Genomic DNA, 144,179 nt, shown 5'->3' with positions numbered 1-144,179 from the left:
CAGCCAATGGACACGTCCACTGCCATCCACTCCAACTCCTCACACCTCTTCTGCCCAGTCTGAGGACAACAGCCCATGCTGGACCCAAGTAAGAAAACATCTGCATCTCACACTGGATATGCAGTACAAGCAACTTAAAAAAAAAATCTACTCCAAATTACAGGATTATTATTAACTTGTTGGATTAAATGTGGATGCAGGGGAATGTGATTGGCTCATTGTTGTTATACAATCTCTTTACTTCCACGGTGATAGACAGCTTGAAGTCTGGCATTGTAAGCGTGTATCTAACTTCTGTATCATGATGTACTTACTGCCGGGCACATTATAGAGAGCCAAAGTGAACGTCACTTCCTGCCTTTCTCTCGGTACGAGCATCTGGAAAAATATGAATGGGGGTGAATGGTGAGAGACAATACTTTTTTGATCCCGTTTGAATTCTGCCACGGGGTACACATGTACATTTGTCAATTTAAAAGATAACTTTGCAAGTCAAGAAAGTCGCAGTTTGTTCTGAAACTGAAACGTAAGGTTTAGTTTTGTCAATCAACTACATCTCTCGTGTCTCACAATACGTCACACCATCAACAACGTGGACTGGCAGGAGAGATGTCACTTATGCGACTGGTTGTGCATAGTCTTTCTGATTTATAACTTATAGTGGCACAGTTTTACCACAAACTGCGACTTTCTTGACTTGCATGGTTATCTTTTAAATTGACACAAAATTACATTTGTACCCCGTGGCACAATTCAAACAGGATCAAAAAAGTATCGTCTCTCGCCGTTCACTCCATTCATATTTTTTCAGATGCTGGTACAGAGAGAAAGGCAGGAAGTGACGTTCACTTTGCCTCTCTATATAATGTAAATCCAGCTTACAGTCCCTGGCTGGCTCACTATGCTGCTTCCCAGCCGGGGAGAAAGGCGCTGCCGTCATGCCGCCAGGAATGAGCCATGAACCGCGGATGGGACATTGTGAATAGCGATATTCTAGAATGAGAGTTATGAAAAGCCAATTAAATTACATAGGCCTTTGCATTAACATTAATCCAAGTAATCTTTTGCATGCTTATCTGCACAGATATGGACATTTCCGGTGATCTGTGCCTCCTTGTGCTGTTTGATGCCTGCCCGGTAGTGATGCGCGGGTCACCCAGAACCCGCCGGGTCCCCCGGGCTGGGCCGCCCCGCAGGCGGGCTGGGTTGGCAAATTATGAAAATATCGCGGGTGCGGGCGGGGCAGGCTCAGAACGTGACAAAGCAACATTATTAAATAATTTAGAGCAATGAAACACGCAGAGTAATTAACCTTAAAGACGTTAACTCTCTCTCGCATGTAGGTACACACAATCAGACAGACTCCTGCTGCACTCTCTATAGCCTACATGGAGTAAAGAAACGCTTCAATGAGGTAGCCTATGTGCTCTCAAAACAAACACTTTGGAAGGATTATTCGCTGTAATTATTATTTGAAGTGTCCATATAATGCCACCGCAGATTTTCTGTTGTGGACTCGACTGTGATCTATTTGTCAACTTTACTGCAACGTGAGTAGGCTGTGAACAATTGAGTGCGCATGAGGTAATTAAAAGAAATCAGACAGCGAGTCTGGCCGTATCTGCAAGCCGTGTGCGCACCTGCTGCACTACTACGTTTAGCCTACTACTGCAACAATTGAGAGCGCATGAGGTAATTAAAAGAAATGGGGAAGAATAAGAACTGTTTCTGTAGCCTGCCTAGTGCCTACCTCTATACCTGCTACCTCCATTTGAAACACTGCGCGGTCACGCCATCCGCACTTTGGGGAAGCGTAGTCGGTCGTGCTATCTGAAGACCATGGATTAATTGAAGAAAGACCGACATGAAAGCAGCAGCGCAACTCATCCAGAGCAGGCCTAGGCTACAACTGTTGTCGCGCAGGGCAGCATGTGAGTGTCTGTGTGTGTGTGTGTGTCTGTGTGAGAGAGAGAGAGGGGGGAGAGAGACAGAGTTATTAGCTGCTTTGCACACCTTGGAAGCTCTGCTGTGCTCCTCCTGCGTCCGGAGACATATTACATTAAATTGGCCGTTGCGGGCTGCTGGGTTGGGCTGGGTTCGGAATTTTCAGATATTTTAACGGGGCGGGCGGGGCGGGCTGGCTCCGATGACGGGTTGGGTTGGGGTGGGCCTTAAAAAAACCTGACCCGCGCATCACTAGAAAGTAGACATCATTATTGTAGTAAGCTAAATTATTTCATACTTGTAAAATAAAACTAGAGAAATTATTCCATTTTCGATTTGGGTCTTTTGAGAGGGGGGTGGGTCGTTCTCGCGTGGGATACTTACGTCACCTGACAACTTGGTTTTCACTTTGAAAAACATGTCAAAGAAGCTGTCTGAGAGAGCCAAGTCATTAAAAAAATCGATCCTAACCCCTAAACTAAAAAGATTATTGCTCCTAAGGGACCCTAAAGCTGCGTTCACACCGACCTATTAAAGTTTTTCGCTGGCATCGAAAATACGCTCTCCGCCCGGGATGAAATATCCCAGCTCGAGCTAAATTACGCTGGCATCAGTCGCTCCCTGTTCAACGCTGATTGGCTGCCGTGTGAGAATGTGTCAAATATCACACTGGCTTGGAACAAACCGCTGGTTATTGTGTGGCAACAAACCGCATTGACAGCTGACATGAAGGCTACGTTCACACAGCCAGCCTTAGTGCTTGAATCTAATCTTTTCCCACCTAAGTGACTCAGGTCAGTCTTTTTTATGACTGTGTGAACAGTACAAGTCACATTGAAAGTTACTTTTTTAAAGACGACCTGGGCTACTTTCAAATGTGGAAAAACATCAGATTCGAATCTGATGTTTTGGAATGTGACTCCGGTGTGAACAGACATCTTGCCCATATCTGACTTAATGCTTCAATGTGACTTTTACGTCATTCCAGAGCGACATTCGTCACTATTCTGCACTGGCGGGAGGAGGGAGGACCAGATTGTGATTACAAACATGGAGGACAGCTGCGAGGGAGGTAATCAGTGGAGGAACAGTGAGGTTTTAGACCTCATAAGTATTAGCAAGAAGTAGCAGCTATTGCTCCACAGAAAGCCATTATTAAAAAAAAATCTAAAGGCTCTCTTTCTCCTCTTCCTCGCTATCATCTGCACCTATATTCCCTGTCTTCCACTGCACAATAACTTGTAAATTGAACCGTAAACAACAGATGAAACAACATCGTCAGCTACCGCCATGTTTACTGCTGTCTTCTTCTGGGTTTATGTAGAACAGCAGTGTGCTGCACATGCGGGTCACTTCAGGTCCGCGACCTGTTCACACTGGAGTCTGATATGGGCCACTTTTAAAAAGTCTGTGTGAACAGCCACACAAAAAATCAGATGTGAGCAACAAGTCAGATTCAAGCACTAATGTTTGCTGTGTGAACATAGCCGAAATGAAGTCTGTACTAGCTCACGTTAGGAGCACGCTGATAGGCTTAGCTTGTAAACAACTACAGTGGCTCGTAGTGGACAAATATCATGACATTGCGTAACGTTATAGCCCCCAGATGTCCGTCAATTATTGTGCCTGTTGACGAGCGATTTAAACAGAGCGACAGAGTGATTCCATAGGGTTGAATCAAGCGACAGAGAGAAAAATAAATATCTCGGTGTGAACACAGCTTTAGGAGCAAGAAATAAATGAGCACAGAATGATTAAAAAATAAGGAGGCTCTAGTTAGTCTCAAGAGATCAGAATGAGCAACAGATTTTTTGCTATGGTTAGATGGATAACAGTGAAACTATGATCAATATAGTATTTTTTCTATGTTCTCCAATTGTGTTAACTATTAACTACTACTAACTTAACTACTTTATTCAGAATTGACATCACAACATACGTTTACTTGCATTTCACTTATGGTTATCCGCTTGTGTAAAGTAAAGTAAAGTAAAGTAAAGGTAAAGTCCCACTGATTGTCACACACCTGAGTGTGCGAAATTTGTTCTCCGCATTTGACCCATCCCCTGGGGGAGCGGTGAGCGGCAGCAGCACCGCGCTCGGGAATCATATGGTGATCTAACCCCCCAATTCCAACGCTTTGATGCTGAGTGCCAAGCAGGCAGGCAAATGGGTCCCATTTTTATAGTCTTTGGTATGACTCGGCCGGGGATCGAACTCACAACCTCCCAGTCTCAGGGCGGACACTCAAACCACAAGGCCACTGAGCTGGTGTAAGCACACAAATTGAAATATATCATGAAACGACAATGGTTTAAGCAAGTGTACTCAAACTTTTGACTGAGTAATGGCTAACTTAAGTTCTGGCCAAGGGACAACAGTTGGAAATTAGCCATCTGGCTAACACTGTCACATTGACAGTGATGTTATGTGCACTGTAGTGCGAAAGCATGTGAACTAAGCACAAGGCCAAAACACATGCTGTGTGGCACTAAAAATCATTTTCCAAGGTTGGCAGGTCTGCTGTAGCAAGAGTGAGCAAAATCTCAGAACACTGGCAATTGTACAGGAAAGAGGAAATGTCACAATTAAAAAAAAAAAAGATAGTGGAATATCCTCAACTGTTATGTACACAAGGCTGAATTAATTCAGTGATAAGCTCAGTGTCTTCTTGCCCCTAACTGTAACTTCTGTTCCAGCTACTAATGTTGGAGAAGACTTGCTGCACTCACTCTCCCGGGATGAAATCAACAATCTTTTTCCCGGTCCTGAAAACTTCCTGAGGCTGTATGGCACCTTGTGATGTGAGACAAAAGGGTCAGTGCAGGGAGCACGTCAGTGCAACACCAGCCCCCTGCAGGAAGCACCAGCACCCCAGTGCAACACCAAGATCACAGTGATAACATGTATGTGGTATTGCATTTAATATACTGTATGCATCTGTGAGTCTTTGGATGAAAACGTTAGGCCACGCAACAGCTTTAGTGTCTGTCCAGGGATCTTAGTATTCCATTCATTTGTAAGTGTTTGGAAACCTAATATTTCCCAATACTTTTTTCTTCTGATGTAACCTGCAGCCAGCACCCAAGTGCCATGCCGATCTGAAACCAGCAATGCCAGTCACCTGCAATGAGCACCGCAGAGCAACGCCAGGATAGCAGTGATGAAACATGTATGTATTTTTTAATACTCTGTATGCAATATTGCAACAATACATTAGCCCACAGTCCACATACCTTTTGTTTTTGGGTCATGGTTTCACTACGCATTTTATGCATAAGGAGAAAAAAATGCTTCCATTTCTAAAATGGAAGCATGGAAAATGGAAATGCTTATTAGCAAAAAATCTATTTCTGGTCTATAATATGAAAGTATAAAAAAACACTTGCAAATGTAAAAGTGCTTCTTAGTAGGGCTGAACGATTTGGGTAAAAAATCTAATTGCGATTTTTCTGACCGATATTGCGATTTCGATTTAATTTCGATTTTTTTTTTAATCAAGTTTCAGTGCAATATTAACTGTAATAAATGTAAAACACAATGGAGCATTTGCCTACCACATTCAAACATCACAATCAACAAACTGCTCTATATTATAATGCAAGGATGAGAACTTGGATAAGAATTCCTTCCAGCAACATTTATTTGCTTTTAAACAACAGCTGCAATTCTCTCTGTGTCTCAGTCTTTAACAATACAAACAAAACAAAAAGCACCAGCATCGCTGCAGCTCTTGAAGTAACTGCCCAAGGATCGCTTGGCCTTTTTTGCAGCCGATGGCCTGGCTCCTTCCTGTGCTGCACTTTGAGGCACAGCAGCAGCAGCATCTGGGGGTGATGGCAGCCCTCTTCTCCTGCAAAACACAGACACAACTGTTAAGTTTCACATTAATGCAATTCACAGCACACACATTCATTCACACATCAAATACGGGGCACAGGGCAGGCTATATACACAAGCAGTGTTTCAGTGAAGCCCTATTTTGCAAGGAAAGCCAGGGGAGAGAGGGGGAGGATAAGGAGAGAGGAGTGGGAGAGGAGAGAATTAATGCAAGTTACCTTTAGTGCCACCTGCACTTGTTCCATCTCTCTCTTCACCCGGGCCTTGATTTGTGGGACATTCTCTGCACTTATGTAGCTTGTTCGCAACTTTTCTGAAAAACAAAATAATTAACCAAATTATTCTATAAGTACTACATGGCTGTATTGCATTTTTAAGATTGGAACTAATTATAGATGATGTAGGAGGGAGAGAAAGTAGGGAGGAGAGATGGGGAGAGAGAGAGCAGAACGCTGGGAGAGAGGACATTAGCTACTACAGAATCATTCCATTTCCCAGACTGACAATATATTGGCTATATAATATATTGGGGGAGGTGAAGAGGGGCATTTAGACATTACTGTAGGCTTACCAAGCTAACGTTACAATACAAGTAGCCTACTGCATTCAGGCAGAGTCAGACTGATAATGTTAAGTGAGAGGGGAAGAGGACATGTAACGTGAGCTAGCCAGTTAGGGCTAGCAAGCTAACTTTACTAGCTAAATGAGCTATCTCCTTAGGGAGAGAGCTAGCGTTAGTAAAGTTAACTTGCTACGTTGCTAGCCCTAGCTGCTAGGCTAAATAACGTACCGATGGCGAGGTGTAGTCTGTGGTGAAGCACTGGAGTCTGGTCCATCTGTTGATTTCCATAGCTTTTATGACGTTTGAAGCGTTGTCGGCACCGCGCTTGCTTAACACTGTCTAACTAACCGATGCTCTAAATCCAAAGTAGTTCCAGCCTTTCTTCGGTGCTAAATCATCCGGCGGCCGCTTCTTGTTCTTGTTCGGCTGAAGCTATTACACTTCCGAGTCTTGTTAGATAGCTGCCCTTCCATTGTAGAGAATCCAGTCAGTGGCGCACTATTAAAAATCCAGTCAGAGTGAATAATGTGTCAACTTTTGTAAAGTTCGCTAATCGGCTCGCTAGCTATATTCTGCAGACTGCTGCAGCCATGGGGCTGCAGCTAGGTTTCTCCTCCTCCATCCAGGCACGTTTGATGCTGCTGCTGCTGCGTAAACATACGTCCGTCTACTACGGCGTGCTGCTGCTGCGTAACGACGTCACGTAACGTGTACCTACATGCAGTCATGTCACATGTTAAATCGAAGCCTTTGCGATTAATCTAATTGCGTTGTTTCAAATCTCGGTTTCGATTTAAATTCGATTAATCGTTCAGCCCTACTTCTTAGCCATGACTACTTGTAGGATAACCTAGGTAATAACATTACGAGACATTGTACATTTTATTTTCGAAGCAAATAGATAGCCGGAGCTACTTTCCTGATAAAACAGGAAATGTCAGGAAAGTAGTCTCTTATGGGGTTGTGTTTCTGTGGCTTTCTCTTTAAAGCTGGAGTGAGTACATTTGCTGGAGTGAGTACATTTACAATTTGTTTATATAAACAAATGTCCATTACGTTCAAGGCATTGCCAAACAAGTTCCCACAATGCTGTATTTCTCAATATACCAGAGTTTTCAATCCGACACAGTCGTGCCCGACAGGTAGAAAACTCAGGTATACTGAGAAATGCACAGAGAGAGTTATGTGGTGCAGATAGGCTTAATCAGCATTGTGTGAAGTCGTTTTGCAATAGCTGAATATGTGCATAACATAAACATTCGTTTATGTTATGCACTCCAGCTTTAAGCAGCGAGGCCCAGTTCCATGTCTTTACGGTGAGACTTGTGCAGTATATTGGATACTGCATGCCTACATTATGTTTTGTACTTTGTCATTTTCACAATGACATAAGGAGAAGTGTTCACACTGTGATTTTTGTTTTAAGAGTCGCTTTATTGAAACTTGGTTTCAGTATCTGGTCAGCAAAAAAATTATACAAAATCTTTTTCTCCGATTTGATGTATAATGATTGTTTTAACTGTGATGGTTTTTCTAATTGGTAGTTTTCTAATCTTTTACATTGACTTTTGTCATCTAGGTTTCAGAAGACCCAAACGGTTTCCTGCGCCAACAACCTCTATCATCTCCAGTTGTGGTCATCAGTGAGGAAAACTGCATGATCGCCATGGGAGCATGCCAGTGGCGACCTTCGAAAGAGATCGGTTGAAAGAGGGACTTGTCTACCCGATGGCATATTATTATGTCCTACACCTTACTTACTCCAAGTGTGACTCAACAGTGCTCTCAGTACTGCAAGCTGAGATCCACCATGATGCCATCCGTGATGGACATTCAACCCCTTCCTACAAAAAGCCTATGGGCGAATGGAAGGCCTTCATGAGTGAGGTGAGTGTGAGAGAGTGAGGGACAGGCAAATGGAAGGCCTTCATGAGTGTTCTTTTTTTGGAGGAAAAATATATATTGGTCTGCCATCACTGTAGAAATGTCTTAAAACCTTGTCAATTGTTGTCTGAGCTTCAGTTCTGTGTTGTAACAGTCATGTTCTGCCATTTCACATTCAAGACCTTTTAAATGTGTTATTTTTTCGATGTGAATATATATGTTCTCAATCATGATGTTCATTTACGCTGAGTTAAAAATAATTTGCGTGCTTTTAAAAGAAATAATTTTATGTTACATGCATGTGACATTGTGTCCATGTGGGGGTGTGCGAAGAGTGCTCCAAGTGGTGCTCTGCTTTAACTCCCTGTCGTGGGCGTCCCCCCCCCTCCTCTCTTTCACTCATTCAGAGCTTCAACACAACAAACATGGCTGCTGTGAGCACATACGGTCTTGTCTTGGACATGGACAGAGCGAAATATGGGATTATTTTGCTTACGTTACATTGCTGACAGTGACAGGGACTGACACTACATAGCCCGTCAGTAAACAATGTTTAAAAGTGCGGAGGCGAACTGGCGAAGGGAGCTGACCAAACGCCGACAAACATCCCGACTTAAAAGAGCAACAGGTTAGCGAATGTGATCGATAACCTAATTACATTCCCTCAAATAAGTTTTTTATTTTGTGACGAGCAAACATTTTTCACCGTCAGTTTGACGAGGAAATGTGCTCAGTACGAGCGACCCTCTGCCAAGTAACATTATTGAGTCATGACGCTGTTTATTTAATAGGGTGATCTGGTTGTAAAAATAAAACATTTACATCAGAAAGACATTGAAAGCAGTGATTGATAAATGAAATCCAATGTTTTTCTACAAATTGCATCATTGGGAGGTTGATTCTGGCACTCAATATTAAGGGTGGGCAATATATCAATTTTATATCAATATTGTGATATGAGACTATACATGGCAAGGCTGTCCAAACCCTTTTGAATGGGGGCCAGATTTGATAATGTGAAAATACCTGGGGGCCAGCTACTTTCTGTTGTATCTGAATTCTGTTGAATTGATACAGTACATAGAAGTTATGGCAAACTTAGTCTCGACGCCAGACCCATGAGAGTTCTTACGCTGATACACTAGGTTACTGCATGCTGCAGAGCTCTCTCTGGGTCTGGGACACTTTCCCTCAGAGGGCTGGTTATGGGAGGGAACCGTTCACTTGGCCAGTCATATGCCAGTGATGGCTTCAGTCCTCTCCAATCAGTAACGACTTTGCGATCAGACAACACGGGAGGCGCAGCCCATTTGCTCTCTCATCGGTGCTACGACCTGTCACTCATTCAATTTCAACCCGCCTTCAAAACCAGCAGTGTCTGTTAACTGGCACAGACTCACTTATGTAGTATACGGAGCGCAGCGATTCAACGTAATATTTGAGTCTGGGGAGAGACTATGGCAAACTAAGACAGATGGAATTGAATGCTTATGGGAGAGGAGAGTGACTGCTGTGAGGAAGATGTTGAAGATGATGATGGCTAAGACACATCCTTGTTTTACTCCTACTTTGACGTAGAAGGGTCAGACTGTTGTCCACTTATTTGAACGTGGGCTTGCATGCCGTCATGAAATAGCTTTAGAATGGAGAGGAATTTGGGTGGGACTCCAAATCGACTGAGTAGGTCCCAGAGTAGCTTTTGATTTACTGTGTCGAATGCCTTCGAGAGATCAATGAAAGCCATATACAGGTCTTGCTTATGTTCTCTGCACTTCTCCTGGATCCAGGCAGTGGTGGCCGATACAAATTGGCACTGACCTCAAACTATCCAATCAGACAAAAGTTGACATTTTCTCGGAAACGGAAGGTCAGATCGAGATGCCTATAAAGGACTATAATATATTTTCTCACCCCAAATCCATCCATGAGTCTCTACGAGTTACAGTTGCAGAGATACGTCCGCCCTGCATGCAGGACTACAGGAGAGACATAGAGGACAGCGAAGTTGGGGGTTTAAGTCACTGATCAAACACTCGATTTCAGTGATTGCTGTCAGAATATAGAGCCATTTAACACTTATTTTAACACAAAAACATTGCTGAATGTACCTTTAATGTGATAATCTAATTTCTTACGTTCTGAAAATAAATCCTGTTTTCTAAAATTCTGTATTCAATGTTGATTTTTTTCTTTTTGTGATACGAAAGTTTTGACATCAACCAGATTTAAATTTCTACCCATGTCTAGCCAACATTGGAGGCTGATGCCTAGCCAACGTTGGAGGCTGATGTCTAGCCAACGTTGGGTTTTGATGTCAACCCCAACCAAAATTCTGTGTCTATATAACGTTGGAGGCTGATGCCTGGCCAACGTTGGAGGTTGATGTCTACTCAACATGGGGTTTTGACGTCAACCCCAACCAAAATTCTATGTCTATCCAATGTTTGAGGCTGTCTATCCAACGTTGGAGGCTGATGTCTAGCCAACGTTGGAGGCTGATGTCAGCCCAAAGTTGGGTTTTGACATCAACCCAATTTTCATTCTCAACCAAACTTCTACATCTATCCAACGTTGGAGGCTGATGTTTATACAACGTTGGGGGCTGATGTCTGCCCAACGTTGGGATTTGATGTCAACCCGATTTTAATTTCCAACCAAAATTCTACATCTATCCAATGTTGGATGCTGATGTCTAACCAACGTCAGAGGCTGATGTCTATCCAACGTTGGAGGCTGATGTCTTGCAAACGTTAGGTTTTGACGTCAACCAGATTTTCATTCTCAACCAAAATTCTACATCTATCCAACGTTGGAGGCTGATGTCTATACAAAGTTGGGGGCTGATGTCAGCCCAACGTTGGGATTTGATGTCAACCCGATTTTCATTTCCAACCAAAATTCTACATATATCCAACGTTGGATGCTGATGTCTAACCAACGGCAGAGGCTGATGTCTATCCAACGTTGGAGGCTGATGTCTTGCCAACGTTGGGTTTTGACGTCAACCAGATTTTCATTCTCAACCAAAATTCTACATCTATCCAACGTTGGAGGCTGACGTCTATACAACGTTGGGGGCTGATGTCTGCCCAACGTTGGGATTTGATGTCAACCCGATTTTCATTTCCAACCAAAATTCTACATATATCCAACGTTGGATGCTGATGTCTAACCAACGTCAGAGGCTGATGTCTATCCAACGTTGGAGGCTGATGTCTTGCCAACGTTGGGTTTTGACGTCAACCAGATTTTCATTCTAAACCAAAATCCTACATCTATCCAACGTTGGAGACTGACGTCTATACAACGTTGGGGGCTGATGTCTGCCCAACGTTGGGATTTGATGTCAACCCGATTTTCATTCCCAACCAAAATTCCACATCTATCCAATGTTGGATGCTGATGTCTAACCAACGTCAGAGGCTGATGTCTATCTAACGTTGGACGCTGATGTCTTGCCAACGTTGTGTTTTGACGTCAACCCGATTTTCATTCTCAACCAAAATCCAACGTCAGTTCAACGTTGGAGTCCAACGTCGATATGACGTTAAACTGACGTCCCGTGCCAGCTGGGGAGGAACACTGTGTCCAGCTTAAGGCTTCGCTTACAAGGATATGGACGAACAGACCAGTTTATGTTGTGTATTATTCAGCATGATTTTAGTCTCTGGAGGACGGATTGACTGCACAAATGCGAGATAACACATAAGGCACAGCTGCATGGCCGCGCTCCCGCATGGCACATGATCGATGCAATATTTGACAAATTTTCCCAATAGTCACTCAATCACATGTGTGTTGTTATTTGTGACATAGCAGTGACATATAGTATCAATTAGCCTAAGTGAGTAGGGGAGACTGGGGGCAATTGTAACAAGGGGCAATCACCAATCAGAAATGAGTTTGAACCATTGCATGAAACTCATTATGCACATGGTCTGTGATGATCCATCTGCCTGCCAGGACAAACTGATGTCTCATAGCCTAATGGTCAATGTTTTTCTGCCAAGACTTAATTTGAAGTATAAGTATTTTTCCCATCTCGACCATTCTGTTGTCTAACATTTGATATCTTTGTAAAAAACAAGGCCAGGTCGAAACCTGGCATACGGCCGGTGCATGGAATCAGGGCTGGCCCTAGCCATCTGGGGGCCCTAAGCAGGATATAGATCAGGGGCCCCCTCCCAGGGGCGGGGGTTTGGGGGTATCCACGCTGGAAGTACTTTTAAGTAGGGGGTGCTGTAAGGAGGGGACTCTCGGAGCGCCGAAGAAAATTTGACGTTTTTGGACTTTTAGCCATATTTAGAAGAATATTTAAAGGTCCCAATTCGTGCAGCTGTAACCTCTTAAAAACGTGTGTCTCTGGTCCATAAAACATGATTCTGGATTAATCTGTCGAAAATATAGCAACCCCGTTTGTTATGACGGAGTTCTCACTTCCTCATCTCGTCGCTTCCCAAGAATGGCCTGTTTCTATAATATATTCAGAACTAACAGTTCCCATTGGCCGCTGAGGGAGAGCCCGCCCCAGGCTCCCAGCGGCCAATCAGATTAGCGTCTGTGGACCAGCACGCTAGGTTGCGAGTTATCGTTAACTTAACGGTACTACGCTAAAGAGGACATCTCAAAATGCCTAGACTTACCGAATGCACCTCTGCAGTTGCTGGATCACGTACAGTTGGCGTCGCTCCAGCTAGAAGTGTTAATTTTGTGGCTATAGACTAAATGGTGCAGGTAGCTTGTGTGAGAGAGACCTGCGCAGTATGCAGGAGGAAGCTAGTGACGTCCCAATTCCCCTCTGGGCAAACGAAGCGTTTGGGGGTGTGGCTTGGAGGAGACTGCAGGGGGACGCTGGATAGGGACAAATCCAACTGTGGCAGTTCTGAGCGTGTGACCACTCATTACAGGGAGGGCTGACAGCAGTATATATGCATTTACAAGTAAAAACAGCTTTTGCACGGAATGGGACCTTTAAAACAAACAAACATGACAATGACGCTCGTTTGTAGCCCTATCAGTGTCAAGCAAGCGTGTAGAACCCAGCAGCCATAGGGGTTGCCAGGTCAGTTAAACCAGGGGTTCCCAACCTTTTTTGTGCCAAGGACCGGTAGATACATGCAGGACCGGTTGTCAATTTTAATGGTTTTAGTTACATATATATTTACTCACCAGGTGGCGACAAAAGGTAAATAACAGCCTTTTGTGTTGTATGTAGCCTACAGTATTTATGTTTTTGTTTAAACTACAAACATAAATAAACGTCAACCTATGTTTTAACTACCACACACAGCCTATAATATTATAGCCTATGTTTATTTAAAAAAAAAAAAAAAAAAAAAATTTGGGGGGCCCCCCAACTCCCGGGGCTCTAGGCAGCCGCTTGGTTCGCATATAGGGCGGGCCGGCCCTGCATGGAATCACCCATGTATACCCATACACATTTTAACAATCAACAGAACACATATAAGCCGTCATCTGATTTTCCACCTTTTTTCCCTGTTTGTGTTTAGGGATGCAGGATAAAGATTTTTTTTTTAAATAAATGCTGCAGCTGCACACTTACTGTTTAAACTTGAAATATAATTGTTGTTTTTCTTTGTTGTTTGATATGAATTTATGGCTTTTTGGCACCTTTATGTAACCTTTTAAGGTTGAGATAATTGTATTATCATTATGGTCCAAATATTTCAGTAAAGCACTTGAAACACTTGAAATATTCTTACTTGGGTGGTATCATTCTACTTGAAATGATGGTAAAATGTATTATTTTTAGTAAAATAACATGTCACGTGTGCAATGCAATATTTGTAATGGAATCATTATGGGACACGGCTAAGAGCCAAACTTAGCCATAGTTCCATAATGATTCCATTTGCATTGCACACGTGCTATATGCTAGCTAACGCTGTGCCAGGTATTAGCCGTGTCCCATAAAGATTCCATTACAAAACACGTTAACGTTAACGTTAGCCAAACGTTTTTTTGGTTACACAATGCATTGCCAGCTATCTCAAAAACTAATGTGACAGGATAAGGTCCGTTTGATATGTTGTTAAACGTGTTATTTTACACCGTTTGAAAGAATGAACCCACCTTGAATTCTTTGAACAGGTCTGCCATAAAAAGTTGAATGGAGGCTAAGTAAGCAGCAGAAGCACTATTGTTTTTGTTTTAAATACTTGAGGGCTACATGCCACTGGTGTTGCACTGTCTGCACTCACTGCCATACAGAGTTGAATGTAAGAAGTAAGCAGAAGCACATTGTTTTGTTTTAAAGTTGAAGGCTACATGCCATTTGTTCATTGGAGATGGTTGCGCATAGCCTACTTTAATAAAGGAGATCTCACCGCTGTTTACATGCTTTTCCGATCGGCTAACACGCTAGTTATAGCCTACTTAGCTCAGCTGTTAGCTACTTAGCTCTCTGCCTCGCGGTAAGATGTTCATGTTCCTTACGCATAACATTCATGTATATTTGCTGGAAGGGGAGACGTCTCCCGCTACTGTTGATGTCCAGAGACACTGGGAAATGTGTGTTTGTTTATTTGTTGCGTCGCATGTAACGTTAACATGGGCGCGGACCCTCTGCGGCCGTGAGCGACTCTGTCAAGCTAAACAAGATCAGATCAGGACAGACAGGAAGTCCGAAACCGGACATTCGTCAAATAAAACAAATTTCAAAGTAAAAGCCCATCTTGATGAAAGGGTGCCAGGAAGGGTGCCAGGAGTCGTGTATGCAGCGATTGGGACACACGTGCTCCTATAGGCCAGTGCAAGCACCGGCCTAAAAATAGAGCTTCGGGTGGTATAGCCTAAAGTCGGCGGCAATTGTAACACTGTGCTACAGTAGAGCTGAACAGTCACGTGATATTTCTTGCCCCAGAAGAGAGTTTCGGTAACACTTTACAATACTGTAACACAAAAAATGGGTAGTTATTGAGGAACTAGTCAGGAACTAACCATTAGTTCATGAATAGTTAATGATTAGTTCATGAATAGTTAATAGGTAGTTCCTTAATGGTAGTTACTTAAGAATTGACCATTAGTTACCATGTTAACGAACCAGTAAGTAATGATTACTTCCTTAAAACATATTTTTTTTTTCTTTTCTTTTTTTTCGCTAGTTCATGAGTAGTTAATGGGTAGTTCCTTAATGACCCTTAATGGTAGTTCCTTAAAGATCCTTAATGGTAGTTACTTAAGAATTGACCATTAGTTACCATGTTAACGAACCAGTAGGCCTAAGTAATGATTACTTCCTTAATTTTTTTTCGCTAGTTCAAAAGTAGTTAGTGGGTAGTTACTTAAGAACAGACTATTAGTTACCATAGTTGTTACTAGGGAATTAATCATTAGTTCATGATTACTTTACCATTAGTTACCATGTTTGTGCCCCCTCAAGTAAAGCAGGCCATCATACTTAATTGTTACTAGGGAATTCATCATTAGTTAATGATTACTTTACCATTAGTTACCATGTTTGTGCCCCCTCAAGTAAAGCAGGCCATCATACTTAGTTGCTACTAGGGAATTCATCATTAGTTCATGATTACTTTACCATTAGTTACCATGTTTGTGCCCCCTCAAGTAAAGCAGGCCATCATACAGTACTTAGTTGTTACTAGGGAATTAATCATTAGTTCATGATTACTTCATCATTAGTTACCATATTTGTGCCCCCTCAAGTAAAGCAGGGCTTCATACTTAGTTGTTACTAGGAAATGCATCATTAGTTCATGATTATCTTACCATTAGTTACCATGACCCTACCTATCTATCTATACTATAATGACGATAGCGTCTGTCTGTCTGTCCTTTGCGTATCTCGAGAACCGTTGGTTGGATCGACTTGAAACTCGGGGGGTGCGCTGATGGCGACCCGACGGAGTGCGGTGCCCTGTTTCCGTGCGATTCGGATGTGAAACACGTTCGATATTAATACATTTGTGTTGAATCAAGCGTGTGCTCCTTCAAGCCCTGGCTGATTGGGCTAAGTGTCAACACTGCTGTGAGTACAGTCGTTGAGTAAACAGGGTCGTTAACTAAGTCAACATCGAGTCCTTGAGATTGAATGAGGGGTGGGGGGGGGGTTGTTATCTTATAAGGGGTCCTTGGCTGAAAAACATTTGAGAACCTCTGCTTTAGGGCAACACCACTTCCGGGAACCCGCATCCTGTGTAAGTAGGGTTCCCAGAGTAAAATCTGGCCATTTCCACCACTGCTTATGGATGAGCATCATCTGCTGCATGTCATCGAGAACCGTTGGTTGGATCGACTTCAAACTTTGGGAGTGTGCCCTATTGTGCAGTGCCCTGTTTTTGTGCAATTCGGCATAGCGCCACCTACTGGCAACATAGAAAATGTGGTTTATCTCAAGAACCATTCGTCAGATCGACTTCAACTTTGGGGAGTGTGCTGAGGGGAACTCGACACAGTGCAGTGCCGAATTCCGTGTAATTCGGCACAGCGCCACCTATTGGCCACAAAAAAAGTGGTTCATCTTGAGAACCGTTCGTCCGATCAACTTCAAACTCGAGGCATGCGCTTAGGGGGACTCAAGGAGGTGCAGGGAGCTGAATTATGTGCAATTTGGCATAGCACCACCTACTGGCAAGACAAAAAGCGCGTCCAATCGACTTCAAACTCGAGGAGTGCACTTAGGGGGACTCAAGGAGGTGCAGGGAGCTGAATTATGTCTACTTTGGCATAGCGCCACCTTCTGGCAAGACAAAAAGCGCTTTATCTCCATAGCCATTCATCTGATTGACTTCAAACTTCAAACTCGGGGAGTGCACTTAGGGGGACTCAACGGAGTGCAGGGAGCTGAATTTCATGTAATTTGGCATAGCGCCACCTACTGACAACACAAAAAGCGGTTTATCTCCATAGCCATTAATCTGATCGACTTCAAACTTGGTAAGTGTGCTGCTGGGAACCTGACATAGAGCAGTGCCGAATTTTGTGCAATTCGGCACAGCGCCACCTACTGGCAACACAAAAGGTGGTTTATCTTGAGAACCGTTCATCCGATTGACTTCAAACTTGGGGAGTGTGCTCCTGGGAACTCGAAGTAGTGCAGCACTGAATTTATTGCAATTTGACATAGTGCCACCTGCTGGCAACACAAAAAGCAGTTTATCTCGAGAAACATTTGTCCGATTGTGACTTCAAACTCGGGAGTGCGCTGCTCGGACCCCGATGGAGTGCGGTGCCGCATTTCATGCAATTTTGACTTATTCCAGGACTGTCTGTATGTCTGTCCTTCGCGTATCTCGAGAACCGTTTGTCGGATCGACTTCAAACTTGGCTTAGCCTTAGGGGGACCTGACAGAGTGCAGTGTGTGTGCGGGGGGAAGTGCCCACGGGGTGGTGCATGGGGGAACGGGCACTGCACTAGTAACAAATAAATACAAGAGTTATTCCAGATAAGGTTTGAACCCTTGGCCCCAAGATCGCAAGATTATTAGTCTGACTCTCTACCAACTGAGCTATCCAGACTGTTGAATTGCAAAAGTTGGTAGAGCCTATACTATGTATCTGTGTCATTGACGTTGACTGCTCTGCAGAGCCAGAGACCAAGTACTTATAGTATTGAAGGTATGTTCTACCCAAATACCACTTTCTGTGCAAATACTTAGTGTTAAAGGTATATTCTATACTAAAACTGATTTCTGTCCAAGTACTTATACTTTAAAGGTATATTCCACCCAAATACTACTTCATGTCAAAAGTACTTATAGATTTAAAGGTGTATTCAACCCATATACTACAGTACTTTCTGATTAAGTACTTATAATTTTAAAGCTGTATTCCAGCTTGGCTCTACCCGGCCACTGAGCACCAGGGTCAGTCTCAGAGACCCAGAACAGCCCCCTTGCCCTCCAGCCTGCCTCTACCCACATTCTGAGCGCCAAAGTTGGCTTAAGACCCAGGACATGCCCCTGGTAATCAGTGGAGAACTAAATTGTAGTATTTTACTGGGATATACCTAAGTACTTGGACATGAAGTATTATTTGAGTGGTATATACCTTCAATACTATAAGTTCTTGGACAGAATGTAGTCTTTGGGTGGAATATACCTTTAAAACTATAAGATTTGGACATAAAGTAGTATTTTGGTTAAAAAAAAAATATATATACATGTAAACTATAAGTACTTGGACAGAAAGGATAGAACATACCTTGAATATGTTGGAGTGAGAGGGCGCCGGGAGAGAGAGGGCGACCAGCTACAGAGCTCCGTAAACTTCGTAGGATATAGGCTTTTTTCTTAGAGTAATTTGTGTTGGGGATTACATTCTCTTATGGAACTATACATTAGATAAAATATGACTGAACAGTTCTCTCCAGGTTAAAACTACATTTTTACCTGTCCTGATCAAAGGCAGCCTACTCAGGAACCAGGCTGATCTAATCAGGAGCCCCTCCTCACATCCTGAGATCATTCAGAGGGCCAGACTGAATCTAATCAGCACCAAGATGCTGACTAAGGGGCACTTTACACGAGGACGGTTTCCTATGGAAACAGGGAATTATTGTATCGTTAGTGCCTCCCTTTCAGACGGCAACGGCGAATTCGCGCTTAGGAAACGACACATTTTGGAACCACCCTCCAGAGTGAAATTGTTTGAGACGCTTCCCGCTGAGGACTCCATGTAATCGCTTTGGAACGGCACATTTCAGAAACTCTGACGTGCCTGCACACGCGACACACGCGATTATGCCATAGCCGTGCTCGAGTTGGCAACCATTTTCAAAATAAAACGTCAGTATGAATGAAGTTTGGCAACATTCAGAATTAAGCTACACTGCGGCCAACTTCAGTTACATGTTCATAACGTTACTGCTGCGAGGAGCCGATGGCTGTACCCGGTCGGCATTTAATGTTAGTTACAAAAGCACGTCGACAGTGTTTTCTCACTGCCAGTAGCCTATAGTAGGGTTTGACAGATAGCACACTCAGCGCTCCCGGTCCTCGCTGCTCGTTAAAGATTTCCAATAGGTGTTATTCTGATGAACTGGTCACATATATGTTACATTCTCACCCGACAAATATTAAAACTTTAAAACAGTTTGGGTTTTTTTTGCTTGAAAAAAGCTTTTTGGCAAGTCTAAATGACTGTGGAAGGCAGACTCTACTTCCGTGTTTAAAAACCGGAAAGACGATTACGAAATGACGTCATGCAGAAGCGTCCTTGTATGGGCAAAGAATAAGGTGATCACACTGCCACCTAGCGACCTGGCATGTACATTACGGCGTTTTAAAAATTCAACAGCGCTCATGTAAACAGGGAGAAGGTGTGAAGGAAAAGGTGTGAAGGAAACGCTATTGTGTCGTTTCTTCCAGAAACTGTCCTCGTGTAAAGGGCCCCTAAGTCATCCCTCAGGTGACTTCACACCTCTGAAAGGTTCAAAGCACAGCTCACCACAGGTGGGGTCGCTCCCTCCCAGTCCTCAGACTGAAAGGAGCCGGGCCACGACTCCCCTCGATGGATCGGGGGGGCCCTAAGGACACTCCCTCCCTCTTAGCAAAAGAGGGTTCGGTCGAACCTTCTAACCAGACGCCATTGGCCAATCAGGTGTACGCCCACGTCCACCGATTGGTCGAACTACCACAACAAAACCGCTGCACACAGCAGAGTTCGACGAGCTACCAGAAGTTTCCAGGAGCCTCCTGAGGTCTTCAAGTCTCCATCCAGCTTCACCCGTCTTCACGGGGAGGGGGGGAGAAAGGGGGGGGGAGGCAGACCGTGATGGGACCCTCCACGGCTCGCTCGCTCCCTCCTTTCCTTCCCCTCCAGAGGAGAGAGTTTGGGGTTTGGGTAAGCGATGGGACCCGCCGCCGCTCAACCTCTCCCTCTCCTGAAGATCCGGGCATGAACCAACCAAGCTGAACGACCAAACACACCTGCATTTTGACTCAGTCTAAACCCAGCTCGTTTTATTTTGTTTAGTTAATAGTAAGTCGCAGGGAGACAAGCTCGTTTGTGCCGTTAACCAGCCTAGGTGGCTTGCGTAAATACTGGAATAGTTCTACTTAATTCCAGTATAGATATTACCCGCTAGTTTTAGTAAGTCGCAAGGAGAGAAACTCGTTTGCGCGTTTTAACCAGTGTCAGAGGTTCGTCAACGCCGCCCCACAGGGCAACCAGGAGAAAAGCTGAAAGCCCACACGAAGCGCACCGCGGCCTGAATCGAATCGACCGCTGGGGTCCTCGAGGATCCACGCTACCTTGGTTCCACAACGGAGCCCGGAGGACATTCCACTCCTCCGAGTGGAATGACGTGAGACTTTCTGGTTAAATTACCTGGGCAGAGTTGTGGTTAGATACAATTGAAATGCATTTACGTGTTATGGTAACATTGACTGAAACTGCTGTTATATGCTGTCAAGTGCTGGTTTACAACTGAACGTACTCTGTCATGCGCGGAGCGAGACCGGCGATGTGGCTGCTCGCCTCTCTCCCTCCGTGCTAATCTCTCATGCACCACAAAGCGATATGTGCATTACAATGCTAGCTATCACTTTGTCCTCAAACTGCACCCTCTCTCTCTCTTTCCCATTCTAACCTCCTCAGCTGGGAAACCCAGCTGACGGATAACCAGAATCGGCATTTATTGTGATTATTGTCCCTTAGAGAAATAAACACCTCCAAATTGGCTTTAAGCCTACAGCAGGCTACTTTCCTTCCCAAATTCGGCCATTTTGGGGGGAGGAAGTAACCCCTACTCTCTCAGAGCCTCTCTGAGCCACCCATAGGCTAGGGTAACTCCAACCCCGCCTACTACTATCTGATACAGATGCAAACCCCTGCGACTCACACCAAAGTGACATCACAGGGAGCTGCCCTGTAGCCGCAGGCCTCCAGTCTGTGACCCCTTCTCTCTCTCTCCCTTAAACCCCATGCACGCACACACACACACACGCTTGTATATTGCTTTCCATTTAAGTTTCTTAGTTGGTAAATGTGATACCTTTGCTCGATGATCATTAATATTCGATATTGTGATTAAAAGGAATCTGTTTTGCATAACTGCGAATCCTTGTGACTTTATTCATGCATATTTACATCTTTGGCAGAGTTGTGATAGATTTGAACTCGCTTACCTTCAACCCAAATGATATTAATATGAGACATTAATATTTGAGACTAACTGTGATTAAGGTTGGGTCCTGCGCAAAGCAGGTGGTGCCCCTAGGTTAATCCTTATCAAGGATTACATATTTGATATTTCAATAATTTGATGAAATATTAATAATTTTCGGATTATTAATATTTTATTTTACCCAACTAAATTTAATCCAAATAACGAGCACAACATTTGAATGAATGAATGAATGAATGAAAGCTTTATTTCGGACTTTCAACAAAAAAAAAGAAATAGTAATATACACAAGTAGTATCAATGTTACAAAATATATATATTTATAAGTGAAAAAGAAAAGAAAAGAAAACGAGAAAATAAATAAATTTCGTTTTGTTTATAATTTCGTTGCGTCTATTCGCTTTGTAAATATCCAGTGTATATATCAACGTCTTTTAGATAGTGCACATAGTAGCGTATTTGCAGTTTTTGCGGAAAAAGAGCACAACAACGGGGACTATTGTTTGCTCTCCCTGCGTGCCAAAAATGGAGGATATCAACAACAGGACTCTCACCAGCGCTACCACGTACAGATACAACAGGGACGCGCTAATAAACATCAGAAATGCACGAAACCACCCCAACCAGGACTTGTTGGCCCCGGACCTCACCAAATTCCCTGAACTCAAACAACAGCAACGGAGAAGAGGGAGGCGAGGAGGAGTAAATGCCCGCCTAAGGAGGCGCGCAAACAGACCACCTTTGCCGAGCGTTCTTCTGGCTAACGTGCAGTCACTAGAAAACAAAATGTGCGAACTAAGAGCACGACCACAATTTCAAAAGGACATAGCGAACTGCAATGTTATGTGTCTGACTGAAACCTGGCTCTCACCTGAGATGACCACGCCATCACAATACCTGGATTCAGCGTGCACAGGGGGGACAGAGACGCAAAACGTTCCGGTAAGAAGAGAGGGGGCGGTGTTTGTTTGATGATTAATAAGAACTGGAGTACCAACAACACTAATATCGGGACGTATTGCTCAGCAGACCTGGAGTATGTCATGCTAGCATGCGTACCTCACTACAGTCCGAGGGAATTTACCACAGTCACCCTCACAGCTGTGTATATCCCACCACAAGCAGACACAAATAACGCTCTCAGAGAATTGGACCACGCGATCAGCGCACAGAAGGCAAGACAGCCAGAAACGGCCCTGGTAGTGGCAGGGGATTTTAATAGAGCAAACCTGAAAAAAAGAATGCCCACCCTCCACCAGAACATACATTTCAACACACGGGGAAAAAACACATTGGACCAGTGCTACACAAATATTCCTGGCTGCTACAAAGCAACACCCTTCCCCCATTCGGCAAATCGGACCACGCCTCTATCTGGCTCGTCCCTAGACACAAACAAAAGCTCAAACAACACCCCCCAGCCTACCGAACCGCCCAACGCTGGTCAGACCAATCAGATGACATCCTGAGAAACTGTTTCGACCAAGTGATATGGGGGGAATTCAACACAGGAGGCCTGGAAGAATATGCTGAAACGGTGTCATGTTTTATTAAAAAATGCACAGAGGATATAGTCCCCACAAAAACAGTTAAAACAATGCAAAACCAGAAACCCTGGATCAACTGTGATGTCCGGGCTGCACTTCACGCCCGGACCACCGCCTTCAAGTCCGGGACGCCAGAACAATACAAGCAGACGAGATATGCCCTCCGAGCCACAATAAAAAAAACGCGGAGAGAATACGGCAGGCAGCTGGAGGCGAAACTGGACTCCAACAACCCCAGACACCTGTGGAGAGGACTCCACGCTGCCACAGACTTCAAAGGGGAAAGACAACAGCAAAACCCCAACGCGTCACCCACCCTGCCGGACGAACTCAACGCGTTCTACGTCAGGTTTGACCCCTCTGCCAGAGCGCCCACCCCCCAACCCACCACATCTCCCACCCACCTCGCCCCCCCCCTCTCCTCCCCCTCCCCGCCACCTCTCCCCCCCACCACCCCCCCCCCCCTCTCCTCTCCTCCCCACCTCCCCCTCTCTGCCACCCCCCCCACCACCCCCCTCCTCTCCCCCCCACCTTCCCCCCTCCTCTCCTCCCCACCACCTCTCCTCTATATATATATATATACACATAGTGGTAACTTTAGACAGTCATACAGACTAATAATATCCAATGCTGATTTTGATTCTGACATAGGCTACATAGTAAAGCTTCACGATTTGCAATTTGCATGAATGAGGAAACTGACACTGTAAAAGCTGGAGCAGTCCATATTGCATTGTGATTGGCTATAGTTGTTAAAATCCGCGCCTCTTTTGCGGGCACGAGCTCATGTGCAGGGCATTTTCATGTGCATGCGCTCTCAACTTGATTAAAAACCTGGATCCACTTAAGGAGTTGAGAACTACATTCGTGGTATGACTTAACTAGAATGGCAATTATCTGGTTAAGCCAAACCAGATCAAGGGACAGATCCTGGATCTGCTTATAGGCCTACTACATTCGTGGTATAGCCTACTGGACTACTCAATGAACAAAATCGCTTGACCATCAAAATCAAGAAATACCTCTAAGACTCAGTTGATTACTTATAACGTGGTGTCAAATCTAATTAATTTTGTGAGTTGTGCACAACCCCCCTCAACCTCCTGATCAGGTAAGGCATGTCATTTGACAACATTACATTGTTTAATTGTATATTGTTTGATGTTCGTTGTAAACCATAGACATTGAAATGAGTAGTAATGAGCAATAAATAGAAGCGGCTATTTCAGAGTTATAAGCCTATCACATTATGGGAATGTATTATATCCGTGTCATCTGTGAAAAGGTAGATAGCATAACTTAACATGGAGCTCAGACACAGTCTTTTCTTTTTTCTATGTTGAATCCCAGTGGAGAAACTTGATACCAATTTGCCAAGTAGCAAACAGCTATTGCTTAGCAACTTGTCAATTGATCAAATTATCTTCACAGCAAACCCAGTTAGTGGTAGAAGCTCAAATAGTCTACAGTACTTCTGTAAGCTGACATTAGTCCTCAGTGTGTTGATGGCACTCATATCTATCCCTGGCAGCAGTACAGACTGAGATAATAACCTTGACGATGATGACATTAATTAAACTGCTAACAAAGTCACCCTGGGTGACTCCCCAGTCAACACTGTGGAGTCCTTCCGCTTCCTGGGGACCATCATCAGCCAGGACCTAAAATGGGAGCTGAACATCACAGCTCTCACCAAGAAGGCACAGCAGAGGATGTACTTTGTGCGGCAGCTGAAGAAATTGAAAGTGCCAAGGGCCACGATGGTGCACTTCTACACCTCCATCGTTGAGTCCATCCTCACCTCCTCCATCACCGTCTGGTATGCTGCTGCCACTCAAAAAGACATCAACAGACTTCAGCGCATCATCCGCTGCGCTGAGAGGATAATCGGATGCAACCTGCCATCCCTCCAGGACCTGCACGCAGCCAGGACACTGAAGCGGTCTTGCAAGATCATGGCTGACCCCTCCCACCCTGGCCACAAACTCTTTAAGACACTCCCCCACGGCAAGAGACTGAGGTCTGCCAAGACCAGAACCACCCGCCACAAGACCAGCTTCTTCCCAACCGCCAAGGGCCTCACCAACAACCCCCCCCCCCCCCCCCACACACACACACACACAAACTCACTACCTCCTCCTAAACTCAACTGAACCCCCCCCCCCCCCCCCGCCCCCATAAAACTGGAACTCATGTATCTAATTTAATGCCTGTCTAACTGGGACTGGTAAATTGATGTAAATTCCTTAATGCCTATTTAACTTAGCCTGTAAATTTCATGTACATTCAATGTAAACTCTTATCTAACTCTGACTGTAAATTCATGTAAATCCACTGCCTATTTAACGTATATTTAACTCAGTCTGTAAATCTCATGTAAATCCAACGTAAATTCATATTTATCATCCACAGAACACTTCACCACTCATGTACATATTGTATATATTGACTCGATTTGATTCGATTTGATTGCACTTGCAACCTTGCGATTGCCGTTAGTTATCTTCCTACTTCTTATCCCTGTATATTGATGTGACCGCTACGCTGCATACAGACATTACTAAGACAAATTCCTCCTATGTAACTTGCATACTGTGGCAATAAAAGTGATTCTGATTCTGATTCTGAAACTAACTTTTAACAATATTGCCACACCCAATTCACTCAGTGAGGCCAAGTCAGTGAATGTAGATAGAGGACAAGATTCCGTCAAGATCTCTTGAAGATGTCAAGAATAACTAACTATGATGTTGGTTGTCTGGCCTCTAAATTTGTATGGGAGCTTACATTCTGTTCAAAATCTTATCATCTGTGTATTTCCTTGTTAGCATAACATAATAAGTCGCAGCTTATGGGACTTTGTGTTGGAAACAAAGGCAATCGCTGGGAAAAACATTTTTGCAAATCTTAGCAGTGGTAGGCTACACAACCTTGACCTACTCAGGAGCCACATTGACCACACACACACACACACACACACACACACACACACACACACACACACACACACACACACACACACACACACACACACACACACACACACACACACACACACACACACACACAAATCTTTGCAAGAGCCACAATTATTTATTTATTTATTTATTTATTTATTTATTTAAAGTAGGACTTAAACAGCCATATTGAGAAAAAAAGCTTTGCAAGAGCCACAATCCAAAAAACTCCCATTCCTCCCTTTATTTTTTTTGTTAGATTTTTATTATTATATTTATTTATTTTAAGTAGTACTTAAAAGAGAGACAACTACCCATAAAGGAGCTGCATGTGGCTTGAGAGCCTCAGGTTGAGTATCACTGCCTTAAAGTCACAACGAAACCACAATTTGAGAGCATCTTACTTGCTTAATGTGATGTATTTCCTGTTGAAAGTGGATATTGAGGCAGGACATTACAGGGATGGAGCATTCAAAAGTGTAAACCAACCAATGACATATCAGTTAGGGAGAGAAAAAGAGTTTTATTTGATGGAGGGGCACAGTTGTAAGTCTGTGATTGTTTTATCGGTTGGAATCTTTCTGTACACCTACAAAGAAGTCATCAATAGAGATTTACCTATAAAAAAAGAAGAAAAAATTTGAAATAGGTATTTTTTACTTCAATGTGAAGGAAAAAATTGCCTGCAGACTAACTTTTGAGCAACAGCTCTCATTGAAGGCAAATCACATCCAGTCCTACTGCTGCTTCAATATTAGTGCTGCGGCTAGCAATCAGTTCACCAACAGAAAGCGAGTTGGCAATGGGGTTGCTTGCTTTTTGAATGCATTTTGATGGATTTGAAGACTCAGACTCAGACAGACATTTGCTGAAGCACATTGCAGGAGACGATCATTACGGTCAGTTGGCTTAGACATGCTATTCTACATGTCAGTGCGGATACGGTATGTCATGAGGATTACTTCTTGCCATTGCTGTCCTTTAAGACTGTTGCCCGACAGTCAATAATAATGGTTGAATACGGTCAATGACCATATTCAACCATGCATGCAGCACATTATACTAATAGGCTACATAGTGGAAGAAGCAGAGTCAGTGATGGTTGTACTTCAGCCTTAGCCAGGTCTATGTTTTGGTAGAAAATGACATCACATAATGTTAAAACCAATACACAATACACATTAAAAAAAATAATACTTACAATCATAACATGGGGAACAATACCAGTGTTTTTGTGGGTCCCATGCCATTCTTTTTTAATTATTTGTCATTAAATGTAGCCTACTGTAGGCGTTAATTAATTATTCTCGGTTTTACAGATTACAGATAATTTTTTGGCCCCACGTTACTTTTCAGTTTGTTGTCAAAAGACCACCTTCAGATTATGATCAGATTGTTAACGTTCAGGAATATTGATCCGGTCTGAGATCAATGGAACAATTTTTGTCAATTCGGTTTTAGAGTGCAATTTTGTTTAGAGCTACTTTCAGAGACACTGGAAGTAACTGAGAACCAAACAGACATATCAATCAAGTCAATGTATTCAAATAGACCTATCCCAATAATGGAATACAATGCTGATTAGTGAACTGGGCTAAATCTGATTCAGGAAAGAATAAGAGACCCAGTAGTCAAAAAGATACTTTAATGTTTAAGCTAATAAGAATCTAATCAAATATTAAAGAAATAAAATAGATGCTTTGTTTGACATATTTTGCTGATATTGGGTTGATATTTCTCAGGTCTCAACCAGTCAGTAAGTATGTCATTTTTCTGATTTGAAAATGAGTGCAAAATAGATAGTCCATTATACTTGAGATGACTAGCCACATAATAATAGCTGCCACCTGTGGGGTGTTCATGATAAAATCTCTCCAACATTTCTACAAAGTATAAAGGACAGTACAAAGACATACACAGTACATTGCATATTACACAATATTGTGAAAGTCCACGATCATCCATTCTTTTTAAGCGATTGCTGTCTATAGGCTACACATTTTGCATTTCATATACTGTAGCTTTATACTTGAAAAAGGTCTTGTACCGAAACGTTGTGTATTAAAGTGAACACAGTGTGCGGGTGTCCCTTCTTCCTCTAAGTGCATCTACTCCACCTACACACAATGCCACCACAAGACTTCTCAGGTGTGCAAGAGACTTTGGATGAGCATTTCATATAGCTGTAATTCAACCTTTGTTTACATAGCTATGTGCAGTATAATTTCAATTTCATTCCAGGCAAAGTCTGTTGAATTGTGTAACAAATATTATCTATGGAAAACCTCTTAGATTTTGTCTTATTTTTGTAATTTGGAGCCGGGGGTTATCATGGTAGGGGAGTAGTAAGACTGTGATACAGCAATATAATATACTCCAATTAGGGCTGTCACAATATCAGATTTTCACTGCACGATTATCATGGCCAAAATAATTCACGGTAATGATATTATCTATTAATGCTATCAGTCAAATTCATCTTTAACTTATTGTGCGTTTTGTTGCTTTTTGGCAAATGAATTACACTCAAAATACAAGTGTAGGGTGGCGTCACATGGTGTGTGTGCGGGTGGACATTGGGGGTTGGAGACAAATTGACAACGGAACAAAATGATGATGATTTAAGAGGCGCTGGATTCTTCATACGATATTATCATATGTGTATTATTAACTTGATATTAATATTTCATTTTTTTAAATATCATGGTTATCATCACTACCGGTATATCATGACACACCTAACTCCAATAAAGCTTATTTTAGTGTAGAGGAGGTTTTGGCAAATCCAGACAGGGTACATGTCCATGTCCTTCTTGGATTTAATCTTGGTGTAAGAAACTGGACATTATAAGTGTAGCACAAATTACGACATTGAATGTTGTTGACCAATTATAGGTTTTGCATGTTGCACAAGCTGATCATTATTCCCCTTTCCTTCATGCATCTATCATTCATTCATTCGCTGAAAGACAAAGTTGCTTGTGGAAACTATCAATTCTCAATTCTGGGACATGAACCAAAAGTACCAGGCTAGCAGATCATCGTCTTCTGCCGATCCAAGAACTTTTGCCTTCTGTCTGCAGGTATCTCCTCCAAAGTGATGCCATGATTGCTTGATCTGTAATGACAAATACTGTAAAGCTTTCCATTTGATCGCGGACACAGAAGAAAGCAATATACATTCAAATGGCGGACAGGTCCTTCGTTTGTGTTATGCTACAAGAATCCCCACATTATAATCTTTTTTTAAGTCCCCCACAACCCCCACCAAGCCATTTTCTCTCGAATTGTACTTGACCAATTCCCCCTGCTGTCACGGTCGTAGCTCCACCTCCTCTGTCAATCTGGAGAGAGCCATAGACTAGCACATGTTTCCTCCGATACATGTGCCAGCCGCTTCTTTTCACCTGACAGCGAGGAGTTTCACCGGCAGGGTGTAACGTGTGGGAGGAGTAACCTCGCGTCACCAGGCTCTTCTCGGGGAGAAAGAGCCTGGTCTCCGTTTACAAGGGATTTTGTCACTCGGCCTGTTTCCGGCCTACACCCCGCCCTAGACAGGAAATAAGCAGCGGAAACAGAATAAGAAAAAAAAAGTTCTTGTAGAAACATCATGGATTCACAATATCACATATTCTAAGCCAATAGGCTACAGAAGCTTTTTTCTTATCAGGCTCTAGCTAACGTAACCTCGCCGCGTCAAACGGCAACAAAGAAGATTTTTTGGTGCACTTGTTTTCCGTTTCCTTGGTTTACGCCCCCAATGCCAAAAGCGGTGTAAAGCATGCCCAGACTAGGGAGGAGTATGCTATGTGCCCCAGTTACCCTCCCCCGGCGCCCCGACCGACCAGAGGAGGCACTAGTGCAGCGACCAGGACTCATACCCCACCGGCTTTCCATCCACAGACACGGCCAATTGTGTCTGTAGGAATGTCTGACCAAGTTGGAAGTACCGCTGCCAGGAATTGAACTTGGGTCTCCGCAGGGGTAGGCGAGTGCTTCTACACTACCCAGACACCCACATTAGCTAATGCAGAGGTCAGCTAATGCAGTACAGAGGTCAGCTAATTTAGTACAGTGGTCAGCTAATGTAGTACAGAGGTTAGCTAATGTAGCACAGAGGTCAACCTCATGTAGTACAGAGGTTAGCTAATGTAGTACAGAGGTCAGCTAATGCAGTACAGAGGTTAGCTAATGTAGTACAGAGGTTAGCTAATGTAGTACAGATGTTAGCTAATGTAGTACAGAGGTCAACCTCATGTAGTACAGAGGTTAACTAATGCAGTACAGAGGTCAGCTAATGCAGTACAGAGGTCAGCTAATGTAGTACAGAGGTTAGCTAATGTAGTACAGAGGTCAGCTAATGTGGTACAGAGGTCAGCTAATGTAGTACAGAGGTCAGCTAATGTAGTACAGAGTTTAGCTAATGTAGTACAGAGGTCAGCTAATGTAGTACAGAGGTCAACTAATGCAGTACACTACAGATGTCAGCTAATGTAGTACAGAGGTTAGCTAATGTAGTACAGAGGTTAGCTAATGTAGTACAGAGCTAATGTAGTACAGAGGTCAGCTAATATAGTACAGAGGTTAGCTAATGTAGTACAGAGGTTAGCTAATGTAATATAGAGGTCAGCTAATGTAGTACAGAGGTTAGCTAATGTAGTACAGAGGTCAACCTCATGTAGTACAGAGGTTAGCTAATGTAGTACAGAGGTCAGCTAATGCAGTACAGAGGTCAGCTAATGTAGTACAGAGGTCAGCTAATGTAATAATAATAATAATAATACATTTATTTTATATAGCGCTCTTCAAGTACTCAAAGTCGCTTTACAGAATACATGGGTCAAACATAAAACATAACAGAGACAGACATAAAACACGGACAAACAACAAAAAGAAAGGAAGGGGGGGGGGGGGGGGGTGCCGGGGGGGTTGGCCATAGCAACCAGAGAGCAGCGGCAGCTAAATGCGCCAGCGTTCACTCAACCGGAGCAGGGCCAACCTCTGAACATAAGACATAACAGAGACAGACATAAAACACAGACAAACAACAAAAGGAAAGGAAGGGGGGGGGGGGGGGGTTGGCCTTAGCAACCAGAGAGCAGCGGCAGCTAAACGCGCCAGCGTTCACTCAACCGGAGCAGGGCCAACCTCTAAACATAAAACATAACAGAGACAGACATAAAACACAGACAAACAACAAAAAAAGTAGTACAGAGGTCAGCTAATGTAGTACAGAGGTCAGCAGGTCAGCTAATGTAGTACAGAGGTCAACTAATGCAGTACACTACAGATGTCAGCTAATGTAGTACAGAGGTTAGCTAATGTAGTACAGAGGTCAGCTAATGTAGTACAGAGGCTAATGTAGTACAGAGGTCAGCTAATGTAGTACAGAGGTCAGCTAATATAGTACAGAGGTTAGCTAATGTAGTACAGAGGTTAGCTAATGTAATATAGAGGTCAGCTAATGTAGTACAGAGGTCAGCTAATGCAGTACAGAGGTCAGCTAATTAGTACAGGGGTCAGCTAATGTAGTACAGAGGTTAGCTAATGCAGTACAGAGGTCAGCTAATGTAGTACAGAAGTCAGCTATTGTAGTAGAGGTTAGCTAATGTATTACAGAGGCCAGAGCAGGCAAATGACATCTAGTGGAGAAAGAAAGACAACATGCTCTTACCCTGGTGTAAGTGGTTTGGGCAGAGGCTTGGTGTAGTCCTTCTTCCCTACCAACCAATATGTGTACTCAATCCCTTTTCCCTGAAATAGAAATGAAGTATCCACATTCATTAGCGAACACAAGTCTGCTGGGTTCACTGCACATCTTCTGCATATATTTTGTGAATGTGTTTGTTCACCTTCAGCTCTATCAAGCCCCTGCGTTCAATTTGGTAGCCCAGATTCAAGGTCTTCAGGATATCAACCGTGCTTTGGTTGACATGGATTCTGTAAGCTATGACAAGCAAAGACAAAACTTTTACACAATGAACTTTCTTCAGCAATAGATCAAAGTCTCAAGTCTACATTTGCCTTTAAACTTTTGTAAGGTTTAAACACTACTGTAGAAACTGAAAGGCAACACAATTGAGTTGCTATTTACTGTATAAACCACTTGGTGGCAGTAGACAGGTCATTATTGTTTTCCCTCCCTGAGCAAGAAAAGAAATAGACACTCTCTAATTGCCAGACAATGGTAATTGAAATAATTTATATCAAAGAGGACTCAGTTGAAACTGCCATTTACCAAATAAAAGATGATTAGTTTCTTATGGTATTATCTTTTGGGAGCATCAAATGTGTCTACATTCCTAAACTATGGTATGAGTCAAGTGTACTTCAATATCATTCAATTATAATAGTTTGTATTTAAATAGCATGGAAAGGGTAGCTGGCCACTAATTCTGCTGATAGTCTTAAAGGATTAGGAAGGTCACTCACTTAAAACCCTGTTTAGCCTCTAGCTTCGTGCACACAAACTGCCTACACCTGTCCTTTCAACCAGTACACTGTAAAAAAGAAGAAGAAGAAGAAGACGATTCTGTGTATTGATTGTACTCACGCAACCCTGTGCTCTCCATTCGAGATGCTGTGTTGACAGTGTCTCCAAACAGACAGTACCGAGGCATCGTAAGACCCACTACTCCGGCTACAACTGGGCCTGGAAACACAGATACACACAGCATGCACATGCCGCGCACGCGCACACATGCACACACACATGCACACACACACACACACACACACACACACACACACACACACACACACACACACACACACACGTACGCACGCGCGCGCGCGCACACACACACACACACACACACACACACACACACACACACACAGTGACACACAGTGACACACGCACACACACACAGACAAACACACACACACACACGCACACACACACACACACACACACACACACACGTGTGCGCACAAACACACACACACACACACACACACACACACAAGAGCAGAAAGTGCTGTTTTCAGTAGAAAGTCCCTCCTTATAGGTAAAGTCATTTTGTGTGTCACATTTGGACATTTTTCCATGCAAGCACTGACTAAGTAGTCAGTAATATTGGTTATAATATAATGTAAATATAATACATAAACTAATAAACTCATCAAATATAATACTGACGATCTACTAGTGGTTTCCAATGATGTAAAAGACATAAAAGCTATGCTCTTGCCACTAGCCTACTGTGTAATGCTGCCTTTATTAATTTATAGGATGGAGTGAGGAGAAATGCTGTATGCGGTGTCTAATTGGATGACGGAGCGCTAAGTGGATAGCATTTCACCGTTCCAGGAATATGTTCCAGACAAGGATTAGGTAAAAATACCTCCTTGCCTTTAGCAGCAGTTTGGTTTTATTTCACACCAAAAGACTCAAGTTCTGTTCTGTTTTTATATACGGGGCCCAGTTGCACAAAGCACTAAGTTAAGATTTCCCTTAGGGTCAGCGTTAAAGTGCCCATAAAATAGAATCGGCTGCACAAAACACCCTTAAATCTTGTGCTTATGTTTTCCTTAAAATGTTTAACCTTATGGAGAAGATTTAAGGGTGTTTTGTGCAGCCGATTCTATTTTATGGACACCTTAACTCTGACCCTAAGGGAAATCTTAACCTAAGGTGCTTTGTGCAACTGGGCCCTGCCCTTTGAGAATGACATGTGTGTGTGCACATGCACGTGTGCCTCTAAAAGTGTGATATTAATTCCTAATAATTATTGCTCTATCATGATGTTTGAGCAGCTTATCATTGCACAACGAGGATGGATAGCCTGCTCACCAGAGTGTAGGCCAATACGGATCCTGATTTTTAAGTCAGTCATGTGCCTCGCCTTGAAGGTCCCGATGGAGTGGAGAATGTCAAGAGACATGTTGGCAATCTCAGCTGCGTGGCGAATGCCGTTGCGGGAGGGGACTCCTGAAGCTACCATGTAGGCATCGCCGATGGTTTCCACCTAAGTACCATGTAACAAGAATTGGACACACCTTCACCCATGAACTCACTCCTCAGTCAACATGTTTCTCTATAGATGGGCCATTTATATCTATACTATAATTGGAGGATCATCTGTCTCTCTGTCTCTCTCTCTGTCTCTCTGTCCTTCGCGTATCTCGAGAACCGTTCGTCGGATCGACTTCAAACTTCGGAAGTGCGCTGAGGCGGACCTGGCGGAGTGCAGTGCCCTGTTTTCATGCAATTCGGACGCGAAACACGTTCAATATTGATTGAACATTTGTGTTCAATCAAGCGTGTGCTCCTTCAAGCCCCAACTGATCTGGGCAGGTCGCTCTGTGACAGTAAGTGAGAAAAGTAAACACTGCTGTGAGTACGGTCGTTGAGAGTGAATGGTCAAGAATGAGGGGGGTAAAGTAAACATTGGAGAGAGGGCAGCATGAAAGGAGCAGAGAATAGTAGGAGAACATGTATTTGTAAGCTGAATAAGCAGCATTAATAACAAGTCTGTCATGAATAAAATCAAGGGGAAATAATCAATAGAGCTCAGTGATCTTAGGGCAAGTTGAGTATCACTGCTCTAGGGCCACAACACTTCTGGGAACCCCCATCCTGTGTAAGTAGGGTTCCCAGAGTAAAACCTGGCCATTTCCACCACTGCTTATGGATGAGCATCATCTGCTGCATGCTATCGAGAACCGTTGGTCGGATCGACTTCAAACTTCGGGAGTGTGCCCTATTGTGCAGTGCAGTGCCCTATTTTCGTGCAATTGGGCATAGCGCCACCTACTGGCAACACAAATAGCGCTTTATCTTGATAGCCATTCATCTGATCGACTTCAAACTTCAAACTCGGGGAGTGCGCTTAGGGGACTCAACGGAGTGCAGGGAGCTGAATTCCGTACAATCTGGCATAGCGCCACCTACTAGCAACACAAAAAGCAGTTTATCTCGATAGCCATTGATCTGATCGACTTCAAACTTGGGGAGTGTGCTCCTGGGAACTCGAAATAGTGCAGCGCTGAATTTCTTGCAATTTGACATAGCGCCACCTACTGGCAACACAAAAAGCAGTTTATCTCGAGAAACGTTCGTCCGATTGACTTCAAACTTGGGGAGTGTGCTGCTCGGACCCCGATGGAATGCGGTGCCGCATTTCATGCAATTTGGACTTATTCCAGGACTGTCTGTATGTCTGTCCTTCGCGTATCTTTAGAACCGTTTGTCGGATCGACTTCAAACTTGCGCTTAGGGGGGCCTGACACAGTGCAGTGTGTGTGGGGGGGGGGAGAAGCGCCCACGGGGTGGTGCATGGGGGAACGGGCACTGCACTAGTATGAATGAAGTATGAAACAAGTTTGAATCTACTGGTAGCTACCAAAATAAAGAAATAATAAATAGGAGATGCAACATAATTGAAATCAAGTGGGGTTTGTAGAGCTTTGGTTCACCTGTTCTGAACTTCTATCATTATCCCACCCATAACTAGAATCAAAACTAAATAAAAACTAAACTAAAACTAGTAAAAAATATGACAATACAGTATAATTTACAGTGCAATGCAGCATCCTCCTCACTCACCTTGTACACATCATGCAGCCCGATGATGGCGTCAAAGAGTGTGTAGAGGTCATTGAGCAAGTCGACCACCTCGATGGGCTCGCTCATCGCTGAGATGGTGGTGAAGCCCACGATGTCGCTGAAGTACAGGGTGGAGTCGCTGAAATGCTCCGGTTTGACCGGCTTGCCTAACTTCAGCGACTGGGCCACAGACCTAAGGGGTGAGTTTCATCTATTTTTTATCAAGTATTTTTAGGAATTTTCTCACATTTTCTCCCAAATTGTACTTGGTCTCGGTTGTTGCTCCACACCATCTGCCGATTGGGGGAGACCCGTAAACTAGCGCATGCTTCCTCCGATACATGTGCAGTGGCCAGCCACTTATTTCCACCTGCGACCCGGTTTAAAGACCCAAGTTGGTAAATGTCCACCCTGCTGAAGTGTCCTTGAGCAAACACTGAATCCCTAGCAGCTCCACAGCTGCTGCTCTAGCTGAACCTGACCTCTCTGACCTTCCAGCAAAAAGACAGTTGCCTTATAGTGGATCATTGATGTATCACAGTGTTATTGTTTGTATTACTTGGATATAGGATGAATCACTGTGACATCGCGACAACAAAAAAGCACTTCCGGGTGGAACTGCAGCAGTTAACTAGTATGAGTTGTGCCAAATAAACGTTAATATCTTAAAAACGGCATCTATGTGTGTGTGTGTGTGTGTGTGTGTGTGCGTGTGCGCGTATATATATATATATATATATATATATATATATATATATATATATATATATATATATATATATATATATATACTGTGCTAATGCAAGACGCTCACTTGGGTAACATCTGAGCCACCAGATTGTCTGTCTTCTGTCTCTCCACCTCCAGCTCCTCTGTCCTCTCTCTGATCAGATCCTCCAGATTAGAGGAATACTGCTCCAACATGCGCAGCATGGAGTCAATGATGTTGGTCTTCTTTCCCTTGCTGATACTCTTGAACTGCGAGAAACAGGGAGGATTGTATCTATCTTTATTATACTGCTGTGATAGAGCCATGGAGCTGGATCATCATGTTGTTATTATTATTTTTTTTTTTCTATACCTGTTTGAAAATCTCTTCCATGGTCGGTCTCTTCTCTGGCTCTTCGCTCCAGGCCTGTTTCATAACCTGAATCACCTCCAGCGGGGCCTCATCCACTGACACCATGGGCCGACACAGAGGAGGTGGTGCTTTGATCTTGCTGATGATCTCTGTCAGCACACACACGCACGTACGCACGCACGCACGCACACGCACACACACACACACACACACACACACACACACACACACACACACACACACACACACACACACACACACATACACACCACACACACACACACACACACACACACACACACACACACACACACACACACACACACACACACACACACACACACACATGCATTACAATAGCAATGGTTGTACTTTAGTTGCAAAGAGACATTTTCAGTTTTGTTCTGATTGCCAGCTCATTCTCATTCCCAGGGCGTCAAATTTAGCCGCTTTGTCATGAGCCATTGGCGTCTGCTACAGATGTACAAGGTGTCCTTTAGCGTCTGTATGAGACGCAGCAGTATAAACCCATGGGCATCATCATGAGATGCTCAGAGCAGCTGCTCCCACCGTCCATTCTTTTTTTAGATCAATTATTTTCTTTTATTGAAGGTATATAATAAGAGGCAATGATGCATAGTATAGCCATAATGCTACATACATTCAATGACAATGTGTAAATGAAGTATTAAATATAATAATAAACAGCTAAACAAAGGGGGGGAAACAGACAAAACAAACAACAGAAAATACCAACCCCTCCCCCCACCCACCCTTTGGGGATTTGTAGACGCTGGACATGACAGAGAAGTAACATTCACTCTAAAAGACTTTTAAGGTTTTCTGAAAAAGATTCCACATTTCCAATGTGGGCTCTTTTGCCCCAGAACACGGGCAGTTGACAATGAACCCACACTCTAAAAGAAAGGGTGTGGGGTGGTTTCCACCAAGTGGCAACCAATTTATTTTGCCCTAGTGAGCCCAGCTAATAGAGCACGGTTTTTAATTGGTGTCAAGCCCAGGGTAGACTAATTGTTAAGTAGCAATATGACAGGCGATGGAGGCACCTCAATCCCAAATATTTCAGAAAGGTTGTGGGCAACCATCTCCCAGAACTCAAACACTGGGGGACAGTCCCATATGTAAAAAAAAAAGTGCAGATACAGTAGTATCTGTGGAGCATAGTTTACAATTGGGATCGGGAATAATCTACATTGAACAGAGCTTCCTAGGCGTCATACATGTTCTGTGTACAAAGTTGTAGTGGATCTGTTGGTGATCCGAGTTTTCCCGCCATCCATTCTGAAATGGAAATCATTTTTGTTATTTAAGCCTAACCCAAACCATTTCTCTAACCTTAACCAAGTTGTTCTTGTTGCCTAACCTTAACTCAAGTTGTTTTATGTGCATAACATTTTCAAATTAACGTTGGGGTGACGTTTTCTAATTAACTGACATTTTCAAATTAACCGTAATGGTCTCGTAGCGGCGGAAAATGAAAGCTGGCATCGAACAATGATGAAAAAGTGCACCCAGTGTGTTAACAAGTGACACCAAGGAGTCATGACACCATGGGGCCGTGACAAATGGCGGAATTTTACACCCTGGGGTGAGAGCAGGTTGCATGTGCAGCCAGTTTTGTCAGTAGAATACAAATGCCATTGAGGACATAAATGGAGGTAGCTTCACATTTTCAGCAACAAGTGTGTCAGATACATAAAATGGATGATGTTCAAAAATGCATGTACTCATGTTATTATCCCAACATGTCAATCAGTGCACAGGCAACATAGAGGAGAGGATGATGGCCATGTCTCTCACCCTTGGGAGGCATGTCCAGCTTGCAGAAAGGAGCATTGCGGCAAATGATCTCTTGCATGATGATGGAGAAGCTGTAGACGTCGCCGTAGAAAGTGCCCCTCCTCCTCAGATTCAAGTCTCTCAGCAGCTCAGGAGCCATCCACAGCAGATCTTTTTGGACATATGAAGCACAACTACTAAGTAATCAAAGACATACATGTTAAAAAAACATACTAAGTTAAATCATTAGCCTGAGGATGGATCAACTTACCCTCTGGCTTTTCCTCCTTTACGTTAATGCTCTGGGCGATCAAGATTTCATTGAACCCATAGTCAGTCACCTTCAACACGAAGCGCCCGTCCACCGTACAGTTACGGGATTTGAGCCGTCCGTGGATGATGTCACGATTGTGCAGGTATTTCAATCCCTGAGAAAAGAGTTTGTATGAAATCTGAATGTGATGATGACAAAATGGCAAAGTGAATATGAGGAGGGGATTTGGTCTCTGTCTTACCCGAATCAGATCCATCATCAAAGAGGACTTAAACATCCAGTCAAGGCGCACATCCTCATTGCTGATCAGGTCCTCCAGGCTGCCCCTTGAGCAGTGTTCAGTCACAATGCCAAAGATCCCAGAATCAAAGAACAGCCCCAGGAACAGGTTTAGGTTCTCATGCCGCATGTCCCGGAGCTAAGAGGGAGGTCGATGAAACAGTAAGGCTGTGGGCCGCCATGTCATTGCATGGGGAATATCGCTTAATTTCAGAATCAATATGTGATTCATGTGGTCACGGACAGTGCCTTTGATATTTTTGAATGTGGAAATCTTTTTTTTGCTAATCAAATTCTGATGGATCTACTAATTTAGTCTATAACTGCTCAATAATTGGGAGGCTAATTGGTGCACTTAGACTCCTTTATAAGGTTTATTTCCACATAAAAGGTCAGCACATTTCCCTTTGGCCTCTTACAGTCATCTTTGACACTTTCTCTAATTCAATGTCAATAGTGTCATCACAGAATAGACAACACTGTTTGTTGTCTGTGGTTTCTGGCTATGATGGACAGTCAGCGTTCGCTAATACGTATTGATCTGCCCTTGGCCAATGAAAACATATTTGAATACAAAAATTCAGTAATGTTCACCCATTACATGACATTCCCTCATACATTCACTTACCTTGACAAAGACAGCCTCGGTACCACCATTCACTTACCTTGACAAAGACAGCCTCGGTACCACCATTGACACCTGACACTGCTCCATTGGGGCATTTCTTCAGCCAAACCCAATCGCCCTAGGAGGTAGAGAGTGTGACAGATTTTGTGCATAGGCCCAAAATGTCCAGAGGCAAAAGCATCAAAATGGTAGATGCATATTTTAGATGAAGAGTGTGATGAAGATTAATTTGGTTGCACGTGATTGCCTCACCTCAAAAACAGCAACATTTGAGCTGTCTGGTGTGGAGGCCATGTAACTGCGCGCTGACACCGAGTGGCGTGGCGTCTTCACATCCAGCTGGCTTTTCATCACACTTTCCTCATTGAGCTTCTGCTCTCAGACCAAGTTCAAGAGGAGAGGGGGTCGGCTTAGAGTAGTTTACAGGTAAGTGACTTTCATTCAACACACACTTGCTAAGCACTGTATGCACATCAGACATTCAACACATAACTGACCCGTTTGCTGAGTTGGGTGTTGATGAAGACCAGGTCATCCAGGGTCAGGACTACCTTCGTTGACCCACTGCCACCACCACCTCCTCCAAAGCTGAACCCGACCTTACCGCCTCTCCTGGATGGACCAAAAATACTATGAAAAGAGTTTCCCCTCCAGAAAATGCACACAACTGTATTTTGGTCAGGTGGGCCAGGTTTCCAGAAGTTCGCCCACAACAGACAGGAGTGGAGATCCTTTGTTTCTGCCCTACATGCCAGCAGGCATAAATGGCAGTAAGTAAGGGCTAGGTTTTGATGACACAACATTGATATTCTACTTAACATACTTGAGATGGTAGAAGGTGAAAAATCCACATCCAGCCAACACAAGGAACAGAAGGGAAAAAAAGAAGAGAGTGACTGAGTCCATTCCTTTGAGGATAAAGAGAAGAGCACAAGGAGAGAAAATATGAATCTGAAAGTTGACAGAATACAGCAATATACCACGATACCAACAAATACCTTTTTCCTTGTCATGCAATAACTAGCGCACTCACCCCCACTACAGGCAAAGTGTGGGCTGAACCAGCAGCTTGAGTCGGTGTAGGGTGTGCTGCCTGCAAAGTGGACTGAACGACCAAGGTATCTCAAATCCCCGAATATGCCGTTTGTATGGACGGCCTCCAGAGCATGAGTGGAGTAGAGAGTGGTGCCGATGCCGCTGTAGTCCAGCACCACGTAGCGTGCCTGCAGGCCTTCTCCGTTTCTGCCAGCCTGCAAGGGCTGGTTGAAGCCTTGGAAGTTGAAGCCACCCTCACTGTTGCCCAGCATCTCTCCAGTCACCCAGCCTCCTTTCAGGCGGGCCTGCTCTGCAGCCATGGCTGTATAGTACAGCATGTTGTAGATGGTGCCGAAGAATGGAGACACCTAGCAGAGGACACAGGATGAGCTACTGATGGAGGCTGCATCATGGCAGTCAACAGTAAAACCAACCAAAAGAACAAGGTTTTTGTTTTCGGTGCTGTTTGCTTGTCAGCAGGATAACGGAAAAATTCCTGTGCCAATTTTCATGAAACTTCATGGAACTGTGTCACAAGGAAGAACCCATAACATTTTGGAGCGGATCCACATCCGGCTCACAAACAAGCCTCACAAACTGGCCTCACAAACTGGAAATTGGCCTTGGCGGAGGTCAGCGCTCTCTGAGTGCCCGTCTAGTTCAACATGTGGTTATCTGGTTATCATAACATGTGCTTATCATAACATGTGCTTATCATAATATGTGGTTATCATAACATGTGCTTATCATAACATGTGCTTATCATAATATGTGGTTATCATAGGGTTTCAATACATGAAAGGATGTAATCTATTCAGAATCAGCTTTATTGGCCAAGTATGTGCACATGCAAGGATTTCTTTCAGTTGTCCAATTGTACTTGGCCAATTCCCCCTGCTGCCCGGTCACTACCCCCTCTGCCGATCTGGGGAGAGCCATAGACACACACATGCTTCCTCCGATACATGTGCAGTTGCCAGTCGCTTCTTTTCACCCGACAGCGGGGAGCTTCACCGGCAGGACGTAGCACATGGGAGGATCATGCTATTCCCACCAGTTCTCTTCCACCCAGTACAGGCGCCCCGACCGACCAGAGGAGGCGCTAGTGCAGCGAGCAGGACACATACCCTCATTCGGCTTTGCACCCACAGACACAGCCAATCGTACCTGTATGGACGCCTGACCAAGCCGGAGGTAATGCGGGAAGGGAGGGGGGGGTTAGGTAAGCAGGGAATCTACCGCTACACTACCCGAACGCCCCCTACAAGAAATTTTACTCTGGTTTGCGTTGCTCACAATGTACTCACACACAAAAAAGGTATGCACAGGCTAAGACAAACTGTTGTGAAGTATATATATGAATATGTCGAGTGTGAAGAACCTACGCCAGCAAAACCATAATCATCTTTTAATCACTTATTAAATGCTTTTTTTTTATTAATGGCTAACATTTGTATTGTCTATCTTGTTGCCTTCTTGTTCTTGCTCTCTGCCTATTCACCTTATTCTTTGCTCACACATGGACGCTTCCGCATTACGTCATTTTGTAATAGTATTTCCGTTTTGACTTGCCAAAAACTCCGCAGGCAAGATGGCTGCGCACAGTCCGCATTTAAACTGGCAGAATTACTCCGCCATAAACTAACATATCTTGGCCAATACGTATGTAACATGCAAAATAAAACAACCCGTAATATCTTAATTTTATGTAGAATGCAGAGGATATGTAACTGTTTAGTTAAACTTGCATTCCAGGAATATTGTGCTCTTAAGACGACGTTAGTGGAGTGGACGTTAGGTTGCGCACCAATGTTAGGTTGCGTAACCTATGTGCGATTCGAAATAACGCATCCGAGATAGAAACGTTATGAATATAGCCACGTTATAAACAACAAACTAACGCTGGTGATCCGTATGGAATCAGTGTTACTCGAAATGGTTAACGGTTATATCAATTTGGTCATTCAGTGGCATTTTACTGCCATATAACATAACTAACTAGTGGCTAATATTATTAGCCACTAGTGGCCTTCGCAACTAGCACTGAACCGGAAGAACAAATACGTTTGCGTTGAACGCGGAAGAGAGAAAAAGTGGGCGTGGTGAATAAGGTGAATACAGTAATGTTATCTAGCACAGTGGTTCTCAACTGGTCTAGCCTCACAACCCACATTTTTCTTAGTCATTAAGTGGTGACCCAAATGTCGTATTTTATTTTATTTTATTATTATTATTATGTTTAGACCTACATGCTTTTTAAACGAGTTTAAACTGGTGATGCTCGCAGCTACACTAGCATGACATGTTTGGTACCAATGGATGCCTTAGGCCTTCTACTGTAGTTTCAGAGGATACCATATCTGGCTTTAAAAATGAGCCTGCTACAGCCTCTGAAAGACAGCAATGTTGGACATGGACGCAGCCAACCTCAAGGAGTAGAAGAACTTCTTCTTTTTCATGCACACATCCGCGACCTAATCAAAACGGCCCCGCGACCCACTTTTGGGTCCCGACCCACCAGTTGAGAACCACTGATCTAGCAAGTATTGAGCACAGTCTCACCTGTTCTGGCAGGGTGCTGCTGTGGATTTCATAGCTGCTCTGAGCGTCCTTGAAGGCCTCGTAGAAATTGCGCTCCCCGGAGTCCATGGTGACGGTGAGGACCCCGTCATAGGCTTTCCTTAGCTTTGTGTCATTGCGCAGGATGTCGTAGGACGCGTCCTTGTAGGGCAACGAGTAGAGGAGGGTGTCATAGGGGATGAAGACGTAGCCACGGTCAATCATACGCATGTCCACGGCTTTGGTCAGAAGACGGTATTGGGCCTCACCTCCGATCAGAACAGAAGGCATGCACATGATGATCACTGCAGAGAGAGGGGAGTGAGAGGAAGACAGTGACAGGTGGGCAAAGGTTAACTAATTTAGTTGCATGTGGCATCTTTTGTTTCACATTTCAAACATCCTTACATCTCATTCAACACACACACATGCATACATACACACCTCTGACCCGGTCTGTTTCCCGCACGTTGGCCAGGGCTCTCTGAGGCCCGTCCTTGTCAGCCTCCATAGTGACCACAGTGCTAACCGGCAGGCCGAGGGCCCTTAGTGAGGAGGCCAGCTCATGTCCAGTGGATTTCCACATGTCCATCTCCTCTGAGATGATGGCTACATGGGCCCAGCGGAAGTAACGCAACACAGACAAAAGTACCCGGGAGGACAGTGGCAGCGGCCGCAAGAAGGTGGGGTACATCCCTCCTTCTTCCATGTGGGGCTTCAGGCAAGCCCAGGACAGAATTCCACTATCCCATTCTTTTGCTAACAGAGCGGCTGAGGAGCAGTAGCCCGGGGTGGCCGGGCCCAGGAAGGCATCAGCACCGGAGCCTTCCAGCCCAGCAAAGCGAGCGAGGGCCCGGGACGACTTGCAATCCTCATTGATCAGTGTGTAGTCATAGTAGTAGCCTTTGTTGAGGTAGGGGTTCTTATTGATGCGGCTGGTAGCCAGGCTGGCTGCCAAGTCAGGCAGGGCTTTGGAGTACATGAGGTCACATGTCCAAGGTCCAACGAGGGCCACCTTGAACGTGCTTCCCCAGGCTTCACAGGGAAGATAGGAGAATAGGAAAAAGGGGAGAATCAACCAATTCCTCCACCAGCTATTGGAACGTAGTCCAGGGGATGATGGTAAAGGTGTTTTTGATGATGATGGGGATGATAATGACGATGGTAACAATGATGATCTAAAAGGACAATGCCCGTTGTTTAGTGAGTCTGTTACATCTGTCTGCGTATGTCTTTTTCTCTCCACTTTTCCTGACTCCCGTTGCCATCGTGGGTGGTAGGAAAGGTTGTGCAGAAAGCGAGGGTCTCTGTGACTTGCCATTTCCTCACACAGCTATTCTGCTGCTGAGACAGAGAAGAGGAGTGGAGAGTTTAGGTTGACAGAGTGCGTCTTTGTGGATGGGATTGTCTCCCTTAGCACTCAATAGGGCTCTAGCCCAAAGCTGGCCAAGTGACCACAGGACTCCAAGTCATCACTGCCTCTAAAAAGATAAGAAGAACAGTGCAAAGCAGTTAGACATTTTGAAATATATGCCAAAATTGTTTTCCATATACTTAATATACTCAAATGCAGCAAAACAGAAAAAATACAAAGGAAGCAAAGTGGGCAGATGTGAACTCACAGAGGTCCACTATTTCAATGAAAAATAATGGAAATACTGTATGTCTGTAATAGTTTTGTGTATATTGCGTGCATTTCAGAGAATCAATCGTCAATTTCATTCTTATTAGGTTTGATTATTTATTTGGGCTATTTCTTATTTGTAATATAGATTTTAATGTGTTTTTACCCACCTATATACCTCCCAAATGTGAAAGCCATCTCAGGGATTAGCCTATTAAAGGTTATTTTGCTCAACAGAATGTGATGTTAAATCTCATCAGCATCCAACTGTCTGACCAGGCCGTACCCAGAGTGCCTGGTGCCTGTCTGACCAGGCCGTACCCAGAGTGCCTGGTGTCTGTCTGACCGGGCCATACCCAGAGTGCCTGGTGCCTGTCTGACCGGGCCGTACCCAGAGTGCTGGTGCCTGTCTGACCGGGCCATACCCAGAGTGCCTGGTGCCTGTCTGACCGGGCCATACCCAGAGTGCCTGGTGCCTGTCTGACCGGGCCGTACCCAGAGTGCCTGGTGCCTGTCTGACCAGGCCGTACCCAGAGTGCCTGGTGCCTGTCTGACCGGGCCGTACCCAGAGTGCCTGGTGCCTGTCTGACCAGGCCGTACCCAGAGTGCCTGGTGCCTGTCTGACCGGGCCGTACCCAGAGTGCCTGGTGCCTGTCTGACCGGGCCGTACCCAGAGTGCCTGGTGCCTGTCTGACCAGGCCGTACCCAGAGTGCCTGGTGCCTGTCTGACCGGGCCGTACCCAGAGTGCCTGGTGCCTGTCTGACCAGGCCGTACCCAGAGTGCTGGTGCCTGTCTGACTAAGCTGTACCCAGAGTGCTGGTGCCGTGCTTTGTAGCAAGAATTAATGGCATGCCCCAGCTGATTAGCTTTGCTGGGGCATGGAGTTTGTAAGCCATTCTGTGAGGAGTGCCAAGTAACGTCGAGCTAAATCTGCAGTTGATATCTCTATCTGGTCTTGTTATCTCTCCCTCTTAAATCAATCGCACAGAAATACCTCAATCTATTTAATTTTTTTATCATGAGATAGATGGGAGCTGGTGTGTGGCTCGGGTTCAAACATCAGCAACTAAAGTTGTAGGCACTTTGGTGCTACAACTAATCAACTACAATACTGCTTATTGCTGACGCAGATATTTTTCACAAGATTGAAGAATTGTGATGGCAGCTCTGACTACTGTTTGTTGTGTGACTATTACCACAAAACCAAATTATGTATTCCAAATTCACATTGGACCAAATAATCATCTGACTATCATGAGAAAAGAGCTGAAGGGAATTTAATTCTAACATTTTCAGCACTCTAAAGGAAATTATGATGGGTCATTCCTACCAGACACATACCAGTCCTAAAATCATATTTGTAATATTTGTGCAAACACAACTACTATTATTTAATTCTGTGACCAGGGTTATACTTTTTTAAAGAAATTTTAAAAGTTTTGCCTGTTTGCAATTATTGAAAAGGCCTGACACAGGTGTGGACCTAGCTAGCCTGGACCACCTGCCAGTATTGAATCTCAAGAGCAGCCAGTGCTGAAGTCAGAATAATTAAACACTCCGGGATTATTTGGAAGTTCACATGTCAACTAAAAATGTTCCACCAAAGTAGAATATTGTTTCATGACAACATTCAAATAGCTTTAGTTCAATTATTGACCCCTTATAATGAAAGTAGGCTATAACATCTAATCCAAATGAAATCTGGAAGACAGGAAAAAAGGAGAGTCTTATTTCTTTGTTAGAGCACTGTTATTGTGTTAAATTGTCTGCTTTTGCATTAACATTTTGGGAGGTCGTTATGTCCTTTGTCAGAATAAAATGAAGCCTACTGTATTCTGGGGTCAGATTACAGGCCAAACATCTGTGGATTTCATTGATTCATAAATCAAATTGAGGATAACAGAGTAAAAAAAACACAAGTTGACCTGAGCTCTTGTCTGCTAGCTGAACTGAATAAAGAGAAGCAAAGTGACCGCCTACTTCCTGCTTCAGCACTGTACCAGAGATTTTCATCCACCATTTATTTTCCCATACTTCACTGGGACCAAAACGTTAAGAAAATGCGGGTTTAAAGAAAATATTTTTCCGATGTTGTTTTTTTAAATTTTGGTCCGAGTGAAATGTTCTATGGTCTCTCCCGATTATAGCGTTAGCTGAACCGTTTGGGACGACGAAGTAAAACTATTTTATAAGCATTTTACGAAATGTCTATGGGAAAATAAATGGCGGATAAAAATCTGTGGTACAGTGCTGAAGCAGGAAGTGACGTTCCACTTTGCCTCTCTAGGTAGCTAGCTGAACTGAATAGGTAACAGTGAACAGCAAGCCTCCCAAAGTAGCTAATAATAGCAGTGGCTTATCAGTTGCTAATAGGCTAAGAGGAGTACTGAGTAGACTAGTACTGCATCCCTATTCTGAAGTGCTACTTTAAAAAAAACTGGTCAAATTATGTTAATCTCTTCCAATCCTTTTCAGTTTTTCATGTAAAGACTAGATTATTTCTGAAGTTTATGCCAAATTCTTGGCTTGATGTTCCCACACCATCATTCCCATGGTGAATGAATAGTCTGCAACAAGTGAAGCATGTTATTTACAGTATTGTACATACTTTGTCTAAATAAATAAAACAAACAACTTCTCGAATACTATCTTTAATAGTAATATTAATGAAGAAAATTGTATTTTGCATTTTGCAGATTGAACAAAATAATAATTCTGATCTGGAGCAGTTTGTCTACCTGAGAGTCATACTGATGTCCGTCTTTGTAAAGCACTATCCAGTTTGCAGGTGGACTGAGTGTGGAGCAGGAATCCTTTTCTTGGGTCTTCTATCAGCAAACAGAAATATATCATAGGTATTCCAAATAGCACGAAGACTTTAAAAACTGTTCATATTATCTCTTCTTGTATCCAAAGTCCTGAAAATTGTCAAAATAAAAAAAATCTCCATATTTCCAATAGTTTAGTCCTAGTTCTCGTTGTCCCTGTTTTGGACTGGGACCTTAACCCAAACCACAGAGCAGGGCAGGAGGAGGAGCGTGAGAAGAAGTTTGGTGGAGAGCTGGGGAGATTTCACAGGTGAAGGGAAAGAAAGGGTGAGCAGGGCAGGCAAGCTTTGACTTCTCAACCTTCTTTAGCTTTTAATCCATACTAACAGTGTGCGACGCCTGAGAGAGAGAGAGTGTGGGGGAAGAGGGAAGCATATGAGCAGGTGAAAGTAGAAGCATATTTGCTCTTGAATGCGGTATGTGTCTTTATATACAGAGTCGGTACCAAAGCTGGTGAACTTATACTGTATAACATTTTACGATTTATTGAACTACAGCCAGCCAGAGTACAAACTGGGGTGAATTGTGATGAGGCCGCGTTCCTTTGCCCTTCCACCTCCATCTCCACCTACCGGCATCTGAAACCAGTGGGATGAGACGCTCCTCCTCCTCCTCCTCCTCCTCTTGAATTAATTGATTGATTGAATGATTGATTGATTGATTGAGTGATTGTTTTTATTTTGTGTCATGCACCCTATGGTGCCCAACCCACATGGGCTTACAAGACACACAAAATACAAAATATACAATACAACATAAACCAGCGCTATAGTGGTACAACTAAGTCACAAATCAACATATTGCTCAAACAACAAAACAGATCATTACATCACTTTCTGAACAAAATGTTCTGCCTTTACTCCCAGGCCTGGCAGATAAAATTAGCTAAGAAGAATGTTCCTTTTTTTAAAGACAACTCAAGTTTCTCGTAATCATCCAACTCAACACAGTCAACATAAATAGGACATTTTACTAAGGAGTCCCTTGCATCATCATATACAGTACAATAGAACAGAAAATGAATCTCGTTTTCAATTTCACGTAATTCACATAGTAAACAGAGTCTATCTTCTTCAGGGGTAGCATTAAACATATCAGTTTCTAGTGCTAAGGGAAGAGCACACAGAGACCTTTTTTGTCTGTCCAAATCAAACTTCACACAATGCTCTACACAACTGTCTTTTATGAGATGATAGGTTCTTAGCTGACGACTTGGTTTATACCAGAAGTCAACAGACGATTTATTTTAAAAGAAATATATTACTTATAGTCTCTCGGATATCAAAAAATTAAAACTAAATGACAAATCGTTTAAATAAAATAAAAATTTCAATTAATTTGCCTATGTCTATGGGCGATGTCCCAATAAAATATATTTTTAGTGAGTCTCTGATCAGACATCCTCACAAGTCTATTCCAGAATCGAAGCATTTGACCTTTGTGTCTGATGTTTGAATGAATAGTTTGTTTTTTAATCAATAGTCATTTATGTGAGTCTTCGTTATTCCATATGGTTGATGCCACCGGGGCGGAACAAAGAACACATTTGTGTTGTTAATCCTACTAGTCCGGATGTCCACGACTCCGCACAGAGTAGCCAAAAATGGCAAAAATGCTGCGGGCCACTGCTGATGTCTCTGGAGCTTCTCACCCCTCCTGAGGCTGTGCTGTGGTGCCAGACTGAATGACTAGATAATATTCACAGACCAAAGGTCACCATGAACATCTTACATACAGGGAGTGATGCTGATAACATAAGATCATGACATAAGAACTATGACCCAAACCCGAGGGCTGGAAATATCTTGTGGTAAGCTACCACAAGTCTCCTTTTGCCCTGGTAAAAGTACATGGGAGTATGTGTATTAAATATTACTAGGCTATGGTATTATTGCTGTATTACAGCTGGAGTCAGACGGTTATGATGGGGGAAGGGCAACTCCACACTTTAAACACTTGCTAAACAGAAGTTGCACACAAATAATACAACAAGCACATGCTGTACCCTTTCAATAAGAGCTGTTGAGTTTGATGAATGTGGAGATGTTCTCATAAATGTTACAGATGTGTGTGTTTGGGCTTGTTTGTCCCGTATTGCACATTGATAGCGACCCTGTTGAAGTAATCAGATAAGTCAGGTGAGGCCCTGCTAAACTGATCTGCTGCTTTCAAGCCTCTTAGTGGCCAACAGCACTGACAGAGATCACTGTCAAGGTCAGGCTTGGCCATACAACTGGCCCAACAGGACAGCGGCACTTTTGACCTATGAGAGAGTCCTAACCGTAGCCCTTTTGGATCTCAACTTACCTAACCCTACAACCAAGGAACGAAGCAGCACAAAATATGAGTAAAGCCAAGTAGCATACGTATTTATGCTATTTGGAGTATACTTAGTATACTTAGGAGTATAATTAGTATAAAGTATGCATGAAGCTATGGTATGTATGTATATCACATAGTTCTCGTGTCTTTATCAGCATCAATCAAGATGTTCACAATCACATTGCCCTTTGGTCCATGAAAATGATCATCTCATTCCCACATTAACCCTGATTATACTCTTAATACTCCAAAGATGTTTTGAGCTTTGGCTCAAGTGTAATGACATCAGATCAAGAGGCTGACATTTTTAAGCACTGGGTCCATTGATAAGGGGCCTCCATTAAAAGTCAGAGCTGGAGTTGGAGCTTCTGTGTGTAATGTGCACATGAAACATGCTCCCGCCTGTAAAATAAGCAATTATAATTGCTGTTATTATTATAAGCAATTATAGGTATTGTGATTCCATATTATGTTCATGCAAATTATATTTTAGCACACAGACACATGCCTGTTGCATTATTTCGTCCAAGAAAAAGGTAAAACTTCTGAGAGGGATGTGAAGATTAATGCACACTACCTACTGTACTTCTTTGTACAGAGGTGTTAGAAGGTAAACAGGGATGGCTTAAATATAAATCTGGCCTCAGATAATATTTTTACCCAGCAAGAGGCTGTGGCAGGACACAGAGACAGACTGTATCCATGACGTGAAACACTTTACACTTTACAAAGACTCAAACATTCTCTAATTCACCAATATGTAGGCCTACCGGGGTTCCTTTGCCTTTCCGACATGCTGCCACTCCGAACGTTAACTTCCATCATTCGGACTGGCGGTCGTTCACCTTAGAAGCCGCAATGCCGACCTTAGGTTTAGGCGTGGGGGTGGGAGAGGTTAGGTTTTGGGTTAGGGTCTGGGGGAGGTTAGGTTTAGGCATAGGGGGAGGTTAGGTTTGGCGTGGGGGTTGGGAGAGGTTAGTGAAAAACGGGGAATATAGACCCCCTTTCGGAGTGCCGATATTTCGGAGTGGCAGAACGTCGGAGTGGCAGCACGTCGGAGTGGCAGCATGTAACCAGGCCTACCAACTAATGAAAATGTAAGGAACATTTTCACTTCATTTCTATACCTTGCTTACATTTTTCAGCATTTACTAATGTCATACAAATTTGAAAACTACATAGAAAAATATATAATTAAAAGAAATCAGAATTGCTCAGTAGTGGTGTTTGACTAAGCTACAGGGGCAAAGATCAAAGGCTTAGTACAACAGTACACAGCATTTTGCATTCTTACAGTGCAAAATGCTTATAAGTGCTGAGTGAATGAGCAGAATCTCTCTGCACTCCCGGTGAAGCAGCACTGCTATTAATACTCCACTATGCTAATTAGAGACTAACTTGTCTCTTAAGGTGAAGTAGTGGCACGTGCTTCAGGAAGGCGTGGCCTGCTGCTGAGAGCCGTTGATGCAGGGAATTACCAAGCATGTGCTCAAATAGCATGTGCGAATAGAGGGAGCTGGAGCAGAACTGGAGCAGGGACAGCTTGAATCCAGAAGGCACTTGGAGAGTGCAAACCTCCACCAACACTGACCTATCGTCCAACTTGATGTTACACCCAGACAATCTAACGGGGGCACAAACACAACCTTCTTGGCAGAGGTAAAAAATCAAGAAATTAAATTAAAAAAAATTAGTTTGCATTTAGTTTGCATTTCATTGGATGGATTAATTTATTGGATGGATTAATTTATTTCAATACAGATGTTGCCCAAATTTCAGGCCCTCTGGCCCTGGCCCCTCTGTGTCTGTAGATATGTCCAATGCTGGCCTTTACATACAGCAGGGAAACCAGAAGGAACCTGTTTCAGGGCAACAAGGTCTAGAGGCCAGAGGACTAGGAGAACATTTCTTTCTTTCAAAGTGTTATGGTGTCTGTATGCAAAGGTGAAGTGCATAGCCACTGAGTCAATGTGGGGAACATACTGTACATGTCTACAGAGGAGGGCATGGCTCCGCTACAGCCTCTGAGAAACAGTAATGATGGCCGGCCATTTTTTTTTTTTTTTTCTTTCTTCTCTTTTTTTAAGGGGGAACCCCGTTCCCTCTTGACCTTTACTCAGGGAACGTTGTTCCCCAGCGTTCCCATTGTTTCGACCACATATATTCAAAATGAAGTGGTTTGAAGTCAATGTTATTCAAAGAGTGAGAGCCAGAGGCTGTTGGTTGGTAATGTACAGTATGTGAACATTGAACTAAAACAGAAAATCTGGGTTATGATGGGTCATGAAAGTTGCAAATCAAACCCTTAAACCATAGTGGCAACATTAACCATGGCTTGAGGCATTAAAATTACAAGTCTAACAAGCATAGCATAGCTGTAAATTATGTTGACAAAATGATCAAAAAGTCTAATACATATAATTACATTGCGTTTTTAAATGTTGTGCTTTTTTCATGTTGTAGTGATAATAGACTATATATTATTCTTTATCCCAATTCGAGTTAGCAGAAGTCCAGACATTTTCAGGCTAGACTGGGTGGAAGTCTCTGGTGCGCAGTGCAGGAATGTCCGCGGACGACAACAGATTGAAGGGCAGTTTATGTACATGGTAACCACCTTCCCCGACCATGACCACCGACTATCATTGATGTCCATTGGGCCCAATGGACATGCATGATAGTTGGTGGTCATGGTCGGTGGTTACCATATACTATAAACTGCCCTTGAAAACTTCGGTCCTACTGTGGAATGCACAGATATCTGCCCATGGTAGGTATGCTTAATCAGCACTGTGGCAACTTGTTTGTCAATGGCTTGTATGTTCATTTATATGTGAAAGTTATATATTCTAGCTTTAAGCTAGGCCTCTGTTTGCATGTTTATGTTCACTTGCACTGGATTGTTGTGAACAATTCGTTCAATGTTTTACTTTTTTCTCCACTTTTACCTTTTGAAATTTAAACATAGGTAAAAGAAGATATCAAAGTGAAGATTTGACTCATGGATCAGATTCTGTCATGGCCAGTGTTGGGGGTAACTCATTACAAAAGTAATATATTACATGTAATATATTACTTTTAGCAGTAACTCAGTAATATAACTTATTACAATATGATTTCAGTAATATTATACCAGTTGCTTTGTCAAGTAACACAAGTTACAAATTGAGTTACATTTTCTTTGATCAAAGCACATATTTAAAGCAGCTACGAGCAACTTTTTCGATTGTTATTAAACAGTATAAATTTAATATCAATGCATCACATCTTACCTCTAATAGTCGACGATACCAACGCAGAGTAGTCTCGCTTGAACCCCGAGTGAATCGGCCAGTGTTAGTGTGTCTGTAGCCAGGGCAGATCAGGAATTGAAATGAAACGGTTTGCAGCAGCCACTTCGGCCATAACCACAAAATAACTTCCAAAAAACCTGTTAGAATATAACGAGAGATGTTCCCGCAAGTATGCGTGGCGTTCACATTGTTTATGTTATGTTGCTAGGCAGCGCAAACGGCGTAAAAAGGCAGCTGCGTTTCACTTCCTGGTTTCACTTCCGCGTTTCACTTCCGGGTTACCCGGTCCGGTCGCTCTAGAGAGCCCCCTGTTGGCGCGAGTTTAGACAGACTATAGACTTAATAATCACCTAAGGGAGCAATCTCAGATACACACGGCTTTGGTCTCGTCGACTATTAGAGGTAAGATGTGATGCATTGATATTAAATTTATACTGTTTAATAACAATCGAAAAAGTTGCTCGTAGCTGCTTTAAATAAAGATATAATCATTTCCTAATCAAATTGTGTGTTTTCATGCAAATAACCACCACTATAGATGAGAATAACAAAGGAAAAGTTTTGGACGCTTTAAAGTTTACACTGACTTCAAGACGGTTGCAATTATTTTTCGGGATGGTCCCGGGGCGGCGATGTCATTCTGCTACTGCTGTTATTTTGGTGAAAGTAATGCAAAAGTAGTGTAATAAGTAACGAGTTACTCTACACAGACAGTAATATGGTAAAATAACAGTACTTTCGAATGAAAGTAACTCGTAATATTTAGTATATTACATTTAGAAAGTAACTTGACCAACACTGGTCATGGCTATGGGATGCAGGGTGACTGCAGTGCCCCTGGTGGTGGACAGCAGCCTCCCAAAAATAAATTCTCATATTCCCTGAAGGCAGGGGGTTCCTCAAGTTTTCCAGTGATTCCCGGATAGATAGGCACTAGATATTGTTGGTTATGATGTGAACAAGTGCATAACCGTCTAGTGTAGGCGTGGTGATAACAGTGGAATTAAAGAGCTTGTTGTGAAGGTCGTCGGTTCAATCCCCACGACCGGCAGGATAAATCTGGGTGGGGAAAGTGACAAATCAGTGCTTGCCCCTCCCTCACTACTACTGAGGTGCCCTTGAGCAAGGCCAAACCCCAACCGCTCCAGTGGAGCTGCTCAGTGGCCAACAGATCAGACTGTGGTTGTACTGGCCAGCGTCCAGGTCTGAATGTGTGTGTGAATGTGAACAGGGTACCCCTGAAAAAGAGAGCACTGCTCTCAGTGAGACTCCCCTGTATAAATAAAGGTCCAAGAAAAAAAATCAGTGAAAGTAAACTCTTCCTCGTTTTAATGGGGATCCCCTGGAATCCTGTCAAGGACCCCTGGAGTTCTCCAGACTGCACATCTCTTTCTACGGTTGGAACGTGGGAACCATTGAGCCCATAAACTTTAGTCACAAATCAGTTTTTTCTTCTTGTTCCTTCAGTTGGATGTTTGAACTTCACTGTGCAGAATGATGTCTGTACAGAGTTTGACACTAGAAGGCTGTTTTCACAGTCATCTGCTGAAAGTGAAACGTTTCTCTGTGCTCACTGAAAGGGCGATTTTCGAGCATGTTTTGTGACATCACAAATACTGGAACCAATCCCTGTCCAGTATTCAGCAGTTAAAGCCCTTGCTTGTATCCTGTTTGGCTAGTTATGAGATAACCATGATTGGTTGCTTTGGAATTTTTGATGGGGAAGTCATTTTAATAGATTTTAAAAAGATAATTAAACTTGTTTTAGCGAAAAACCATCATAGACAAATTATTAAGTATGTATTAAGTATTTTATATAGGCCTACATCTTAAAACATGACTTTAGGGTGGTCTTTAACATATGACATGTGTCAAACTCAAAGCCCAGCACCTCTTTTTTGTTTTTTTTTTGTTTTTTTTTTCATTTTATTAGAACAATAACAAAACAAACAGGCTCAGACACAGGAAAAGAAAGCACATAAGATATGAAAGAAAAAAAAGAAAAAAAAAAAAAAAAAAAAAACATACATACATCATGAACCAGCCATACAAAGTGTCTATGTGCTTGCAGGAAATAATGGACAAGGGATCCCACGCAAGGGGTCCATAAGACACCAGCCAGGCGAGCCATCCATCACCCCCAACCTCAGTCACTGGTCATTCTTAACCTCGTAGGCCAAAAATGGGTCCCAGACAGTTGAGAACCTTCCAAGTGTGTTGGTTCTCAGGGACCTGAGCCTCTCCATCTGTAGAACAGAGATCATGTCCATCAGCCACACCTGAAAAGAAGGTGATGAGGAAGACTTCCATTCCTTCAGAATAAGTGTTTTGGCGACAGTTGTCCCCAGTGTCAGAGATTGTTGCACAGCTGTAGAGAAGATCAGAGAGGACTCCGAGCAGCCGAAGATGGCGAGTTCTGCCTCCGGCTGTAGGGTTATTTTGTAGGCCTTAGAGTACCAGTCAAACATTTTGGCCCATAATCCTGTTAGTGAAGAGCAGAACCAGAAGGCATGAGATAGTGTGCCCTCTGACACCTGACACCTGTCGCACAGTGGCGAGAAAGAAGGGAAGATCTTGTGTAGTTTATGCTTGGAGTAGTGAAGACGGTGAGCTACTTTAAATTGGATCAGCTGGTGCCTGCTATTAACTGAGCAGAGTTGTACTAGAGACAGACTCCTTTCCCATATAATGTCAGATAAATCAATACCAAGTTCCCCCTGCTTGCTTCTCTAATCCTCTCAGTAGAGGCCGTGCTGCAGTTGTCAAATAGACATACAAATCTAGAGATAAGAAGCTTGGAGCGAGGAGGGCCCAACAATACATCAAAAAACACATGTTCATTTGGGAGCGCTTCAAAGGTGCGAATCTTTGATCGAACATAATTGTGAGCCGGGCAGTGAGACAGTGTTTTGTATTTCTTTATTATTTCCTTTGCAGTGCTGTACTTACAAGCATGTGTAAGTTTTGTTTGCAGTGTTTAATTATTTTTGGGTTGTTTTGTTGTGTTTCCTTTTGAATTTATGCATGCTCTTATTGTCTAGTTGCTGGTTTTTTGTTGATTGTCTCAAGCTTGACCATGGCTACACACCTGTTGCCCATTTGGCATCAATTACCACCAATCTGTGCTGAGTGAAATACACCTGTGGCAAGGGAGATGGACAGTGCAGGTCGCCTATTAGAAAAAGAGAGCTGAGCCAACCAATTAGCTGGCTCCAGAGGAGGGACTTAACCTGTTGGTTGAGAGTATATAAACTGTTGATACAGGAACACACAGGAGACAGTGACTGACAGTGGAGCACACACAGAGGAGAAGCGGCGGAGAGGGGAGCAGCTGACGGCTCTGCCTGTGGGTAAGGTCACTGGCGCCGGAACAAGGGGGACATGGGGACATTTTGTCCCCCTTAAAAGTTGGTCCCCCTAAAAATTTTTTTTTTTTTTTTTTTTTAATCTGAGGGGGCAACTGCCCCTGACGCTTAGAGCCCGCTTTACACTGTTTACACAGCCTGTGATGCTTGTTACAGCCGTGATCGTTGTGGGATTATTACACCTGAGACAGACAGACCCAGGGATCAAGTTACAGAGAGCCCACTTTACACTGTTTACACAGCCTGTGACACTTGTTAAAGCCGTGATCATTGTGGGATTATTACACCTGAGAGCAGTGGCGGACTGCATAATCGGGCACGTCGGGCAAATGCCCGGTGGCCTGGCCTGGCCTGGCCTGCCAAAAAAAAAAAAAAAAAAAATTTTTTTTTTTTTTTTTTTTTTTGCAAGCCAGGCCAGGCCACTCACTGAACAGCAGGCCAGGCGCCGCCTACTGGTTTACTAGTGGTTTTATTACTTTATTCAGGTTTAAAGTGGGTGCATCTCATTGTAAAATTGGACTTGGCCCAAATTGGGCTTCAAACGGCCCAAATTGGGCTTCAAACGGCCCAAATCGGGCTTCAAACAGCCCAAATCTGGCTTTAAACGACCCAAATCTGGCTTCAAACGGCCCAAATTGGGCTTCAAACGGCCCAAATTGAGCTTCAAACGCCCCAAATTTTCCTGCTTGGTATCTAATGCCCGGCCTGAATTATGATCCCAGTCCGCCCCTGCCTGAGAGACAGACAGACCTGGACTCTGTACTGCACTCACTGTCATTGGCTGCTGCTATAATCGTATACGGTTATTGTTATTTTATTTTTGTGTTGAGATGACAAGTTTTGCACTGTGTTTCGAAGTGATAATAATAATAATAAGTTCAGTGTTTCTGCCTGTGTTGCTGTCTGTTGTAGTGTAATTATAAAATGACCTAAAGGGAGAGCAGGTCACCAAGTGAGTGAGAAAAGGAAAAATACTGAATAATTACATTACTACAGTATAATCCTAATGTTAATTAAAAATGAGATATTCATCTAAATATGGCTAAAAATCATCCAAACGTCCATAAAAACGTAAATTTTTCGTCCTCATGGGCGCCGAAAAAACACCGCCCTTCGGGGGCCGTCAAAAAAAAATAATAATAAATATTACAAAAAAAAAAAAAAAAATTGTGTCCCCCTTATTGCAAACTCGTTCCAGCGCCACTGGGTAAGGTAAGGGGTGGGCAACTGTGCCGTCGCGGCTTGGGCCCCTCTCTCTCCCAGCGTACCTATGGGCGCACCGTAGAGGATTGACGGGAGATGGAAGAGAGGGGGGGTAGACCCTAACGTTGCCCACCAAGGCTACTGAGACCCACAGGCGGGGTGAGGCTCCCCGGCTCGCCAGTGGAGCAGCAGCAGCAATTGTTTTCAACTTAACCAGAGGAACAGACGAGAAGCAGTGGGGTAGACCTGGACCAGACCCAGCCTTGAGACACCGCTCGCTAGCGGCCAGCAGAGGGAGAGAGTCAAATCTCTCCCTTCCGCGTAAGTCTCCAGACAATCCCGGTGTTTCCTGTGTCTGTGGTATTGCCGAGTAATGGTACCGTATAACAAAAAAAGGACAGTTGACTCCCCTCCAGTTTCCGCCTGCAGGTTCGACCTGAAGAGGAGAGGAGGCCCCTGGATGGTGGACGGAGGATTCCCCCCAGTGACCCAACATGTGCACTTTATGGGCCAGGCCCAGAGGTTTAGCCTGGCCATTTTAGCTGCTGCATTTTAAAGAGGACATTTTAGCTGCCGCATTTTAACTCCCTGTCTTTTTTATTTTTAGATTTAGATCGTTACTGTTTTGTATTTTAATATTTTAGACATTAAAACTCCTTCCTTGGCACTGTGTTCTTGTCCACCTTTTTTTTATACACCACTGGTTTTAACTGCTCTCCACCCGATAGAACGAACCTGTTTTAATATCCAAATTTTAATCCTATTTAATAAAAGAGTCCTAGGCTCTTTAAACCTAGGTGGCGTTGTCGGTTTTTAATATAAAAGTACTCGCCTAGTAGCCCCGCCGCGGGCATCACATAATGTCTGATTTGCAGCCCAGCACCTCCATTTTATGTGGCCTGCAAGAGCTAGCAAAGAATATAATTTGTGCAGTACAATTCTAATTAGTTCTAATAGGCTACTAATTGTCTGTTTGCCTTTTTCTTTTTAAAGTAGACTAGATACATTTATATCGAGTTAAATCTACGGTGCTTTGTGAGGGCAACCGTAATGCTGATGTGGTGGTGTAACCGAGTTGAATCAGCGCGGATTCCTCGTGAGTCCCGAGTGGTAGCGAGTGGATTGGTTAAACTCACTCCCCAGGTATAAAGGCATGTTAACCAGCTCCGCCAAGGGAGCTAGCTCTCTTGGTGTTGCGGTTAACACGCTGGACTCCCAAGCCGAAGGTCGGCAGTTCGAATCCACCCCTGGACAAGCCCTTAACATGGGTTGCTGCAAGTACCACCTACACAACGCCGTTACAGTGGCCCAGGATGAAATTGAGTTTGACAACTCACTGAAGTGACAACTCACTAGTGAGTGGCTGAGGGGCAGTGTACTGCATGTGTTACTGACTTTTAGCTCCATCTGTTTGCTGTCTGCGGCACCACAGGGTCCTGCAACCTGGAGCTGGTGGAGGAGCGAATTTCAGCAGGCCCTCAGCAGATCTCAACTTTGGACTGGATTGGTAGCCTACTCACATCAGCTCTAAACACTAACTGATTATTTATGTGTTTGTTTGTTTGTTTATTTTTAACCAGTAGCTAAGCAGTCTGGCCCAGCAGTGGTGGCCCAATGGTTAGAGAAGCGAGCTTGTGACCGGAAGGTCGTCTGTTCAATCCCCGGGACTGGCAGGATAAATCTGGGTGGGGAAAGTGAAAAGGCAGCGCTTGCCCCTCCCTCATTACCACCACTGAGGTGCCCTTGAGCAAGGCCCTTAACCCCAACTGCTCCAGTGGAGCTGATCAGTGGCCAGCAGATCAGACTGTGGTTGTACTGGTCAGCTTCCAGGTGTGAATGTGAACAGGGCACTCCTGAAAAAGAGAGCATTGCTCTCAGTGAGACTCCCCCTGTATAAATAAAGGTTAAAAAAAAAAAAAAATCTTCTTAGTTGAAATTGGCTAAGTGGGTTCTGGGCGGTGTCAGTCACGATTTGTGATGGAAGTGATGTCATCAGTGGTCACTTGAGCAATTGTGATGTCATCAGTGATGTCACTCATTATTATGTCAGTGATGTAATAAATCCTTCTTCTGTGGTGTTTTATGGCAGTTGGCATCCTTATGTTGCATTACTGCCTCCTTCTGGATTTATCCATCCACTGTTTGCCTACATTCTGTCCCTTGCCTGCTCCTTCATCCACTCTGTAATAAATCCTTCCTGGCTGAGGCTATGGTGGGAGTATAAGTAGGGAGAAGAAGACACAGGTGAGTTAAGTGGAAAAGGTACTTTTCTCTAGCTCTCCCCCTTAGAGATCGAGCATGCGTAGCACACGAGATTTCTAGTAAAAAAAAAACACGGCCATTGTTCAGTGGGAAACTGAAGTAAGTTAGGTTATTGTTAAGATTTGTTAGGTGAGAGTAGGCAGTATCGAAGAAAAAGTAGAGACACACACATCCAAACCTGAATAAGGCAGGTGCAGAGCTCGAGGTAGAAACTGACAAAAGAAAAGAAAAAGCTCACACACTGCAAGGCTCCAAGTTTGAGTATTTATTTATTTTACACTGGTGGTATGTGGTAGGCAGTATCCCCTCAGATCAGATATGATAATGTTTACCTATGTATTTCTGGCTGTCCTGATCATTGAATGATCTTTAATTGCCTGGTGGAAGTATGGACTGTTGCAGCAACAGTCCATACTTCCACCGGAACCGTCCGGTGCGCAGTTCCGGTAAGACTTTCGGTGCCTGAACGCCGTTGGGGGAAGACATCCAGCTGCCTGTCAATCAAAATCCGATTGTTGCAGAGTGCAGTCGATCCATAATTTCCAACAAGGAAATGCATGGCTGACGTTATGTCATTACTAATAAACAACAGTCTCTCTCATAAATTGCTTCTAAATTGTTGTTAGAACTGTTTTAGACCTGGCTGTCAGTGGTTTTTAATTCGTGCTGTGTGTGTAGGCTGATTTGCGCTTCCAGCATGCAGCTCCTGAATGCCGCTGCTGCTGCCTGCACTGGGCTGTGTCAAGTCTAGTCTCGCTTGCGGCTTGCCTCCGCTCCGCAAACAAAAACAGTTCCACCAGGATTGCGCGAGTGTAGTTCCCACTGGTGAAAGTGGGCCGGAACCGTGCGTCCCACAGAAATTCTGTGCCTGAACGGCGTTCCTGGAAGACACGCAGCTGTTGTCAATCAAAATCCGATTGCGCTGCTGCTCGGCTGTCTGTCCATACTGCGTTATTTCGAAACCCACATAGGTTAAGCCAAAACCACGCCCTGTACCCGCCTACGCAGCAGTCAAGCGCCGGGATTGGCCAGGAGCAAGTCTTTTGTCCTCTTTTGACAGCTCGAATCTCCCACACCACAACCACTGCACAGCACGCAGCCCAGCGATTTCATGAACCAACTGAATTGCTCTTGAGAACGGACATTGAAATGAATGATGGTCACATACCTTCCTTAGTGTATTAACGCTATTGAAAACGTAATACAAGCTTTTAACACATTTCCCACACCACAAACACTGCGCCCAGCCCAGCGATTTTACTAGGCCTAACCAAATTGCTCTTGCGCGGACATTGAAAATAAATTACTGTAGCCTAATATATTAACGCTAATGAAAACGTAGCACAAGCTTTTAACACACAAATGATTTTTAAACATATTTATTTCAAAACATCATTGTAAAATTCAGGGCTTTAGCCAAAGCTTCAAATAACAGAGCTCAGCTGACAGTTGAACTTGCAAATGAAAAATATAAAAAAATATAAAATTAAAAATACAATAGGCTACAGCACATAGGCCTAGCTTCTTCTTTTTTTGGCACAGCTATTCATTCCCCCCAGTCCAGCAGTTTGTTCCAGGCCAGTGAAGTCCCAACAATCTACAAAAACATGCAATAATATAAAATCATAGATACAAAGTTGAATCATACACAATCAATAAAGCCAAAAGTAAATGGTTAGCCTTCCCAATGGCATCTGTTATTCTGGCCTCATAATAAGCACTGAGGCGGTGGTCAGAAAGTCAAATAACCGCAACAACACCAACAACTACAGCAAGGCTGCAATGAGGATATTATTATTGAAAGACAAAATCCTACATCGCACCAAAGCATACAATGTAGCCTACCGCGGTTATTCATAATAGTTCACACAGGAGAGAAACAATTTAATTGTTCAATGTGTGGTAAATGTTTTGGTCAAAAAGGAGAGTTGAAATCACACATAATAGTCCACATAGGATAGTCTGTTGTTGTAATGTTTAAACAGGCCTAAATAATTCACTATAGCCTACATATTGTCAAGTGTTTCTAATTTCTACACCATAGGCTACAGGCATTCAAAAAATGGATGTGTGTGTGTTCAGGGAGCATGAAGCTGGGGGCGGGAGGAGGACAATATGAAACGATGAAGGTTGGGGTAGTATAGTTCCTGTAAGAAATTCAAACCACTTTCACCCCTGCTGTTGCTAAATATGCTTCACGAGGTGACCTTTCCCCCTTGCTTCCTGTGGGGATCACTTCCAGTGAGGACGACGGCGTTCACGAGGAGAAGACAGGACAGCTGCTGGAGCTTGAACTTGATGTGTTAGAGACCAATGTTTTTCAGTCCTACTACGCTATCGTGCGTTCCTTTATCGCAAAATAACTGGCATGTGGAGGCTAAATTACGTCACATCCGTTTTGATAGCGTTCCATTTGCAGAAAACTTGAGCTGGGAAGTTTACTGTTCACTGGTCAGATCTAGTTGCTAGCCAGGCTAGCCATTGTTAGCAATAACAGTTGATAACAAGGCATTTTGGGGCATTTTGCGCATACAAACACTGCAGCCTCATGTCCACACAGATAGAAGTTAGGCAGTGCTGTGTGTACAGCTGATTTAATGAGACACAAACAAGACAAGTGCTAAACAACATTTACTACGATTATAACCAACACGTTCTCATTCCGAGCACGTAGCATATTGACGCTTTGTCCCGTCCCTTGTGCGTCGCTTGTTACTAACACGGTACCCTTGAGCGACCCATGAAACGACTTGGGCTTTCCGACTAAACTCAATGTAAACCCATGGAAGTCATCTTTGACGCTCATGGCAACTGCTCCCCCATTAGTCAACTGCTCCCCCATTAGTCAACTGCTCCCCCATTAGGGTCTGGGGGGAGGTTAGGTTTAGGCGTGGGGGGTGGGAGAGGTTAGGTTTAGGGTTAAGGCCTAAACAGACTCGTCCGGCAGAGCCTCACCCCGCCCTCCCCGTATGACGGCGGGTGGAGCGCGGTCATGCGGGGAGGGGGCGCCGTCGGCTGACGGGGGCTGCTCGAAAATGTGACTCAGCGGCGACGATACGTGCGTGATGTCAGCAGTCCTTACCGTCCTCATCATCGTAAAGTCGTCTTCGAAGCATGACGTTAGATTATAACGAACTAGTTGTGTGGCTTAGCCTTCCCAAATGTTGAGGGTCGTTTTTTAGAATTGAATACATAGAATTGGGAACGTTACATTCAATTTCATTCCGACTGCCTTGCACTCAATCACCGCCATTTTCCAGGAGGGAGGGTGTAGTGACGTCCTAGCGTGTAGGGCTCGCTGGCGCTGGCAGACGGCGAGACGGCTCCAATTCGAGGGGGACGGACGAGTCTGTTTAGGCCTTTAGGGTCTGGGGGAGGTTAGGTTTAGGCATGGGGGGTGGGAGAGGTTAGGTTTAGGGTTAGGGTCTGGGGGAGGTTAGGTTTAGGCGTGGGGGGTGGGAGAGGTTAGGGTTAGGGTCTGGGAGAGGTTAGCTCCTCCCCCCAGACCCTAATGGGGGAGCAGTTGACTAATGGGGGAGCAGTTGCCATGAGCGTCAAAGATGACTTCCATAAGTTTACATTGAGTTTAGTCGGAAAGCCCAAGTCGTTTCATGGATCGCTCAAGGGTACCGTGTTAGTAACAAGTGACGCACAAGGGACGGGACAAAGCGTCAATATGCTACGCGCTCAGAGTGAGAATGGGTTGTTATAACTACTGCTGTTGCGCGGCGCAGCCATCTTGGATTTTTGAGGTCGGGGCTGCTGAGGCTCCTATACGAGTTTGGAATGGGAAATACCAACTCTGGTGACGTCACCGTCCCAGCTCAAGACCTTTGAACCGTAAGATTACTAGTTCCCAGTTATAAAGGAATGCATGATTACCATTCCAAACTCGTAGGAGCCTCAGCAGCCCCCCCGACCTCAAAAATCCAAGATGGCTGCGCCGTGCAACAACAGTAGTAAATGTTTATTAGCACTTCTGTCTTGTTTGTGTCTTCAAGTTGTCTGCAAATGGAACGCTAACAAAACGGATGTGACGTCATTTAGCCTCCACATCCCAGTTATTTTGCGATAAAGGAACGCACGATTAATACCAGCTCTGGTGATGTCACCGTCCCAGCTCATGACCTTTGAATCGTAAGATTACCAGTTCTCAGTTATAAAGGAATGCACAATAATGAGCAGTGAGGCCTGGACAGTTTAACTTCTGTGAGACAACAGTGCTGTTATGATGTCAGGACGGACCAAGCTGCTAGCTGTTCTGATGTTGGGACGGACCAAGCTGCTAGCTGTTCTGATGTTGGGACGGACCAAGCTGCTAGCTGTTCTGATGTTGGGACGGACCAAGCTGCTAGCTGTTCTGATGTCGGGACGGACCAAGCTGCTAGCTGTTCCGATGTCAGGACGGACCAAGCTGCTAGCTGTTCCGATGTCGGGACGGACCAAGCTGCTAGCCGGTGGAAGAGCGACTACCAGATGCAGCCAATCTTCCTGCGTGAAGGACTAGGTAATTCAAGCTGAATTCAATGACCAACAGCCTAACCTTGTAACTTTTTGATCACATTCATGTTGCAGTGTTGGTGGAATGATAACATACCCCTAGACACGAGTTTAATGAGAAGTTTGGAACCGACACGTGACATTATCACAGAAGCTTATCTAACAAATAAGCACATCAACATTATCTCTTGTTTGACATTTAAATATTGTGCTACCACAGCGGACACACCACTTGCCCATTCACATAGTTTCAATAGAAAAGATCTGAAAACAACATTTACAAACTGATGAGAGCAGACTAGACAGGAGAAGAGAATAGTTGAGATTTGGGATATAGGCTACTGACAAAACTTTCATGGCAGAATATCCATGATTTATTTCAGAATGAACAATGAAGTGTGACAAATAGGCTGAAGAATGTGCACTAAAATGTATGTTGATGTGATAAAAGATTTTTTTTTTGTTAAATGAAAAACAAAAGGGCTACAGATATTTGGGGCTCTATCGTCCCCCTGGCCTTAAATTAGCGTTAAGGCTGGGCGCAGCGCTATTAGTGGGCGTGGTCAGGCGCATTCCCTAATTTCCCCTCGGCGCTAAAGCCGGCGCTAACCATTTAACCACGCCTTTTTAAGCGTAGAATTATTCACAACTGTGGCCATTGGTGAACTGCAGTAAAGCAATGACATTCTTCCTTTCCAAGCTCCGATCCACTCGATCCAGTCCGGTTGCGGCTGCATGCTGTCATTTCTTCATGCCAATTTGGATATCTCAGCGCATCACAGATCATAGCCTGAATAAAACGATTCAACCTACAGCCAGGCAAATACAGATCTGTTCAGCAGGGCTGATGATCTCCCTGTACAATATAAAGAGCGCCTCAGAAGGGAGTCTTAAAGCAGCTACGAGCAACTTTTTCGATTGTTATTAAACAGTATAAATTTAATATCAATGCATCACATCTTACCTCTAATAGTCGACGAGACCAAAGCCGTGTGTATCTGAGATTGCTCCCTTAGGTGATTATTAAGTCTATAGTCTGTCTAAACTCGCGCCAACAGGGGGCTCTCTAGAGCGACCGGACCGGGTAACCCGGAAGTGAAACGCGGAAGTGAAACCAGGAAGTGAAACGCAGCTGCCTTTTTACGCCGTTTGCGCTGCCTAGCAACATAACATAAACAATGAACGCCACGCATACTCGCGGGAACATCTCTCGTTATATTCTAACAGGTTTTTTGGAAGTTATTTTGTGGTTATGGCCGAAGTGGCTGCTGCAAACCGTTTCATTTCAATTCCTGATCTGCCCTGGCTACAGACACACTAACACTGGCCGATTCACTCGGGGTTCAAGCGAGACTACTCTGCGTTGGTATCGTCGACTATTAGAGGTAAGATGTGATGCATTGATATTAAATTTATACTGTTTAATAACAATCGAAAAAGTTGCTCGTAGCTGCTTTAATAAGAGAGCATTTTACTTAGGGATATAAATATTGCTTGTTTATATCCCTTAATAAGATGATCTCTTATTAAGACTCCTAGTCTACATGTGTTTTCTGTGTGCAAGTCCTTTTCCACTTTTTGACTTTCATCTCTGATTACCGCACCAGAATTAAGAAGTTTTTGGACAGATGTCAAGTGCGCAGCTCTTCTCCTGTTCATCATAACTTGTAGGCTACCTGCTGCTCCTGCACATCACAGCACAGGCTAAATGATGCGACATAAATATACATTATGTAAAGTCATGGCATAAATGTGTTTTTGTTGAAAAAGTACGTGTCAAGTAAGCTAAGTCTTGTTGGAGCGGACATCACAGTACAACAGTGTTACGGTTGTCATTCGACTATAACATGTATTTGCGACGGATATATATACGGCCTGGATTACATGTATGTTTCACATAGGGTTGTGTTTAGATTTTTATGTTTATTTTGTCCAATATTGAAATGTTCTAGAATTGCATGTTGTGTTAACATAAATATTATTTATATCTACCACTTAGCCTACTTAGGCTGATTTGGTTGCTTTTTCTTGTCAAAATGTATTAAGCCTCAATGCATGCTGGGAGATGCACATGTGTGTCTGTGTGTGGCATTTGGTTTTGAAAAGCGCTAACCGCAAAATTAACGCCAGTTGGGAAGATACAGTAGCTTTAGGCTGGTATTTAAGGCCGAAACGCCCATTCTGGTCTATTCTGGCACTGTGCCACGCCTCTTCAGCGTAAAGTGCATTTCAGGGCCTAAAAACATGATGCTATCTTCCCGAGTCAGCGGTAGGCAGGTGCAAACCGTGTTTTTTTGCGTTTAATGCCAGTTTAGCGCCTAAGGCCAGGGGGAAGATAGAGCCCAAAATGTTTAAAGCGCTACCTCTTCCACAATAGTCACAAACATAGGTGCCCCCCAGGGTTGTGTCCTCAGTTCCTTTTTGGATCTTCTTTTCACCTTTGATTGCTTGGCAAAGCATAAATTAAACCGCTTTATTAAATTTGCAGATGACACCACTGTCATTGGACGGATTCAGAATAACGATGAATCCACCTATAGACAGGAGGTGAAAGACCTGGTAGATTGGTGCAATGACAACGACCTTGATTTAAATGTCACCAAAACTAATGAAATCATTGTTGACTTCAGGTCAAATGCATGTTTGCACACTCCCATTAGCATTAACGGTGCAGACGTTGAGATTGTGGATAGTTTTAAGTTTCTAGGGGTGCAGATCTACAAAGACCTTAAGTGGTCTCTTAACTGTTCTTTTAATGTCAGGAAGGCTCAACAATGTCTTTACTTCCTGAGATGCTTGAAAAAGGCTGGTGTTTCCACCAAAACTTTAATCAACTTCTACAGATCCACTGTCGAGAGCCTCCTCACAGGTTGCATAACTGTCTGGTACAGAAGCTGCTCTGCCAAGGACCGTTGTCTCATTGACAGAGTTGTGAAAACAGCCCAGAATATTATAGGCGCAGACTATAATATGTAAATGCAGAGATCTATGTAAAAGATATCTATGTAAAAAGGTGCCATGACAGGGCCCAGAAAATAATCGCTGACCCCAGTCACCCAGGAAATGGTCTTATCACCCGACTACCTTCGGGCAGACTCTTCCGATGGGAGCGCTCCCCAGACAGGAAGGTTAAGCACAGGGTTTGTACAAGCAGACTTGTAAACAGTTTCTTCCCAGAGGCAGTCAGGTTCTTAAATGAATAGCACAACTGCACCTTATTGCTTTGATCTGCTGCTTTTATTATTTTACTATTTTATTATTTTATCTTTTTATCTTTCTAATTTTGCACTGTGCAGACATGCTACCCTGGCATGGTTCCTAGAGAACAGCACAAAGCACTTTATTCATATGCCCTTCATTTATGCCTTTTAAAAATCATAATTTTTTATACTTTTATTCATTTACAACCATGCACTGTGCCAACATGCTGAATGTACATCCATGTCTTACCCTGTTTAATGTTTTGTTGTGTGCTCTCTGTTTTTGTACTTATTTTTTCTGTACCATGTGGAGGTGTGGCTTGTGTACAAGAATTCCAATGCATTTAATGCCAAATATGAATGCAAATGGAAATAAACTTGAACTTGCACTTAAGTGTAGTCTTAGACTGAATTTCAATCATGGAAGACCAAATAAGGCATTGATAGAGCACCCCATGCTGTCATACCCCTCAGCCCAAATGACGTCACTAAATGATGTCACCATCTCCGACGTCACCTTCTCTATGACGTCACCTTTGCAGTGTGACGTCAGTTGCCCAAATGACGTCAGTTATGACATCATAAATGCCCTTCTCCTGGTACTATGTATATAAAGCCCCCATCACCACAGCTTAAATCACACTTGTGCAGTCATCACTCACCTTGTGTCAGCATCACGCATTCATCCAGCATCTCCAGAGAAGGAGCTTCATTCAGTCCATCACCATGTCTGAGTCTGAAGACGAGCAGCGAAGGGTCAACTCCACCATGGACGCCTTCCTCCAGAGCACGATCAACGCCCCGGCCAGCCCCGGGCAAATCTCCAATCCCCAGGCTTCATCTTCGGGCGTCACAAGGGACGCTCCTCTCACCAGGGGCCGCAGCCGCAAAAGAAGATCCAGCGCCACGGAGGTCCAAGTTGTCTCGCCCGGATCTCAGTCCGCGCAGCACTCCGGAGGCCGTGGCCGTGGCAAAAGAGCCAAGAAGTCCACCTCCAAGAAAGGCCCAGCGAAGCGCACCAAAACCGCCGGCTCCTCGGCGGACGCTACAAGGCTTCCAGCCCCTCCAGGCCTCCAAGATCCCCTGATCGCAACGATTTCTTCACTGGTCGGGTCCCTCATCGATGCCCGGCTGAGGACGCTCGGGAGCCCCACGCTCCCCAAGGCAGCAGCCCAATCAGCACCGCCCCAGGTTTCAGGCTTGTATCCCCCTTTTCAGCCGACATCTCTTCCGGTGATATCAGCCCAGCCAGCCCCACTTCAAAATCCAGGTGTGTGCGCCGAGTCCCCCCCCCTCCCCGCACACATCCCCCCCAATGAATACCCTCGCCTCAGCTATCCCCTCCCCCGCATACGGGAGGCCTTATATCCCACTCTCAGCAAACGTATCGCCCAGGCTTCGATCCATGATCCTTCAAGGCAGAGATATCAACCTAGTCAGTATTATCCTGCCGTCTGCTGAGTGCAGCAAGAAGATAATGGGCGGCCAAGATATATCGGCCGTCCTGAAATCTTCCGACCCCCGTCTCGCCAGAGAGCTATCACCAACCGAATTCTTCGTTGCGTTCGGGGTTTTCCGCGACATTATATGCTCAGTGTATCCCAGCCGTCGCGCCGAGTTAGATGAGTACATGGCACTGGTGGGAGACCTCCACCTTAGGTACGGGAAAAGCATATTTTACGTCCGTGTTGGATACCGAGCTATTGGTACTGGTCACGGGCGGTCTTCAGGCGATCACCTGTTTTTCCTGCGGCGAAGTAGGCCACACGGCTCCCCTATGCCCTAGGGCTGCCTTCCAGGCTTCCGGGAGCAACACCCCATTTTCGGCCGGTCCACCCCCCCTCCTCCAGCAGGGAACCTTCCAGCCATCTCAATCAGACCGCAAGGGGCGCAAGGTAGTTATGCATAACAACATGGCTATTTGCAATAATTTTAATGAGGGAGTTTGCACATATCCTAACTGCATTTTTCTGCACGTCTGCAGCGCCTGCAGGGAAGCGCACCCCCGCTCCGTCTGCCCCCGCAGGATCCGCCCCCCAAGGCAGTTCCCCAAAAAAGAAAAGTTGGGCTAACAATCATAAAATCCCTTCCATCCACCCCCATCGACATCCCAGCCCTGGCTCTCGAATTAGCCTGCCACCCTGATCGCGTATTTACCGATCATCTCTTAACCGGCCTCTCCCAGGGGTTCAAAATAGGAGTAATTTCTCCCCCCACAATTTCCCACGTCTCTAAAAATCTGCAAACGGCTCAAATAGAGCCCAAAGTAGTTTCTCAACTCCTTAGCAGGGAATTATCAAAAGGATTCATAATCGGCCCATTCGATTCTCCCCCCTTCCCGATGTTCCGAACAAGTCCAGTAGGCGTCGCCACTCGTAAATATTCCGGCAAAAAGCGCCTGATTATAGACCTGTCAGTGCCTCATCATGGCCCCACTCCAAGCATAAACAGCCTCATTCCTCCCGAACCTTATTCCCTCCACTATGCAAAAATAGACCACGCCATTCGTCTAATCAAACTGGCAGGCAAAGGTGCGTGGCTTTCTAAAGCCGACATCTCAGACGCCTTCAAAGTCATCCCTATTCATCCCTCCCAATGGCATCTATTCGGAATAAAATGGGATTCAAAATTCTATTTTTCCGTAAGGCTCACGTTTGGGTGCAGAAGCAGCCCCGCCATCTTTAATTCACTAGCAGAAGCTCTATGCTGGATATTGCTAAACAATATCCGTCTCCCCGCAGTGCTACACCTGCTAGATGATTTTTTGCTCATCGACCCTCCGTCCGTCCCCTCAATCTCCCTAGTCAAACTCAAAGAGACGTTTCACAGGCTGGGCGTCCCTCTAGCTGAGGAAAAAACCTCTGGGCCCTCATCATCTCTCGAATTCCTGGGCATTAATCTTGACACCAAGCTTATGCAAGCTTCCCTCCCCCTCGAGAAATTGTCTCGCATCCGCGAAATAGCCCAGTCCTATTCAGCAGCCAGCCACATTTCAAAACGAGACCTTCTGTCTCTGCTCGGCCACCTGAATTTTGCCATGCACATTATTCCCCAAGGGAGGTCATTCATTTCCAGGCTGCTCGATTTAGCATCTTCAGTCCCCAGCCTCCTTGACTCAGTTACCCTCAATGAGGGATGCTGATCCGATCTCAAATTCTGGGCACACCTCTTAGAAAATTGGAACGGAATCTCATTTTTCTATGACGAAATCGTCTCGTCTGCCGACGACTTAAAACTTTTCACAGATGCAGCCCCATCTGTGGGTTTTGGGGGGGTCTACCAAGGCCACTCTGGTTCGCTGGCACTTGGCCGCAGCAGTTTGCCGGCTTGGATCAGTCCTCCGCTTTATACGAAATGTACCCGATAGTGGCTGCCTGTCACATATGGGGGCGCTTCTGGGCACGTAAAAGGATAGCAGTCAAATGCGATAATGCTGCAGTAGTCGCCATCATCAATAAGGGACGATCATCTTCCCCGGCCATTATGCCTTTCGTCAGGCGCCTAACCTGGCTTTCCGTCACCCATAATTTTATCATGGTCGCCAGGCACATCCCCGGGCATATTAACATAATCGCTGATCACCTCTCCCGTTTCAATTTCCAGGCGTTCCGCAGACTCTACCCCGAAGCGGACTCGACTCCGACGCCTCACCCCTCCTTTTCTGCCCTCACGCTCTCATAGAGCGCAATCCCCATCTCACCCATTTACTCCACTCGGCCCAGTCCTATATTAGGCAAGGATTGGCCAGTTCCACTATCAAAGCTTACGACGCGGCTTGGCGAATGTTTGCCATGTTCTGCCTCTCCGTCAACCAGCCCGTTCACCCCGTTCTAATTCCCACAGTATGTGCCTTCATTACTTTCTGCGTAGATGTCCGCCTCCTCCGCCCTCCTTACATTCGCAGCCTAGTGGCAGGCATCCAATTTTACGCCAGGTGCCTCGACCCGGCTTTTCCCAGTCTATTTACAAATCCAGTTGTTAAACTACTATTAAAAGGCATTTCAAAAGCTTTTCCGTCTGCCCCCGACTCCCGGCGTCCCATTACTCTCCTCATATTACGGCACTTGCTAACCAGCCTCAGACAAGGCATTCACTCCACCTTTTTAGACATCCTCTTAGAGTGCGTATTTTCCCTGGCCTTTTATGGGTTCCTCAGAATCAGCGAGTTTACATCCCCCCGCCACGTTCAACCCCTCACGCGACATAACTCTCTCCGATTTAAAATTCTACCCCGACCACTATAGCAGCTCCCTGAAACATACGAAAGTAGGCGGAGCCTGCTCTATAATCATTGCTCGCATCCAATCTCCCTTCTGCCCTTTCTCGGCCATGATTCAATACATTAGAATCAGGCCCCCAACTAGTCCCTTGGCCCCCCTTTTCCTCATCTCTCCCCATCATCACATGACGAGATCCTGGTTCATCCATCACTTCAAGACCACACTCCAGAAATGCAACATCCCTGCAGAGAACTATTCCAGTCACTCATTCAGGATCGGAGCAGCCACATCAGCAGCCATGCAGGGGGTGTCCTCCGCCTCCCTTCAACAACTGGGGTGCTGGTCCTCATCAGCCTATGCATCCTACATCCGACCAGAGCAAGACGCCATATTATCAGCCCAAAGATCCCTCCTTCCATGACTAAAGAGGCAACAAGCACTTTGTTGGTGGTGATCAAACTCTCCTTTTCCTCATCAATGCGCCCATGCCCGGGCTATCCACATCCACTCCCTTGCATCCCCGCCTTTGCCTTAAAAAACCCCGGTCAGCCCCTCATCTCCCGGCATGCATAATTCTCCCCGTCAGCCCATGACCTGACTAAAGCATACCCCAGGCGAGCTCGATCCCCTGTTTTCACTCTCCCAGTTCCTGAAATAACTTTAAATTCCTTTGGGGGATGTTCTATCTCATACAGCACTGACGCCCCCTCTCTCATAGCAAGAGGAGCGTCACATCATGGAGTCACACGCCATACTCAAACTGTCTATTCTGACTCAATAAAGTTTGTTAAAATTGTATTACGAGTCTCTCATGATTGAAGTGTAGTCTTAGACTGAATTTCAATCATGGAAGACCAAATAAGGCATTGATAGAGCACCCCATGCTGTCATACCCCTCAGCCCAAATGACGTCACTAAATGACGTCACCATCTCTGACGTCACCTTCTCTATGACGTCACCTTTGCAGTGTGACGTCAGTTGCCCAAATGACGTCAGTTATGACATCATAAATGCCCTTCTCCTGGTACTATATAAAGCCCCCATCACCACAGCTTAAATCACACTTGTGCAGTCATCACTCACCTTGTGTCAGCATCACGCATTCATCCAGCATCTCCAGAGCAAGAAGCTTCATCCCACCACCTCCCCAGATCACCACCAATGTCATGACTCCTGTTGGAAACAAATCCCCTTAGGGGGGATGTTCTATCTCATACAGCACTGACGCCCCTCTCTCATAAGCAACAGGAGCGTCACATCATGGAGTCATACGCCATACTCAAACTGTCTATTCTGATTCAATAAAGTTTGTTAAAATTGTATTACGAGTCTCTCATGATTGAAATGCAAATACAGTGATATTGTGTGATTGGAAAGGAAGTGTGTACTAAAATTGAGCTGAGACATATGTTGCTTAAGAAGAAAAATCACAAAGAATAATGATAGATATAAAAGAAAGTAAGAAAGACTAATAGGCAAGTGTATTTGGACAGCAACTGAATAACAGTGTATGAATTGTTCTACAATATTCAACTTCAACCTGGCTTGTCATGGTGATTCCTGCCGTTAGTACAGCACATGTTAGGGTAAAGAATACCACAGCGGCAACACAAACAGCAACGAAGTCCATGTTCAGCTCACATTTCTATTTTTGAAATAAGCAATAATGGCCTGACAGTGCTCACAAAACATTGTTACACACACAATCCATATTGCAACAGTGCAATTACCTGGGGCCGGTTGCACAAAGCACCTTTAGTTCAGATTTTCCTTAGAGTCCGAGTTAAGTTTTCCATAAAACAAAATCGGTTTCACAGTCTTGTCCTTAATTTTTCCTTAAAATATTTAACCTTAAGGAGAAGACTTAAGGGTGTTTTGTGCAACCAATTTTATTTTATGGAAAGCTTAATTTGGATTTTAAGGAAAATCTTAACGCAAGGTGTTTTGGGCTTGTCTTTTTTTTATGGGAAAGATTTGATTTACGGTATTACTATATTTGGGCTATGTTTATTAAATTACCTTTACCTGTAGGCTATTTACACAATGTAAATTGCCTGGTTACCATGTTGTCCTTGTTTAACCACTGAACTGTGAATGTGAACAAACACAGCAAATATGACTTGGCCTATCAGACTTACTTACTTACTATACTGCCCTTTATGCCTACTGGCATGTAGGGCAGCAACAAAGGATCTGCACTCCTGTCTGTTTTGGCCGAGAACTTGTGGATGGTACTCCAGGTCTGCTTCAGTTCTAGGTTTTCAGTTCTCTCTCCACTGGTCGACACCAGGTTTCTTTGGGTCTTTTTGTCTCTTATGCGTTCCCTCTGGTGCCCAGTGCAGGGCAGTTCTTGTGATGTCATCCTGTTCTTTTCATATGATGTGTCCAATCCATCTTCACTGTCTTCCCATGATGATGGTGTTGATGCTCTCCTGATTGGTCCGTGCATGCAAGTAGTTGTTGATTGGAGATGGTGTTATAGGCCAGAATATATGGAGGAGTTTTCTGAAGCTCTTTGTGTGGAGTGTTAACAGTTTGGAAAGGTCACTCTGTCATTCTCCAGCATTCTGAGCATATAGCAGGGTAGAAAACACACAGCTCTGGTACAGTTTTAGCTTGGTGTTGATGCTGTATTGAGGGGACTTCCACACATTGTTCATCATTCTGAAGGTTTCCTTGTTGAGACAGCTTTTGGCCTATCAGAGAAACTTTTGGCCTATCAGAGAAACACCGTTTGGATAAACAGCTCTTTGTCATAATTTGAATACAGGACTGAGCATAGTACATGTACAATTAGAACGTCTGGACATGCACAAGTAGCCTACTATCATTCCAACATTTAATCAGCCTTTTCAGCTTATCCGTGTACAAACACTTCATTGGTTTTGACATGAGTGGATTGGCCTATCTCAGCTGGCATGGGAAACTGGTAGATTGCAGCCAGAGCGAAGGCTTATCTACTCTCAGCCAGGCTGTCATGTCCACAGATACGTTTTGTTTTAGGCCTTGTGATTAGATGCATGATCCAGATCCAGCTCTGCAAAATGCCATGGGTCATTCTGTCAAACACGTGGAGACAGCTGATAGGTGGCTGTTTCTGCAAAATAGTATAATAGACTATATACAGTATATAATAGACTCTGGAGACGATGCGCCATGGGTGCACTTTTTATGGGTTGTGACCAAACATGTCAACTCATGCCACGTCATTATCATCAGTGGGTATGACATCACTTGACGATTGTGGGGCATGACATGACATCATCAGTGTTTATGGCATCATCCTTAACATCACTCAGTGTTTCCAGTTGACCTTGCTCCACTGCCCACTGACGTCTCTGTCAGGGATTTGCTGTTTAGAGCATAGCCCTCTTGGTCGTACCAGGCCCTCAGTCAAAAGGCCTCAGGTATGTCTGGTTGACCATGAGTGTTGAGCTGAACATAGCAGAGAGACATCTGCCCCCAAAACCAGACAGGCTTCTTCTTCTTCTAATGGCTTTCTGGCAGACTGGATGCCTTGTGGCACATTGCTACCTCTCACAGAATATTGCACAAATTCCAGACTCGGGGGTCCGCCCTCTCCTCAATGTTCCTCCCTCTGGCCGCCTCGCTCTCCTATTCGACCTCCGTGTTCCCGGACCTCTCAGCCCTCGTGCCAGCACGTCTCCTCCCCACCAGACAGGTGAATCTCAGCAGCGAACTTGCTTGAGTGACATCATCTCTGATGACATCATTCACTGATGACATCACAATTTCTTGAGTGACATCACTGATGACATCTTCAGTGACATTGTTGCTCAAGTGAGATCACTGATGACATCATCGGTGACATCATCAGTGGGAATCAGGGAAGGGATGCTGATGCTATCACAATGGTCAGTGAGTGTGAAGGCCTAAGAACGTAAAATGTCAAAAAAAAAAATTTTTTTTTTTTTTTTACCGTTATTTAACCAGGCATGTCTCATTGAGATGAAAATCTCTTTTACAAGAGAGACCTGGCCAAGAATGGCTGCAGTAGCTACATAGTTTCAGACACAACAAACAACAAGACAACATAAAGGCCTTCTTGCCCATCTTCGTCCGAGCTTTAGGGACAGTCATGAGCAAAATGTCCTGAGACCGTAAGCCATAAGTACCGTGCTTTTGGGACAGAAACACCGATAAATACTCAGGAAGTCTACCTAGAATGGCCTTATGAATAAAAACATACCAGTGACTAAGATGATAAGATAAGATAAAGCCACCAACAAAAGCCCCTTCATTCAGTTGGGCTGCAGGAAAGTGAGGCTCAGGTGCCCCATGCGGGTCAAGGAGCCCAGTTCACTCGCATGCAAATCAAACACTGGGGAGGGGTGGAACTTAGAGGTGGAGTAACATGGGAGGGACATTTGATATATAAACAGTTCCCACATTGCTCTAATATAAACATCTGGAAGAGCCATGTTTGAACACTGCATTGCCATGAGTCCTGCCTCAGATCATATGTGGCTTACTGGAGGACTGCTCATCATTGGGGGATTTACAGTCGTTTTCCACCTGCTGAAACTGGTTTGGAGATGTTGTTGTGGATTCAGAGTGTTTGTGCTGTCAGAGGTTTGGCAAGTGGATTTAAAGACATATGGGCAATGGGCAGGTAAAGTAATAAAACGTTCATTTTCCCTATTAGAAAAGCATGTTTTATTTAGGACAAATGTCTGTTTTTAAATGTTTTGTACTTGGATGTTAATTGTAGAAAATAGCATAATAAATGCAGATATAGGAGCTCTAAATGACTGAACTGTGGAAGGTTGAAAAGCAGAATGAGTGGCTTGCAGTTTATCCATATTAATGATGAAGATCTGGGGCTTGAATAAGGGAAATTACTGCAATTTAGTGAACAATAGAGTCCAAAAAGCTCTCTGTGAAGTCTGTTTGATAATATGCTTGCATTCTAATGCTTTAGAATACAGCTCACAAATTACCCTGTAAGTACAGTGTAACAAGATCTGCAAGTACAGATTTGGTACCCTGTACTTACAGGGTAAATTCACATCTTGTACCCCGTACTTACCCTGTAAGTACAGGTGTGGTACCTCGGGCCGTACTTACCCTGTAAGTACAGGGTACCAAATCTGTACTTATAGGCCTGTAAGTACAGATTTGGTACCCTGTACGTACAGGGTAAATTCACATATTTTACCCCTTACCCTGTAAGTATAGGTGTGGTACCCTGTACTATTTGATACCCTGTACTTACAGGGTAAATTCACATCTTGTACCCGGTACTTACCCTGTAAGTACAGGTGTGATACCCTGTACTTACAGGGTAAATTCACATATTTTACCCCTTACTTACCCTTTAAGTACAGGTGTGGTACCCTGTACTATTTGGTACCCTGTACTTACAGGGTAAATTCATATCTTGTATCCGGTACTTACCCTGTAAGTACAGGCGTGGTACCCTGTACTATTTGGTACCCTGTACTTACAGGGTAAATTCACATCTTGTACCCCGTACTTACCCTGTAAGTACAGGTGTGGTACCTCGGGCCGTACTTCCCCTGTAAGTACAGGGTACCAAATCTGTACTTATAGGCCTGTAAGTACAGATTTGGTAGCCTGTATGTACAGGGTTAATTCACATATTTTACCCCTTACTTACCCTGTAAGTATAGGTGTGGTACCCTGTACTATTTGGTACCCTGTACTTTCAGGGTAAATTCACATCTTGTACCCGGTACTTACCCTGTAAGTACAGGTGTGGTACCCTGTACTTACAGGGTAAATTCACATATTTTACCCCTTACGTACCCTGTAAGTACAGGTGTGGTACCCTGTACTATTTGGTACCCTGTACAGGGTAAATTCACATCTTGTACCCGGTACTTACCCTGTAAGTGCAGGTGTGGTACCCCGGGCGACCCTCCTTCCTGGCTGGTCATTGGCTAATGATTCATGCATTTTGGACCTCCGCTGACGCCATGGCGTCTCTCTTACTATATTGCTCTGGGTGTAGTGTTTTGGGTGTAGTAAGATTTAGAATAATGTGCGTGAGAAGCACGCCATGTGCTTCTGTTTTTGCAGAACTGGTTTAAGGGTTTTGGGCAGCTTTTGGTCAAATTTGTGTCTCAAGTTCCAGCATCAATGTGTAAAGTTGAGAAAACCCAGACTCAGTTTGCCTAGAGACGAGACTGACTCACATTAGGCATCTTTTAGTTGATGACTAGATACAATAACAACTGAAATTAAATGAAAATACCAGTAACTTCAGTAATGCTAAGTTATCCTGTAATATCTCTCTCCTTTGTTTAGTTGTCACAGGTGCCACATCTGGTATTGGTAAAGCTTATGCCAACGAGGTGAGGCGGTCATTTCTTTCTAAAATTACAAATTGAATTACTCTCCTCCCAATCTGGGAACCCATTGGTAAAAAAAGAGAGTATATTTTAAAGTCTGTCTCGACTCTCCTCCTAAATGTGCATGTTTGTTTGAGACTTGTTGAAAAGTGCCCAAAGTCACAGCCATGTTCTCAGTGCCTACTGCCCAGGTGGGCTAGCTCATCAAAAGGGCCTTTCTGTGCAGAGTTAGCATGTTCTCCCCGTGCTCCCCTGGGGTTTTCTCCAGATAGGAACCCCCCGCTAAAAGCATGCAAAATAACAAAAATAACAAGCAGCAATACCAGGGGTTCAAGCCTGATGCCCTAAAATAGCCTGCGAAGGCCTAAAAACAAAATATCGCTGTAGTAGGTTACCCGCCGTGGGTGGATTTTTTCTACTTTTTTTCTGGAGAATCTAGTAACAACCAATATCTGTCATTGGGCCAAATGTCAGGTCTCTGCGATGTAACAACTCACAGGAATTTACATCGCAGCAGAAGGGGGGGGGGGGGGGGGTATGAACCAGAGCAAAAACAATAGGGGTTCCTCCGTTTCGGGGCTTGAACCAATAATAATAATAACAATAATAATAATAATAATAATAATAATAATAATAATAATAATAATAATGGTGTGTCATGGGGATGGGCCATGCAAATGACTAGACATGAAAATAAATTCATTCATTCATTCATTCATTCATTCATTCATGCACATTTATATTGAAACCATGCAGCTAGTTATTCTTGCAGTGACCAAAATCTGTCCCTCTATGTGGCCCGTTGCAGCTGGCCAGAAGAGGCATGGATGTTGTTTTGATAAGCAGATCCAATGATAAACTCCGAACAGTTGCCAAGGAGATTGGTGAGTAAAATGAAAACAGTTGCGGCATGCTATTCTTGTTTCATCAAGCACATTTGTCTTGTGCAACTCTAGAACAGACAACTGACAGCATGTTTTGTCTCGTTCAGAGGCTCGGTATGGACGGAAAGCTCGCACCATCCAGACAGACTTCATAGACGGCCACAGTATCTACCCTGCTATAGCTGATGGACTGCGGGGCCTGGAAATTGGAATCCTAGGTACGTATATAACAGGATAATCAATCACAGGGCAGAAGCAAAGTTAGTCAGAATGATGCATTATGGGGGTGTCCTGGTGGCTGGTAGAGCGTGTATCACAAAGCCTAGTACTTAGCATGGTCGACCGGGGTTCGAATGCGACCTGTGGTCCTTTGCCGCATGTCATCCCCTGTCTCTCCACCCACCTTTCCTATCTGCCTAACAAAGGCAAAATGACCCCAATAATGCAAGTCAATGGGGAAAAAAAATATTATGACATCACAATTGCTCGAGTGACATTAGTGATGGCATCACAATTGCTTGACTGACTGATGACATCACAAATACAACCTAATTGCCAAAGGTAATTAAGGTAATTAAGCTATACACGGGGCCAGAATTCAACGTTTTGATGCACTGTGGACTCAATTTTTGACCGATCGAAAATCTGGTTTGATACTTTTGTGTAGAACAGTCTAACGATGCAGATACTGAAGTTTGGTGTCGTTTGAAGAAAAAATGTGGGAGGAGTAGGGTTTAATTCTTTTTTGCAGTTTTTGCAGTTTTGCGGTCTTTAAACTTCATAATTGGCCATAGGTTGCATTGTACAAAAGTTTCCCCTCATTTAGGCGCACATTTCGGTGAAAGTTGCAAAGCCGTAGCACGTATGCCATTTTTTATGAATTTTTTAAGTTTTAAACTTTAGACGGTCGCTGTCGTGCCACCGTTAGGACTATTGGCCCCAAATTTGTGTCAAAGACGTTTGGCATGGGACTGGACCTTTGTGCAAAGTTTGGTTAGTTTTCATCCATGGGAAGTCGAACTTCCCGGGAGGAAGAAAAAAAAAAAAAATAATAATAATGGCAAATACAAGAAGTGGCCTGGCCGCTTCGCTGGCCCGGCCACTAATTATAGCTGCTGCGCAGCAATGGGTCGTGGCCGGGCCCTGACAGATGCTCACGTCATTTTTTGCAAGTCCAAGTCAAGTCTCAAGTCTTTGAGTTAGAGTCCAAGTCAAGACTCAACTCCTACTTTTGTGTAGGACAGTCTAACGATGCAGATGCTGAAGTTTGGTCTCGTTTGAAGAAAAAATGTGGGAGGAGTAGGGTTTAATTAGTTTGACAGTTTTTGCAGTTTTGCGGTCTTTAGACTTCATAATTGGCTCATAGGTTGCAGTGTACAAAAGTTTCGCCTCATTTTGGCCCACAATTCGGTGAAAGTTGCAAAGCCATAGCACGTATGCCAGATTTGTTATGCATTTTCAAAGTTTGAAACTTTAGACGGTCGCTGTAGTGCCACCATCAGGACTATTGGCACCAAATTCACGTCAACTTAGTTTGGCATGGGACTGGACCTTTGTGCAAAGTTTGATTTATTTTCATGCATGGGAAGTCTAATTTCCTGGGAGAAGAAGAAGAATAATTATAGCTGCTGCGCAGCAATGGGCCGGGCACGACCCATTGCAGACTGGATGCTTGCTGGTGGTGTTTTATGGGACTGGATGCTTGCGTGTAAAAACACACACTGCTTCCACTTATATAGGGTGAGCCAGGAAGGATTTATGACATCACTGATGGCATCACAATTGCTCGAGTGACTGATGACATCACAAATACCACCTAATTGCCCTAGGTAATTAGGGCAATTAAGGGTGTATTCACACCTATCTCGTTTGGAGCAGTTGTTCCGAAACAGAGAGCGTTTTCCCCCTTGGTGCGGTTCGTTTGGGGGAGTGTGAACACAGCAATCGCACTCGGATGTGGGACAAAACAAGCGGATCGAGATCGCCAAGAAAGGGTGGTCTCGGTCCGCTTTAAACGAATTCTGGTGCGGTTCGTTTGTGGTGAGAACGTGATCCGACCTCATCCGCCTGCAGGATACAGTGCACATTTTTGGATAAACCAGCTGGTAGTCAGCTGCGCTGTGCGTAATGGCCTGAAGAACAAGCATTTTTATTGTTTAAAAACATCTTCATTCAGATCCTGTTTTGGCGACTTGTGACTTGCATGCATGGATAAACTTTGGGGGATTTTTGGATCATCACATCAGCAGTTTGAACTCAATCAACTTACCTCTGGTCTCCATTCAATAAATGAAAACAAGTCGTGGTAATCAGAGCGAGCCTTCTTTGTGATAAGATTGTCTGGTTCAATCAGACAATCAGACTGATTGCATGTCTTCCTCGAAATGTCCGTAGGCTATTATTAAATTATTAGTGGCCGGGCCAGCGAATGCCTGTATTCTTCCACTTCCCATGCATGAAAACTAACCAAACTTTGCACAAAGGTCCAATCCCCTTGCCAAACATCTTTGAAGCAAATTTGGGGCCAATAGTCCTAACGGTGGCACTACAGCGACCGTCTAAAGTTTCAAACTTTGAAAATTCATAAAAAATCAGGCATACGTGCTACGGCTTTGCAACTTTCACCGAAATGTGGGCCCAAATGAGGAGAAACCTTTGTACAATGCAACCTATGGCCAATTATGAAGTCTAAAGACCGCAAAACTGCAAAAACTGTAAAACTAATTAAACCCTACTCCTCCCACATTTTTTCATCAAATGACACCAAACTTCAGCATCTGCATCGCTAGACTGTCCTACACAAAAGTATCAAACAGATTTTCGATTGGGCAAAAATTGAGCCCACAGTGCATCAAAACGTTGAACGCCCCATGTAGTCACCTGTAGGCAGCAGTTGACCTGGGTGAATCCATCTTGTGCGAGGCATCACTCGCTCATTGATGGATTCATCAATGGATTCACCAATTTGGTCACCAAGGTTGGTCCAGAGTGACATCACTGATGATGACACAATTCTGCAATTTATATGAGGTCATATAGATTGTGACATCAGTCGTGACATCTAACTACAGTTTGAAACGCACCCATTGTGATGTCATTAGTGATATAAGACATAGATCTAAGTAGTGAAAAGAGGTGTGGATCCGCCATAGTGGAGGACTGTGTATGAAATGAAATAGAATTGTGACACCATCAAAGCTGTTGTGACAAGATATGGCTCTTATCGTGGCCATCCTATGTGACTTTTAATGTTGTTTTTCTCTGCTCCCCCGTCTGCTCTGTAGTACTTTGAGATTAGCTGCAAATGAAAAGTACATTACAAATAAAATGTATTTATTATTCATATGTACTTTTTTATTATTGATTGTTTAATTTGAGTCATTGTTTGTTCAGCGTTAATTTGCAGCCCTGTAAATACAAGCTCACCTATACATATCCTACATACAGTATCCTGGAGAATAAACTCCTCACATTGTGCACTAAGCTGTGACTCGTCCTGGCTATTCATGCCTCCAGCTGTCATCCACAATAGTTCACTTGCAATATTAACAAAATTGATTTCAGCAAAAAGGGAAAAAAGAAAAGTATGTTTTGAATGTCTGGGGTCACTAGAGTTTTGTGACATCAAAGCCAAAAAGGTTTAGAACCCGAGGTAGAGCGATAACAGTCTATATTTTCTGTGTTAACTAGTTATCAATGAAATATGATAACCAGTGAAGTTTAACAATTGATCAGTTTGCTGTGGATCCCGTGGAAGACTCCTGGTGGTCCGTGGACCCCCACGTTGAGAACCACTGCCCTAACCTGCTGAAGACAAAACCCTTCCAACTGGATTGCAGGGCATGTTGTTCCTGGCACTGACAATGGTGAAACCCATGCTGTGGAAACCAGGACACTTATTAAGGCTAGCTAGCTATTCTCCCTTTGTGCTGCCTTGTTCCTCGGCCTTGTTCCCTGGACTCCGGTTACCTTTGTGTCCGTGCTTTTTTATATCAAAAATGTATAATAAAAAGTGTCCGCAGATAATGGCGCCATTTCCGGTTCCGCAAGGCTCGGCCATTATCTGCTCTCACAATCAAGCCAGTACAAAAACAGATGAGATGTTTCCCTTCATACAGCTCACCAGCAGTTTTCCAAGCTCATGTGCCAGAGTTTTTCTTCCAAACAGTTGCACTAACTGGAGTCCAGTCCTTTAGGCTTCAAAAAGAACAAAAATTAACGTTTTTCCTCTCTACTTTCCCAATACAATAGCCTAAGACAGGGATTTTTAAAGCTTGAGACTTGGTCTGTCCCCCCTCGTTCAATTCCTGGATGCCTATGGGATTATGATTGTTATTTGTTCATAGACACTCAACAATTGAGCCAAGATAGCCTGATATTGCTGTTTGACATACTTAAGATAAGACCAAATGCAATTGCTCTTCTTCTTCCGTAAAACATTATGCAGGTCAGAAACCATAAGGCCCACAGCAGCCAAACTTTGCACATGCTCAGAAACAAAAGAAATTACACCAATCTACCAAATTTTGGTGCTATAACAGCAATATCTTAATTTTTAGTCCTTCGCAGACCATTTTAGGGCATTGTGACATCATCACCATCACCATCCCTTCCCGGTTTTTCTGCCACAACGCAAATTCCTGTGAGTTGGTACATTGCAGAGACCTGAAATGTGGCCCAATGACAGATACAGTATGGTCACCAGATGCCCTAGAAATATCTTTTTCATTTTGATACTTTTAAGCGGTGCAGCCGCTTCTATGCGTGACTTTGCTCGTATGCACCTGGAGGTCAGTAGTTGACCTGGGATAATCCATCTTGTGTAAAAGCATTTAGTCACCGTTGTTGTTCTTCCGCTTCCCAGCGGGGAAACCATTCCATCTCTGTGGCTACGGGTGGAAACCCGTAATTACACATCCGGAAGTACAGAAAATACATGCATGACAAAGACGGCTCGGAATTGGAAACTACACAATATTTAAAACATGAATAGCCCGGGTTCGCCGGACAATAACCTTGTGTCTAAGGTAAGTAGCTACTGTTCTATTGTGATTGCTACATGTATGGAAAAAGTACGGCCTTTGCGAATGGAGCCCGCAGTGAAAATACGGGGTCCTTGTGTGATTCCTACCGGTATGATTGGGTGAAACAAATGAGTAGTCGAATTCTAAGGCTACAGTTGTTGTATCACCACTATCTAGAATCATATTTGCAATACAGAGAACTGATTGGTGCTGGTTAATTTGGCCTCATCACACACACACACACACACACACACACACACACACACACACACACACACACACACACACACACACACACACACAGTTACTCAACTTTGCATTATGATGACATAACTCACTGATGACATCACAATGATATCACAATGTCTATGACATCATCAGTGATGTCACAATTGCTCGAGTGTAACTAAAAACCACAATTGGTCGAGTGATGTCATTGATGATGTGGCAATGTCACAATAGAGATGAATTTGCCCAGGCCAACTGCTGACCTATAGTTGACTACACTGCTGACCTACAGGTGACTATACTTATTAATATGTAGCCTTGGGCTAGATTTCAGATCTCTGCGATTTAACAACTCAGGGGAATTTGCGTTGTGGTGGAAGAGAAATAATAATAATAAATATAGCCGCAAGCGGCAATACCAGGGGTTCAAGCCTATTGCCCCCAAGGGGGCTTGAATATCTGTCATATCTGTCATTGGGCCAATTTTCAGGGATTGGCCCAGTGGTATGTTGATGTCAATCAAGCCTATTGCCCCCGAAGGGGCTTGAATATCTGTCATATGTGTCATTGGGCCAAATTTCAGGGATTGGCCCAGTGGTATGATGATGTCAATCAAGCCTATTGCCCCCGAAGGGGCTTGAATATCTGTCATATGTGTCATTGGGCCAAATTTCAGGGATTGGCCAAGTGGTATGGAAGGTTAAAAAACAGGAAATGAGGTGTTCGTAATATTGCCAAACTTTGGTAGATTGGGGTAATTTTTGTTTCTGAGTAGTTTTCTAGCCTAGGTGCAAAATGTGGTTAGTGTGGACCTTAGGGTTTCTGAGATATACACAGTTTTATGGAAGGAAAAGAAGAAGAATAAAATAGCCGCAAGCGGCATTACCAGGGGTTCAAGCCTATTTCTCCCGAAGGGGCTTGAATATCTGTCATATCTGTCATTGGGCCAAATTTCAGGGATTGGCCCAGTGGTATGGATGGTTAGAAAAACAGGTGTTGGTTGTATTGCCGGACTTTGGTAGATTGGTATCAACTGCTGACCTCCAGGTAACCACTTGGCCCTAAAATGGCCTGTGAATGCCTAAAAACAAAAGGGATTTGAGCATATTGCCCCGGAAGGGGCTTGAATATCTGTCATATCTGTCATTGCGCCACATTTCAGGGATTGGCCCAGTGGTATGGATGGTTAAAAAACAGGAAATGAGCTGAGGTGTTGGTAATATCGCCAAACTTTGGTAGATTGGTCTAATTTTTTGTTTCTGAGTGGGTGAGTTTTCTAGCCTAGGTGCAAAATTTGGTTAGTGTGGACATTAGGGTTTCTGAGATATACACGGTTTTACGGAAGGAAAAGAAGACGAAGAAAAAGAAGAAGATACAAACATAGCAAATACAATAGGGGTTCAGCCCCCCGATAATGATAATAAAAAAGAATGAAGCATTATGTGAAATATGGGGGGGTAAGGGCAAATTATTATATTTGTCAATTAAAATCTGTCTGACTGACTGAAACATGCCTATTAACACAGCTTCGTATTTGTCTTTTTGTCACCCACACAGTTAACAACGTAGGAATGGCCTATTCTGACAATTTTGCATATTTCCTGGAAATACCAAATTGTGAACAGGTAGGATTCAGTGCACTTTCACCGGCTGTCTACATGTATTGCATTTTAAATAGGGTTTGCTTGTGAATGTATTGGATTGTTACAAGATTCAAGATGACTTTATTTCTCCCTGGAGGAAATGTGTCTGTGGGACATAATGCAATCAGTGCAATAACAGAAAAGAAAAACATGTGCAAACAAACATACATTACAGTTCAATTCATTCAAGTGCATTCAACACTGCTTATAACCTGAGTTTAGGAGATTTACTGATAAGGGGGATAAAATGTTTTTTGTATCTAGTCGGGTATCTTTTCTTGTATTTAATTGGAACCCTGTACTACCCTGAACTACCTGATGGGACAAATGGGTTGATTCAATCAGCGAAGTCATTTGCCTTTCCAGCTTGCACATGTATGTTGATTTTTCCACTCACATACTCACATTCTCCCTTGTGTTCTGTCTCTAGAAAATCAATCATATCATCAATTGCAACATTCTCTCTGTCACGCAGGTAAGGTCTCTGTGATTGCTTGTTTGACTGTATATAAATATTGTTTCTATATAAGTATGTAATACATTCGCACACAATACTGCTTTTGTTCATGATTACTGTTGTATGAAAATGATGATGATGGTATCATTACCCAGATGACCAGACTGGTTCTCCCAGGCATGGTGGAAAGGTAGGCTACTGAACAGACATCAAGATGTTAAACTGTCAATTTGAGACAGATGATGTGAGACGACTGTGTGGGTGCACTGCTGATAATTTCTCTCTCCCCCTTCTTGTTCCTAGAGGGACAGGACTGATCATAAATATATCCTCAGAGGCGGGAACCCGACCGCAGCCTTTATTGTCTCTTTATTCGGCCACAAAGGTACTGGCTCATTCAAACCCTGCCTTGTTTACACAGGCGTTCAAACACGCCCGGAAGTACTTGCATGTACTTGCCTGTTTATCACATTTCCTTTCATCGTTTATTTCAGATTTTTATCACATATCTCTCTCAATGTCTGCATGCTGAGTACAAGTCAAGGGGCATTACTGTCCAGGTAATGTATGCTGCAAACTGTGATGACTGTAAAAATGCCCTGCATCTAGAATGAATACTATAATGATAACTATAGAAGACTAACTAAAATATTTAAATTGTTCAAAGAAAAGAAAATACTAAACTATACAAAAATGTCCAAAATGATAACGATAACTATTTTGGTTCAGTTAGAATGATTTTGTTTAATGCAGAGTATGAAATATAAAGTTCTAAGAAAGAAGAGAGTGAGAGAATTCGGGGTGGCTCACTAAAGGCTTCTCTCTCACACAAGTGACTTTGTCATCATCAGTGATGACATCAGTGATGACTCATCTCTAAGTGTAAAAGATTGCCACAGCATACACACAACAGACCAGTCGCTACAGGTATAGTGCTGCGCGCGCAAGATTCCTAGGCTTGCCCTGCAGCTCATCCGCTGCGTGGGTTCGCATACGCAGCTCATCTGCTGCGCGGCCTTCCCTGCAGCTCAGCTGCTGCGTGGCCTCGCCTGCTCTATTGGCATGCACAGTGCACAATTGCACAACTCCGCATCACTGATGACATCACTCACTGATGACATCACAATTGCTCGAGTGACCATCACTGATCACATCATGGAGTGCCGAAGTGACATCACTCAGTGCAGAATGGCTCAACTTCGCATCACTGATGACGTCAGTGAGTGATCAGTAGTGAGAGAAAAGTAGAGTCTGCACATAGACTTCACTTCCAGTTTATTTGTAGATTTACATTTGATCATGGCAACCTTCACTGATGATGTCATAGACATGTGACATACTGTAGACTTGTGACATCATCAGTGACATCACAATTGCTCGAGTGACCATCACTGATGACATCGAGTGCTCGAGTGACATCACTGATGATGTCATAGACATTGTGACATCATCAGTGATATTATTACTGACCAAAATCATCACAAATCTCACAATGTGGTACCAGAAATGTGACCAAAATCACAGACAGACAGGCAGACACATGATGTCATAGACATTGTGACATCAAGAGCAGCAGTGGAAATGATTGTCTGATATTTATACCACATTTTCCATGTTTCTGCAGTGTGTGTCCCCCTTCTTCGTCTCCACGAACATGACACACAACGTTCCTCCCAACTGCTTCATGAAGACAGCTCCAGACTTTGCCCGGGAGGCCCTGAACACCGTGGGCCACTCCAGCTACACCAGTGGCTGCCTCTCTCACGCGCTTCAGGTCAGAGGGATGGCAAACTGTTACCGACTTACTGTACAAACTGTCTAATGTGATGACATGAACAGTTCCCAAAAAAAGGAAATTCTGTCATCATCTACTCACCCTCATGCAAATGAAACACAGGTGAAGTTTGTCCATATAACACACAGGGAGGTTGCCAGCACAACTTCGTAGCAGCCTTCTCCAAAACAACTAAAGCCAATTAGGACCTTTAGAGTTCCAAAACAAAAACAGCTGAACAATCACACTGTGAATAGAAAGAACTACAACATTATCTGTTGCAAATCAATCACACTGTGAATAGAAAGAACTACAACATTATCTGTTGCAAATCAATCACACTGTGAATAGAAAGAACTACAACATTATCTGTTGCAAATCAATCACACTGTGAATAGAAAGAACTACAACATTATCTGTTGCAAATCAATCACACTGTGAATAGAAAGAACTACAACATTATCTGTTGACCGTTTCAACTGAAGGAAGCTTTACAAAGCTAGCTATTGGAGTTAGCTAAGAAGCCACGTACTTCAATCGTGTTTCACCGTACTTCAACGAAGGAAGCTAACTATTGGAGTTAACTAATTGGAAACTAATTGTAAATATAAGTCTACAGTTACAGGAATTTGCCTGTCCTGGTCTGATTCCTGTAACGAAAAGAACAAATAAACATCGTCAACCGTTGCTGGGGCCTGGTCTGAGTCAGTAAGTAGCCCTTGGGTGAGCTAACAGTCAACCTACAGTTGAAGACGAGTCAAAGCCCCTTCTGCTGACCACGCTGAGTGAAAAGACGTGGCAAATTAACAAAGTAAGTAAGAACCCAAAAAGTCCGCCGCTACAATGTGAATAGAAAGAACTACAACATTATCTGTTGCAAATCAATCACACTGTGAATAGAAATAACTACATTATCTCTTGCAAATCAATCAACTGTGAATAGAAAGAACTACAACATTATCTGTTGCAAATCAATCACACTGTGAATAGAAATAACTACAACATTATATGTTGCAAATCAAACAGCTGAACAATCACACTGAATAGAAAGAACTACAACATCATTATCTGTTGCAAATCAATCAACTGTGAATAGAAAGAACTACAACATTATCTGTTGCAAATCAATTACACTGAATAGAAATAACTACAACATTATATGTTGCAAATCAAACAGCTGAACAATCACACTGAATAGAAAGAACTACAACATTATCTGTTGCAAATCAATCAACTGTGAATAGAAAGAACTACAACATCTGTTGCAAATCAATCAACTGTAAGATTTGCACTAAATTATCGTGTAAATATACTGTAGGTATTTTTGGAACTCTGACTCGTCTAACTGGTCTCCACTGACTTCAGTTGTTTTGGATAAGGCTGCTATGGAGTTGTGCTGGCAACCTCCATTGGCATGGGTGACAAAGTTGACCTGTGTTTCAACTGGCAGGAGGGTGCAGGGTTCCTATCAGAAAATATGGAATTTGAGTTTAGTATTTTCCAGATCTGGAAAAGTATGGAAAAAGGAAAAGCGTGTAGACTATTGTCTAATTGTGACTATCTGACTATTCGTTTTTCTAAATAATAAAATTCAGAATTTAGAAAAAGTCAATTTATAAAAGTGAGTGTTTTATCATGGCATCAGAATGTCTGGGAGCCGAGACTACATCAGAATAGGTACATGTTAACAGTTGGATTTTAAAACCATTTAGTTACATAATAAACATCTAGCTTATTCTCAACCCAACCCGGTCTTGCTCCAGGGCGTCAAAATACGCCGATTTGTCACACCCCCTTGGCGTATTGTCGACGCAAAAGGTATGCTATAGAAGGACTGTTGGACCGTCTGGAGGTCCGCTCGTGATGACCCACAGTGGTATTTTAAGGTATTAACAGTCTGAGGTTTAAGTATAGGTGAAAGTCGCACTAGGGAGAAGGTATGGGAGTGGCGGACCCATTCGAGACCTGGTTCAAATCCCAGACCCAAACCCATAACTCTATAACCCCAACCAAGTTACTTTTGTTGCCTAAACCTACCCGTTGTTTTACTTACCTAAACCTAGGGCTGGGCAATAATTCAATATTATCGCTTCTCGTCTTTCAGTGGAAGCGCATGATGATATGAAGATATTTTAATATCGTGACACATTCCTGCTGTCTAAATCATGACAAGCAAATTTTACTTAAAAACTGAGGTATGCTAGGAATATTATTTGAATATTTCTGTTTCATTTGTCACACCTAACATTAACATTCGGTTCCTTGAGTCTGCCAAGATAGCCTGATATATTGCTGTTTGACATACTACTTATCAAATGCATGAAAAAGGTCTGTCTGAAGGCACTCATTCGTTTCTGACTCTGGAAAAGTGGGGAAAACTGTCAAACTACTGTCGTATCTCTGAACTATTTATTTAACCAAATCACACACATTTAGGCTATTGAGCTCCTTTTACTTTACTTTTACTTTACTTTATTGATATTTAGCAGACGCCTTTATCCAAAGCGACATACAACCAGGTTATAACACAGTACAGCAATAAGAAAAATAAATAAAAGTTTTAAGCGAACAAATATATAAACAGCCATTTAAATTAAAACATATTTACAGACAATAGAGGTGCGGATAAGAAGAATTGGAGGATAGTAAGATAGAAGAGAGAAGAAATAAAAATGCATGAGGATGAGAGTGCATAGGAGCTAGAGAGGGTTTACAGGGGGGCAACATGTAGTCTGAAAAGATGGGTTTTTAACAGTTTTTTGAAAATGGGTAGTGATTCGGCCGTTCTTATTGAAGAGGGGAGCTCATTCCACCATTTTGGTGCAAGATGGGGAAAAAGTTGTGATCGGGAGCTGTTAAAACCACGTAGGGGGGAGGGGGCAAGGCGTCCTGAGCTAGTGGAGGGTCGGAGTGCGCGGTGAGGGATCTGGAAACTGACCATGGGTTGTAGGTATGGGGGGGGCTGTGAGGTGAACTGCTGAGTAGGCCAGAACAAGTGTCTTGAATTTGATCCTTACAATGATGGGAAGACAGTGAAGTTCATGAAAGAGGGGGGTGATGTGGGAGAATTTTAGTAGGTTGAAAACACGGCGGGCTACAGCATTTTGAATAAGTTGGAGTGGTTGAATGTCAGAAACAGGGAGACCGGCCAGTAGAACATTGCAGTAGTCCAGACGCGACAGGATGAGTGACTGGGTGAGAAGTTGAGCTGCTTGTCTGGAAAGGAACGGGCGGATTTTGCGAATGTTGAAAAGGGTGAATCTGCAGGACCGGGCTATTGCTGCGATGTGGGTAGTGAAGGACAGTTGATTGTCAAGAGTGACTCCAAGGTTTCTGGCTGTTTGTGAGGGAAGGACAGTAGTGTTGTTGAGGGAGATGGAGAGGTCAGTTACAGGACAGTCTTTGGCAGGGAAAAGGAGAAGCTCGGTTTTTGCTAAGTTGAGTTTGAGGTGGTGGTTGGACATCCAAGTGCCAATGTCTGTGAGGCAAGCCGAGATCCGTGATTCAACTTGAGTGTCAGGGGGGGGAAGGAAAGGAACAGCTGGGTGTCATCGGCATATGAGTGATATGAAAAACCATGGGATGTGATGACGTGGCGGAGTGAAGTCATGTAGAGAAGGAAGAGAAAAGGACCAAGGACAGAACCCGTGGAAAGAGTGCAGGGGGTCGAAAGGGATCCTCTCCAGGAGACCTGATAGGAGCGGTGGGAGAGATAGGAAGAGAACCAAGAGAGTGCAGAGCCAGTGATACCCAGGTCGGAGAGAGTAGCGAGGAGAATTTGGTGATTGACGGTGTCGAATGCAGCAGATAAGTCGAGAAGAATGAGAACTGAGGAGAGGGAGGCAGCTTTGGCGTAATGAAGAGCCTGAGTGACAGAGAGGAGAGCAGTTTCAGTGGAGTGGGCGGGTTTGAAGGCAGATTGGAGAGGGTCGCATAGGTTGTTATGGGAGAGATGAATGGAAAGTTGATCGGATACTGCACGTTCGAGTGTTTTGGAAATGAATGACAAGAGAGAGACGGGATGGTAGTTTTGAATGACAGTGGGGTTGAGGGATGGTTTTTTCAGTAGGGGTTTCACCCGTGCAGTCTTAAGTGCAGTCGGAAAGACACCAGAGGATAGAGAGGAATTAATAAGGGAAGTGAGAAAGGGGGAGATGTCGGGGGAGATGGATTGAAGCAGGGAGGAAGGGATGGGGTCAAGAGGGGAGGAGGTGGCACGGTTTGATGATATGAGTTTCAGAACTTCTTCGGAGGAGAGGGGAGAGAAGGAAGACAGGAAATAGGGGGTGGAGAGATTGGATTGATGATAGCAAAGACTGGGGGCGGGAAGGATGAACTGATGTCTTGGATCTTTTTGGTGAAGAAGTTTGAAAAGTCGTCGGCAGAGAGGGAGGATGGAGGAGGGAGGAGGGGGGTTCGAGGAGGGAAGAGAAAATGGAGAACAGTTTGCTAGGGTTGGAGGCAGAAGACTGGATTAGTGAGGTGAAGAAGGAGGTTTTAGCTTGAGAGACTGCAGCAGTGAAATTGGAGAGGATGAGGTGGTAGGCTGTGAGGTCGATGGGGTTGTGAGATTTGAGCCAGGTTCGTTCAGCTGCTCGGAGTTTAGTGCAGTGAATTCGGAGAGGTTCAGTTAGCCAGGGGGCGGGGGGTGAGGATCGGGCGGGTTTGGTGATGAGTGGGCAGAGGGAGTCGAGGGCAGTGGAGAGGATAGGAGCAAAGTGGAGGCTATGTCGGTTGAAAGAAGAGAAAATTGCTGGGCTGAGGGGAGGAGGGAGAGGGCAGCAGAGGAAAGGGTCGTCGGAGAAAGGGATCGGAGGTTGCGACGGGTGGTGATAGAGTGGGTGGGGGATGGCAGGGTGGGGGGGCTGGAGATCGGAAGGGAGAAGGAGATGAAATAATGGTCAGATATAGGGAGAGGGGTGACAGTGAGGTTAGTGGTGCAGCAGGAGCGGGTGAAGATGAGGTCAAGTAGGTTTCCAGCTTTGTGAGTGGGGGGGGGAGGCTGAAAGGGCGAGGTCAAAGGAGGAAAAGAAGGTAAGGAAGTATGGGGAGTGAAGAGTGGATGCCTGAAAGTTGAAGTCGCCCATGAGAATGAGTGGTGTATTGTTTTCCGGGAAGAAGGAGAGGAGGGGGTCAAGTTCGTCGAAAAATAGTCCAAGGGGTCCGGGGGGGCGGTAGATGGTGATGATGAAGAGTTTGACAGGTAAGGAAACGGTGACTGCGTGAAATTCGAAGGTGGAAATGGAAAACTGAGGGGGAGGTGTAGCTGTGTAGGTCCAGTCTGAGCAGATGAGGAGTCCCGTCCCCCCTCCGCGTCCTATGGCTCGGGGGGTGTGGGAGAAAGAAAAGGCGGAGGAGAGAGCTGCGGGGGTGACGGTGTTGCCAGGTATAATCCATGTTTCAGTGAGTGAAAGTGAAGGGATTGGGAAAGTGCGTGTGCTGAGATAGATTCAGTTTTGTTAATGGCTGATTGGCAGTTCCAGAGCCCTCCTGCGAAATTAAAAACATTACAGGGCTGTGGGGGTGTGGGGGTCGATTTAATAAGAATGTGGAGGTTTTTATTTATACCCTTGTTGAAAGGAAAATTATTGGCACGGAGATGGGAAAAGGCGGGGCGGCGCGGACAGGATAAAATTGGAATTGAAAGTGCTAAGTTCATGGAGCTAACCATGGTGGGAGTGCAGGTGGTGGAATTAATCGGGGGGTTTAAGTGATGTATAGGGTCAGTGAAATGAACAGAGGTAGCAGTGATGAGAGGGAGAGAGGGAGAAGGAGGCGTAATGAGACCATTTGGCCACCAGGGGGAGCCAATGCAGTGGTGAGGGAGGACAGGAGAGTAGAGAGGAAGTTGACCGGAAGTGCCAGGTGGGCGGGGGTGGAGGTCCGTCAGCCAGGGACAGGGCAGCGTGGACATGGAGGCTTGGACAGTAGAAGCACGATGGAGGTTGCCTGCTAGCATTGACGAGCCTAATGCGTTTGGGTGGAGACCGTCTGGGCAGAAAAAGGAGGGGCGTTCAAAAAATAACATGAAGTTATGGATGTACGTGATGCCTACGCTCCTCTGCTAACCGGCTGTTAGCTCCACCTGGCTAGCCGGCTAGCTAACGTCTGGTGAGCTGCCCTCGGCTCTGTCCCTAATTTCTCCGCTCGTATTTCTCACCCCGACTCTTTCCCTCCGCTCTTTCGGACTATCATTATCCTTACCTCACTCACTGGACCCTCCGGACACCACTCTCCCTGGCCTCATTCACCACAAACTCATCTGTACCGTGAGTAGCAACGTAACGCTTGCCCGTGCTAACGTTACTTTCACCCCACTTTCCCACCCCTCTGCTGCCATTATGGGTCCCGCATTCAACTTTCTCATGCTCCTACTCACCCTACCCCCTGTTTTACTCCATGCTACTCCCTACCTGTTTTTCCCTCAGCCCTGCTTCCCCCCTCATATCCATTACTCTTCCCATGAACTCCTGCTTCTTAATAATAACTACAGGTTACACCATGATGCACTCATCCCCACTCGCTCTGCTGGCATCCTCCGCCGCCGCCGCTATCTCCACCGCAGCCCCAGACACCCCCCCCCATTCTCATTCCTCCACTATCCCCAACATCCATCCGGTCTCCTACATCCATACAATTAGCTCCCACCGTCCCCCCTCCACTGTAACATCCCGCACTGTCAACCTCAACAACCTCCGACCTCTCCTGTTTGCCCCCATTACTCCACCCTCCCATCCAACCACTTTTGCCCTCCTCAACACCCGATCACTCAACAATAAAGCCCCCCTACTGCATGAACTGGTACTGGACAACTCACTTGATTTTCTCCTCCTCACTGAAACCTGGCAACAACCTGATGACTTCTTCTCCCTCAACCAATCATCCCCCCCTGGCTTTAATTACATTTCTAAACCCCGCCCCTCCCGCCGTGGAGTTGGCCTTGCAGTGATATTCAACCAGAACTTTTGGACTTCAGAACTCATCCTCCCCACTGTCTCCTCATTTGAATCACTTGCCTTCAAAACCTGCTTCTCACTGACTGTTATTCTCATCTACCGGCCCCCCAAACCAAACCCATCCTTTTTATCTGATCTGTCTGAACTTCTCACAATTGCCTCATCCCTCTCCTCCCGTCTACTGCTCCTTGGCGACTTCAACATTCACATCGACTCACCGACCTCCAAGTTTACCTCTGAATTCACCACCTTACTGGACAACTTCAACCTCACCCAGCACCTTTCCCGGTTCACCCCTGTCACTGCCTCCACCGTCTCCAAACTCATCAGCTCATCCAAACCCACAACCTGCTCCCTCGACCCCCTCCCCACCCCCCTTCTTAAATCATGTCTTCCTGTCATCTGCCCCTACCTCACAAACCTCTTCAACTCCTCACTCTCCCATGGCACTGTCCCCTCTGCTTTCAAAACTGCCGCTGTCACTCCCATCCTGAAGAAACCCGGTCTTGACCCATCCTGCCTCAATCACTACCGGCCTATCTCCAACCTCCCCTTCCTCTCAAAAACCCTGGAACGCATAGTAGCCACCCAACTTCAACACCACCTGCACTCCAATGATTTATTCAAACCCCTCCAATCTGGTTTCTGCCCCCTCCACAGCACTGAAACAGCACTTATCAAAGTCTTCAACGACCTCCTCACCTCTGCCGACTCCGGATCCCTCAACATCCTCATCCTCCTCGACCTGAGTGCAGCCTTCGATACCGTGAACCATAACATCCTGCTCTCCAGATTGGAAGATCTCGGTATCGAAGGTACTGCACTCAGGTGGATTCACTCCTACCTCTCCAACCGTTCTCAATTCATTTCCCTACACAACCACTCCTCTGCTCCCTCTATAGTCTCACATGGTGTCCCCCAAGGTTCTGTACTCGGTCCATTTCTGTTCATCACTTACATCCTCCCCCTCGGTCAGATCCTCCGTCACTTCAACCTGGACTTTCACTGTTATGCCGACGACACCCAGATCTACCTCAGCACCACCTCCCCCCACAACCCACCCCTCTCCCACATCAACTCCTGCCTGTCTGCTATCAAATCCTGGATGCAAGAAAACTTTCTACAACTCAACAGTGATAAAACAGAACTTCTCCTCATCGGCTCCAAGTCCACTCTCTCCAAAACCAACAACCCCACCCTCACCATCGATAACACCACTGTTTCCCCCTCCTCCCAGGCACGCAATCTCGGCGTCATCATCGACCCCACCCTTTCCCTTGAACCCCACATCCGTCAAATCGTCAAATCCTCCTTCTACCACCTCCGTAATATTGCCAAAATTCGCCCCTCCCTCTCACACTCCACTGCTGAAACTCTCATTCACGCCTTCATCTCCTCCCGCCTGGACTACTGCAACTCACTCCTTCACGGCATCAACTCCACCCTCATCAACAGACTCCAACTGGTTCAGAATGCAGCAGCTCGACTCCTCACCCACACCAAATCCTGGCACCACATCACCCCTGTCCTCAAAGAACTCCACTGGCTTCCCATCCCCTACCGCATCAACTACAAAATCCTGGTCATCACCTACAAAGCCCTTCATCAACTGGCCCCCCCTTACCTCACAGACCTCCTCTCCCCCTACCAACCCTCCCGGTCCCTCAGATCCTCCTCAGCCGACCTCCTTTCCACCCCCAAGTCCAAACTCCGCAGCTTTGGGGACAGAGCTTTCTCTCGGGCAGCTCCCAGACTCTGGAACGCCCTTCCCCAAGAAATCAGAACCTCAGAGTCCCTCACAGTCTTCCACTCCCGCCTCAAAATCCATCTCTTTTCCACCGCCTTCCCTTAGTCCCTCTGCTCCCTCCCCCCATCCTTGCTTGTGTGCTGTCTCTGTCTACTGTCTTGTCTCACCACTATCGCCCCCCCCCCCCACATAGTACTCAGTGTTTAGTGTAATCTTTGTCGTTATATGTTTACTAACGTCACCCCCCGCCCTAGCCTAGGTAAACCCAGCCCCCACGTGACCTGCTCTGAGACAGGTCTGAGAGCAGGTCACGTGGGGGATGGGTTTACCCAGGCTACCCCCGCCCCCCCAGTGTTTAGTTTTTGTGTAGCCTATTGTAAAGCGTCTTTGAGCCATGGAAAAGCGCTATATAAGTCCCATCTATTATTATTATTATTATTATTTTGTCGATTCTGTGGATAGAAAATAGAGAAGGGTGACCAGTACGGGGATCTTGATAGCAGAGAGGATCAGATAGTATTTGTCGTTAGCAGCACAGTGCTAATGTTGGTTGGATGTCAGACAGGGATCAGGTACCCGAGTGACCGGGCCTGCTGCGTTGATATGGCGCCGGTAAGTGATTCAGGTCGAAATCCGATGGTGAATTATTGGATTCTGTGGGGAGAATAGAGACAGCAGTGGCCAGTACAGGAGCCTTTCTTGTGGATGGGAGAGGTGGTTAGCGTTCGGCGTTAGCAGCCCAGTGCTAATGCTGGATGGTTGACAGGTAAGGACAGATCACTTACCGGCAGAGGCCCGACAAACCGGGCCTGCTGCGTTGATGTAGCTTCGGCAGTGATCAGATAGCAATCATGTCGAGTGCTCTTCACGGTTGAGGTGGATGAAGAGGGAGAGGCCATGCTCAGCGTGTCATCGTCCTCTTTCCCTGATCCTTCTCCTCCATGGTCGCTGTACCTGAGCTGATCGCATCCCATCCTCTGAAGCTGTGTTTCGCCCCACCCACCTCCCCAGTCCACCACCAATGTCTTGACTCCTGAAGAATCCCCTACGGGGGGGATTCTATATCCTAGTCCGAGCAGATGCCCTCCTCTCTCACCTCAAGAAGAGAGGCATCTTACCACGGAGTCATTACGCCAAAGAACTAGTTGACATGCTGCCATGCCATAGAATTAGTTGCCATGCCGTTTCATGCCATAGATCTTATCGCCATGCCATTCTTGAATAAAGCTTGCTTGTTAATTCTACCCTCTGGTCTCTCATGATTGAAATATAGAAAATTGAGCATGTGATACTTGGAGCTGCAATACTTTGAGCTGTATCGAGATGCATTGTGATGCATTGTGGAATTCAAACAAATCAAATCAAATCAAATCAGATGAATTGTAATCAAATCGAATTGTGAGTCCTGTGAAGATTCACAGCCTGTGTATCTGCTTTATTACATTACATTACAGTACATTACGTCATTTGGCAGACACTTTTATCCAAAGCGACTTACAATAACACATTTTTGTCAGGAATAGAGAAATCAACTATGCAACACAGTCTATGATAGCTACAACTTCTGAAGGAATAGTGGTAAAGTTTAGTTAGTAGTTGTTTTTTTAATAGAGAGAGAGAGAGAGAAATATGTTAGTTTAAGAAGGGCCCAGATGGAGCCTGAAAAGGTGTGTCTTTAGTCTTTTCCAAAAGATCGGCAGTGATTCGGCCGTCCTGACTGAAGGTGGGAACTCGTTCCACCATTGAGGTGCCAGGGACGAGAAGAGTCGCGAACGGGATGAGCAACTTTTGAGCCCCCATAGTGGAGGAGGGGCGAGGCGTCCCGCACTGGTGGAGGAGCGGAGGGAGCGGTGAGAGGTTTGGAACCTGACCATAGATTGAAGGTACAGAGGGGCTGTCTGGTGTACTACCCTGTAGGCCAGAACCAGTGTCTTGAATTTAATGCGTGCCGAGATGGGAAGCCAGTGAAGGTCCCGGAAGAGAGGAGTGACATGAGAGAATTTGGGTTGGTTGAATACCAGACGGGTTGTAGCCTTCTGGATGAGCTGAAGCGGTCGGATGTCAGCGGCAGGAAGGCCGGCCAGAAGCACGTTGCAGTAGTCCAGGCGGGAGATGATGTGACTGGACCAGGAGTTGTGTCGCTTCCCTGGTGAGAAACGGGCGGATCTTGCGGATGTTGTACAAGGAGAACCTACAGGAGCGAGCTGTCGCAGCAATGTAGGCCGAGCAAGACAGCTGGTTGTCAATGATCACCCCGAGGTTCTGCAGAGATGCGTGCAGAGATGCGTGCCTCGATTTGGGTGTCTGAGGGGGGGGAATGAAAGGTAAAGCTGAGTGTCATCGGCGTAGCAGTGATAGGAAAAGCCATGAGATGACATGACCGAGAGATCTGATATAGAGAATGAAAAGCAAGGGGCCCAGGACAGAGCCCTGGGGGACACCGGTGGTAAGAGGGCAGGATCTGGATAGAGATTCTCTCCATAAGACCCGGTATGAACAGTTAGAGAGATAGGAAGCAAACCAGGAGTGTGCAGATCCTGAGATGCCAAGGTCAGATAGAATGGAGAGAAGGATTTGGTGGTTGACTGTGTCAAAAGCAGCGGACTATGCCTTTATCTCCTCCAGGCTAGACTACTGCAATTCGCTGTTCACCGGAATCCCTGCCAAAACCATCCAGAAACTGCAGTACATCCAGAACAGGGCCGCCAGGATCCTGCTGAGAGTACGGAAGTACGAACACATCACTCCTACTCTGTTCGCATTGCACTGGCTCCCCGTCTCCTTCAGGGTCGACTACAAAATCCTCACACTCACTCACAAATGCATAAACGGACATGCCCCCCCCCACCTACAAGAACTCATCTCTCCACAAACCTCCACCCGCACCCTCAGGTCTGCAAGCAGTCTGCTTCTCCGAGTCCCCAAAACCAAGCTCCGCACCATGGGTGACCGTGCCTTCTGTGCGACCGCACCACGCCTGTGGAACAGCCTTCCTGAACACCTCAGGGCAGCACAGACCCTGGACTCTTTCAGGACGGGCCTAAAAACCTTTTTATTTAGGAAGGCCTTCTCGCATTAGCTTTTAACTATTGTCAATTGTATTATTTGCTTGTGATGTTTTTAACTATTGTTTTTAACTCTGTAGCACTCTGAGATTCTCTCTGAATGAAGAGTGCATTACAAATAAAATGAATTATTATTATTATTATTATTATTATTACAGGTCAAGGAGGACAAGGACAGAAGAGAGGGATGAGGCCTTAGCAGTGTGAAGGGTGACTGCAAGGAGAGCTGTCTCAGTAGAGTGAGGAGCCTTGAAACCGGACTGCAGAGGGTCAATGAGGTCGTTTTGGGATAGATAGAGAGAAAGTTGATCGGACGTTGGCGACGTATATTGTACTCTTTCAAAACAGCCACTCTCTGTCTGCAAATGAGACAAACCGCTGTTGAATTTACTTCGGGGGAAAAAATACTTGTCTTGCCACTCCGTCCTAAACTTTCTTTTGTCAGTGTGCCACTGCCGTGATGATGATCTGTCCATCTTGCTGAGCTGGTGTAAAGCCAGTGACTGGGGAGGGATCAAATATCAGAGCTCACCCCCCAACCAGGTGATTCAGTCAACCAATCAGGGGCAATCAATCCTCAGATAGCAATGCCTCACACCCGTGTGATAGAGTCGGGGAGAGAGAATACCAGCTGCACAAAATTAACATTAATCGTAAGAGTCCCGACATCTCCATTCAGGCGCGGACTGCATAATCGGGCACGTCGGGCAACTGTCCGGTGGCCTGGCCTGCAAAAGAATTTTTTTTTTTTTTTTTTTTTTTTTTTACCCCCAAATCCGTGGCGGGCCAAAAAAAAAAGAGCGCGGGCCAAACTTGGACCGCGGGCCCCAAATTGGGCACCACTGCTTTAGAGTAACCGGAACAAGACCAGAGGACAGAGAGGAGTTGATGAGGGTAGTGAGGAAGGGAGATAGGTCAGGAGAGATGGTTTGGAGGAGAGAGGAAGGGATAGGATCGAGGGGACAGCAGGTGGCTCGGTTAGAGCTGATGTGTTTAAAGGAGGACTTACCCCCTAGATATGTATTAGAACAGTGATTTGAAAATACCTATGGAAAAAACCAAGAAATTACATATGCTCTTGTCTATACTAGACTCTTTGGCTTGTTCAAGTCAAGATTCTTTTTCGGAAATCGACGCCATTACAGTTTGCCTACTGCCTCAAAAATAATTTATTTGAGAGGGGCCATATCTTTATAAATATCAACAACTAGCCAACGCTGGTGGCCTGTTTGGAAAGAGCTTTGCTCAAAATGGTTGAAAGTTATATCAATTTGGTAATTCAGTGGCGAACTAGAAATTTAATTATTTTTCTGCATGTATCTCTATGGAAACTACTCAAACTACGTTACGAGAGCAAAGTGACATGGGCTCGTTAACAGCAGCACACCCACAATAGGACAAACCTCTCGCTCTGGGGTAACACAATGCGAGATTTCTCCACGTAATTCCCTCGTCTAACTAGAGATAAACCGCGCAATGAAATCCGTTTTTAATTTGCGTTTTGGGGCTTTTCGTGATTCTTGTTGAAAGTTACAGCATGACAGCAGCATTTTTCCTCTCAGGGCGCAGGAGAGGCAGCGCAGAGCTCTTCTCCTCTTCAAAGCCCCCGCCTCTCACTGCCCGCGCGTCCCCGCTGCCTGAGCACACAGCAGCTCGTGCTCGCACACAGCGAGTCAACCCCCCCCCCCCCAGTCCCCAGTCCCCAGTCGCTCTACTCTGCTGACATTTCCTAAAAAGTTGGCGTGGCTTGTACACAGTGACGTTATTATAGTAGCCGATGTGTTTAGAGAAGCTTTGTCACGTTGTCACGTCGTAGTATAGCGTTATATTTTACATGTGCGCTAAACTGCGACCATATTTGTTTGCGGAAATATTAGACTGCTCTCTCTGCTCTCAGAGCACAGAGAGCTCTGCTCTGCTGCGCGCGCCCGTGGAGCTTGGAGCTAGTGCATGAGGTTTACAGTACGACTCTCTCCCGCCTGCCTGGCTGGAGACAGCTGCTTCCAACTCCGACTGATAATATATACATCATCATTCGAGCTTATCCAGGTAAGATATTAATAAAGTAGTGACACATTCAGCGGGAAACTAACTATAATTAAGACATGTGCCAACTTTGACGACGTTTGGTTCAGTATTTTAAGAGCAAACTTCAATAAGAATAGGCTTGGAGTTCTGAGGAGCCGAAAGGGTACAGGGGGGGTAGGGGAGTAATTATCTTGAAATCCCATAGTCTTTGGGAACACTGTGACGTCAGTGTGTTCCTAATATCCCATTCATTTGAGAGAAAAAAAAAAAGCAGTGATGGACCCTTAGAGGGATATGCTGCTGAAAAATGATACAAATGGTAAAATGGCAACAGTTTGGTGTCAAATGTGGAAATTCTGACCAGAATTCTTCACACATCACCCCCAAAGTCATATATATTGGTTAAAAGCTGAAAAAAAGTGTTTTGGAGGTAAGTTCTCCTTTAAGCACCTCGCCGGGAGAAAGGGGAGAGAAGGAAGTAAATCTGGGAACAGGGGGCAGAGAAGCAGAGTTGGAGTCTGGAGTGCTGTTATAAGCTTTATAGTTTATTGATTATGAAATAAAGCCAATGTAACTTAAATTTTCTCTATATCAGTATGGTGATATCAGAATCAGAATCAGAATCACTTTTATTGCCACAGTATGCAAGTTACATACAAGGAATTTGTCTTAGTGTCTGTATGCAGCGTAGCGGTCACATCAATATACAGAGATAAGTAGGAAGATAACTAAGGACAATCATAAAGTTGCAAATGCAATCAAATCGGGTAAATATATACAATATGTACATAAGTGGTGAAGTGTTCTGTGGATAATAAATATGAATTTACGTTGAATTTACATGAGATTTACAGACTGAGTTAAATAGACGTTAAATAGGCAGGGAATTTACATGAATTTACAGTCCCAGTTAAACAGGCATTAAATTAGATATGAGTTACAGTTTTATGGGGGGGGTTCAGCTGAGTTTAGGAGGAGGTAGTGAGTTTGTGTGTGTGTGTGTGTGTGTGTGTGTGTGTGTGTGTGTGTGTGTGTGTGTGTGTGTGTGTGTGTGTGTGTGTGTGTGTGTGTGTGTGTGTGTGTGTGTGTGTGTGTGTGTGTGTGTGTGTGTGTGTGTGGGGGGTTGTTGGTGAGGTCCTTGGTGGAAAAGGGGTTTCCGGGCCTTGTTGGTGAGGCTGATGGCGGTTGGGACAAGATCTGTCTTAGATGTTGGATACAGTGATATGAGACAAGATATGGTCTTAGATATTGGATATGGTGATATGCCATAAGTGTTGTCTTTTCCTGGTTTTAAAGACTGCATTACAGTAAAGTTATATCATTTTCTGAACTTACCAGTCTGTTCTATTTTTTGCCTTTACCCACTTAGTCATTATATCCACATTACTGATGATTATTAATCAAAAATCTCATTGTGTAAATATTTTGTGAAAGCACCAATAGTCATCCCTACAATATTGTCGCAATATCGATAAGTTATCGAGGTATTTGATCAAAGATATCGTGATATTTGATTTTGTCCATATCGCCCAGCCCTACATCTCACATGTGGCTTTGACTTACAACTGAACATTTAGCCCACTTTCAGAAAATACAGATATATATATCGTGTATCATCACCATTCAGTCTAAAAATACCGAGATATGATTTCTCGTCCATAGTATTGCCCAGCTCTACGTCAGAGGAAGTGGGCTGTAGCTTATCCAGATAAACATATGGATGTGGTGCAGAAGGTTGTTGGTTCAATCCCTGCATCAGACTGGCTTCAGAAATGTTCACATGATAAGCTGCTGACTGTAAGATGCCAGCAGTGATGCTTCTTCATCATCAGTAATTTATATATAATAGTTAGAAATATCTTAAGTGAGTTGGTCCTCAGGAACCTGAGTCTTTCCACTGTATAACAGAGGTCATGTCCACCAACCACAGTTGAAAAAAGTTGATGAAAGTTTAATGTCTCCCTCTCTCTCGTCACCTGACAGAACATGGTTCTCACGATACTGCTGCCGGACTGGGTTCGTTTCTCATCCTCCTTCATCAGGAAGCTGGAAAGCCATGCAAGATCCGAAGAGTGTAAGACGACAAAACAGCCCAAAGGAAAGGAGCACTATCTGCCCACACATCTTCATATGCTGCAGACATACAAGTGTGGAACAGAGCTTACTGTTCGGAAGTAAATGGACAAAAATCCCACTACTAAGCATGGCCTTACAGGACTATCAGAGATCACAGATTTCAAAAATTGAATAATGTCTTAGACTGTTTTCAATAATGAAGACTACTTCACTAGTCAATGATTGTTTATCCATCCCATTCACTAATCCATGGTTCCTTTCCATTCATCTCTCTCTCCCCTGCAGCAACGCCCTCAGGTTACATCAGCCATTCATAAATATGCACGCCCTCTTTATCCCTGTCCAATCAATGTCTCCCACGCTTTCCCTCTCTTCGGCTGTTGCCAATCACCTAAATTAAGTTCTATTTAAGACTCTTGCAAGTTGTAACTCACCCTGTTTGTTCACCCATATAGCTGCTGTTCCTGCGTTGCTGCTGCTTCGCCCCTCCTCCTCCCCTGAACACCACCAATGTCATGACTCCAGTAGAACTCCCTATGGGGGTTCTCTATCCTATAAATCACTGACGTCCTCCTCTTGTCTCAGAGGAGCGTCATCATTCCATGGAGTCATTCGCCAAATCTAAGTGTTGTTTTATCATTAAAGTTTATCGTACTTTCCTTCTAGTCTCTCATGATTGAATATCCTTACTGTTGGTGCACTTCTGCGACAGCTAAAATGTTTGTTAAAACTGAACGTGTTAACTATCCACGTAAATACTTCGCCAACATGTACATACATATAAGGCAGTGATTCTCAACCTTTTTCATATCAAGGACCCCTAATTTAGTCCACATTAGGGCCACAAAACATCTCTCACATCCAAATCTCAGAATATTTGTGTTATGTATGATTTTGTGACCATATTTAGGTAAAGAGAAAACTGTGAAACTATGATCAAAATAATCAATCTTCTATATTCTGTAAACTTCATCTAAATGAAAAAATGGTGAGTTTAACAATTAATCAATCTGCTGGGGACCTTCTGGGAGCCCATCAAGGACCCTTGGTGGGCCCTGGACTCCACGTTGAGAACCACTGATCTAAGTAATGCACTGTAGCCCGTTAGAAACTTTCCTAGGACAGAGGCAGCGGCTGTAGCTCAGGAGGTAGAGCGGGTCGTCCACTAATCGCTTTGGATGATAGAGGTCGGTGGTTCGATTATTGCCTCCTCCAGTCTGCATGTCAAAGTGTCCTTGGGCAAGATACTGAACCCCAAATTGCTCCTGATGGTGTGCCTGCACCCTGTGTGGTAGCTTGCCGCCATTGGTGTATGAATGAGTGAATGTACCTACTGATTGTAAAGCACTTTGGATAAAGGCGCTATATAAATGCAGGCCATTTACCATTTACATAGACAGAGGGACAAAAAAAAAACGATCCATTTTGTTAAGTTGTATTGTTCCACTGGCCTTAAAAAGTATTTTGCTGTTCTAGTATTAGTGGTCTTTTATTGCCTGGGTCCAGACCTTTGAATCCGCCCACTTAAAAGGAGTCTAACGAGTTTACAATTAGTCTGACATTTTTTTGCTGTTGCTCAATATGTCCAACAGGCTACATCAGGTTGATGTAGTGTCCTTGGGACAATGTTTACAAATTAGCCAACTGGAGTTTCTTCTGTTATATGTTGCTTAAAATGACATAAGTTGACAGAAATACACAGATCTGTTTTTTATTTTATTGCATTTAACCAACCTTTTCAATAAATATGTTTTCTGTTAAGAACTTACCATGTTGCAATTACGGAGAAGACAATATATATTTGGCATATACTTATTCCTATGGCATCTGAGTATAGCAATAGCATTAACAATATCTACAGTAAAAACCATTACGATGTAAGAATCGGGATTTTAAGAAGCCTTTCTTATTGGCCGCTAATCAAAACTCATGTCAGAACACAAATACAGAATACAAACAAAATAACAAAACGTAGACACATTTTCTCCATGCAGTGTAGTACACTATCAACTGCAATAGCATAATTGGAATGCAATCATCCAGCAAATTAATGGCTGTGGTCTTGAAAATCACACACCTTCCTTTGGATTTGATTCTTGACTTGGTCTGATCCCTTTTTGGTTCTGGTCTTGTTTAAGACTCAGCTAGGATTGTCTTGATGCTAAGGGAGAAAGTGCTTGCAGTTCCTGAGATTTTTTTTTTAATAATTAATCAATCAATTAATTAATTAATTAATTCATATTATTATTTTCACCTTTAGGCACCCAGATTAGATGAGCACACAGGGTCTTCACACTGCTTCAGCTTCAACATTCACACCTGAGAGTGTCTCAGTAATATAAACAGTAAAGACTTCTAATGTTCTGGCTGGTCAGTCCAGGGATTTAAACCAACCAGTCAGTCACAAGCTCACTTCCCAATTTTTTAAGGGACTCTAATCAATAAGATAGGTTTCTTAAAATCCCAAACCCATCATTCCTCTAATGGGCTTGTTGTTGTCTTGATAGATAGCAGTAGCCTGACACACTAAATCAGTGTGACATGTGGTTAGATCATCAGACACAATGCATCCCTTTCGTCTGCTTCTTGAAGCACAAAATCCAAGGTTTCAAGTTTACACACAGCAGCAACAACTGTTATTTGTCATAACTACTAAACAGGAGTTCAGTACAGAGCTTTAGAGGAGAAAGAATTCCCTTTGTGGTGTATAGAGGATAGGGAGGTACATTCAACAGCAAAACAAAATGTACAATATTACTGTATTAAACAAAACAGTCATTGGATCACTTGGTCCAGGCAACCAGCAGACATTTAAGAAACTATGAGAAAACCTATTTTTCCATAATCATAAAACATGATTTCATCCTCTCTATGAAGATGTTTCTGTAATTAATGTCCAGGACAACCCGTATAAGTCAAAACAAACACATCTTTTGTTCAAAAGAGTCAATTAAATATTCCCATGCCTGTCTTATGTGAAGAGACACACATAAAGCGAATGCAAACAGGAGGTAATATACGTACATGAATCACAATCACAAACATTAGTATCCCCCCTTCCTTGCCAGTATCACCTGGCCAGCTCAAGAATATGAAAATAGGCAAATATCCTACTCAAATAAAATAAAAAACACTGGTAGAGCTATCCAAAATACAAGACTGCAGTCCTTTCCTAAGCATAAGTGAACTGAGGAAGTACAAAAGGTTGTATTAGGTGATATAGTGTTAAGTGTAACAGTGCCACTATATTCTTAGCATCCGATTTCCAGTATTGTGTTAATTTTCCATGTAGCACGAAACTGTGTTTATGCCTAAGTAAGCAGTCAGATAAGACATTTCTGCATGTACAATATCAAATTACATAACACTTAAAAAAAGAAAAAAGAAGAACTGTCCGCCTATGCTTAGAGGTCAGTGCATGTGACCGGGGTGACACCGTGAATCAGGAGCGTCGGGCCTAAACCGTTAGTCACCGCTTCCAGCTGAGCCAAGTACTGCTGTGACTGGCTGGAGTGCGGCGGAGGGTGGGGCAAATACAGGAAGCGCACAGCCGCCTGAGCGCTGTGCTCCATCAGCAAGCCGTTCACTGCGGTCAGGAACTCCTCCGAGAGTGCCTGTGGGGAGCCCACCCCCTCTGGCCGAGCGTGGTACTGCATCACCGCGGCGTCCCACGGCACGATCTTGATCGACGCCCTGATCCGCAGCGTCCTCAGCAGCTCCCGAAACGTCTCCTCGTTCACCACCCAGCCTTGGTCACTGGACTCCGTCTCCACGTTCAGGAAGATTCGCATTCTGGCACGGCGCCACCTGCTGGACATGTTCAGCACGCATGCCATCTGGAGCAGGAAGAGGCCGCACACGTCCACGTCGTCTCGGTTGCCCGGCTGCAGCAGGTTGAGCGGCCACACGTCGATGGTCCGCTCCGAGCCGTCCACCTTGCTGTCCTTGCCCTCTCCCTCTAACTGGAAGAAGTAGCGGCCCAGACAAACGTTCTTGTTCATCTTAATGGCGTCGGAGAGGATTCCCACATACTCCTCCGGTGACAGCCAGCGCGGGCTCTCCATGTGTCGGACCGGGGGGAAATGGGCCTGCAGCGAAGGCAGGTCGATCCCGAAATTGTACTCCCCATCACTGCCGCCTCCCGCCGATGAGTCACAGAACGCGGTGTCTTGTAGGAAGAAGTCCTCAGGAGTACAGCTGTCGTAGAAACCCAAGACTAGCATGTTGGGCTTCATCCCACCTTGTGGAGACGAACAGAAAAGGAGAGTGCACAACAGTCATCTAGGTGTATCTAGGTCTTTGTTTTTTTCTGTCCTCACAGCTGCTCTTTGTAATATTCCAAGGTGTAGTACATAGGAGTAAGCAGTTGGGCAGGAATCAGTGCTCACCTAGGCCTGTGATGCGCAGCAGATGCTGTGTTCCCTGTCTGACTGAGGGAGACAGCGTCAGGTCGACAAAGGCTTTCACCCCCAGCTTATCAACTAGACTCAACCAGAAGTTATACTGCTGCTGGACTGGATCTGATGGCAAGTTGTCTAAAACACAAAAAAGGGAGACAGAATGATTACACTGCATAGACATGGATCATACAAAAATATCTACATTTTCCTACAATTTGGAAATTATATGTGGGTCTGTATTTTTGTTGTTGAAAAAGAACAAGGAGTCAGGTCTTCTGCGTAATTCAAACATACTGTAAGTGTAATGCTGCAAAGGCACTGACAAAAGTGCAGCAGCTATTAATAATAGTGGAACAGAGTGTGGCAGAAAGAAGCAGCTGATGGGAAATGAAAGCCTGCAGCTATTGTGGGGTCAATGGAGTTATCCTGGGTAAACCCAGCCACCACGTGACTTCTATGTACTATCAGTCACCAAGAAACTTACGTTACAGGCATAGTCTGTGATGTCACGTTGAAGGCTGTCAGTATCAACTGAGATAACTGCTGGCAGTGGGTAATTTAGCTTTAGAGGGAAGTGCAGTGACAATGAGAAATGGCTGAAAGATAAGAATAATCTAATAGTGTTGACTAGAGATGGGCAGAACAGAACATTACCCAGATCCCCCAGCTGCACGTGGCCCAGCACATACAGGCCTCCCTTCTTCAGCTGGTTGACGAAGAGGATGAGCTGACAGGAGGAGCGAGGGTTGGCCACCATCAACAACACCTGGGGCCTCCAGAACTTCACATGCTCTTTCCTCACGTCCAGCATCAACAGGTACTTACGCACCTGAAACGCAGGGGTCAAAGGAATCCCAGTGAGCACAAACATTGATTTCTAGTTAAAAACTGGATGATATTGGGTCTGAAGTGAACGTCTAAGACTTAATTTCACCCTCTTTTCCACCAGTTAAAATGCAGTTACAACATCAACGTGTCAAAAAACACAATTTGGTTAATCATGTTGTTAATTGGTTAGTTGTAGCTTGAAAGAGACAATATTGATAGTGTGAACAATTCATTGTGTAACAGAGTTAAAATGTGGTCTACACAAATACTACATTTCAATGCATTTTATGTCACATGAAATATCATAAATATGGAACTATATAGGCTATGTGCTGCCAGCAAAAAGCTTCCAGGACACAACTATGGTTAATACTTTAGCGTAATAACATAAAATAATGAATCGAGTTCCTGCAGTAATGCGCATTCCCAAGTACTTAGTCGCTAGCTGTGACTAGACTGCCCGGGATGCAGAATTGAGTCCAAAGCAAGAGGCTTCATGCTACATTAGTGCTACAAGTATGGGTTAGGGTTATGCTAGGGGGGATAGGATAACCCCATGCTATAAGTATGTTAAAAGACTATACGAGGCTCTGTGTTCCCCTGGAGTTGCCGGTGTCCGGAGTTAATTGAGTTAAACTCTGAAGCCGTACAGTACAGACTACAGACGCACACTCACAGTCAACAGAATAGTCTATTACATATAATAGTCTGGTACACATAATATAAAATAAACACCTGTCTCATGATCGTTTAGCCTGTGGTACAGTCATGTACAAAGCGGCCAACATTGAGTAAAAGTAGAGATACAGTATATATGTGCCAGTTGCTCAGTAACTTTTCAGTAAATAGCTCAGTTAGTAGAGCAGCTGGGTTAGTGCCAGTTGCTCAGTAACTTTTCAGTAAATAGCTCAGTTAGTAGAGCAGCTGAGTTTGAACGTGAGACATCGGCGGTTTGAATCGCATGCGGGGGCGTTGCATTTTTAAATTTTAATGGAGCATTGTTGTTTTTTTACCGGACATACAGTATGATGTACTGTATAACGATGCTGTATGCACACTGTTTACATAAACCTATCAGCATAGCTGAATAGCCCCGTTGTGTAAGATACTGGTGAAATATGGTCTAAATGTGAACGTTCAATCAGACTTTGTACCGCTTTGTACATGACTGTACCTGTTCTCCAAAGCTTACAACCTACCCTACCCTTAACCACCTCCTCCACCCTCTCTCCTTCCCCCTCTCCCCTGTCCCTCCCTCACGCTCCCTCCCTCCCCTCTGTTTTCCATATATCCCTGACTAGACATCTTAACAGCTTATTAACTGTCCCTAGGATCAAATCAAATCATGGGAAGGCATTTACCCACTATGCTTCTGCTAGCTGGAACAAATTGCCTGAAGACCTCAGATCTGCCCCAACCTTACTTACTTTAAAAAAAAGACTTTTATGTTTACCATCGCTTTTAACTGCTGACAGCTGTTTCTCAATCACTATTATACGTGTGTGTAGTCATGTTTCTTATATAGTCTATTATGCAAACCCAATGAGTCCTCTATAAGTTTTTAGCTCTTTTTGCAACTGCTGCGCCTGTTGCTTAATCAGGGTTGGGTAGGTTACTTTTAAATAGGAATCCCTTAAAGTTACTTGTTACTTGTTAAAAATTGTACTTAGTAACGTAATCCGATTACCACTATTTAAAAGTAAAGTAGGGATTACTTTCAGTTACTTTTGGATTACTTTTTTTTTTTTAATCCAGGAATGTCCCATTGGGATACAAGATCTCTTCTTCCAGGGAGTCCTGGTCAAGAGTCCTGGCTAAAACCCTTATTTAACTAGATGAAGCATGTTTTACCATTGATAACCAGATAAGAATGTTTATACCAACATGAAGTTAAGGAGAATACAACAAGAGTTATTTTTAAGACCACTTTAATTTACGTTATGGGTATTTTTCATGATGTGGAGTGGAAGACGCAGCTTCTCTTGAAACACGACGTGAAATGCTGTAAGCACTTCTGCCCTGTTGACTCCACGCCTGACCCAACTTGCTGCAGTTTTGCTCCGACATCCGTGAAAAATAGAAGCCTTGCATATCTTTTTCGGAGAGCTCCGGATCGTCGGAGCTGGGACGGAGTAGACACGCAACGCAGCAGAGTAGGTGGGAGTTGACACAATGATTAGAGTGGAAACGTATCGGCTCCGAAGCCGTACCGCAGCGCAGACGGACCGAACACGGTGGAATGTGGCCGTAAGTGAAAGTAAAAACCTCTCGCCCCATGCAGAGAGCAGCGTTTGTCAGCACGGGTGGCGGAGAAATTCAATGCAGATTTTCCACTGCCTGGCAGCTCGTAGGTTCAGCTGACAGCTCCACACACAAGCGCCTTCCACATGGATTCTACTGAAAATATCATTTTCAGTAGAATCCATGTGGAAGACGCTTGATCTGTCTAAACACTGAGCGAACGTAAAAGTGCCTCTGTCATCATGAATGCTGCCTGCAGCTGCTGCTGTTGCTCCGCCTCGCTCGTCCTCGTCACAGTCAGTCACTGGCACCAGGCTACACCGTTTTTTGTTGTTATTTTGTAAAATTAATGAAGAGGCAAGGGCGAATGTAATCCCGCCTGTAACGCCGTTACTAGGGCTGTGGCGATTCACTTATCTCCCGATTCGATACTATCACGATTCTTGGGTGCCGATTCGATTTATATTGCGATTCTTAAGTATTGCGATTCTACGATTATTGCGATTCGATATTACGATTTATTGCGATTTTTGTTTATTTCTTTCTTTTCTTTTTTCAGTTTGTTTGCTTTTTTACACTAGATTAGAACATGGGAAAAGTTTAATCATACACTACAGACTGTATATTATATATCATGAGTAGGGCTGGGCGATATAGTTAAAAACAGGGGCGGACTGGGATCATAATTCAGGCCGGGCATTAGATACCAAGCAGGCCAGGCCGATATGGGCCGACGCGCGTGAAATTTGGGCCGTTTGAAGCCAGATTTGGGCCGTTTGAAGTCCAATTTTACAATGAGATGCACCCACTTTAACCCTGAAGTGTAATTATTACTTCAGACTAACTAATAAAGTAATAAAACCACTAGTAAACCAGTAGGCAGCGCCTGGCCTGCTGTTCAGTGAGTGGCCTGACTGCAAGCACCCAAATTTTTTTTTTTTTTTGTTGTTGTTGCGATTATCGATTCTGGAATAAAAGATCGATCCAAAAAATCGTGACATTAAAAATCGCGATACTTAGGTGAATCGATTTTTTCCCCCACCCCTAGCCGTTACTATACCCCCGTTACTGTAATCTAGATTACACATTTTAAAATGTACTGTGACAGATTACAGTTACCGTTTTTTTGTAATCAGATTACGTAACGGCGTTACATGTAATCCGTTACTCCCCAACCCTGTGCTTAACACATTCAGTGCCAAGGACGTCTGTGCACGTCCTAAAAAAAAGTAACGTTCAGTGCCAAGGACGTCTGTGGACGTCCTAAAATCATAATTCATATTATTCCATAATTCTGCTGTTTAAGGTCGTACCCAGCCAGTGAGCATGAATCCCTTCAAGGGATCACACGGCGCCACCTTAAACATCGTCACAGGAGCTGCTCCACCCACCTCAGATCCTTTACTTTGTACAGGAGACAGCGGAGAAAGCCGTGGAAACCGATGCATGCTTTCTGCCAGAGCCTATATATTGCTCCGTCTACAGCGAGAGTGGGCTCGGCTGCATCCGCGCTCACAACTGAGCTCTTATGCTTCTATCTATCTCCACACGATTTCCTAGAAAGGCAGCATCCGAAGCCGAACGGGCCAAGCCTTTTCGTTCAGTCGCGTTTGCCAGCGCGCATCATTTCCTTGATGCCCATCAAGGAAATGATGCGCGCAGCAAAGCTGGAATCTGTCCGGGGCAAAAACGAGTCGAGAAAGCAAACTGTGCGTGTGGGAGGAGCCCGCAGCTCAGAGGTGGAGAGGGGGGGGGGGGGGGGAGAGGGGTGTGTGACACACACAGGCTGCACAGAAACCACACCACACGCCACCACATCAGAAAACACCAGCCAGAGTCCACCCGATCTGTGCTCGAAATTAGAGTGCAAAAGGTATTCATAAAAGGGGCTATAACTTGGAAAGAAAAAAAAAACGACAGAAAACCCATGAAAGTGCACTTTTTTGAGAGGCTGTAATTTCATAATGGAACTGTCTAGAAACAAAATTTCTTCTTTGGAAGAAGCAGGAGTGTTCAATCTTTCATTAAAGTCCAGCCCCGTTAATATAGCCATAATAGAAAAAATTCTATAGCTGTTTTCAACTGAATGGAAGTGAATCTGGCACAGGCTCCAGACAATTTTACTGAAGCGCTGTGGCACTGAATGTGTTAATGCACTTTTTATACTCTTTTTTAAAGTTTTGTTGTGATGCTTTTAAATGTCCATTTTATTCTCTTCTTTTATTCTTTTATTTTCCTGTCAACCATTTTATGTGAAGCACTTTGAATTGCCTCGGTGTATGAAATGTGCTATACAAATAAACTTGACTTGACATGACTTGACTTAATTGTTATTTGTATCTGTTGCCTGTTGCTCATTCATTACTTTTTGTTACTTGTATCTGTTGCCTGTTGCTTGTTTCTATTTTTCTTTTTTTCTGTTGACTCTTACTGTAAAGCCCTTTTCCCACATGCGCTTTGTACCGCAAAATGACCGGAACGTGGTCTAATGCCTGCATGTGGGAAAGGCGCCGTGCCGGTATAAGCGCGACCCCGTCGTCGCGGCCATTTCACCAGTTTTGAGCCAGTCAGAAGAGCGGTATGCCGCGATAGGCAGACAGGTGAGAAAGGGGTCCAGTCATTTTCCGCGACACCGGTCCTTCTCTCATCATGGGCGAGGTGTACACACGTTGCTTAACGTTCACTTCCAGCTTGCGTCATCTAATCATTCGCGCACATCAAAGCAAACTACTTCCACATTTCGCTTCGTGCATTTCGTCGCTGTGCAATGAAAGCCACTTATCTCCAAATCGCCAACTTTTCAGGAAATGAAAAAAAACCTGTGCTCTTAAAATACTGAACACCACGTTGTCATATTTGACACATGTCTTCATTGTAGACAGTTTATCGCTGAATGTGTCATTACATTATTAATATCTTACCTGAATAAGCTCAAATGCTGTTACAGGATTATCACACCGTGTCTGGAGCACTTTCTGCTGGCCAGACAGCAGCGTGTGGGAGCCTGCCTTTTAGAGTGCGAGCACGAGCCGCTGTGCTCCAGGCAGCGGGGACGCGCGGGCGGAGCTCTTCACTCTGCCAAGCCGGGGAGAGTGGCTCTGTCATGGGTTGAGCAGTCCCGGAGTAACGTGACATTATTCTTGTCAGAAACAACTTCGATTTGCATACTTTAAATGAGTTTGCAGCCCAAGGACAACCCGAAAACACCTTATTGATCTAAACCCGACCCCCCAAATAAGCTCCCCCCTCCCCCCGCCCCCCAACATACAGGAAATTTCACTCCTAGATTCTCACATGCCAGCGCTGAGGTGTGAAGGGAAATTCCGGGAAATGTCCGATATTGACTTACAGGTAATTTTCAGGTACGCATGTGGGAAAACGGCTTAAGTGGCTTTGGGTCATTGTAAAGCGCTATATAAAATAAATTAATTATTATTATTATTATTATTATTAATCAATGTCTGCAAATAGTGGGTGAAAATACTTTTCACTTTTGAACCTGTCGATCGTTTTTTAAACAGTGACCCTAACTGTTTTTTTAAACGTCTTTTCAATGGAAAAATGCTCACTGGGATACAACACCATTTACAAGCTGCAAGTCTGACTGTGTGTGTATGTGTGTGTGCGCAGATCAAACGGCAACTGCAGCGGCTGAAAAATGAAGCCAATGCAAAAGTGCCTTAAACCCGCATTCTTTCTAGTGGCCAGCAGGGGGCAACTCCACAGGCTGCAAAAAGAAGTCCGTTTGTATAGAAGTCAGTGGGAAAATGACCCTACTTCTCACTTGATTTAAATACATCAGTAAATACTTACTAATGAGTTTATGGTCTCAATCAGTCGTTTCAAGTCTTCTTCAAAACAGCATGATGTTCATTGTGGTCCAATTCAGAGTAAAATAGACAATACGATGCTATGCTAGACTATGCTTTGGGGCATGATTGACAGGTCGCCTGTCTAGTGATCGCGCAGCTCGCCGATCACGGACCAATAGCAGGCGGTTCTGTGGGAAACCTCTGGGTCTCGTGCTACCTGCTTCTGGCTCCAAAAAAAACAAGATGGCGACAGTCAAAATGCTAAACTCAAGGCTTCGAAACGGGAGTCCACCAACCAATGAGTGACATCATGGTGGCTATGTCCATATTTGTATTCAGTCTATGGTCCAGATAATTTAGATACCTGATGGAAGATGAGGGCCTGGCTGATGTAGCCCCAGCTGCTGGTGGGCGCTCTGTAGTGGAGGAAGAGCAGCAGCAGCAGCAGCAGGACGATGCTGGCTGAGGAGTACACGGGGTTAATGACAAACATCATCACTAAACAGCTCACCATCCCCAGCAGACAACTGTGCCAGGAGAACACCTGGAAGGTGGGTCTGTCAAAGACAAAGAGACAAAAGGGATGAGACTCAAAAAGGCAACAGAAGTTGTAGGGCACAAGCAAAACCAAAGTGGACAGGTACTGACTTAAAGGGGCAATAAATAAGACCTTTACTGCCCCAAAGCACACTATAGACAGCCTAAGTCACGCCCTCTTCCGGGTTCGGCATGTGATGGGACCTAAGGAATTTCGTCCCCCATTAATTTGTCCATAGACGGAAATACAAAACAAAGTCCGGGTGAAATGTTCTATGGTCTCTCCTGATTCGGAATATAGCTGAATCGTTCGACCAAGTACAACTCTTTATACGATTTTTCTAAATGAAATGAATGGGGGATGAAATCCATTAGGTCTAATGCCGAATCCGGAAGAGGGCATGACTTATGACCTTTTAATAGTGGCTGATGTCGGATTACCTGAAATTTGGTGCTGATGCCCATTCCAGAGCCAAGCAGGCCAGGTCAACTGCAGCGTAGGCAAGCAAGTAGAAAACAGTAACCAGACCAGCTATGGCATTGAGCTGGCCTGCAAACACGACACACTGCAACACAAACATCAAAAACACGTCTTGTTACTGTGGCTCTAATGCTGCACATACCCAAAATACAGCACTCACAGCAGTTCCCCTCACCTGTGCCAAAGCCCATGTGTACACCACTGCCATCCAGGGGTTACCAGAGGTAGATCTGATGGCAGCAGGGGCTAATGGCAAACCTGTGAGGAAAACAAAAGTAACATGGCTTAGGACATTACTCGTTAGACACAGAAAGAAGTTATCGGGCAAGTACCGATCTCAGTCCTTACCAAAGAGTTGATCCTTTGCGAGAGCGTGGAGGATGCGGGACGCACCGATCATAGCGCTCATGGCAGCTGACAGAGAGGCGCAGTATATCCCGATGGTGACGAATGGCGGCCAGATGTTTATTCGCTGGAAGAACCCATAATCCTGAATCAAAAGGGCCCTTAAGCAAAATAAATAAATTAACTACAAAGTTGTATCTTAACTGCATACATTCATTGGCTCAGTTATTTAATTTTAAATATGAATTAATCAGGTAAGACAATGCTATCATGAGCTCTCCCAGACCTGCTACAGGTGGCGCTGACCAGGAAGAAGACGACAACGTAGACGGTGAAGGTGTAAGAGACGGCTATGATGGTGCCTTTAGGGATGGAAACACTAGGGGTCCTCAGCTCCCCTGCAGAGACAGAAGGAAAAAGGAAACGTGAGTAAGAAATATGTATTTTGAACTAAAAACGGGATCTGGAGGAATGAGTTTATCCTCTGGTAGAGATTCTTTGTTTAATTCAGGGCAAAGTCTGAATTAGTCTGACTAGTGCAGTGCCCGTTCCCCCATGCACCACCCCGTGGGCAGTTCCCCCCGCACACACACTGCACTCTGTCAGGTCCCCCTAAGCACACTCCCCAAGTTTGAAGTCGATCCGACAAATGGTTCTTGGGATACGCGAAGGACAGACATACAGACAGTCCTGGAATAAGTCCAAATTGCATGAAATGCGGCACCACACTCCATCGGGGTCCGAGCAGCACACTCCCCAAGTTTGAACTCAATTGGATAAATGTTTCTCGAGATAAATTGCTTTTTGTGTTGCCAGTAGGTGGCGCTATGTCAAATTGCAAGAAATTCAGCGCTGCACTACTACGAGTTCCCAGCAGCGCACTCCCCAAGTTTGAAGTCGATCAGATGAATGGCTATCGAGATAAACCGCTTTTTGTGTTGCCAGTAGGTGGCGCTATGCCAAATTGCATGGAATTCAGCTCCCTGCACTCCCTTGAGTCCCACTAAGTGCAATCCCCGAGTTTGAAGTCGATCGGACGAACGGTTCTCAAGATAAACCACTTGTTGTGTGGCCAGTAGGTGGCGCTATGCCGAATTGCACGAAAACAGGGCACTGCACTCCGTCAGGTCCCCCTCAGTGTAGTCCCGAAGTTTGAAGTCGAGATACGCAAAGGGCAGAGAGACAGAGAGAGAGAGAGACAGACAGACACTGCTGGCATTAAATGGCCCATTTCCACCGCTGGTATCAGCGCGGCCCCGCCCAGCTCGTCTCGCTTTTTTGTCTCATTCCACCGATCAAAAACGTGGACAGCCCGGGTTGAGTCGTGCTAGTTTTGGTCCCTGCTTTGTTGAGGTTCCAGCGCTGTGAACCCGGTACCATACCGTGATGTGAAAACACTGCAGACGACTGATTGGTCAGGCAGAATCGTGTTTACTGTCTACTGTCAATGCTGGATACCAGTTTAGTGGGGCCTCTCTTCTGTTATTTCCATCAGTCTTTTGTGTTGCTGCCTTCGGCTCTGGTGAAATAAAATCGATCTCCTTGCTCAGCTTTAACATGCCGGTGGTTTTCAATTGTTTTGAGAGAGAAAAAGTCTGCTCCTCGGGAAGCCCTTTGTAGCTCCGCTAGGCCGGAGGCGGGGGTTTAGCGAAGCCGCGGTCTTGCCTGGTGAGTTGCCGCCGGGGTAGAGGCTTCCCTTCTGCCCGTAGCGCAACTCCCGTCCCCCGCGCAGTGCATGCATGTGAGTTTGAGTAACAACAAAGTGATATCCATTCTCCTAGCCGATTCTCACATTTGCCCATGTACACTGTAGGTCATTTACAGGCACCAGTATTTCATAACCAGTTTAAAAGTTCCGTGTATGGATTTAATTTTAACGTTATACGTTATAGCCTACTTCAGCTATGGGCGGAGGACAGATATGCGGTCGCCATGACGACCAGGTGTGGGCGGAGGCGAGTAAACTTGCTATGGAAACAGAGTCTATATCAAGTAGAGACGAGTAAGACCAGGTCGAGTAGAGCTGTACTGTGCTGTTATATGTGGTGGAAATGAGCCAATAGTGTAGATATTAGCCAGCATGCTGGCAAGCACATGATTGGTGGGTTCAACAGTAGGACAGGATGCACTTTGAGAAGACATATAGGCCTTGTAATATAAGCAGTGTCGACAGCGACACCCCGGCAGCCGGCACTGTAATGTGATTATACAGTAGAGGAATATTGAGACCTGACATGTTGGCTCCAGCCATGATTCCGGTGCAGCTGGTGAACATGACGGCGAACACGGTGGCGAAGGACATGAGGGAGTTGGTGCTGTAGTCCACAGAGTAACCAGCTGGAGAGAAATAAGAGGAACAACACCCACCCTTTAATAGATGCTCCGAAATGTATAAGCGGCTTTGGTTGACTTTCTCATTTGTCACCTGCTCTGACAAAATCACCACTGGCCTGTTTGTGTAGAAACGTGATTTTATGAGGAAATATTGATTTAGGTTGTTTTGGGGTTTCACCAGATTTTAGTCAAATAAAGCATTGGCTTTCATTCTGTGTAAAGATTAATGTGAAATTTGAATTCTAAATATAGTTTTGAAGCTCATGAAGGTAGGGTGACAAGCAGAACTACTGTAGCCTACTTTGTCATACTTTGAGGCCCTTTTTCCTCAAAAACATAGTTAACAGTCAAGATATAAAGGGGTGTATCTCACTCAATCTCTGGAGTACAAAGAACATTTTGATATCACCAGAAAGCTTACATGCTCCTTTTTCCAACAGTATATGCAACTCAAAATGTGTCTTCGGGTCAATGTGACTGATTTTGATAGAGCAGGTCACACTTGCAAATGTACTTTCATATCCTCCCCACTCAACAAAACTCACAGCCCAGGTTGCTCCTGAATGTGGTGGCGTTGAAGCCGGTGTAGCTGACATTGTAGCGGTACGTCTGGTTGCCAGGCCCCGGATGGGTGATTACGAAGTCTCGAGCCTTGACCGCCAGAGGGCTGATGAAAATGGACAGCAGAGATATGTTGACCACGAGTAGGATGACGAAGGCCGTGCGGGCGTAGATGTGAGCGCCCACCAGACACACCACGAGACACACCAGCAGGACTATGGAGGAGTACAACACAGTGTACCAGGGCCCCTGAGGGAGCACCCGCACCCCCACCGACACAGACGACTCTAGTCAAACAGACCGTGGACATGAAAGAGAAGTGGGGATATGCAGTTAGTGACGTCATTCAGTTAGTTAGTAAAACCAAGAGGGAAAAAAAGTAATTCCGCATTCCAGTTGCATTGGGAACTAGGAATTTTCCAGTTCACAGGTCGGGAACACCCCTGTGACATCACCTGAACTGGGATTTCCTATTTTGAAAGTCGGGGGAACCTCACCAACCTCAGAATCCAAAATGGCATCTCCCACAACAACAGTAGTGAAAGCTATAGTAATACACTGCTTATTAGCACTAGTGTCTTATTTGTGTCTGATTAAATCAGTTGTACACACAGTACAGTCTAACTTCGATCTTGTCTGCAATTTCAGAACTGGCTGGTTTCCTACTCCATTTGGAGTGAAGCAAGGAGATGTGCTCTCCCCTACTTTATTTGCTCTTTATATTAATGATCTAGCTCAAGAAATCAAGCAGGCCAACTTAGGTATACCAATTGACAATATTAACTTTAGTATTCTGTTGTACGCAGACAATATTGTTTTGATTGCAGAGAAAGAAGTTAATTTACAATTTTTTTTTTATTATTATGAGTACATCATGGTGTATTAAATGGAAAATTGCTATCAAGCGTGAGAAAACACAGATTATATATTTTAGTTACTTCTTACAAATATCTTGGTTTTGTTTTTAATTAAAACAAGCTTATCAGAAGGAAGAAAACAGAGAAGTATTGACAGAGTCTGCAGGAAGAGCAATAGGGTCTGTGATGAGTCAAATTAAACCATGTCCTGACCTTGGCTTCTCAACATTTTCAAAATGTTATGATTGGTTGATTCCATTTTATTTGATGTTGCAGGAGTGTGGGGTTTTGAGGATGCTCCTGACTGTAATGCTATCCAGAGTCGAGCCATGAGGTGCTTTTTTGCAGGCCCGCGGGAAGTGGGGGTGCTGCAGGTGCTGCAGTACCCTCTACTGTTTTGTGTTGGAATTGCAATGTCAATATATATCTATGATATATATAGATTCAAATGTTTTATATGTTTTGCGATATTTAGGGTTTAGTTGAAGACTATGAGCAAAGCAAAGAGGGTAGAGATGTTATTTTTGATGTTTGGTTTATAATAATAAGATGATAAAATATAATAATAAGTTCACTGCTTCTGCCTGTGTTGCTGTCTGTTGTAGTGTAAAACGACCTAAAGGGAGAGAAGGTGGTGACATGAAAGTGAGTGAGGAAAGGAGAAAATACTGAATAATCACAACAGTATAATCCTAATGTTAATTTAAAATGAGATATTCCTCTAAATATGGCTAAAAAACATCCAAAAAACGTCAACAAAAGTTTTGGCGGCGCCAAAAGTCCCTTGCTTGCAGCACCCCCTACTTAAAAAGACTTCCAGCGGTCCTGCTTTCTTGGGGTGCATAAATATACTGTGAAGGTGGCTATTGAGGGGATATGGGATGGGAGTCATGTCGTGTAAAGTAGAGATGTGAAATGGTTAGTTTGTGGAATCGCCTTGTCCAGTTGCCAGAGGATAGGGTGACCAAAAAGACATTTTTCTGTAGCAGATTGTAGGTTTTTGGGGTGTCAGCTGGAGTTTAGTCTGACAATGTTGCGCACACCGGTTAGTTAGTTAGGTTAAGTTAGTTAGGTTAAGTACATACATAGGTGCCTGGGTAGCGAGCAGACGGCGGCATTTGACAATTTAGCAGCTAAATCATAGATTATTGAAAGATATTCCATATTCCAGACTGAAATGCTATAACAGAAGTGGAGTATTGGCCAGAATGACATGAAAATTTGGACACTTATTCAGCGGGTATCTTGCATGCTGCATTCAGGTGAACTGTAAAAAAAAAAGAAAAAAAAAGAAAAAAGAATGCAATTCCATCGCGGGCCACACAGGGAGCGCCCGCGGGCCGCAAGTTGAGTATCACTGCGGTAGGGTGTATCGATAAAAAGAAATGTGATGTGGATTTCTCTATCATATGATTGTTCAATGTGTTATTATTATTACTACTGTAATTTGCTACTGTTGTGTCAGCTAACCCTCCTTTCCCTGTTCTCTCCATATACCCTCTCATACTCCCCCTGCTCTCCCTCCCCACCTCCTCCCCTTCCCGAACTCTACCCCCCCCCCCCCCCCCACTATTCCAAAGCATGGCATCCATTCTATTTTAAAGCATAGCACCCATTCTCTTTCTTTCCCCCTTCCCCTGCTCATTCCCCACCTCTCCTTCTCTGTTCTCTCCTCCCCCACATTTCCCATTCCCTCCCCACCTCCTCCCTCTCCCTGCTCTCTCCTCCTTCCCCCTTCCCCACCTCCTCTACTCCCCAACATTTCCCATTCCCTCCCCACCTCATCACTTTCCTGCTCTCTCCTCTCTGACATTCCCCCTGCTCTCCCTCCCTTCTCCTGCTCTCTCCTCTGCTCTCTCCTATATTTCTATATTTTCTATATTTCTCTATCAATTGTTCAATGTGTTATCATTACTACTGTAATTTGTTACTGTTGTGTCAGCTAGAATTAGCTAGACATATTTTCTGTGAAGTCCTCTGGGACATGCTTGTGAATTAGGGCTATACAAATAAACTTGACTTGAATTGACTTGACATGTGGAAACACCTTTAGCGAATCCGTAACCAAACTCGATTCAAAACCATGCAGTTTTAACGGAAGATGCATTCCGACGCATTCAGGCGATAACGTGGGGTGGCAATGTGCCAGAAAAAGTGGGCGCTTGCCTTTGTTACATCGCCCAAAAGCCGCCAGTCAAAATAGTGGTCGCACCGTCGCACTAACATTACACTCTGGATGATTTTACAAGTGGCATTCAAGTCATATCTGACTATAGTTTTCAATTTATTTCTCCCCACACAAGTTAGACTATATGTCTCGATATAGGCTGATAGAACGCTTGCATTTTTACATAGCCTACAAGACAGACAGGTCAGGAGGAAAATAAACCATTCAAGCCATTTGCAGCACTTGAGGAAACCGTGAGTTTGCTCGTTTAATTCGTTGATATAAGCGATTGCCTGAATGATTAATTAATTAATAGGTTAAGAACGTTAGCGGGTACTTTAGCCTATGCAGTAGGCTAAGTAGTAGCCTATCATCTTCTTGTTGCATTTTTAAACTGGCAGATGGGGCAGAAAGAAACGATTCAACTTTTACTTGTTTACTCACCTAATTTGGCTCTCTTCCAAATAATCCAGCCACGTAACTAACGCTACGTCCATTCATGAAAATAATGATCACCGGGACATTAATGATTTGTAAAGTGCCATATAACCACCCGCCCACTCAGACATACATGATCCGGAACATGAGCTGCCGGTGTTAAACAGCCGTTTTTCCAATAATGCGGATCCTGTACTAGGGGCTCAGATGGTCATGATCCGCACTCGCAGGAGTGTGCATAAGGCAGCTAATTGTTTCTAAACATGCAGGCCGACCGGCTAGCAGCTGGTTATAATCCGGATTTCACTGCATGTTTAGAAGGGGCTTTTGTGTTTCCTTGTCCCATGTACAACGATTTGAGGAATCCTTTATTTGAGAAAATACAGTTGAAGAATCCTGATCTGTTTTGGTTATCTGAAGGTCATATGTTGAGTTGGCTTTTTGACAAGGAGATTTTTATTTTAGCTAGATTTATAGAATACCTGGCGACTAAGACAGGAAACATTGTACCCAGTATAACTGTATCTCTTGGAAAGTGAATGTTTTGTTGAAATGCTTTTCTCTTGATTCTGTACAAATTAATATTATGATTTGTTGTGTGGCCATCCTGGCTATTGTAAACATTATATAGTGTGCCCATATGGGCTTGGCACCTTAAGGTGCATGACACTCAAATAAAAAACATCAATTAATCAATCAATCAATTAATTAATCAATCTATCTGGGGACATGTTGCTACAGCGTTTGTATGTATGTGCAAAATACCACGTAATGCGTTGTTATCAACTGTTATTGCTAACAATGGCTAGCCTGGCTAGAGCTAACCCTGGCTGGGTTTCTGAATGCAAATGGAACGCGGAATATCTGTTTTGAAACTTACCAGGATCAGAACCAAACACGTCCAGTATGGCCTCCACAAGACCAAGAACATACACTCCACATGCACACACCTTGGCCAGGAAGAACATGAGGCCGATGCTTCCGCCAAACTCCGGGCCCAGTGACCGACTTATCATGTCTGATAGTTTGTCAAGGGTTTATGTTTTAGCACAGATGTCTGAAATTAGGGCTGGACGATATGGTTGAAATCAATATCATGATAATCATAAGGATTTCTTTTTATATCGATATATGACAATAAGCTCACAATCACGTTAAACAATGAACATTAATGTTCAGACAGCAGAATTGTGCCTCTCGATATCCCAAAATCACCATATCATCACAATCTTATCCCACTGAAAAAAGGTTAACCATAATATTGAATTATCGTCCAGCCCTACCTGAAATTATGTTTCAACACAGATGGCTGAATCTGTGTGCAAGATCAGTGAACACTGAACAGTTAAATCATCATCATCATCATCATCATCATCATTATCATTTTCAGAATATTTGGGTCTGTAAGGATACAATAGGCTCCACCTCCTTTTACAGCGCCGTTGGTTGAAATGGCGCAGATGGACAGTATTGTAAGAGATATAATGGTGTAGGCTACAAACAGCATCAGAAGACCCTGCAAGAGCCCCGCATGACCAATGACAAACCCTACAAGGAAGATGGTGTCATCATTAGTCACTGCAACAAGAAACCACTCAATTCTATGATCAGTGCAAATATGTACAAGGACCCACTGTCTTCAGTGTTGCAATGAATGTATATACTGTATACCTTCCTGTTTTTCAAATCCTTACGGAGCAAGTCTTGGATCGTTCATCACTCACCAGTTCTCAGAAACAACACGATGCTGAACATGGACAGGATGGTAGGCACCATCACCCCAAAAAAGGTGTTAAGTTTAATTTGGGGATCGTTAGTCGGGGCCTCGGTACCGGAGCCCGATTCGGGAGTGGCGTCTGACCCCATGCCGCATGCTGTCAGACCGCACACCCCCGGGGTGAGCAGGGGCGTGTGTTCGTTTGACATGGTCAGTTACAACGGCCTCTTAAGGAGCACTCTGTGGAAAAAGACACAAAAAAGCACAAAAAAGCATTACTGCAGAATTTAATCAACTGCAGTGTGACAAAAACAAACATGCTTGTTAGCTGCTAAATTGCTACAGAGTGGAAATAGAGCTTGGAGGCAAAGTTATCTCTCATCTCTTATGTTTCTGACATTTTTCCCAGATTACAGTACTGTATGTCACGGGATCCCGAGGATGCAACTTGTCCTGCACACTAGAGAGGCTAACATTTTACCATGAGTCCCGTGGGTCACAGGATTCATTTCCCGGGGGATGGGAGTCATTTCACTATTCATCACGTGAACAGGAAAGAAATCAACGGGAGCGGGCGGGAGTGGGAATCATGGCAACAATACTAGTACAATACTACTACTACTATATTGTCCAAATGGTATGAATTAAAACTGCTGTAGAACACAAAGTAATCTAAAAAGGATGGGGAGAACACAAATCAAAATCATTGCATTGCCTAAAGACTAAATGTGAGGGTGGGGGGGTTGGAGCGGGGACAGCCATATTTTTGTGGGCGTGGGATGGGAAAGGAGTGAATAACCACTCCTGTCCCGTGTCACCCTCTACAGCGCACACACACACACACCCAGGGCTTAAAATTCGGTGCGGGATTGCGAGATTCGCGCATCTTTTTGGAAATTCCCGGGGGGGGAGTAATCAGTAATCTGAAGAAATTAAGGGGGGAATTCCCCCCCCCCAGTTTGCAAAGTGAATTTTAAGCCCTGACACTGTTTCTCAAAGCTGAAGCTGTAGAGGATTTGCGGTCATGCCTGGACTTTCTGTCCCAAGCCTGCTATAGATCACTAGCAGACTATGTTGTGGTCACCACACATATAACATTTACCAAGAAACATCTGATCTCATGTATCACAGCATTTGTAGCCTAAGCTAATTTGCAATGTCCATCCCTATTAGATATTAAAAGCACCTGTGACCATGATGCAATCGCACACTCGCTAGCCTGTACCTCTTGCCTACAGAGGTAGGAAGTGACTAGGAAGGACATGTCCTGCCTAGGAAGGATTCTTCACATTGAGAAACGGTGACAGTCCACACTCAAGCAAGCTTTGTACCCCATGTGCTCTCATGTTAAAGCTTTGTCCATCGAGAAAGGAGAAGGACAGCACTCAAAGTTGAATACTTTTTTATTGCCACACGGATGTTTTGGGCAGCAGCCCTTCTTCAGCATGTGAAATGGCAATGATACACAGGTGATTCACAGGTGGGTCTCTAATTATAGAGCTCCACAGCCGGCATAACCAGTAAAAGCCAGTAGGGGGAGTCAGTAAGGGACTGTCCAATATTTAGGTGGGGTGGTGGATTGTAAAAAAAAAAAAGGGGGGGGGGGGGCATTTTTAATTTATTTTGAGTACTGGGGAGGGCAAGGTCATTTATTTTGAGATAGGAGTGGAGGACATATACATTTTTTTCCTTTTCTGTTTTGCATTAGATTGCTGTCAGCGTTTGCCAGTGACTCGTACCTGTGCATTAATTTATATCATGTTTGGAGGAAAGAATATTGTGAATATTTGGTGTGATAATCATAGTCCAGTTCCCTGGCAGATTCCAACTCCACCCAGGTATGCTCCATCAGTATCTCTCGCTCTCTCTCTCTCTCTCTCTATTATTATTATTATTATTATTATGTTTGTGGTATGTATAGTGTGGACCAGCAGGTCAGTTATCCACACGAATCGGTGGTTTCATATAAGAATGAAAACTGTCTCTCTCTCTCTCTCTCTCTCTCTCTCTCTCTATTCTTGTTGTAGGATACAAATTTGTGATCCTAATACAGGAAACAACATCAATTTAAATGAGTAAATGCTGCCCTATACCCAAGACCAGAAGGAAGTCAGCAAACCCAAAGTCCCTGCTCACACACATCAGAATGCTCTTTCACAATAACCGTTTTGCAACATATACTTCTACTGGGAAAATACTCAATACTCAATACGAGGGATCAGCGTGACATCATGACTATAGCCCGACCGATATATCGGTCCACCGATATTATCGGCTGATATTGGCCGATAACCGATATATCGGTATCGGCCGATATGTTGTTCTTAATTCAAGTTATATTTTATATTTGTTATATTTGTGTTTTTGTATTTCTAGTTATTTATAATTTTTAAATCCCCAGTTAAGTTGACTGTTTCATTGCATTGATGTCATTTTGGACAATAAAGTTTATTGATGAGCTGTAAAATATCCTGCCTACATTACATATCTCAAGTCATGTAACATCACAAAACTACCTATAAAGTTGTCTAAGTTTTACCAACAGGCCCTCCTAGCATGGAAATTATGTTATGTACATAACTTCTCCCCACACAAAACCATCATATGGAATAATGGAGACATTCTTGTGAGGAAAAAATCTATCTTTAAGCAAAGCTGGATTGATAAAGATATTATTTTTGTAAGTGATCTTTTTGATACAAACGGTTTATTATTTAGCTATGAGCATTTCCTCCTGCGTAAAGCTTTTCCAGTAACAAGCAAGGAATTCAACTATGTGATGAAAGCCATCCCTAACGGTCTTTCCCATCTAATGAAAACTCATCTTCAATATCAAGAAGTATTGAGATTGGAAACCCTTTTGAAGATAAATGGTATTGACATTTTGAATGCTAAATGTAACAATAAACATATCCGTAATGCTTTCTATGAAAAAAAGAAAATTACTCCTAGAGGGAAGGCTTACTGGAACAGTATTTTTGCTGACATTGACTGGCAGAGAGCATGGCTTTCACCACATAGATTCTGTATCAATAATAAGATTAAAGAAGTACACATCAAAATTTTGCACAGTATGTATCCAACAAACCTGTATTTTTCAAAATTTTTAGAAGTCGATAACAAATGTAATTTTTGCAGTGTTGACCCTGAAACTTTTGTTCATTTATTTTACCATTGTTTGCACTCACTTGCGTTCTGGACTCAAATGCAGGATTACATTCTAAGGAAAACTAAATATAACATCAGGATTGAATGTACCGTATACATGTCATTACCTACTTTGATCATGAGAATAGTGTAATTGAATTCATTGTTAATCTGTGGATTTTATATGGTAAATTTCATATACATAAGGCCAGAGTGCTAAAATCTTCCCCCAATTTCATAAGGTTTCTTTGTGAGTTTAATGATTACATTAGGACTCTTAAACGTATAGATGGTAATAAGAGTAATAAAACTGTCAAATTATATTGTGAACTATTTAAAGAGGAATAATTTTGTTTTTGTTTTCACTTTTGTCATTGCTACTTGATTCTCGACTGTAATTTGTACCATCATACTTGTCCATCTTAATCTATTTTCTGTAATGAGCACATGTCTGTTCCAATATTCAATGTTCTCTTGTCTGTTTGAATAAAAAAAAAATATATATATATATCTCAAGTCATGTCAAGTCATATCTTTGTCAAGTGTTTGATATTTGAAGGATCATTGCAAAAACATTGTGTAATATAATGTGTATATTTAATAAAAGAATATCGGCCGCAAAACATCTGGAACCGCAGCAGTTAACTACGGTAGTATGAGTCGTTCCAAACAAATGTTAATATCTCAAAAACTATACATCACATTGCTTATATTTTGACATTCTGAGTGAGAGCAGAAGTAGCTCAAGAGTCTGATGTATAATATATGCATGTCGGTCGCAGTTTATATAATGTAAACAGGGTCAACCGGCATAGAGTGAGACACTCAAGCTCATAGGGTCCCATTGCCGTTTCCACCAAGTCCCCAGGAATAGCGCTGGGCTTTGAAGCCATTTGAATATGCTGGCGAAGCTCTGTATTGCAAGTCACATGACGCCATGCAGCCCAGAAAGGAAAATTCCCATCCACTTGCATGGGGACTCCGGCAGCTGTTAAACCCAGGGGAATTTTTTCCGGGTGTCACTCAAAGTATAAAACGACTCTTTTAATTATCAACTAATTTTTTATGGGGCATTTTTTTCTTCAGAAGCCACTAAGAGCCGTATACGGGGGTATTTCTTCTTGTAATACAATCCATGGGTGGGAGGGGTGGGAGACGTCATGGAACACGTCATGGCACACATGCGCACTTCGCCTTGGGCTGCATTGTCAGGAAGTAAAACCAGGAAGAAAAAGCCCCCATGATGGCTTAATGCGCCAATGAGCTACCTCCGTCCGAATGCATGGGTGGGTGTGGCAGGTCCCCTATCCAGTTCTTTTAATACATCCATGGTTTCCACCCAGTGGAAACCCAGTTTGTTTACAGAAATGCTGATTGGCTGACCTCTCGTATACAAAAAGACAAGATGAAACATTAAGAGCTACATCAGCTCGTCACTAGCTGCTAGTGAATATAAAACTCCAAACTACTAACTGTGAAGGTTGGTGAGGAATATTATTATAGACAAATTAGAAATGTTTTGATGTGAATCCATTGAAAAGGCTGAGAAACGCTGATGTTTATTTTAAACTGCCCATATTGCGGTCTATAAGCAGCCTGGTGACTGCACTAACTAAGAGGTGGTGGTTTTGACTTGAGCAAGATTGTAACACATTGGCTCTGTCTTCCTCTCTCTCGCTCTCTAAAAAAAAGTTAGCTGATGAATATGGAACTGCCAGTGTTCTCTTTGTTCCCTCCCAAATAGGGCTGGGCGAAAACAATATCATGATAATCATAAGGATTGTTCTCAATAGATTTACATCACGATATGGTTCATGCATCCAAAGTCACATTAAATAATCAAATTAATGTTCATCTCGAATTGAATGTTAGGTGTATGTCAAACAAAACAGAAATATTCAAATAATACTCCTACAGTACCATACGTCATTTTATGAGTTTTTAAGTAAAATGTGCTTCTCATCATCAATTTAGACAGCAGAAATGTCTTTCGCGATATTAAAATATCTTCATCACGATATGATTCCACTGAAAGACGATAAACGATAACATTGAATTATCGCCCAGCCCTACTCCCAAATAAAGTGCATTTTTAGGTGTAATACAGGGATTACGACCTGCAACCGGACCACAATATCCCTGTCTTCACGACTAACTGGTCTTGATGAAGCTGCCTCACACCTTAGTTTGACATTTGCCGTCAGCTGATTCACAGCTGCTTGTCTGGTTTCCCTTCATCTCAAACCAAAGCACAGACATGTCAGTACAGGAGAGAAACATTAAGTGGGCCTCAGACTTCTTCAGCCACTCTTCCTCAAGTTGGCAACCTTGCCACAACACTCAGCTCTCTTCTCATACAGTACTTTGGCACCACAATGATGGGAAACCGGAACTGCAGCAATGTTATACATGACCCTAAGCATGATGGGACATGTGTACAAGTACCTGCTTTCAACAATTGCTTTCAACTTCATTTTGGAAGCTATGTGTAGTTTTCTATCAGACATCTCTATCCACCGATAGTAGTCATGTCTAACCTCGCATCACCAGGCTCTCTCAAAGGAGAGAGAGCCTGGTATCCATTACTACAGGCAGGAAGACCCACCCGTGTTCCGGTGGCCATTCTTTCCCCCATTTTACCGTTTTGACCGGTGTGTCAGGCGGCGATGCCATTATTTGGTTTTACTTTAGTTGTTTATTTATTTTTTCCCTTTTTGGGTAGCTAGATACTCGCGTCACCCATGTTTTCTGAACAGAACACAAGGATTGAGCTGAATTGTTTGCTGCACTTTGGTTCCCGGCGGATGGTGGTGTGTTCCGCCCATAGTCGGATGACACGGAACGAGGTTTTTGGCCCGAGACTAATCGTGCGTTCATGTGCTCCTCGGATACATCGTATTTACGAGTGTTGAGCACATGAACGGCCCTTCAATGTCGTATTTACGAGTGCGAATATCGGAAATTTCGATGATACGAGTTTTCGAGCAGTGACGTTGCGTGAGGATTCCGGACTACAACAATGGCGGAAAGTATGGAGTCCCTGTCTATTGGTGCGTTCATGTGCTCCTCGGATATATCGTATTTCAACCCGTTCTCACTCCGAGCGCGTAGCATATTGACGCTTTGTCCCGTCCCTTGTGCGTCGCTTGTTACTAACATGGTACCCTTGAGCGACCCATGAAACGACTTGGGCTTTCCGACTAAACTCAATGTAAACCCATGGAAGTCATCTTTGACGCTTATGGCAACTGCTCCCCCATTAGCCTAACTGCTCCCCCATTAGTCAACTGCTCCCCCATTAGGGTCTGGGGGGAGGAGATAACCTCTCCCAGACCCTAACCCTAAACCTAACCTCTCCCACCCCCCACGCCTAAACCTAACCTCCCCCAGACCCTAACCCTAAACCTAACCTCTCCCACCCCCCATGCCTAAACCTAACCTCCCCCAGACCCTAACCCTAACCTCCCCCCAGACCCTAATGGGGGAGCAGTTGACTAATGGGGGAGCAGTTAGGCTAATGGGGGAGCAGTTGCCATAAGCGTCAAAGATGACTTCCATGGGTTTACATTGAGTTTAGTCGGAAAGCCCAAGTCGTTTCATGGGTCGCTCAAGGGTACCATGTTAGTAACAAGCGACACACAAGGGACGGGACAAAGCGTCAATATGCTACGTGCTCCGAGTGAGGCCATAATGTGCAAGTGACACGGACTCCATACTTTCCGCCATTGTTGTAGTCCCGAATCCTCACGCTACGTCACTGCTTGGAAACTCGTGTATCATCGAAATTTCTTAAATTCCCACTTGTAAATATGACAATGAAGGGCCGTTCATGTGCTCACAACTCGTAAATACGATGTATCCGAGGAGCACATGAACGCACGAACTTGCACATTATGGCCTATGTAGCTATACCATAATGACCCACTATTGGTAAGAAAACACCAGCCACCAGAAAACAACCATACTTCTGGCATCCTTGTTTGTTGCTCTTTCCGACCAAGTAGAGCACTTGAACGGTGTCCTGTCGTAATTACCACGTCACCACGTCCACCACTGGTAAATACGATGTATCCCAGGAGCACATGAACGCACCATAACTTCCATAAGTCATCATGTCATACCATTTTTGTTGGCAACCACTGTTGTTTGTTGCTATTGCCAAAGCACATAAACATTCACATGACCTCAACCTCAAAAAGACCCTGCCTCAATTTGTCCAGATTTTGTCACTGACTTCCAGCTGGCATTATTTGGTTGTTGTTAGTCAAAAGTGACAACTATAGTCTTTCAAGGTAGAAGATAGTCATTCTATTCATTCACGTCAATGAAGCATGCTCTTATATGCCAACTTTAATGGAAGTCTAGTCAAACCGAGCTATTCTTCCTTCTTTTGCTGCAGACCGCCTGGATCCACCTCACAAGAGAACCCCACTGGCCACTTCGTCTCGTCAGTCGTCACGTTTTAGTACAGGAAGGTGGAGCAAACGATGACGTTCAAACTTTGTACCCGTAACCACCGAGACACAACAAGGGTCAAATGTGGATTGACTGCGTGCATAGAATAAAACATGAAAACATGCTTCTCGATAATAGCAAAAACTCAGCTACAGAAAAACACAACCAAAAGTCATCCCGGGTAAACGCACGGTATTATTTTGGAGACGTGGTGGAGAAACAGTGAGCAGCCATCTCCTCCGGGTTGGCTCTCGGTCAGGAAGTGATTCTTTTAACAACACCGCGCTGTCGGCAGACATCAAACAACGCACCGTTTAACTGCCATACTGTAACTGTATACACATGCTGCCATATAAACATAGCTACTGCTGACGTGCTGATGTTTACAGCTGGATGCATCGCGATCTGCGAGGCAGACAGGCAAACTTACCTTATGTCCGTTTCATATATTTCCGCCTGACAAAAAAAGAAAAAAGCAAGATACTGCGGTCCAAGCAGACTCCTCGGACTGTCCTCTTCTTTTGCAGCTGTGCCCTGAATCTGGGACAGACGTACAGTAAAGTGAGATGCGCAGTGGACAGCCAGGCTGGGCACTTGACCTTTCTCTGCAGGCCAGTTGGATGCTGTAAACAGTAGCCTAACGTTAGCCTTCTGGCCCAATAACGCACGCAGGCAGCCGAGAGGCACGCCTCGTCCCCTTGTTATTTGTTCAAAAGCTGTCACGGGAGAACAGAAACTGCTCATCATGTGACTGCCTGCTAGAAGGGAGGGTGAAAATACCACAAATACATGTTGATGAAAATAAACCACGCCCCCTTTGCAGGCCACTGAAGTGTGGCGTCATGCAGTAGCCTGTTTTATTAACATTTTAAAAATCACATCGATGAAAAGTGCCAATGTCTGTTATTATGGCCTAATAAGAAACATCACAAATGCGAGGAAGTATGTACGGCAGTCTCCCAAGAGGGGTCGCTGTTGTCACAGAGATGACATCCAGTGTGAGTCATGACGTGCATCGGGTGGCTTGACTGAAATAGTTCTCCTCAAATTAATACACATAAAGAATGTGAAAAAGCTTTAAAAAAAAACACTAAAAGCGGGTTTGCTACCTTCTAAAGCTCGCTGAACCAAGGGGGCATCCAAGATCACTGCTGTGCCTGTGCTGAATCTCATTTTTGGTGCAATAGCGACACCTCGTCGTATGTCTTTCCAGTAGGATAATGGTTCTTAAATTGGGGGACGGGGACCCCCAGAGGTCCTTGAGGGGGTTCCAGGGGGTCCCCCGCAAAAAGGCATATTTTCACTGGAATTCCAACCATAAGTAGCCTAACTATTTTGGTATTTATGGCCATGTGTTTCATTCACTTTCTGTAATAAAACATCTAAAAGTGTGACGAGCCTCCCACTCTCCTTTTGGCCCTGTCTTACAGGAGGAGCCTGGTGTTGGGGTCATTAGGCTGATTGGGTGCACCTGGGCCTGGTGTCAGACCATTCAGTCTCTCTCCCTCCTCATCAGTGTTGGGCAAGTTACTGCAAATTAGTATTTAGTTATAGTTACTAGTAACTTCCCTCAAAAAGCAATTTAATTACTTGAAAACGACTGCATAATAACCAGTGTTGGGGGTAACTCATTACTTTTAGCAGCAACTCAGTAATATAACTTATTACCAATAGGATTTCAGTAAATTATGCCAGTTACTTTGTCAAGTAACAAAAGTTACAAATCACGTTAATTTTTTAAATCAAAGCACATGTTTAAATAAAGATGCAATTATTTCCTAATCAAATTGTGTGTTTTTATGCAAGTAACCACTAGGTGACAATAAAAAAGGAAAAGGATAACATTTACAATTTTACACTGACCTCAAGACGGTTTAAATTCTTTTTCAGGATGGTTCTGGGGCGGCAACGTCATTCTGCTACTGCAGTTATTTTGGTTAAAGTAATGCAAAAGTAGTGTAATAATAAGTAATAAATACTCTACACAGTAATATTGTAAAGTAACTTATTACTTTCAAATGAAAGTAACTAGTAGTATATTACATTTTGAAAGTAACTTTCCCGACACTGATAAGTAATTAGTGACAAGGGAAAGTAACTTGCGTTACTTTAAAAGTCTGCTTCGATTCTCCTGCATATATTATTTTATGTTGCTGTGGCACAGTGTGGAACAAGTCAACTGTCAAATTGTATCTATCATTGTACTGCACGGGGAAACTTGAACATTGGCTTATTGGGGAGGCTTATAGCCTATATTAAGGCTTGGTCCAGACAGACTGGACCATACTGCATCAGTATTAAGGCTGGCTCCAGACAGACTGGATATACTGCATCAGTATTACGGCTGGCTCCAGACAGACTGGATATACTGCATCAGTATTAAGGCTGGGTCCAGACAGACTGGACCATACTGCATCAGTGTTAAGGCTGGGTCCAGACAGACTGGATATACTGCATCAGTATTAAGGCTGGGTCCAGACAGACTGGACCATACTGCATCAGTATTAAGGCTGGCTCCAGACAGACTGGACCATACTGCATCAGTATTAAGGCTGGGTCCAGACAGACTGGATTGCATCAGTATTAAGGCTGGGTCCAGACAGACTGGACCATACTGCATCAGTGTTAAGGCTGGGTCCAGACAGACTGGACCATACTGCATCAGTAGGCCTATTAAGGCTGGGTCCAGACAGACTGGACCATACTGCATCAGTATTAAGGCTGGGTCCAGACAGACTGGACCATACTGCATCAGTATTAAGGCTGGGTCCAGACAGACTGGACCATACTGCATCAGTGTTAAGGCTGGGTCCAGACAGACTGGACCATACTGCATCAGTAGGCCTATTAAGGCTGGGTCCAGACAGACCGGACCATACTGCATCAGTATTAAGGCTGGCTCCAGACAGACTGGACCATACTGCATATTAAGGCTGGGTCCAGACAGACTGGACCATACTGCATCAGTATTAAGGCTGGGTCCAGACAGACTGGACCTTACTGCATCAGTATTAAGGCTGGGTCCAGACAGACTGGACCATACTGCATCAGTATTAAGGCTGGGTCCAGACAGACTGGATATGCTGCATCAGTATTAAGGCTGGCTCCAGACAGACTGGACCATACTGCATCAGTATTAAGGCTGGGTCCAGACAGACTGGACCATACTGCATCAGTATTAAGGCTGGGTCCAGACAGACTGGACCATACTGCATCAGTATTAAGGCTGGGTCCAGACAGACTGGACCATACTGCATCAGTATTAAGGCTGGGACCAGACAGACTGGACCATACTGCATCAGTATTAAGGCTGGCTCCAGACAGACTGGATATACTGCATCAGTATTAAGGCTGGGTCCAGACAGACTGGACCATACTGCATCAGTATTAAGGCTGGGACCAGACAGACTGGACCATACTGCATCAGTATTAAGGCTGGCTCCAGACAGACTGGACCATACTGCATCAGTATTAAGGCTGGGTCCAGACAGACTGGATTGCATCAGTATTAAGGCTGGGTCCAGACAGACTGGACCATACTGCATCAGTGTTAAGGCTGGGTCCAGACAGACTGGACCATACTGCATCAGTAGGCCTATTAAGGCTGGGTCCAGACAGACTGGACCATACTGCATCAGTATTAAGGCTGGGTCCAGACAGACTGGACCATACTGCATCAGTATTAAGGCTGGGTCCAGACAGACTGGACCATACTGCATCAGTGTTAAGGCTGGGTCCAGACAGACTGGACCATACTGCATCAGTAGGCCTATTAAGGCTGGGTCCAGACAGACCGGACCATACTGCATCAGTATTAAGGCTGGCTCCAGACAGACTGGACCATACTGCATATTAAGGCTGGGTCCAGACAGACTGGACCATACTGCATCAGTATTAAGGCTGGGTCCAGACAGACTGGACCATACTGCATCAGTATTAAGGCTGGGTCCAGACAGACTGGACCATACTGCATCAGTATTAAGGCTGGGTCCAGACAGACTGGACCATACTGCATCAGTATTAAGGCTGGGTCCAGACAGACTGGATATGCTGCATCAGTATTAAGGCTGGCTCCAGACAGACTGGACCATACTGCATCAGTATTAAGGCTGGGTCCAGACAGACTGGACCATACTGCATCAGTATTAAGGCTGGGACCAGACAGACCGGACCATACTGCATATTAAGGCTGGGTCCAGACAGACTGGACCATACTGCATCAGTATTAAGGCTGGGTCCAGACAGACTGGACCATACTGCATCAGTATTAAGGCTGGGTCCAGACAGACTGGACCATACTGCATCAGTATTAAGGCTGGGACCAGACAGACTGGACCATACTGCATCAGTATTAAGGCTGGCTCCAGACAGACTGGATATACTGCATCAGTATTAAGGCTGGGTCCAGACAGACTGGACCATACTGCATCAGTATTAAGGCTGGGACCAGACAGACTGGACCATACTGCATCAGTATTAAGGCTGGCTCCAGATAGACTGGATATACTGCATCAGTATTAAGGCTGGGTTCAGACAGACTGGACCATACTTAATCAGTGTTAAGGCTGGGTCCAGAGGCTCTGGCTGCAGCTGCGATGTGTGGAGTATTTTTGACTGACTAGGTCTGATGATCATAAACCGGATAATCCGATAATCCTCTGAAGTTGTCTGCATGCTGTTTTCACATCCTAAAGTAACTAACTAGCCAACTTAAATTTAAGTAATTGTAACCAAGTTACTACATTTGATAAGTAAATAGATTACTAGCTACTGCAAACAGTAATTAAATTACAGTAATTAGTTACTAAGTAACTAGTTACTCCCAACACTGCTCCTCACCGATGCACCTTTTGTTCTGTTCATTTGTTTAATGTAGTTTGTGTTGTCTATAGTTATTTTGCCTTAGTTTTAGTTATTGTTTTAACTTTTACTTTGGTGTAGTATGACTCCCCTCATGTTACAATCTGGCTCAAGGAAGTAACAAATGAGTGGAATCATACACCAAAATGAAAACAATTTAACTAAAATTAAGGGAAAATAACTAGACAACACATTACACAGACGAACAACAAAATCGGTGAGGAGGGAGAGACTGAATGGTCTGAAGGTCTTCATAAGCCAAATGGGCCTTTTTCACAGCAGCCATTTTGTGTCTAAAAGGCAGGACATAGCAAAGGTGCAAGCAAAGCATTCATGAGTTTTGCCAATTTCCAACCCATTTAGGTGTTCCAGTGCCAAGGCCCTCGTTAATGTTTTGGTTGTACCTGTGTTACTTCCTGCCTTTTAGACACAACATGGTTGCTTTGAGAAAGGCAAATGAGTGCACCGGGCCCAGGTGCACCCAATCAGCCTAACGATCGCAATACCAGGCTCCTGCAAGACAGGGCCAGGAGAGTGGGAGGGTTGTCACAAAAGCTAAAATCTTATCAGTTGGAGGACCCTGGGACAACAAAATCTTATGAAAAAACTTAACAGCGAGCACACTCCAAAAAATTTATAAATAACTTTGGTGCAAGGCACATATAATATCAAGTCACAGCAGAAAAAGCCAGCACACAAAAAAGTCCTTTCAAAGGTTTAATGGGGTAGGGCAGCAGCACAGCAACAAACAGTTTTGGCGTGTAGGCCTTCTTCAGTGTTGTGCCACAGTAGGCGGACATGACTGTTGAATACAGTCAAAACCGGAAATACATTCAATTACAAATAAATATATAATTTTTTATATAAACCGCCGAAAGGTAGACAGGTACAAGAAAAGGAAACAACCGTATCCAACGATTAACAATTATCGATCATATTGTGTAAAAGATACAACAAGGTTCAAGTCACATTGGTCAGGAAAGCACACAAACAGACCTATAGACATGGAGAATACAAGGTGGAACACAGCATTTATATGGAAGTACTAGAGTAGAACAGTAGAATAGAAAAATAAAATAAGCCTGTATTTTACAGGTAACACATATGAGCACACTCTAGAGAAAACAACCCAGTAGCAGTTCTTCATTGAGACCCTTAGGGTGCTCCGTTTGCAAGGTGTGTATCCAGAAGGCTTCCCTTTGTAAACAACAAAAATCTTATGTGGTCAGTGGTCTAATTTGTATCAGTTTAGGGGTCCTTGACGTGAAAAAGTTTGAGAACCACTGGGTTATATTTTCATGCCAGCAGATGGGTAATGTAACAATCTGAATTTGACCAACCAGTCTCACAAGGGGCAAAAGACAAGACAGATCGAAGTTCAATTGTTTATTATATAAAAAAAATCCTATTGAGTCTATAGGGCTCGGGGCAGTGGCACAGTGCAGTTGATGCGAAGGGAGGGAGAGGAAAGTCCAGGTCCTACTGCGAGTAGAGGTCAAGTCCTAAAGGCCCAGGGTCAGCGCGCAGGTTGGTGGAGGTTGATTCCTCAAGTCAGTTCAATGTGGTAGGCTGGCAACACTCTTCAGCCCCGAAGGCACACAACTCCTTTCCCAACACCCAGCAGACCTTGGCCTGCACACAGCAAAGACAAGGAGAGAATGAGACCAAAAACCATACACAAAAAGGTATATGCCACCATACCTGCACACAGCAAAGACAAGGAGAGAATGAGACCAACAACCATACACATTACATTACATTACGTCATTTGGCAGACGCTTTTGTCCAAAGCGACTTACATTAACACATTTTTGTCAGCAATAGAGCAATCAACTATGCAACACAGTCTACAGCTACAACTTCTGAAGAAATAATGCTAAAGTTTTTTTTTTTTTTGGGGGGGGGGGGGGGGGGGGGGATGTTAGTTCAAGAAGGGGACGGGTGGAGCCTGAAAAGATGTGTTTTAAGTTTTTGCCAAAAGATTGGCAGTGAAGCGGCCGTCCTGACCATAGGGGGGAGCTCATTCCACCCGGTGCCAGGGACGAGAAGAGTCGCGATCGGGATGAGCGACTTTTGAGCCCCCGTAGCGAAGGAGGGGCGAGGCGTCCCGCACTGGTGGAGGAGCGGAGGGAGCGGTGAGAGATTTGGAACCTGACCATAGATTGTAAGTACAGAGGAGCTGTCTGGTATACTGCCCAGTCAAGGATCAAGGTTCTTAGCTGTTTGGGAGGGAAGCACAGTAGTTTTGTCAATGGAGATGGAGAGATCTGTGAGAGGGCAGTCTTTCCCTGGGAGGAAGAGTAGCTCTGTCTTAAAGGAGAATTTCGTTTTTTTTAACCTGGACCCCTCTCCTCACAAAATTTATGATTTGACCACTCAAATTTACGCCAAACCCCACAGAGGTTGCGCCTCGAATCCCACATAAGTTACGCTAAAACCACCACCGCAAAGCGTGTACCTGTAGTTGGCCAGCCGGCAGGAAAGTATCGCGGGACTTGACGAGACTTGGTGACCGAGATCACGAATGAGGTAATTTGATCCCTGGGAGACACCAGGAAACAGCCCCGGGGGAAATATCAGTCTGGTGGTTGTTGAGGGATGAGATTATGACGATATGTGGCGAAAACGGGAATAAAACTGGCTATTTAGATGCAGGAAAGACCATGGGAAAGATAGGCTGCCACTTGGCCCCCTCGGAGCTCCATTTTACGACTGGCTTGGACGCTATTGATCTCAAAACAACGCTAGGATGGCCAGAAACGCCGCGGAGATCGCTGGGTGAGTGGTCAAATCATAAATTTTGTGAGGAGAGGGGTCCAGGTTAAAAAAAAACGAAATTCTCCTTTAACAGGTCAGACAGAATGGAGAGAAGGATTTGGTGATTGACTGTATCGAAAGCAGCAGACAGGTCAAGGAGGACAAGGACAGGGGAGAGGGATGAGGCTTTAGCAGTGTGAAGGGCCTCTGGGTGAGACTGTGACTGCAAGAAGAGCTGTCTCAGTGGAGTGAGAAGCCTTGAAACCGGACTGCAGAGGGTCCAGGAGGTCATTCTGGGAAAGATAGAGAGAAAGTTGGTAAGTTGTGTAAGTTGTGTAAGTTGGTTACACAAAAAGGTATATGCCACCAAGACAAGACAAGGAGAAAATGAGACAGCAGTGTTTGCTGCAGGTGCATATGTAGACCAGAGTGGAGGTATACCCACACACACCTGCCCTCTATTAGCACCCAATCATAGCAATTATCTCACAGCAAAAGTGAAGTCCCTCTCCCCACACACACACACACACACACACACACACACACACACACACACACGCACACACACACACACACACACACACACACACACACACACACACACACACACACACACACACACACACACACACACACACACACAGGTCTACCCTGGTACAGTAAGCTATCTCATTATAGAACAAAATGGTTGAATGAATATGTTTACTACTGTGTGATATTGACTCTTCAACTTATATTAAAAGAAAAAGAAAGAGGAAATGAACCATAATTCTCACTAGTTTGTACTAGTTTGGTACACTTATGAAGCTATATCCTTTCTATAAAAGCATACCTATTGGACAGTCCATTGGATGGATGATTTTCACACAGTTTTACACTTTTTGAACATCTAGGCTACATCTTTGGACAAATTACACTTGGTCAGGAGCGTCCGTCTATGAATGAAGCTCTGGAAGATGTTTTGAATAATATTATGAAATGATGTTATAGCATTCTCTTCCTGTTTACCTTTGAACTTGTTTCATTTTGTTTAAAACTTGTATACAACATTATTGGTGGTGGTGGTGGTGTTAAGTATGCTTATTGACAAAAAAAAAACTGGAATAAATGTGAATGTTATTGGATGCAACAATTATTCTATTAACAGCAGGGTAATATATGATTGTGGAGCAGATGTGATTGACTTTGCAATAAAACTTGACTTAATAGACCCATGTCTTAAATCATTAGAAGCATTGTTAAAGTGCTCCGCCTTCTGGATATCTCAGGTGCTTAGTACACTTTGTGCCACTTATAGCTTCTACAACAAGCCTGTAGTTATGTTGTTTCCTTAATCATATCTACAGTAAAACCAATGAGAGCCATTCACCTGTTACGTGAAGCCGTGCACCAGGAAAAGATCACATTGAACACCACGGGTGGTGGTGGCTGTCATAGGTTTGCTCTGTTGTAGGGGATGATCATGGTAAAACCTTCAAAATACCATCTGTATTTATTTGAACAGACAGTAGGCCTATGCTGGATTGTGTCTGTCTCAGAGTCTCAGCCATCTCAGTGGCATAGTGTTGGGGGTGGACAAGATTCTGGATACTGTTGGGCTGTCACGGCTGACCTCAGAGTGGGACGTAGCACGTCATTTAGGCCAGCATCTCAGACATTCCGCTTAGGCTCTCATCTCCAGTCAATTAACAGCGAGTGCAAGCTTACATTTCCTACATACTGTATGAAGCAACCAACAGTGGCATTGTCAGAGCTGGAGCAATAGGATGTATCAAATACCCCCATGTCCCTGAGGAGAAAGTAGAGGAGTTTTTCCCTTAACAAGACCTCAACAGTGCAGCTAGAGAGGATGGAGATAATGACAGTGAAGGTGGGAGAGGTAAGGTGGGCTGTATGAGAGATGAGTTTCTGACAGAGGATTAGGTGAGCTGGACAATGAGTCAGGTAGGGTACAGTCCACAACTTACAGGCTAAGTACATGATAACACAATCTGAATTTATGGAATAAGGGGGTAATAAAGGGGGACTTATAAAGAACTTATACCGTAGCTATATTTGTAACTACCGGGTACCTATTCTGTTATGCCGTAGGTATTTTTGTAACTACCGGGTAGGCCTACCTATTCTGTTGTTACAGGGTACGTATGACCTATGAGAAATACTTAAACTTAAAATCCCATTGAGTAGGCTAATTGTTCAACATGTTGATGAAATGGCAGAACATACAAATTCTGATATAGGTGTAAAAAAAGACAAGAAATGTATTGCCAAACATTTTGCCAAACCAAATTTCTTAACACAGTGGGTCGAGGCCCACAAGTCGACAATTGAAGGGGGTTAATATTATTGTAAGTTGTGACCACGATTTACTTGTGCGATTTCATAATACATGAAGTGGATCTAAAATAGACAGTGGAAAACAAGGCCTACAAGTTCATAGATAGATAGATATTATCTCTTTCTACCAGCCTACCTTCTCCTGCATGTAGACTAATTAAAAGTGAATCCTTGGGTCCATCTCCAGGGAGACCCATGTGCTACACAGAGTAATTACTCTGGAGTGCTCCATGTAGTTTGATCAAAGAATGAGCTACAGTAGCCTACAGGCTCTGTCATGTCAAGGACCCCAAAATAGACCACGGACCGCCCCAATTGAGTCTATAGAGGAGAGGGCGAAGAGTTTTATCCATTCTCTATAATGAGTTGAGATATGAGATAACAGTGACATTAAACCAAGCCACCCTACATTTGGCTATAGGAATGGCCTGGAAGAAGAATCCTCAGAAGGGCCTGTGGGGGTCCCAGGGCCATCACCATGGGACCCACTGTAAAAGCCTTAATTATAACTCCTGAAAAACTATGGCTGGCCTGGTCTTCATTGAAGTGAGGATTTTTCTGGTGGTCAGCTAGAGAAGATGTGGTTCATAGTCTAATGCTGCTGGTAGCATGAGCGTGTAGACCAAACCTACACTGGGCCCTGGGCTGATCATCATCAGAGGATTTTATCGTTAAGAAATGGGTGTGTGGTGAATCATGCTTCTGACTTCTGGGGATAACTTTGCCAGCACTTTAATATTGGGCTGTGTGTGTGTGTGTGTGTGTGTGTGTGTGTGTGTGTGTGTGTGTGTGTGAGAGAGAGAGAGAGAGAGAGAGAGAGAGAGAGAGAGAGAGAGAGAGAGAGAGAGAGAGAGAGAGAGAGAGAGAGAGAGAGAGAGTGTTTTCATTCTTATATGAAACCACCGATTCGTGTGGATAACTGACCTGCTGGTCCACACTATACATACCACAAACATAATAATAATAATAATAATAATAATAATAATAATAATAATAATAATAATAATAATAATAATAATAATAATCCACGCTATCTACTGACGGGTTGCTTTTCCTGCTGCTTTTTGATCCCATTATTTCTGTGTAATGCACTTTGCAATTTATTCACTAATTCATTTTCCTGCCGAAGAGGCGACAGTCAGTCAGCCAGTCCTGCTGATGAAGTGTCGGTAGAGGGAGGAGGAAGAGCGAACTAAAGAGAGGAAGGAAACGAGGATAACGTCACGAAAAGCAGAATCTGAGTAAAACCCACGGACTCAATAGTAGGCTATTTATCCGCCTCCTCTGTGTTTAATACACAATCTTTGATGCGGGGGGACCGAGCTAATCGTGTTTGTTTATGCCGCACAGGACAAATATGTTTTTGTTAAGTTGTTGGGCGTGAAAAACAACAACTGCAAAATCATTTTGAAGAGGAAACGGGCAACAACACAACCGCAGATTTCATCTTTTTTCAGGAGGGTCCACCAAAGCGGAGACATGGATATCTGTGTAGCCCTGCTTCGTTTGCCTGTTTGCTGAAGGATTGGGAAAACATTTTTGGACATTTTACCCGGACGAGAGCCTGATCGTGACATAGCCTACTGGATTGCTAAAACATCTCCTCTGCACGGCTGTTTGTTTAATGAGTGAAAAAGACAGAGAATCCTCCGCGGGGTTTTCCTGAGACATTTCAGTTTGGACGACCGAAAAAGCAGCAAAGATCGTCGGGAGAATTAACAGGTAGCCACCCATTATCAAATCCTGTTACAACCAAGCAGTAGGCCAGCCCATTTGGTGTAGATGGCTGGGTGATGTGCCTATTCATGGCCCATCATTTCG

At 44.1% G+C, this 144,179-nt stretch overlaps 4 protein-coding genes and 1 long non-coding RNA gene across 5 annotated transcripts in view; 3 read left to right on the top strand and 2 right to left on the bottom strand.

Moving 5' to 3' along the window:
• The first annotated feature begins 2,928 nt into the window (after positions 1–2,928).
• LOC310787865 lies at positions 2,929–5,118 on the top strand. The gene is made up of 3 exons (XR_014553279.1): positions 2,929–3,016; positions 4,644–4,850; positions 5,022–5,118. It is a non-coding gene; the product is annotated as an uncharacterized lncRNA (long non-coding RNA).
• Positions 5,119–28,872: 23,754 nt separating this feature from the next.
• On the bottom strand, positions 28,873–44,369 carry gucy2d (guanylate cyclase 2D, retinal; the record flags this gene model as incomplete). Its single annotated transcript, XM_083640572.1, has 18 exons — positions 28,873–28,960; positions 31,517–31,596; positions 31,695–31,789; positions 32,396–32,494; positions 33,638–33,812; positions 35,393–35,585; positions 36,207–36,370; positions 36,474–36,622; positions 38,295–38,444; positions 38,545–38,701; positions 38,789–38,965; positions 39,492–39,572; positions 39,707–39,826; positions 39,952–40,066; positions 40,278–40,362; positions 40,488–40,857; positions 43,052–43,353; positions 43,493–44,369. 18 exons carry the CDS (start codon positions 44,367–44,369, stop codon positions 28,873–28,875), a joined length of 3,477 nt encoding a protein of 1,158 aa, XP_083496698.1.
• Positions 44,370–76,437: 32,068 nt separating this feature from the next.
• On the top strand, positions 76,438–104,186 carry hsd20b2 (hydroxysteroid (20-beta) dehydrogenase 2; the record flags this gene model as incomplete). The annotated part of the gene is made up of 11 exons (XM_083640466.1): positions 76,438–76,500; positions 78,159–78,205; positions 79,011–79,086; positions 79,194–79,304; positions 85,896–85,963; positions 86,412–86,456; positions 86,594–86,628; positions 86,742–86,823; positions 86,933–86,998; positions 88,063–88,212; positions 103,992–104,186. The coding sequence occupies exons 3-11, from the start codon at positions 79,026–79,028 to the stop codon at positions 104,184–104,186; spliced, it is 813 nt and encodes a 270-aa protein (XP_083496592.1). The 5' UTR covers positions 76,438–76,500; positions 78,159–78,205; positions 79,011–79,025.
• Positions 104,187–105,796: 1,610 nt separating this feature from the next.
• On the bottom strand, positions 105,797–133,057 carry slc12a9 (solute carrier family 12 member 9). The gene is made up of 14 exons (XM_083649566.1): positions 132,835–133,057; positions 124,810–125,042; positions 124,499–124,633; positions 123,966–124,103; positions 119,608–119,910; positions 118,958–119,065; positions 117,015–117,126; positions 116,732–116,889; positions 116,559–116,641; positions 116,344–116,468; positions 115,730–115,922; positions 109,139–109,313; positions 108,473–108,619; positions 105,797–108,324 (listed from the first exon to the last, which is right to left on the bottom strand). Exons 2-14 carry the CDS (start codon positions 125,009–125,011, stop codon positions 107,489–107,491), a joined length of 2,715 nt encoding a protein of 904 aa, XP_083505692.1. The 5' UTR covers positions 125,012–125,042; positions 132,835–133,057; the 3' UTR covers positions 105,797–107,488.
• A 10,485-nt stretch (positions 133,058–143,542) lies between these two features.
• The window catches only part of gnb2 (guanine nucleotide binding protein (G protein), beta polypeptide 2), a 28,083-nt gene continuing 27,446 nt past the window's right edge, over positions 143,543–144,179 (top strand). Inside the window, exon 1 of the mRNA XM_083637032.1 lies at positions 143,543–144,080. The gene's annotated coding sequence lies outside the window, so the exon portion shown is untranslated. The remainder of the gene's footprint in view (positions 144,081–144,179) is intronic.

The sequence above is a fragment of the Poromitra crassiceps genome (genome assembly GCF_964638095.1).
Source record: "Poromitra crassiceps genome assembly, chromosome: 1".
NCBI classification, from domain to species: domain Eukaryota; kingdom Metazoa; phylum Chordata; class Actinopteri; order Beryciformes; family Melamphaidae; genus Poromitra; species Poromitra crassiceps.
The sequence above is the reverse complement of the archived record's forward strand: the minus strand, read 5'-3'. Positions and strand labels throughout refer to the sequence as shown.

Excerpts from the sequence above, each read along its gene's own strand:
- slc12a9 (XM_083649566.1), bottom strand. The coding sequence starts at position 125,011 with ATGTCAAACGAACACACGCCCCTGCTCACCCCGGGGGTGTGCGGTCTG. Across the intron at positions 124,104-124,498 it reads AAAAGGAGGTGGAGCCTATT|ACATGATAAGTCGGTCACTG; the intron begins GTATCCTTACAG and ends ACAAACTATCAG. Across the intron at positions 119,066-119,607 it reads ATTCAGGAGCAACCTGGGCT|CTGGTTACTCTGTGGACTAC; the intron begins GTGAGTTTTGTT and ends ATTTCTCTCCAG.